This window comes from Panicum virgatum, chromosome 9N (genome assembly GCF_016808335.1).
Source record: "Panicum virgatum strain AP13 chromosome 9N, P.virgatum_v5, whole genome shotgun sequence".
In the NCBI taxonomy this organism is placed as follows: domain Eukaryota; kingdom Viridiplantae; phylum Streptophyta; class Magnoliopsida; order Poales; family Poaceae; genus Panicum; species Panicum virgatum.
In genome coordinates, this window is record NC_053153.1 from 8,777,071 (window position 1) to 8,917,256 (window position 140,186).

General features: G+C 47.8%; 9 protein-coding genes, 3 long non-coding RNA genes and 5 pseudogenes across 20 annotated transcripts; 9 read left to right on the top strand and 8 right to left on the bottom strand.

The window, feature by feature from the left end:
* Positions 1 to 30,550: 30,550 nt before the first annotated feature.
* On the top strand, positions 30,551 to 33,593 carry LOC120688672 (annotated as a pseudogene).
* Positions 33,594 to 34,945: 1,352 nt separating this feature from the next.
* Positions 34,946 to 38,461, bottom strand: LOC120689834. Of its 4 annotated transcripts, XR_005681469.1 has the most exons (6): positions 38,392 to 38,461; positions 37,891 to 38,303; positions 36,949 to 37,774; positions 36,285 to 36,396; positions 35,780 to 35,923; positions 34,946 to 35,338 (listed from the first exon to the last, which is right to left on the bottom strand). It is a non-coding gene; the product is annotated as an uncharacterized LOC120689834 (long non-coding RNA). The 4 variants fall into 4 exon arrangements; XR_005681468.1 differs by having other exon boundaries at positions 36,949 to 37,771; positions 37,891 to 38,455; XR_005681467.1 differs by having other exon boundaries at positions 37,891 to 38,455.
* Positions 38,462 to 38,517: 56 nt separating this feature from the next.
* LOC120689833 lies at positions 38,518 to 40,066 on the bottom strand. Its single transcript, XM_039972259.1, has 2 exons — positions 39,500 to 40,066; positions 38,518 to 39,397 (listed from the first exon to the last, which is right to left on the bottom strand). Exons 1-2 carry the CDS (start codon positions 40,012 to 40,014, stop codon positions 38,779 to 38,781), a joined length of 1,134 nt encoding a protein of 377 aa, XP_039828193.1. The 5' UTR covers positions 40,015 to 40,066; the 3' UTR covers positions 38,518 to 38,778.
* A 2,675-nt stretch (positions 40,067 to 42,741) lies between these two features.
* LOC120688673 (serine/threonine-protein phosphatase 6 regulatory ankyrin repeat subunit B-like) lies at positions 42,742 to 45,445 on the top strand. Its single transcript, XM_039971065.1, has 4 exons — positions 42,742 to 42,808; positions 43,165 to 43,806; positions 43,886 to 44,877; positions 45,434 to 45,445. The coding sequence occupies exons 1-4, from the start codon at positions 42,742 to 42,744 to the stop codon at positions 45,443 to 45,445; spliced, it is 1,713 nt and encodes a 570-aa protein (XP_039826999.1).
* Positions 45,446 to 50,244: 4,799 nt separating this feature from the next.
* Positions 50,245 to 53,293, bottom strand: LOC120692519. 2 transcript variants are annotated; one of them, XR_005682658.1, is made up of 3 exons: positions 53,000 to 53,293; positions 51,869 to 52,908; positions 50,245 to 50,566 (listed from the first exon to the last, which is right to left on the bottom strand). It is a non-coding gene; the product is annotated as an uncharacterized LOC120692519 (long non-coding RNA). The 2 variants fall into 2 exon arrangements; XR_005682657.1 differs by lacking the exon at positions 50,245 to 50,566 and adding an exon at positions 50,925 to 51,147 and having other exon boundaries at positions 51,256 to 52,908.
* Positions 53,294 to 56,455: 3,162 nt separating this feature from the next.
* Positions 56,456 to 62,708, top strand: LOC120688674 (annotated as a pseudogene).
* Positions 62,709 to 66,856: 4,148 nt separating this feature from the next.
* On the top strand, positions 66,857 to 67,736 carry LOC120687822. Of its 2 annotated transcripts, none has more exons than XR_005680846.1 (3): positions 66,857 to 67,047; positions 67,123 to 67,309; positions 67,634 to 67,736. It is a non-coding gene; the product is annotated as an uncharacterized LOC120687822 (long non-coding RNA). The 2 variants fall into 2 exon arrangements; XR_005680847.1 differs by having other exon boundaries at positions 66,857 to 67,042.
* Positions 67,737 to 75,372: 7,636 nt separating this feature from the next.
* Positions 75,373 to 76,212, bottom strand: LOC120688675 (annotated as a pseudogene).
* Positions 76,213 to 77,202: 990 nt separating this feature from the next.
* LOC120693471 (ankyrin repeat-containing protein At5g02620-like) lies at positions 77,203 to 80,442 on the top strand. The gene is made up of 2 exons (XM_039976920.1): positions 77,203 to 79,114; positions 79,190 to 80,442. The coding sequence occupies exons 1-2, from the start codon at positions 78,514 to 78,516 to the stop codon at positions 80,260 to 80,262; spliced, it is 1,674 nt and encodes a 557-aa protein (XP_039832854.1). The 5' UTR covers positions 77,203 to 78,513; the 3' UTR covers positions 80,263 to 80,442.
* A 1,181-nt stretch (positions 80,443 to 81,623) lies between these two features.
* LOC120688676 (beta-fructofuranosidase, insoluble isoenzyme 3-like) lies at positions 81,624 to 83,268 on the top strand. Its single transcript, XM_039971066.1, has 2 exons — positions 81,624 to 82,972; positions 83,062 to 83,268. The coding sequence occupies exons 1-2, from the start codon at positions 81,638 to 81,640 to the stop codon at positions 83,266 to 83,268; spliced, it is 1,542 nt and encodes a 513-aa protein (XP_039827000.1). The 5' UTR covers positions 81,624 to 81,637.
* A 1,252-nt stretch (positions 83,269 to 84,520) lies between these two features.
* LOC120688680 lies at positions 84,521 to 85,869 on the bottom strand (annotated as a pseudogene).
* A 649-nt stretch (positions 85,870 to 86,518) lies between these two features.
* On the bottom strand, positions 86,519 to 89,828 carry LOC120691493 (protein argonaute 18-like). Its single transcript, XM_039974568.1, has 8 exons — positions 89,556 to 89,828; positions 88,529 to 88,609; positions 88,362 to 88,450; positions 88,200 to 88,274; positions 87,951 to 88,069; positions 87,623 to 87,871; positions 87,466 to 87,534; positions 86,519 to 87,046 (listed from the first exon to the last, which is right to left on the bottom strand). The coding sequence occupies exons 1-8, from the start codon at positions 89,679 to 89,681 to the stop codon at positions 86,892 to 86,894; spliced, it is 963 nt and encodes a 320-aa protein (XP_039830502.1). The 5' UTR covers positions 89,682 to 89,828; the 3' UTR covers positions 86,519 to 86,891.
* A 3,616-nt stretch (positions 89,829 to 93,444) lies between these two features.
* LOC120693462 (RNA-binding protein FUS-like) lies at positions 93,445 to 97,071 on the top strand. 3 transcript variants are annotated; one of them, XM_039976907.1, is made up of 8 exons: positions 93,445 to 93,753; positions 94,966 to 95,046; positions 95,125 to 95,213; positions 95,302 to 95,376; positions 95,505 to 95,623; positions 95,702 to 95,914; positions 96,001 to 96,069; positions 96,523 to 97,071. In XM_039976907.1, the coding sequence occupies exons 1-8, from the start codon at positions 93,628 to 93,630 to the stop codon at positions 96,702 to 96,704; spliced, it is 954 nt and encodes a 317-aa protein (XP_039832841.1). In that variant the 5' UTR covers positions 93,445 to 93,627; the 3' UTR covers positions 96,705 to 97,071. The 3 variants fall into 3 exon arrangements, with proteins under 3 accessions (XP_039832841.1, XP_039832842.1, XP_039832840.1); XM_039976908.1 differs by having other exon boundaries at positions 96,547 to 97,071; XM_039976906.1 differs by having other exon boundaries at positions 93,448 to 93,753; positions 96,499 to 97,071.
* A 1,021-nt stretch (positions 97,072 to 98,092) lies between these two features.
* LOC120693461 lies at positions 98,093 to 99,814 on the top strand (annotated as a pseudogene).
* A 10-nt stretch (positions 99,815 to 99,824) lies between these two features.
* Positions 99,825 to 105,020, bottom strand: LOC120693460 (WD repeat-containing protein PCN-like). The gene is made up of 11 exons (XM_039976905.1): positions 104,664 to 105,020; positions 104,421 to 104,561; positions 103,687 to 104,008; positions 103,543 to 103,606; positions 103,245 to 103,358; positions 102,993 to 103,155; positions 102,686 to 102,824; positions 101,998 to 102,578; positions 101,182 to 101,360; positions 100,816 to 101,070; positions 99,825 to 100,632 (listed from the first exon to the last, which is right to left on the bottom strand). Exons 1-11 carry the CDS (start codon positions 104,835 to 104,837, stop codon positions 100,329 to 100,331), a joined length of 2,436 nt encoding a protein of 811 aa, XP_039832839.1. The 5' UTR covers positions 104,838 to 105,020; the 3' UTR covers positions 99,825 to 100,328.
* Positions 105,021 to 127,967: 22,947 nt separating this feature from the next.
* LOC120687922 (glucose-1-phosphate adenylyltransferase large subunit 1, chloroplastic/amyloplastic) lies at positions 127,968 to 135,258 on the top strand. Its single transcript, XM_039970013.1, has 15 exons — positions 127,968 to 128,343; positions 128,433 to 128,546; positions 131,354 to 131,527; positions 131,613 to 131,705; positions 132,060 to 132,143; positions 132,236 to 132,291; positions 132,493 to 132,586; positions 132,767 to 132,879; positions 133,030 to 133,102; positions 133,552 to 133,632; positions 133,874 to 133,960; positions 134,144 to 134,248; positions 134,384 to 134,490; positions 134,581 to 134,641; positions 134,874 to 135,258. The coding sequence occupies exons 1-15, from the start codon at positions 128,176 to 128,178 to the stop codon at positions 134,973 to 134,975; spliced, it is 1,512 nt and encodes a 503-aa protein (XP_039825947.1). The 5' UTR covers positions 127,968 to 128,175; the 3' UTR covers positions 134,976 to 135,258.
* A 273-nt stretch (positions 135,259 to 135,531) lies between these two features.
* Positions 135,532 to 140,040, bottom strand: LOC120687923 (GATA transcription factor 19-like). 2 transcript variants are annotated; one of them, XR_005680907.1, is made up of 8 exons: positions 139,764 to 140,040; positions 138,337 to 138,423; positions 138,136 to 138,251; positions 136,941 to 137,057; positions 136,706 to 136,811; positions 136,438 to 136,498; positions 136,258 to 136,334; positions 135,532 to 135,984 (listed from the first exon to the last, which is right to left on the bottom strand). XR_005680907.1 is itself a non-coding variant. In XM_039970014.1 (8 exons), the coding sequence occupies exons 1-8, from the start codon at positions 139,950 to 139,952 to the stop codon at positions 135,909 to 135,911; spliced, it is 837 nt and encodes a 278-aa protein (XP_039825948.1). In that variant the 5' UTR covers positions 139,953 to 140,036; the 3' UTR covers positions 135,532 to 135,908. The 2 variants fall into 2 exon arrangements, 1 of the variants encoding a protein (XP_039825948.1); XM_039970014.1 differs by having other exon boundaries at positions 136,430 to 136,498; positions 139,764 to 140,036.
* Between the last annotated feature and the right edge of the window lie 146 nt (positions 140,041 to 140,186).

Genomic DNA, 140,186 nt, shown 5'->3' on the forward strand with positions numbered 1-140,186 from the left:
GTCACGTGCTCCAGCTTCCCAGGGACACGGTTCGGTCATCAACTGCCTCCATGCATCGATCGACGCGGTGGACGCCGGCGGCGCGCGCGTCTCGACGGACGGCTGCACTGGGCGTGTCCGCGTGTGTACTGATGAACTCGTTCGACCGCCGGAATCGCACGCCGTCGCCCAGCCGCGCAAGCCGCCAGGACGCGTCTGCGTACTAGCGCTTGGACGCCTCGAGCAACTCTTGACGGCCGCGACGTCGAAGGCATCGGACGGAGACCAAACCTCATCGGCAGCCAGCACACACGGCAACAACGGCAACAGCCAGCCTCGACCACGACACTCACTTGGTGGAGACAGTGGAGCCGAAACGCGGCGGCGCTCTGGCGAGGCACGGAGCAGAGGCGGCGCGCATGGAGTCGCTGCCCAGGGTCGGGGGTGGACGGTATTTCGTTTACCGTCCACCCCTTTGTCCATGACAGCCGTCGGATTGGCTACGTACGGTCCGGATTTTAAAGCAAAGCACCCTGACTTAGTCGTTGCCTGCCTGGCCCTGGCAGCATGGATCGCGCGACGGCGCTCCTCGGCGCCGGCGGTCTCGCCACCGGATTCTCGGGCGGCGGCGGCGGCAGGAGATTCCAACTAGGCCGCGCTCGACCGGTGCTAACGGCCGCACTGCCTGTGTCACCGTGCTTCTCTGGCGGAGCTCCATGGCCACAATTGCTCCACTGCTAAAAAGCTCTGGAGCAGCAGAGCCTCCTCGTCAGATGTCACTCGTCAGCGAGCGCCCGCACTACTCAGGGCGAACAGGGATATCGGCGGCGTCCGGGCGGCGATGTCGTATCTGAAGGGTCCGATCGAATCGAGTGTGGCCTATGGAAGATGCATCAGTGCAACGAGCAGATCAGGGAGACGAGCACCTGGGTTGATTGCTTGCTCCTGCGGTTCTTCAGCTCCTGCAAACATGCATGCTTCATTCAGAGTTTTACTGGTACCACTCAACTCCAGAGCTTTGTATCTCCGGCCTCCGGCGTACCGAGCGCCACTCAACTCCGGGCGTCGCAGCTCTGAATCTCTGATGCGGCAACTGGCAATCGCACTGCTGGAGAAGTAAGTAGCATCCAGCTCTCCTCAAGGACTTGGTCAATACAGTTCTGGTAACGGCCGGGGACATGGAGCAGCTTCTGCAAGCCCAGCGACGATCGAAGCTCTAGCACTGAGCCAAAGTAAAATCTTGTGGCTGCTAAGGCCTGAAGTTAGAGCATACAAGGCCAAATGAAAACAAGGTCTGGATTTAAAATTAAACTAGCAAGGTGGCCCGCGCTAATAGTCCAACATGACATGGCTATAATTTAATATTTTTCTCATTCTAATTATATTATTTATAGACTAAACCAATAAATTCACTTTTGTCCTTTTCTTTTGCCCTCATTTTCTCATTTTTCCTGCCTTCTTTTTCTATTCTCCTTTTTCAACTTTCCTTACCTGTTCAATCTTGGTGCTTCTTTATCTTTTTCTCTTTTCTTTCTCTATACTTCTTTAGAGGTATCGATCACATTTGTGTTCCATGCCTAGTGTGTACTTATAGAAGATTAGATGGGGATAACAATGTTAATAATTATCTATGCTATTTGATTCCTCACATGACTAACTCCCTGATTTTTCCCATGCATCTATTTAGATTGAGCTAATAATAGTCACATTTATTTGTAAGTTTCGGTACTTTACCCTTTATCCCAGTGATTATTACTTGTATGGAACTATTTATATGCCCATAGAATCATAATTCTTTGTTGACCACCATCAGATTAGTTTGTATAACTAAAGTTGTTCAAGAATATGCAATATTTATGATGATAATCCTTGTTTGGAGAAAGCATTGATTCTTTAACGGATATTTCTCTCACATTAATTCGTCCGCGTATTCATTGGCCCACACTTACAATCATAAGATGCCAATGGTCTTGCAATAGATTGCAATATGTGAAACTCTGCGCATCATCATTATTTTTTCGCCCCTATCTTGACGTTTGGTTGCTCCAGAAGAAATGGATTGATTGAGTTTGGCAATGATTTTGAGTAGAATCCAGTGTGCTTCATGCAGCTGCATGTACTGCAGGACGTTCTTGAGATTCAAAAAGTTGTGATTCGGAATCTCGGACAAAGACTATGGTCGCATCGTAGTGCAGGGCGTTCCAAAGATTTTTCAAAGCAATTATCTCTTTCAATAGTACCAATACAATACAACTATGGTTGTGTTGTCACGTTTATGCTGCTGCCATTTTTTTTTGCATCTTTAAGGAAGGTTAATGCGAGACATAGATGGTAACATGAGTTTTTATGTCATGCGGACCCTGTATTTAACTTTGTCGTGGTGCTGCAAACCACAGCCGGGTGGCGGAAGGCACCCGCCCTAGCCCAGAGGGTGTGTACTCGGGGGTTAGCTAGTCTTAGATCAATCTTCCTCAAGAACTCGATGAACACAACGGGATTTAGAGTGGTTCGGGCCGCCGGAGCGTAATACCCTACGTCCACTGTGTGCTGTATTGCCTTCCACGAGAGTGAGAAGGTGCGAGAGTTTTTGCCTGTCTGGATTGTGTCCATTGTCCTGTGCACAGCGGGCTCCTCCCTTTTATATCTCAAGGGGGCGCGTACACGACTGTTGGATCCCTGACAGGTGGGCCCAACGATGCGATATAAAATAACGAGGTGTTCATACATTATGGCGTTGCAGGCGAAGGAGATCTCTCTCTTGGATTCGCTCGCCTGCTCCCGGAGCCCTCCGTCCATCATGTCTTGGCGCTGTCTTGTCGAGACGGAGCGCGACGCAGCTAGTAGCATCGCTTGCTACGTAGCTGAGCGGCTGTGTAGGGTGCGGCGTAGGCGGCATGATGGAAAAGTGCCGGGCCGTCGTATCCATTTAATGCGGCAGACGGGCTCTGCGTGGGCGCGGCCCAGGCGGCTCCACTGTGCTCCTTGGTAATACGCGGCGCGCAGCGGGGCCTGACAAAAGGCTGTCTTGTGTACCGCGGTGGCAGAGCACGCCTTGTCCATCGCATTAAATGCGGTAGGTGGGCGAGTCTTCCTGCGGAAGACTCGCGCACAACCCCACGTCTCCGGGACACGTGGCGGCTCCAGACCCCTACACGGTGAGGGGAGTCCGGACGGGCGCAGGAGGTTCCGGACCCCTCTGGGGGTCCGAGGCCCCGGCGGTCAGCTCGGAGCTTCCCTTTTGTGTAGACACGTGGCGTCACCGGACCCATCCTCAGGCGGGGAACGGTCCGGGGCCGTTGGCCTGGTGAGGGAAAAACCTGGCCTGTGGGGCCTGGCTACTCCATCTTTCCCGCGCAGCTACGGGTAACTACGCGGGTCCTGCCTTGCTGCAGTAAGAGTGGGTATCCCTGTTACAGGGTACCGACAGTGGCCCCCGGGCCCACCTTGGGAGAGGTACGAACCCACAGGTGGGGCCACTTCAGCGATTTGGCTCTGTATAGCTTGAAGCTCCTTTCCGCAGGGGTCTTGACCGGCTTTGACCGCCCATTGGTTTGGTTGCTGCTTCATCACGTCGCAACGGATTACTGACTACGGGCCCCACGATCAATGGTTCACCTAGTCACACGCGCGACGTTCGGCATTGCTGCGGCCGGAGTAACAGGTCATTTACCACCGGCGCAGCTCCCGAAAAGCTCGGCCACGCCTGCGATTAATGCGCGCACGTCAGCTCGGCTTTCGCCTTGCTTCACGCGCGCAGGCGACGGTTCGGATCCCGTCTTCTCGCACCCTCGTTGATTACCCACCCTCCCTGACATGTGGGCCTGGGCCCCCACGTCATGGACTGGGCGGCCAACTCCGGGTGCGGGCGTCGCTTGAGTTCCGGCGACGGTTCCGGGGCGCGCCGGTTGAGTCAGGCTTTATAACGGGGCATACCGCATTCCACGGTTGCTTTCCCGCATTCGTCTTCTTCCTCCAGCCTTTGCGCCCCTTTGGCTCCGAGCTTTCCTCGCCCTTCTCTCCCCCTTACACAGGCTCCTTCCTCACCCACCAAGAGATGGCATCCCTCGTTCATCCCTGTCGCTTCCAGACTGAGGGTGAGCTGAACACAGTGCGTCGCCTGCTTGGGTGGAGTGCTCAGGAGACCGGCTGGGGGGTGCGAGCAGGCTCGGTTCCCCTTGGCAACCTCCGCGCCGGGGAGTTCGTGCTATTCACCTCGCATGTCTCCGCCGGCGTGGGACTGCCGATTTCTTCATTCTTGCTGCTGCTGCTGGAAGACTTCGGCCTCCAACTTCAGCATCTGACGCCGCACTCCCTCCTCCTGACGTCCATCTTCGTGCACCTATGCGAGATGTTCGTAGGAGTTCGGCCCTGCGTCATCCTCTTCCGCTACTTCTTCATTCTGGTGACGTCCGGAAGGAGCAGGGACGAAGTGGGAGGGTACTACTTCCAGATAAGGAGCGACCTGCCGACTCCTTACATTCCCGGCCTTGCTGGCGGAAGGTGGGAGGAGTGGCGCAGGGATTGGGTGATCGCCACCACCGAAGCCAACGAGCGCCTTGCCCTGCCGATCGCGGGGCCCGCCTCCGACAAAGCATCCTGGAGGGCCAAGCCGTCGCTGCAGCCGGAGTTCGACTCCGTGCTGGACAAGATCAGGTCGCTGGCGGAGAGCGGCCTCACCTCATGGCACGTGCTCGGCGACTTCGTGAAGCGACGGATCGCCCCCCTGAAGCAGCGGCCACGACCGGCGTGGAGCTTCACCGGCCTCAACGATTGCAGCAGGACCCACCGCGGGGAGGGAAGCGACCTGACCCAGGAGGCCTTGGAGGTCCTGGTGCGGAACGTGACGGGAGACACCTTCATCCCGGAGAACCTGATCCTCCCGCAGGGCATAGTCCCCCTCTGCGAGGACTCCGCAAGGGTGGCGGTGCTGGCAACCCTGCCGACTCTGGACGACGGGGGACTGGCCCCACGCCAGACCGGAGGCGACGCGAACCGCGGGCTCCGGATCCCTGGCACGTCCGGGGATCAGGCTACGCTGGGCGCTGCGGGGTCCGGTGTCACTACGAAGGGGAAACAGGCCGCGGCTAGCAGCGCGGCCGCGGCCGGTTCTAGCCGGACCCAGAGCAGCTCCGGTGCATCGTCGGGGGACGCAGGCCGGCGGAGGCTACTCCGGGGCGACGGGACCCTGGTCTCGGAGCCCGCCGCGAAGCGCCAGAGGTCTTCTGAAGGTGCAGGCCAAGGTAGCTCCCGGGCTGCCGGCCCCCACGGGTCCTCTGGCGCAACTGGACCACCACCATCGCCGCCGAGGAACTCATCGCGCCAGCAGCGAGAGCAGCAGCAGCAGGAGCAGCCGCAAGAGCAGCGACAGCAGGCGCACGGACGGCAGCAGCAACAACAGGTGCGACCCCGGGCTGCGCCCATGCCGCAGCCGCAGGAACAGCAGCAACGGGTGCAGGCCCGGGTTGCGCCTGCATCGCAGCTGCACGGGCAACAACAGCAATAGCAAAAGCAACAGCAGCAGCCACAAGAGAAGAGGCCCGGGCTCCGGGGACGCTGGGTACCCGGTACTGCTGGGTTAGTGTCATCCTGCTCTCCTTGCCTGCGCCGGTGTTCTGTTTGTTTTTGTTGATGGCCTTCCTGCTTTGCTACCAGGGCTTCCCGCCCCAGCGGTTCTTCTACCACCGTTGGCACATCAGCAGGTGTCCGGGCGGCGGCGACCTCGGCATCGACAGCGACGGTGGCAGCAGGTGCGGGACCCTCAGGTACGGCGTCCTGCTGCTTACTCCGTGGCACATGATGCGATGCTGACTGTCATGCCATTTCCAGACTCTGCAGTGCTCAGTGCAGCAGCGGCGGCGGCGGTGGCGCCGGTGCTGGGTGCTGCCGCACCCGATACGGTGGTGGAGGTGCCAGTGCAGGGCGCAGCCGCTCCTGACGCATCGGTGGAGGGGGCACCCGGTGCGGCCGTGTCCGTTACGGCGGCAGCGGGAGTGCCGGAGTTAGGCTCGGCCGCGCCCGACTCGGCGGCAGCGGGGGCACCAGAGCTAGGTCCGGCCGCGCCCGACTCAGCAGCAGCAGCGGGGGCGCCAGAGCTGGGTCCGGCCGCGCCCGACTCGGCAGCAGCAGGGGCGCCGGAGCTGGGTCCGGCCGCGCCTGACTCGGCAGCAGCAGGGGCGCCGGAGCTGGGTCCGGCCGCGCCTGACTCGGCAGCAGCAGGGGCGCCGGAGCTGGGCTCGGCCGCTCCCGACTCGGCGGCATCGGGGGCGCCGGAGCTGAGCTCGGCCGCTCCCGACTCGGCAGCAGCAGGGGCGCCGGAGCTGGGCTCGGCCGCTCCCGACTCAGCAGCAGCGGGGGCGCCGGAGCTGGGTCCGGCCGCGCCCGACTCGGCGGCGGCGGAGGCGCCGGAGACAAGTGCCGCAGCGGAAGCCCCTACCTCCAGCTCCGGTCCTGTTGCGGAGGAAGAGTTGGAGGTGGTGTTTGGCAGACGGCTCCTGCAGCTCCAATCCCCGGAGGAGGATGCGACTCCGCTTCCTCAGGTGCTGTTGCGCGTTCGGCGGTCGATCGAGGAGGCAACCTCCTCTGCCGAGGCGGCCTTCCGGCGGGAGTGGTCTGCACTGGAGAGCGAGCGCCAGCGCCTCTCCGACTGGCACACCCGCCTAGAAGCGCACACGAAGGCAGAAGCCTCCCGCGCTGCGGAAGCTCGGTCGAAGCTCAAGTCGGACCAAGAGGCCTACCGAGCCAGCCTTAAGAAGGTGTTTGACCGAGAGCTCGCAGTGTCAAACCGGGAGAAATCCTTGGCGCAGCGGGAGCAGGACTTCACCCTGGAGGTTGTTGGCTTCCCTGCTCAGCGGTCCGACCTCGAGGCTCACCTCGCAGTTCAACAGTCCGAGCTGGAGAGTCGCAGCGAGGACCTCGAGTTCCGGAGGCAGGAGCTCGACGTCTTCTCTGCGACTCTGCAGGGATGGCGCGAGCAACTGCAGGAGAGAGCCAGCCAGCTGGCTGCCGACGAGGCGGATCTGGAGGAGGGCCGGAAGTCCCTCGCCAAGCGGGAGGCCCACGCCACCGGCATAGAGAAGGAGCTCGGGCGCCAGCGAGAGTCGCTCAAGAAGATGAAGGGATATGCGGAGCAGAAGGAGGCCAAGCTGGAGGAGCGGTCCCGCGAGCTCGAGGAGAGGTCCCGCGAGGTGGAGGCGGCCAAGGCGGCCTTGGACACCCGGGTGCAGGAGGCTGTCCGGGAGGCGGTCCAGAAGCAGCAGGAAGACCAGCGCGCTGGAGCCCAGCGGATCGCTGACTGGGCGGCCGAAGCGAGCCTCGCACTGGTGCCATTTGGAATGAGCCCGATCCAGGTGGCGGAGCCGCCAGCTTCGATAGCTGACGCCCTCCCAGTGTTGAGCTCTGCTTCGGATAGGCTCCAGCGCCTGGGGCCGGTCCTTACTGGACAGCTTGAAACCGAGGGCCGCGAGCTGATCCGGATGGTGGCGGAGCACATCTTGACCTGCCTCCGGAGCCACGACCCGGCCATCTCGCTGGCGCCCGTGGTCGATGGCCCTGTAGCAGGGACGGAGGCCGCCGCTCGGGACAGCGTGCGGGAGGTCGTTGACTTCGTCGCCGCCTACTTCAAGCGAGAGCCTGCGGACCCTTAGGCTGGGGATTGTATCTTTTTTCCTTTGCATTATGTAGCAAACATTGTATTAGTTGAAAGTTTTTGAAATAGAAGAAACTTCAACTCAGCTGTTTGTCGGTTGTTGATTTGCGGTATGCGGCATCCTGGCGCCCTGGCCCCCTGGCGGATAGGTTCAGTTGTTTGGACCTGTCTGCCACGTGAGCCGTAGAAGATACTCCGGACCTCCTTGGGCATAGGTGTCACATAGTTTGTAAGACGAGCAAGCGTCTTGTTCCCTGCGTAGCATACAGAACTACAGAGAGAAGAAACAAATTTGCTTATATGGTAGCAATGATACTGCAACTTAGCTGTTTGCATGCAGAATCCATTCATGGTGTCTGGGACAAGGTGGATGCTCGGGCCCCCTGGGAGATAGACTCAGTTGTTTTGAGTCTGGCTACCACCCTAGAGGCGGCTCAACCTGTGTACCACTTCAAATTCACAGCTTAGTAGCAGGCCCGCGGGACTTATCCCTGACCAGTGCCAAGCTGGTACAGGGTTCGGGGCTCAAGATGCGCAGGTCCAGGTTGGTCAGTGCTTGTTACAGAGTGGTGGAGTGCGTAGGCTTAGGGTTGGAACCAGGCTAAAGCGCTACGCAGGGCTCCGGACCATTCCAGGAACAGCACGATCTTCCCGGACCTGGCTTCACTGTCCCAGACCCTTCGCAGCAGTGGGTGAGGCCACTTTGCTGTGCTCGATCCTTTGAGATATAGTGCTGGACATGCCGTGTTGGACTTAGGAAGCCAGCTCTTGAGTTGGGACGAGGTCCGGGCCCCTAATTACCCGGCTCCAGGTACTAGAGTACTCGTTACAGGGTGGTGGAGAGTGCAGGCTTTTGGGTACGGAACCAGCTAAGCGGCTACACTGGGCTCCGAACCGCCCCAGGAAACAAGTACCCGCTCCCCAGAGTAGGTCTCTAGGGGCCCGGACCCCTCTCCAGCAGCAAGAGGGTCCGGACCTGTACGGTAGTCCAGCAGCTCAATGCGGATCTTAGTTGCAGCAGCAAGAGTGGAGGTCCCGCGGGGGTTAGAAAAAGGCGAAAATTCCGAGAATCGAAATGCGTAATTTAGCTTTGACACAAGGATAGAACTAGGAGAAAATCCTTCCTTTGCAAACTCGATGTACATGGCTTGCACGATGGATGTCAGAGGCCGGGTTTATGAGGTCGGACCTCTACCGCTCTGAGCCGCGCGTTAGCCGACGGTGCGATGGATGCCAGAGGTCGGGTTTACGAGGGTGGCCCTCGACCGCTCTGGGCCGCACGCTGACTCTATTTTATTACAAAGGAAAAGTTATTTCCCTGCTCTGCCTAGGTGTAAAACTTACGCAGATGCTCTATGTTCCACGGGTTGGGCAGCGGCACTCCGTCTTCTGTGGCGAGGCGAACGCATCCGGGCCGGCATACCTCCGTAACCTTGAAAGGCCCCTCCCAGCTGGGGGAGAGTTTGTGGAGCCCCGCTCGGTTCAGGATCCGCCTGAGGACGAGGTCGCCAGCCCGGAGCTCCCTACTGTGCACGAACCGTTGATGATAGCGCCGGAGCGCCTGGTTGTAACGTGCATTTCGAATTGCTGCTCGCCACCTTCGTTCGTCAACGAAGTCCACGTCATCGCACCGCAGCTGCTCCTGCATGGATTCGTCAAAGGCCTGGACCCGTGGGGAGCCCAGGTGAATTTCTGGGGGAAGGCATGCTTCGGCCCCGTAGACCAGGAAGAACGGAGTCTCCCCGGTAGCCCGGCTGGGTGTGGTCCGGTTGCCCCATAGTACACTCGGAAGCTCGTCAACCCATTTGGCTCCATGCTTTTTCAAGCAGTTGTAGGTGCGGGTCTTGAGTCCCCTGAGGATCTCTGCATTCGCTCTCTCAACCTGTCCATTGCTGCGGGGATGTGCCACGGACGCAAAGCATAGCTGGATGCCGATGTCCTCACAGTACTCTTGGAAGAGTCTGCTTTTGAATTGGGTCCCGTTGTCCGCGATGATGCGGTTTGGGACGCCGAATCGGCACACAATGGACCTGAGGAATGCGACTGCTGATTTCTTAGTAATATTCACCACAGGAGTAACTTCCGGCCACTTGGTGAACTTGTCGATGGCGACATAGAGGAACCGGTACCCGCCGACAGCCCGGGGGAAAGGCCCCAGGATATCCACACCCCACACAGCGAATGGCCATGAGGGTGGAATCATCTGCAGGGCTTGAGCTGGGGTGTGTATTTGCTTTGCATGGAACTGGCATGCTTTGCAGGACCTTACCAGCTCAGCCGCATCCTGGAGTGCTGTTGGCCAGTAGAAGCCATGCCGAAAGGCCTTGCCAACAAGCGTGCGAGAGGAGGAATGACTTCCGCACTCGCCTCCATGGATCTCCGCGAGCAGTTCGCGGCCCTCTCCCTGGGAAATGCATCGCATGAGGATTCCGTTGGCGCCACGGCGGTAGAGATCCCCTTCTACCACCGCGTAGCGTTTAGCCAATCGGACTATGCGCTCAGCGGACACATCGTCATCAGGGAGGATGTTATCCTTCAGGTAGCCCTGGATCTCGGAGATCCATGCATCGGGAGCTCCCAAAGCAGGTAGGAGTGGCTCCGTGAGGTCACCAGGCTCCTCATCAGAACACACAGCCCCGGTTGGGCACCATAGGTGGAATGCTGCCGGGGCCGCTAGCTTCAAGGCGCCAGCTTGGTCCCCCTCACCCGGCTCGGCAGGCTGGGCGGTAGGTTTCAGCAGCCGTCTTTCAAAGACACCCTCGGGCACAGATGCCCAGGTAGATGCTCTCGCAGAGAGATCATCTGCTGCTGAGTTGTGCTCGCGGGGAACGTGTTGCAGCTCCAAGGCGTCGAAGTCCTTCTCGAGCTTCCTCACGTGAATGAGGTATGCCGCAAGCTGGGGATTGTTGCAGTTGCAATCCCCTCGGACCTGCTTGATGATCAGCTGGGAGTCCCCCTTCACCAGAAGCTGCCGGACCCCCAATGAGAGGGCTTGCGTCAGGCCGAAGATCAGAGCCTCGTATTCCGCCATGTTGTTAGTGGCCTTGAACTCAAGGTGCACCATGTACTTCAGCTGATCTCCGTTTGGGTCGATGAGGACCACACCAGCCCCGGACCACTTCTCGCGGGCGGACCCATCAAAGAAGAGTGTCCAGTGAGGCTCGGTGAAGACTGGTGTCCTGATTTCCGGCTCCGGGGGTCCAGCATTTATGACCGGACCCCCAGGGTTGCTTGGGGAAGGAGTCCACTCCGCTATGAAATCAGCCAGGATCTGGCTCTTGACCGCGTGGCGTGGCTGGAAATCCAGTTGGAATTCTGCCAGCTCTGCTGCCCACTTGGCGATATTGCCTGTGGCGTTGGAGTTGTGTAGGATCGCTCTTAATGGGTAAGAGGTCACTACAACAACTCGGTGTGCTTGAAAGTAGTGGCGCAGTTTCCTGGACGCAATAAGTATTGCATAGATAAGCTTATGCGTCTCAAGATACCTGGCCTTTGCCTCGTGGAGGACTTCACTGACGTAGTAGACTGGCTTTTGGACGGTTCGGACCCTAGTTCGTGGGTCCAGCTCGCCCTTGTCCATCACATCCGTCCCTTGGGCCCCCAGTGGTTCTGGGTTCCCACTGGAATGGGGCTCCCCCGGACCTGCCTGTGCAGGCCCCGGACCTTCAAGCTGGGGCGAGGCTGACGGGCCCCCGTGTCCGGGGTCCGGCTCACCACCCTTGGCCAAGGAGTCCTTGGTGCTCCCCTGGGGAGTTTGCTCCATCCTTTCGGCGACCAGCACCATGCTGACGGCCTCCGCAGATGCAGCAAGATACAGAAACAACGGCTCACCGGGTTCTGGAGCCACCAGTACTGGCAGCGAGGTGAGGCGCTGCTTCAGCTCCTGGAAGGCTTGTTCAGCCTCTTCGGTCCATGAAAATGGACCGGACCTCCTCAACAGCTTGAAGAAGGGAAGGGCCCTCTCAGCCAGCCTCGATATGAAGCGGCTAAGAGCAGCGAGAGATCCAGTAAGCTTCTGGACGTCCTTGATACGGCCAGGAGGCCTCATTGCTTCGATCGCCTTGATCTTGGCTGGGTTTGCCTCAATGCCTCGATGTGAGACCAGGAAACCTAGCAGCTTCCCTGCTGAGACGCCGAAGATGCACTTCTCTGGGTTCAGCTTGGTGCGCGTGGCGCGAAGACGGTCGAAGACGAGGGACAGGTCCTCCACTAGTGTTGACCCTACCTTAGTCTTGACCACAATGTCATCGACATAAACCTCAACAATATTTCTAATTAGATTACAAAAGGTTTTGTTCATAGCTCGTACAAACGTGGGTAAGGCATTCCTTAGACCATACGGCATGACAATGTAGCAATAAAGCCCATCTACTGTTACAAAGGCAGTATGCTTCCTATCCTCTCTAGACATCTGAATCTGGTGGAAACCAGAGTATGCATCTAGGAAAGACAAAAGTTCACACCCGGAGGTGGAGTCCACGATCTGATCGATACGCGGAAGAGGATAGGGGTCTCTTGGACATGCCTTGTTGAGGGAATTCTAGGGGTACCCACAGCCGGGTGGCGGAACGCACCCGCCTATTCCCAGTGAGGGAGTACTCGGGGAAGTACTAGGCAATGGGGCTAGATCTACGCTGAGAAAGGGGACTCAAGAACACACGATTTAGAGTGGTTCGGGCCGCCGGAGCGTAATACCCTACGTCCACTGTGTGCTGTATTGCCTTCCACGAGAGTGAGAAGGTGCGAGAGTTTTTGCCTGTCTGGATTGTGTCCATTGTCCTGTGCACAGCGGGCTCCTCCCTTTTATATCTCAAGGGGGCGCGTACACGACTGTTGGATCCCCGACAGGTGGGCCCAACGATGCGATATAAAATAACGAGGTGTTCATACATTATGGCGTTGCAGGCGAAGGAGATCTCTCTCTTGGATTCGCTCGCCTGCTCCCGGAGCCCTCCGTCCATCATGTCTTGGCGCTGTCTTGTCGAGACGGAGCGCGACGCAGCTAGTAGCATCGCTTGCTACGTAGCTGAGCGGCTGTGTAGGGTGCGGCGTAGGCGGCATGATGGAAAAGTGCCGGGCCGTCGTATCCATTTAATGCGGCAGACGGGCTCTGCGTGGGCGCGGCCCAGGCAGCTCCACTGTGCTCCTTGGTAATACGCGGCGCGCAGCGGGGCCTGGCAAAAGGCTGTCTTGTGTACCGCGGTGGCAGAGCACGCCTTGTCCATCGCATTAAATGCGGTAGGTGGGCGAGTCTTCCTGCGGAAGACTCGCGCACAACCCCACGTCTCCGGGACACGTGGCGGCTCCAGACCCCTACACGGTGAGGGGAGTCCGGACGGGCGCAGGAGGTTCCGGACCCCTCTGGGGGTCCGAGGCCCCGGCGGTCAGCTCGGAGCTTCCCTTTTGTGTAGACACGTGGCGTCACCGGACCCATCCTCAGGCGGGGAACGGTCCGGGGCCGTTGGCCTGGTGAGGGAAAAACCTGGCCTGTGGGGCCTGGCTACTCCATCTTTCCCGCGCAGCTACGGGTAACTACGCGGGTCCTGCCTTGCTGCAGTAAGAGTGGGTATCCCTGTTACAGGGTACCGACAAACTTTAATTGGATACAAACACTTTTTGGTAGTTTAAAATATTGCATCTCATTAAATTGGACATGGACTCTTTTGTCCAATTTAGATCGTTAGATCTTCATTAAATCGAATGGTGTAAATCCTATACACAAATACTATTTAGATCTTCGTTAATTTGGAGTATTTATTAATTTTATTTGCCATGAAACTCAAACTTGGATTTTTATTATTGCATTTGATACTATTTATTTAGCTATTTTTCTTCTTAATATGATTCATAATCACTACACATATCAACAATAATTTTTTTTATTCTAGTTCTTGCATTTATCTATTTATTAATCATATTTGATGCCAATTTTTTTATACTTTTAATTTTTAATTTAGCTATTTGGCTAATAATAATTTTTTTGTCGTGTGCTAATGCTATTTTTTTTATTTTATAATTCTGAATTTGCCTATTTAGTAATTGTATTCAATATGAACTCTTTGGTTAAGTCCTAATTTCCTTATTTTTTAATTCCAAATTAAGCTATATTTACTAATCGTATTTGGTATGGACTCTTTGTCATGTCTTTTTTTTAATTTTTAAATTCGAAATTAACTATTTATTAATCGTATTTGACATCTCATCACGTTTCTTTACTCCATCATTATCACGAAATCGTCCGTCCATCCATCTTCGACATCCTTTCACATCGGGGCAGTGCCACGACACCGGGGGCACATCGCGTCAGAGGCTCCCTCTGCCAGCTTGTTGCCTGCGACCACCGTGTTGCTAGCTACCAGTAGTTGCTAGGAATTCAAGTCAACATTATCTCTTTGCAAAGAGGTATTAACAGTCCAGATTAATTCTAAAACATATGTTTTTCCATCAAGCTCACGTATTACCCATGCCCCCCTCTTCTTCAATAGTACAGAACGCATAATCCGTTTGCAAAACTTTTAACAGGTACTAACAATATGACATACTAAAAAATTAGTCAACTGACAATAATTGGACAGTCATAGAATAACGTAGGAATTTCTAGACCCTCTCGACGAACGCGGTGGCTTGTTTTAACACTCCCTTAATAATATAATAGAATTTATACTTATAATTTTAAATTTAGCTATTAAGCTAATATTAATTTTTATCTAGTGGTAATGCTATTTTTTTAATTTGATAATTCAGAATTTTCGTATTTAGTAATTGTATTCAACATAGACTCTTTGATTAAGCCCTAATTTCCTTATTTTTTTAATTCCTAATTAAACTATTTACTAATAGTATTCAGCATGGACTCTTTGCCATGTACAGAACGCATAATCCGTTTGCAAAACTTTTAACAGGTACTAACAATATGACATACTAAAAAATTAGTCAACTGACAATAATTGGACAGTCATAGAATAACGTAGGAATTTCTAGACCCTCTCGACGAACGTGGTGGCTTGTTTTAACACTCCCTTAATAATATAATAGAATTTTTACTTATAATTTTAAATTTAGCTATTCAGCTAATATTAATTTTTATCTAGTGGTAATGCTAATTTTTTAATTTGATAATTCAGAATTTTCGTATTTAGTAATTGTATTCAACATAGACTATTTGATTAAGCCCTAATTTCCTTATTTTTTTAATTCCTAATTAAACTATTTACTAATAGTATTCAGCATGGACTCTTTGCCATGTCTTAATTTTCCTTAATTTTTTGAATCCGAAATTAGCTATTTATTAATCGTATTTGATATGAACTCTTGAGTTAGTTTGAACCGTTAGATCTTCATAAAATCCAACGGTGCAAATTCTTCTCTTTTTTAGATTAATGTGGGAATTTCTAGACCCTCTCGGCGAACGTGGTAGCTTCTTTTAACACTCCTTTAATAATATAATAGATGTGCACTGGATTGACCCTTGTTGCTATCCTGAAGTTGATGAATCAAATGGGTTCTTACTTCATACTGTGACTAACTCGTTCTAGGCAGGAGGAGCACTGCATTTCCTTCCCTTGGAAAAATATCTACAGATATTCAGCTAACTAGCAAAAATATTATCCACATGCTGTCCTAATATGTCCTTGTTTTTTGGACACATATTATATCCTGATTCACAACAATATTTCTAGATTTGATTAAGGCTAAATCCTTTTGTTGTTGAAAACGACAACGACATGTGTAGAAGATATACATGTGTGCATATGTGATTGTTTCTAATGGAGAACGTATGTGTGTGTATTCTTTTTTGAGAACCACATATGCATGTAATCTGACATACAGGAACAACTACATAAGCACATATAAACATATGTGCGTGTGTGTATGTAAATATTTGTGGTGCCCTCGCCTTACAAAAGAAGAAATGGAGGAAGTAATTCTGTCTGGCAATCAAGAATTCCTGTAAAAAGTATGGTGGTAACATATAACAATAGCTTACAAATCCATAGCTAAATATGTAGAAATTGATATGTATATAGAGGTTGTTTAGCTAAATGTCCCCGTACCGATGCCCTACTACACGATTATGGTGTGGATCCTCGATGACATCAATTTGCATAATGATGTCTCCAAAAAGTGAGCTGATGGAGAACAAGTGGAAGTCATTATTATGCTCGCTGCTGGAATTTGTTCTCTAAACCGAGAATGGAACTATCTTGTCATTGTAGCCTCTAGATGCGCCCAATTCAACTTGCATCCGCCGCTAAACATCAATTAACAAGGTCTTTAGGAAATAGAATGAAAATATAATGAAATGTGATTTAAAGAATTTTTGCTAGTTGCCTGAATATTTTTCAATGTTGACCCATGGCCCCATTGTAGGGTCGAGATGGCGGACTAAAGGAGGGGTGAATAGTCCTTTCTAAAACTAATTACGCCGGCTAACCGAAACTTATGCGGAATTGAAACTATTCGCTTAGCCAAGACTTAACCCCTCTAACTATGACTCTAAGGCACCATCAAAAAGATCTTACACAAAACAAATGGAGTGCCAAGGTAGTAAGAGCTCTCATAATAATTCCAATGCCAAGCCACACAAGCCTAAGCACTAGTACTTCACAAACCGAAGGAGCTCCTACATAATTCTAATAAGCAAGAGCACAAAGCCAAATTTAAGCTCACTAGATGCTCAAGGACAAGAATACACAATCCAAACCCAAGAGCTCAACTTGCTTAGCTACATAATCTAAGCAAGAGCAACTAATTAAGCTACACAAGCTAACTAGTTACACTAGGATCTCTACTTCTAGCTACACAAGCAAAAAGATAATTAGCAAGCTACACAAGCTAACTAATCTCTAGAGAGCAACTACACAAGCACAAGGTATATATGAATGTAAATACAAGGCTTTTGATTTGGAGAATGCAAACCACCGAGAAGAGATGAACACGTTGACACGATGATTTTTATCCCGAGGTTCACTTGGTTGCCACCAAGCTAATCCCCATTGAGATAAGCTCCAAGGTTGCCGCCGATCCTCTTGCTAGTGGTGACTCTCAAGTCACACTCTCCCACGTGGAGTGCTCACACCGAGCTCTAGCACATGATCCGGATGGACCACTTGTTGCTCTTCACGTCTCGCTCAACTAGAGTTGCTCTTCGCGGCTCCCGCGGGGTGAGCACAATACCCCTCACAATCTCTTCTCCGGAGCACCGCACAATCTTCTTGCGGGCTTCAACGGAGCCTCTTGCCACCAAGCCGTCTAGGAGGTGGCAACCTCCAAGAGTAACAATTACACCGGCTTGCAACATGATCACCTAGTGCCACTCCATGCAATCTCTCAAAGCAATCGCACTAGAATCGCTCTCTCACTCGATCGGATGATTACTATCAAGTTAGAGTAAGTAGAGGGCTCTCAAGCACTCTCACACAAGGACACCAAGTCCCCAAGGTGCTCAGGAACCTCAAATGGCCGGCTACACCCTCTATTTGTAGAGGGAGGCCCCAAACTAGCCGTTACACTCAAATCCCGTGAAAATAGAGGTTTCGTGTACTGTCCGCCCCCACAGGGGCCGAACAGTCCGCCATTTCAAATCCAACGGCTATATTCTCAACAAATGCTTCTCGGAGTCAACCGTTACAGCCCGGGCGGACTGTCCGCCTCACAAATCGCGGACGGTCCGCAGTTCATTTGGACACCCCATACAGAAAGACCAAGTTTCTGCGTCCGTTTCAATTTTTAAGGGCGGACCGTCCGCCCCCAAGGACCGGACGGTCCGCAGTTCATTTTGGACCACCAACAGAGCCAAAAACGATTCTGTTCCCCCTAGGGGCGGACCGTCCGCAGGTACATTTTCAGCAGAAATGTACCTTGGTAAAATGGCCATAACTCTTAACTCCGATGTCCAAATTAGGTGATCTTGGACTCTATGGAAAGCTTATTTAGAGAGCTACACAACCCAACTGAATATTTAATCCAAAACATAATGGATCAAAACAGTATTCCACTCCAAGAGCCAACCTAGTTTCTGGAGAACACCGAAAAACCTTTCTTACTTCCCCAAGTTGATCAACATCATCTCCAACACTTTTTCCTTTGCAAATGTGCCAACAACACCAAGTGAACAATACCATGTGCATGCGTGTTAGCATTTTCGCAATCATTTTCAAAGGATTTTCACTTGATCTCACCACGCCACTCGATCCTAGCAACATCGTAATGTTAGATCGCTCAAGTGGCACTAGATGACCGATATGCAAACAGGTTTGCCCCTCTTGATAGTACGGCCATCTATCCTAAATCTGGTCATGCACTTCTCTACACAACCTTTGACCGGTGAAATGAAATGCCCTACAAGTCATACCTTTGCCTTGCGCATTCCATTTCATCTTCACAAATGTTGATGTCACACAAGCACCAAACTCCATCAAGCCTTTTGATCATCATCATGAGTCAACACTTGGCTTGATCTTCCTTGAATGATATGATCCACTCCATATCATCACATGACCTCTTTGGTCCAATGATCTTGACCTTGCTCGCTCTTCACCGTTGCCTCGGTCCATCAGTGCCAAGTCTTGCTCAAGCTTTACCGCTACGCGGTCCCTCGCTTCAAAGCCTTGACTTGCCCTTCACCAATGCAACCGATCCATCAATTCAAGACTTGTCTCGATCTTCTCCACTTTGATCACATGACTCCATGTCATGTCTCATATGCAATGAGTTCCTCCATCACACTATATGAGCATAACATCAACCCATAGCCATTTCTCCTCCATGGCACATGTTACTCATACTAGTGTCTTTGTGTGGACTAATCACCTGTGTATCTCAACATAAACATAAGTCCACCTAAGTTGTCACTCAATTACCAAAATCAAACAAGGGCCTTTCAATCTCCTCCTTTTTGATAATTGATGACAACTCTACAAAGATATAAAAATTAAACATATTCCAAGCTAGCACTTCACACACGTGTAAATAGCTAACTTGGTTTGGATTTTATGTTTCTTATCCACCATTAAGACCACTTGAGGAAGATTGGATAATCACCATAAAAATTCGACTTGGTAGTGATAACTCCCCCTACATGCGTGCATAAGAGATTTAGTTTTAAACTCACACACATGCATAAATATGAAATTTGTTGGATTGTTATCACTACTAAGTGATGCTAAGGTATACATAATAAACTTTTGTAGCGTGATACCAATTGGAGTTGCATCCTTGAAGTTCATTCCTTAGCATCAATGAGTAACTAGACATGCATTAAAAACTCAAGATACCTCATGAGATCAACATTATTAGCAAGGCTCTTCATTCACATGTAAAAATAATATGTCTAGCTACAATCGATGCATGCTAGTTATCAAATCATCAATCAAGTTCTATGACTAGCATACATCACACATAAGCATGACATATCAAATGCAAACAACCAAGTTCATGAGCTTGCTCCCCCTACTTGTGTGCTCCTCTTGTCCAAGAATATTGATCCTCCTCAATATTGCTCCTCTTGATTCATGTCCATGCTCGGACTCTCATCTCATCTCCTCCTTTGTCATCCAAGGATAATTCATATCTTTGTTCATTCCTCTCCCCCTTTGTCATCAATGACCATAAAAAGGGCCGAAACCACATGAAATTTTCCATGTGAAGATCAATGGCTACCACTTGAAGTTGTACCTCTTGTACTTGTAGGGTTACCACTTGACTACCCCTTGTAGGCAATCATATGAAGCGCTTGTGGTTTGATACAAAGAGTTGGACTTGGGTAGATGGTTGAGTCTTGAATCTTCATTTTTTATGGACACTTTCAAAAGATTGGAATTGACACCACTTGTAATTACCACATGTGGAAGCATGAAGGCCTCCTTGAAATGCCACATGCAGGTCTTGTAGGATCCTTGACCTTTATACTATGTAGTGGGGCTCCTCCCCCTATGTCAAAGCATATGTCAATTCATTTGAAAGTTGAGCTTTTGTTGGTGAGGATAGCTTTCTTGATTTGAATTGGTTACATAAAGTTGAGGATCACTTGTGGAACCACTATTTGATAGACTAGATATCATTTGAATGAAATACCACTTGTATGATCATGTGTACCATGTGTAGAATATAGTACCACTTGTAGGAATGATGATGGACCACTTGATGAATTTGACAAATATAACCAATTCTTGAACTAGATTATTTCCATGAGCTTCTTTCTCTTTGACTTGATTACTTGTTTAAATGATGTAACTCGGTTTGAACCAATGACAAGCTTCTTCACGCCTCATTCTAAAGGTTATCTTGACAATGTTGAGTTAAACACTTGAAAGCTCATTTTTTAGATCAACTACTTGGGTTTACTATCTCATGAACATGTCATATGTTACCACTAGATCATATCAAGCATAGAAGCAATAGTTGCACCATATAAACATTTGAAACCATTTTATTTTTCATGAATGATCACTATATATGACTATATGCACTAATCATGTCCTTTGAAATGTATGTATGCATATGTCAATCAATTTCACCTTTGCTATCTTGGAGTAGAGGATAGTCATTAGATTCCAATTTTAATATCCAAATAGCATTATGAAGTCCAATTTCAATAGCTTGGTGAAGACAATGAATACCAATATGAATTCCATTCTTCACCCATATGAAATGAATACCACTTATGATCAAGTGCACCATCTTGTTGTGGTTGGCATGCTTCATCTCTTTTATCTTTGCTTGCATGAGAGAATATTATTTGAATATCACTTGAATTTTCATGAATCTCTCTACTTTGGGTGTTGCTTGCTTTTTTTTATCAACCCATTTGATAGTTTCAACTAAGCGTCTTTAATAATCCCTAGATTACCACTTCCATGTCGGCCTTTCAAGCACTTTGCTTGTCCATCCTATTCTTGGGCGGCTCGGTCCCTCTCCAGGGAGAAGTGATCTCTCCAAGAATCATTCTTGACACTCACTTGAATGGCTTTGATTGATTGATCAAGATGATGGACTAGAAATGATGAATAATCTTTAAGTCTTCTTTAAGTCTCTTTCTTTCTACTTTTCTTAGTCTTGATCTTCCAATTTGAGTACCAAAAATGTGATAAGTACACTCAAATGGTCTTGTACCCAACACTTGTCATTCTTTTAGCTCTTCTCAAAACCAAACATTGGTTCCTCAACCACTTATAAAGATGATTCCAACTTGAGGACCTTTCAATCTAAGTGACACTCAATCATTCCAATATTTGTCACTTTTCTGGCAGATTTTGTACTTCTCAAAGAATAGGTCATATCTCTCAAAGTACATCTTCAATTGTCATGAGATTTTGTGGAGATGTGTGACACTAAGTCATATAGTAACCATAAAAATTTGAGCTTCAATACATTTCTAGATTGCTACCAGATTTCACATCTTCACTCATGGGTGTATGCTAAAAACTGTTGTACATGCATTGACAAGATCCACTCCAAAACCGAAGTATCCCTCATCATATTCTCATGAAACTTGTACAGCAACTAGTACCATAAGTGTAGGGCATGCATACCGAATTTCAAGCCAATCCAAATAAATTTGATCATCCAACTATTGCTATATTTTCAGCTTACTCTGGTTTTCAATAAAGGACAGATTTTGAACAATTGAGTTATACTTCATCAAATTGAATCAAACTTGATGTCAACTTATTTGAATACTCTCACAAGACATATATCCAATCATATCACGTACTAAATGTTATGTCATGATTATATCCATTCAAACTAACTTAATTTTAATTACTAAGCATTTAATCCATTCAAACATCTTATAGCTAGCAACAAGAGCATATATATCCAATTCAAGCATCTCATATGCACCCAAATAAATGTGATCAACTAGAGATATACCTTTGTAGCTCATGATAAGTATAGCTGCCAGGATCCACCTGAAAATAGCAGGAGCGGACCGTCCGCGATCCATGAGCGGACCGTCCGCAATCTAACTTTAACATTAGTCCCGAACTGGAAACCACCACTGGTAGATTCTTTTTCAACACTGGCGGACTGTCCGCGGACCTTTAGCGGACCGTCCGCGCTTTGCTCAGTGGGCACACCACCGGTGTATTCGAAACTAACCGGTTGCACCGATGACCCGCGGACAGTCCGCGGTCCCTTGACGGACCGTCTGCTGTATATTTTTGCGGCTGAAACATCTTTCTGCAGAGCCTCGGGTGACAAATCTCATGAACGGCGGACCGTCCGCCTCTTACCCGCGGACCGTCCGCTCTACCAAATTTCAGACAGCCCAGAATTTTGCCAACTTTCACAATTTCAACTTTGAATTGGGATCATTGCTCATATAAAATTCCAAAAAAAAAACTCAAAATAGCATGAACACCATCCAGAGACTCATATGAGTGAGTAAGAACGAGAAATCAAAAATAAATCGAGTAAAATCAAGGAGACTCATAGATAGCCCGTAAATGCCTCGAAAATTCAGAAATTTGAAACAAAGAGTGCACCTAAGAACCAAATGTCATATGTACTAGTTTTCAAGCCACATTTGAGAAGTCAAAGACATTTAGCTCATTTCTCAACTTGTAAAATTATTTTCATCCAAAAACAAGATTAACTCAAAAAGTTTCCAAGCCATCAAATATTTTCAATAAATCATCACACCTAGAATAAGACACTTGTATGTTGTAGTACTTGGACTTTATTGTTTTGACTTGACATTGGGATGAGAATAACACTAGGCTTCAATTACTTGACTCAATCACATGATGAACAAGATAAAACCAATTGAGTCAAGCCTCCAATATCATTGGTACCTACACACTTTTATCCACATTTTGATGGTACCCAAACAAGTTTGGGTCCTCTCAAGTTAGGAGCAACATACTTAGGCAATGCCTTAGTATGAATAGCGGGATGTTTTGCAATAGCAACTAATGAGGTACCATTATCATCCTTTTTAAGTATAATATTTGCATCAATTGAAATAGGCTTAGAATTGTTACCTAGGGGACATGAATTAGCCATGTGTCCCCTTTTCCGGCATAAGTAGCATCTTCTATTTTTTTGAGCCTTTTCTTCCTTACTCATTTGATGTTTCTCATTGCCTTGCTTCTCATTGTTTGCTTGAGCCTTCTTCTCAAGCTTGTTTGGCAACTCGAAGCTAGGTGGCCCATTGTTGCACAACTATGGCACTTGATGTGAACAACCTCCTCCATCTTCTCTTAAATCTTGTTCTTGCCCATCATCTTGGCATCTTGAATATGCATGGGATGCCTTGCTCTTTTTCCACCCTTTCTTGTTCTTTTCTTCTTCAACTTCAAGTTGAGCTTTTCTTTATTAGGGCAACTATTTGCAAGATGTCCCATCTCATGGCATTGAAAGCACATGAAATGAGATAGTTTTATTTCTTCTTGCTTCTTCATCTTCCTATTATATTTATTCTTGCTCTATTTGTTACCTTTGACTTTGCTCTTATTGGAACCAATGCCACTCATGTCACCGAAGTTTCTTTGATTTTTTATTATGCTTTCAAGGGTGACTTTTGATTTTGTCCACCTCTCAATCTTGTTGCTCAAATACTTCACTTGACTTTTGAGCTCTTTGTTTTCTTCTACAAGGTTAGTCTCATCTTGCATAGAATAAAACCAAACATCTAATTGTGAAAAACATGGCATAGACAATAAACTATCACAAGAGTTGGATACATTTTTCTTGCCTACATCACAAGGGTTAGCAACATTTTGCAATTGATCATTTAATCCATGTGATGAGCTCTTACTAGTTTTAATTCCTTTACTAGAAAGCTTGTTAGTGAGTAAAGCATAGTCTAGTACCAAATTCTCATGAGCAACACTAAGCTCCTCATGTGAACAACTCATGACATAAAGTAGATGTTTTTGTTGTTTACATGTGTCTTTGAGAAAAGAGTTTTTTTTTCAATTTGATTGTTTTGGCTAACACTTTCTCAAATAATTTGGTCATGCTAGCATATCTACTCAAGAGCTCATCATATGAATCAAGATCAATCACATTGCAATTTGATACCTTTGTGTCACCTTGTGACATGAAGCAATGTGGCGATAGAGATGAGCTTGACGTAGCAATATCATCCGTGCATGAATCAACTTGACCATCAAGTGTGCTTGAAGTAGAATCATTATTTCCAACACTTGAATCATCATCATCAACCTTGTCAAGTGAGCTTGTTGTAGATTGATCATCATCATTTGACCATGAGGTGGAGCAATCTTCCACAACCACCATGTCGTGGATGTGCTCATCATCCTCATACACTCCCTCCTTGGGCTTATCATCGTCATCATCATCATCATCGGAGGCCGTCCCATATGTCTCATTGAGATAACTCCAAATCTCGTGGGCGGTTTTCATGTTCATGACCTCCCAAGAATACAATCATGCAAAGATCTAAACAATATGTTAGTAACTTGGATGTCTAGATCTAGGCATTTCTCTTGTGTTTGAGTTAGATTTTTTAATCTAACACATGAGAAAAATTTACATCTACCATCCACCACATTTGAGGGCAAATAAACTTAAAATTGCATGTCATCCAATTTTGCCACCGTGCAAAGTGTGTGCCATCAAAAATGTGTGGACACTCAATATCTAGCCCATAAGTCGCCATCCTCTTGGGTCGGTAAGGACCACAAATGAGAGACCTTGGCTCTAATACCACTTGTAGGGTCGAGATGACGGACTAGAGAGGGGGTGAATAATCCTTTCTAAAACTAATTACGCCGGCTAACCGAAACTTATGCGGAATTGAAACTAATCGTTTAGCCAAGACTTCACCCCTCTAACTATGACTCTAAGGCACCTCCAAAAAAATCCTACACAAAGCAAATGGAGTGCCAAGCTAGCAAGAGCTCTCCTAACAATTCTAATGCCAAGTCACACAAGCCTAAGCACTAGTACTTCACAAACCGGGGGAGCTCCTACAAAATTCTAATGAGCAAGAGCACAAAGCCAAACCTAAACTCACTAGATGGTCAAGGACAAGGATACACAATCCAAACCCAAGAGCTCAACTTGCTTAGCTACACAATCAAAGCAAGATCAACTAATTAAGCTACACAAGCTAACTAATTACATTAGAATATCTACTTCTAGCTACACAAGCAAGAAGATGATTAGCAAGCTACACAAGCTAACTAATCACTAGAGAGCAACTACACAAGCACAAGGTATATATGAATGTAAATACAAGGCTTGTGATTTGGAGAATGCAAACCACCGAGAAGAGATGAACACGTTGACACGGTGATTTTTATCCCGAGGTTCACTTGGTTGCCACCAAGTTAATCCCCGTTGAGACAAGCTCCAAGGTTGCCGCCGATCCTCTTGATAGTGGTGACTCTCAAGTCCCACTCTCCCACGTGGAGTGCTCACACCGAGCTCTAGCACATGATCCGGCCGGACCACTTGTTGCTCTTCACGTCTCACTCAACTAGAGTTGCTCTTCGCGGCTCCCGCGGGGTGAGCACAATACCCCTCACAATCTCTTCTCCGGAGCACCGCACAATCTTCTAGCGGGATTCAACGGAGCCTCTTGCCACCAAGCCGTCTAGGAGGTGGCAACCTCCAAGAGTAACAAGCACACCAGCTTGCAACACGATCACCTAGTGCCACTCGATACAATCTCTCAAAGCAATCGCACTAGAATCGCTCTCTCACTCGATTGGATGATTACTATCAAATTAGAGTGAGTAGAGGGATCTCAAGCACTCTCACACAAGGACACCAAATCTCCAAGGTGCTCAGCAACCTCAAATGGCCGGCCACACCCCCTATTTATAGAGGGAGGCCCCAAACTAGCCGTTACACTCAAATCCCGTGAAAACAGAGGTTTCGCGGACTGTCCGCCCCACAGGGGCCGGACGGTCCGCCATTTCAAATCCAACGGCTATATTCTCAATAAATGCTTCTCGGAGTCGACCGTTACAGCCTGGGCGGACTATCCGCCTCACAAATCGCGGATGGTCCGCAGTTCATTTGGACACCACATACAGAAAGACCAAGTTTTTGCGCCCGTTTCAGTTTTTAAGGGTGGACCGTTCATCCCCAAGAATAGGACGGTCCGCAGTTCATTTTGGACCACCAACAGAGCCAAAAACAGTTCTGTTCGAGCTCAAACGAGACAGCGGAGGACCGTCCGCACCCATGGGCGGACCGTCCGCAGGTACATTTTCAGCAAAAATGTACCTTGGTAAAACGGCCATAACTCTTAACTCCGATGTCCAAATTAGGTGATCTTGGACTCTTTGGAAAGCTTATTTAGAGGGCTACGTAACCCAACTAAATACTTGATCCAAAACATAATGGATCAAAGCAGTATTCCACTCCAAGAGCCAACCTAGTTTCCGGAGAACACCGAAAAATCTTGCTTGCTTCCCCAAGTTGATCAACATCAACTCCAACACTTTCTCATTTGCAAATATGCCAACAACACCAAGTGAACAACACCATGTGCATGTGTGTTAGCATTTTCACAATTATTTTCAAAGGATTTTCACTTGATCTCACCACGCCACTCGATCCTAGCAACATCGTAATGTTAGATCGCTCAAATAGCACTAAATGACCGATATGCAAACATGTTTGCTCCTCTTGATAGTACGACCATCTATCCTAAATCCGGTCATGCACTTCTCTACACAACCTTTGACCGGTAAAATAAAATGCCCTACAAATCATACTTTTGCCTTGCGCATTCCATTTCATCTTCACAAATGTTGATGCCACACAAGCACCAAACTCCATCAAGTCTTTTGATCATCATCATGAGTCAACACTTGGCTTGATCTTCCTTGAATGATATGATCCACTCCATATCATCACATGACCTCTTTGGTCCATCGATCTTGACCTTACTCGCTCTTCACCGTTGTCTCGGTCCATCAGTGCCAAGTCTTGCTCAAGCTTTACCGCCACGCGGTCCCTCGTTTCAAAGCCTTGACTTGCCCTTCACCATTGCAACCGATCCATCAAGACAAGCCTTGTCTTGATCTTCTCCACTTTGGTCACATGACTCCATGTCATGTCTCATATGCAATGAGTTCCTCCATCACACTATATGAGCATAACATCAACCCTTAGTCATTTCTCCTCCATGGCACATGTTGCTCATACTAGTGTGTGGACTAATCACATGTGTGTCTCAACATAAACACTTATTAGTCCACCTAAGTTGTCACTCAATTACCAAAACCAAACAAGGGCCTTTCACCCATGCTATAGTTGAATGCCCTAGAAGCAATGTGATAGCAGTTACATTTGTTTGGTATACCACTACCTCATCATAGTTATACACAGTGATAGAAGCAATGTGATAGCAGTTACATTCATTTGGTATACACCCACTTCCTCATCGGAGCTATGCACCGCGACAGCAGTTACATTTGCTTGGTATACTCCACTGCCTCATCAGAGCTATACACAACAGAAATTCACTTGAACATTGATGAGCAAGGGCACTGCCTCACTGGTGGATTTGAAATGCGTAAACCGTAAAAGTAACAACACATGTTGTAGGTATTTATATTTAGTCGAGTACTCCCCACCCACCCCAAAAAAAAGAGTTCAACTCGTGTTTTTCAGACTAACAGAACCTTCATTCACACAGTTTCTGTCCAATCGTCATGCGTGTGTTACTTACTAAGAAAAAAAAATCATGCAGTTTTTGCATGTGCCTAGCTTGTTTCATTGGTAGTTAGAATGCATGCATGGTAGGTAGCCAATTTGTCATGCATATATTTCTACCGCCGGGAAAGCTCATCTAGTTTGGGAGGAGGGGGTACATAACCTAGGGAAGGCAACCTCGGGCAGGGATTTTTCTGACCGCTCAGTTCCCTGGGCGCCAATCCCACGAGGGCGGGTAAATCCTTGGCGCTGTTTGGGAGACGGGGAGAGGATTGATGTCGTTGCCGGCGAGATGTAAGCGGAGGCGTGGGCGATGGCGAAGGCTCCGCGATGGCCGCGATGGTGATGGTCGAGGAGGTGGAGATGCCAGAGGCGGCGGCGGTCTCACTTGCGCATCGCGAGCGACGAGGGTAACGGAGCGACCAAGACGGGGAATGCTGCCCGGCCTACGGACGTCGGGCTTATCTACCCGTGGAAATCAAGGGGATAGGGTCGGAGAACCCCGACAAAATTGATTTCCAAATGCGCATATTAGTTGGCCTATGGAAATATACCACGTGGGCATCCTCCCCGTGGAAAGGACAGGGAACCCGGCGGGTTTCATGCTTCCAAACGAGCCCTTAATTAGCCTGGCTGCCACGTGGGAATGAGATCAACTGATCGATGGCTGCACCGTTGCAGACACGTTTTCGCGGCTGCTAATGTTTGAAGCTTAAACATACAGCGCGTTCGTTAAGGTCAGACTGAAGATTAAGGTCTGGAATCAGAGTAGATGTAGAAATGTGGCATTTTTATATTGCGATCGACCCAGAACTACTAACCCTATCATGCTCTTCCTCCTATTTTCTAGAAGCGGAATCTAGTGGGTTCTTATTACCGTGGGCCGTGGCTCGTTCTAGAAAGGCACTTATCCTCCAGAGGAAAAATATAATACTATTAGGTATTAGCATCACGTTATTGTGTTCATCTACGTAACCCCTCCAAAAAAAAGAAAAAAGAGAATCTTCCACCTGATGTTTTATTTCGTAGCTAGGAGTAATTCTTAACAACTGCTGTGGCGTCAGCACTCGGTTGAATCTGCGGAGATGACAATCAGATCAGTGTTGAATGGAGTCCACGAATGCGGCCAGTCGCCTGCTGGGAAAGGTCACTACTAGACCCCGGGGTGCAGTCAAATCCATCGCCGCACTGCAGCGTAGCGCAACGCCTATAGGCCGGAGCCGGACAGGCACAGCGTACAAATCCTTAACGAACTAGTAGGAACTTACGATGATTTTCATTTTTTTTTAAGAAATAGTAGAAGACAGTACGGATTTTTATTGATATAGCAGAAAAATACAAAACTACGATGCAAGTAGGCCATAGATAGAAAAATAAAAAGAAAAAAACTAATACTGGTTCGGTTGGATTGAGATATGGGTAAATTCAAATCAAACCACCACAAAAGACCTGTTTGATTGGGATCTCAACATGGTCGTACATTCCACTCAACGACGGCAGCCGTACCAACTACCGTGCATGCCGGTCGCACGAGAGCCGTGAAACCGCGGTCCTTCCCTTAATCCAGCGACAAACGCAGCTGGGCCTGACGACTCATGAGCAGGGTTCACCTTTTCGTTTTTTTTTCTGAATCCCGCCGTTTGCCGGAAACGAAATTTCGGCCGAAATTTCGGCGAAATTCGCTAATTCCGAACGGAAAGGGAATTCAAATTCAAAAAACAAAATTTCGGTGAATTCCGACCGAAATTTCGGTGATTTCGACCGAAATTTCGGTGATTTCGACCGGAAAATGATGTCAGTTGTGATTTTCCTACTGTTCCCGAGGTCAAATGAAAAACTTTTGAATACCAACTTTGTTCAGTTTTTCGAGATCTACAACTTTTGTTTCAGGAACTTTTTCATTTGAGCAATGGTTTGAAAGTTATTTAATTATTTCAAAAACTACCAATTAAAAGTCTTGTCATTTCATGTGACAACTTTCATTTTCTCTCTTAGGCCTCAACTAGACTTTTATTATTCTTGTTATGGCGGATATTCCTATAAATTTTTAGGGACATTAGTTGATCCAATTGAAAGTTGTTTTAAATCCAGGACAAACATGATTTGAATTGGTTATCAATTCATGTGACAGTGTTTGAATTTTTTGTTTGATTCAATTTGTATAGAGAATTGTTAAAGCATTCTGAAAGGTGTGTTTTCCGGCAGTTTTCCAACGGAAAGTTTTTTCCTGCTCTATAGATGGTGACAATTCTCTTGTGGCCTAAGATTTTGGTCACATGCATGCTGTGGATGCAAGAATTTGACCTTCTCTTCTTATCCTCGGGACTGGAATGGCGTCGGAGGAAATTCACTAGAATCAAGGTTACAGTCACCGACCTACTATTGCAATGCAAAGCTTTCTTCCACGAAGTGGGGGCAGATCAAAGGCCACAACTGACTTAATCTGCAGTTGCCAATGGAGAAGAATTGCCAATGGAATTTAACACGTATCAGCAATGGCCACAACTTCAAAAAAAAACTCCCAAGTCTCCACAGTTACCGGCTACAAAGCTAGAAGAAGAGCCAGATCGAGGGCCTGGTTAAGAATAATAGACTACAGCAGACAGAGGGCTTTAGCTGCCATCTCATTCGATCTCACCGCTACATACAAAAGAAAAGAGCTGCTAGATGATAATATAAAAGCAGATGCAAAAGGTAAAAGCGAAGCAAGATTGACGACGAGCCTAATTGGACAGCACGAGGAAACCAGATCTACTAGTCTACTGATGAGAGTATAGTCCACCCGGGCCGGCCGATGGATCATCATCCTAGTTGTAGGTATGCATATGAAATTGAATAGGTACCTCACCAATATCATGATAAACCAAAGTCTAGTTGAAGTCGAGGGGAGAAAACAAATTTTTGCACATGAAATGACGAGTCATTCAAATTACGGTTTCAAATGTTAATTTTAGCCTAGCAAATGATCTTAGATTTGAGTGTGTTCTAGTCCTATTTGTTTAGAAAAACACCTAATTTTTTATCATATTTTCACATATTTTTTTACAAATTTTTTTGAATTTTTGAATTTTGAAACAAAATTTACCGAAATTCCACCTCCCGGTAACTATCGAAAACGAAAAAAATACCGAAATTTCGCCGAAATTTCACCGAAATTTTGAACCCTGCTCATGAGACAAGTCGACTGCTGGTGCCTACTTTTCTCAGGGCCGGCCGGTACAAGTACCGGCTCGCAACGGCGCACACCCATTCATCCATCCATCCTCCATCCTTCCATCGCTACGCAGCTCCGGATACATTGCTGCCTCCCGATCGGGCAAAGACGAGCAGCAGCAGGCACGTACAAAATGTGCGAGGGAGGCCGGCCGGGAGCAGCGTCCGTGGCCGCCGGAAGCCTCCATGGCGCGGCGGGGCTTAGCCTCGCGGAAGAAGAGGCAGCGGGCGGAGGAGGAAGAGCAGCGGATCAGGGGACGCGGAGGCCGAGAGGGTGGACAGCCGTCGCCTTCATCTTCGGTCTCCGTCTCGCTGCACTTTTAAACTTGAAGCATATTCATGTTTTTGAAGTGTATTTATTTGCCATCTTTTTTCGAGGTTCTTGCACCTGGTGTTCGAAAATTTATGTGTGTTTTCGAGCGCTCTGAAGAAATTCACGTCCTTCACTAAGAAAGAAAATGTTTGAAACAAAACTCTGAATAACATGGGATGCAGATGGATTTTCTAAAAAAAAAGGTCCTAAATGGGTCTCACCCTTTTGCTTCACTCTTTTGACTCTCGCGCGTGCACGGATGCAATAATGCAGGTTTCTTCGCGGCGGCTTCCATGGCGAGCAGCTCGTTCGGCACGCCCCTCACGAGCTACCTGATCAGCCGCTACAACATGAAGGCGAATGCCGCAACAAACGTGAACAACGCCTACAGTGGCCTGCTTAGTTTTACACCGGTGGTTGGAGCCTTCGTCGCCGACGCATTCTGGGGCAGATTCAGGACCATGCTGTTTGGGTCTGTATTCGGGGTTATTGTGAGTTATATTATCTCAAGTCCCATTTCATTTGATTATCTACACATTCCCGTCGTATTTAGCGTCATGTCAGCATCCATCCATCACCAAAATCCAATTTACACAAAAGTTCGATTTCCAACTTTCAACTACAAAGCCGGATAACGGAAATCATCCAACAGTCGAAACCGGAGAAATTTAGCCCTTCGATGATTTTGGAGGTGGTTTTTCATTTCCTAAAAAATTAAATATTCAATTTTATACTAAAAAATTATAAATAATTCATTTTAAATAAAAATACAAAATGGGTGTGAAATTTTTTCTGAATCTATAATCTATCTAGCTATTGGTACTCTATTTGTCAGTTATTCGGATCCAACTTTTTCATGTTCATAGAATTCATTTGCTTGTAGCTTTGTCTATTACTTTCGAATAAATAAGATTCAAATGGAGCACACCAGATAGGCTACTTTTCTAGAAAAATTTTGGTACTAGTTTTATTTTTTTTAATTAAAATGATTTAATTTTGATTCTTTAGATCTAAATAGATTTTTTTTAAAAAAATTAAATACAAAATCAGCTTCGAAATCACACAAAGGGTTAAAGTGGTTTTGACACTTGGATGACCCTCGTTATTAGATTTCGTACTTAAAGGTTGAAAATCAGATTTTTATAATAGTTTAAGGGTATAAATTGATTTTTTTTCTTTTTTTAATCTATATGGGCACACATTTACGATTGAAAGAGTAGCGTATAATCTATATATAGGTGTATGCCTGACTGACCAAGACGTGGGTGTCACGGAGGGAATGGGGGTCATCACCCTGTCGGCGACAATCCGTCAGCTGAAACCGCCGTCGTGCAGCGCCGCGGCCCGGCAAGCCGGCACGTGCGTCGGCCCGTCCGGCCTCCACCGCGCCGTGCTCTACATCGGAATGGGCCTGCTCGTGGTGTCCGCGGGCGGCACGAACCCGACCGCCCTGCCCTTCGGCGCGGACCAGTTCGACGAGACCAACGAGCGGCACAAGGCCGGGCTCACGCGCTACTTCAACTGCTACTACGCCGTCTCGATGACGTCCACGTTCCTGGTGCTCACGGTCATCGTGTACGTCCAGGACAAGGTGAGCTGGGGCCTCGGCTTCGCCATCCCCACGGTGCTCACGCTCGTCACTTTCGCCGTCTTCCTCGCCGGCACCGCGGTCTACGTGTACGTGCCGCCGGAGGGAAGCATCTTCTCGAGCGTCGCGCGGGTGGTCGTCGCGGCGTGCCGCAAGTGGAGGCTCCGGCTGCCGCACCCGGAGACGCTCGGCGCCAGGAGGAGGTCCTGTACAGCTACAGCCCGCCTGTTCCCGCGGCCGGGAACGACGGGGCCCGCCGCGCCTTCAGGCTCCCCCTCACGTTGCAGCTCAGCTTCCTGAACAAGGCGGCCATCGTGACGGGCGCCGACGAGGTGCGGCCCGACGGCTCCCCGGCGAGACCGTGGAACCTGTGCAGCGTGCAGCAGGTGGAGGAGGTGAAGTGCCTCGTGAAGATTATCCCCGTGTGGGTCTCCGGCGTGGTGTGGTTCGTCGTGATGACGGAGATGACCAACTACACGTACATCCAGGCTTTAACCATGGACCTCCACATCGGCAGCCGCTTCACCTTCCCGCCGGTGTCGATCCTCGCCGTGCTCTACCTCTCCGTGGCGCTCTCCGCGCCCGTCTTGGACCTGCTCGTCTCCGGCGCCGCGCGGTATCTCACCAAGGCTGGGGATGGCGGCGGCGGGGTCACTTTGCTCCAGAGGCAGGGCGCCGGCCTGGTGGTCGGCTCGCTGGCGTTCGTGGTCGCGGCCGCCGTGGAGCGCAGGCGGAGGAGCTCCGCGCTGGGCCACGGCGACGGCGTGTCCCCGCTGTCCGCGTTCCTCCTCGCGCCGCAGCTCGCCGTGATGGGCGCGTCGGGCGCGCTCAACATGATCGGGCAGATGGAGTTCTACAACACGCAGTTCCCGGACCAGATGCGCACGCTGGCCAACGCGGCGTTCTACTGCGCGCAGGGCGCCAGCAGCTACCTGGCCACCCTCGTCGTCAACATCGTGAACGCGAGGACGAGGCGCCGCGACGGGTCCGACGGCTGGGTCAGCGACGACATCAACGCCGGGAGGATCGACTACTTCTACTACACCATGGCCGTGCTCGGAGCGATCAATTTCGTCTACTTCCTTGTGTGCTCGCACTTCTACCGCTACAAGGGTGAGCAGGCTCCTGATCCTGAGTCTGCTGGACCTGAACTTCCATCTGACACTGACAGTGCTCGCACAAGCGGCGCCGAGGCCGCGCTGCTAAAAACGTAGCCACTAGATGGCTACAGTATGTATTCTCTTCTAATAAATAAATAAATAAATAAAAGAGAGAGGTAGCTCCTGACCATTCTTTATATAAAATGTTGAATCATTCTTGATCTTTAAGGATCTCCCCCAGAATTACTAATTACTGAATATTTTGGTGTTCTCCTTCTTCAACCAGTGAATATGTCAGTGCTGCTAAAACATTCATAAGCGTAATTGTGATTTTACCCCTTTTTAAAATTTTGTGATTTTACCTCTGCGATTTCAAAACGAGACAGCCGTTTACTCCTATTTTACAACACTGTTAGTGCTTCTTGGATTAAACAGTAGAAAAAAAGAAATGAAAAAACACATAGAGGCAAAAGACAGAAATGCCCATCCCTTATCTCGTTTGACCAGCCCCCTCCGTCACCCTCCCTGGTCCGACTCCTGCCCCCTCCCCATCGTCCTCCATGGCCCTGACCTAGGGTTTGTGGCGGCGCCCTCCCAGCCCCCTCCCTATTGCCCTCCCTGCCCTTCCCCGTCACCCTCCCCCTTCGGACTCCAGGCGGCGGCGTCTTCCCCTGCGCGCGGCAGGGAGGGGCGCGGACTCCTCCAGCACGGCAGGGAGGGGCACGCAGGTGCGCTGCAGGGAGGGGCGTGGCCCCTCCATCGTGGATTCCAGCGCGCCGTGCAGCAGGGAGGGGCGCGGCCCGTCCAGCGCGTACGGTTTGGCCTCTCCTCCATGCAGGGGTGGCGGACTACCATGGAGGACGCGGTGAGTTGCGTCTGATCCCCTCGCGGTATCCGATTGGGTGGGATTGCCTCCCTACTGCTCCGTTCGATGCTGACGCCACTGGGTTGGGGGCGATTCTGGGCGAGATGAGATCTGTATGTGTTGATGTCCACGGCTGCTTAGAGGTTGCGGCCTGTTGTTATTATGTGTAAAATTCCATTATGAATTGGTGTTTCCCAATGAATTCAGTGCCCAATTGGTGTTTCCCATCTTATGGGCATGCGACAACCTAGAAGCAATTTTGTTGTGATTCGATCGGCCAATGGCATCTCCCCTTACGCCTGCTAATGGGGATGTACCCGTCCCTACCCGCAGCAGTTTAATTAATTTTTGACAATCCACCACCACCTAAATGTTTAATTAATTAACCCGCTCCAACCCGCCCCACCAATGGTGGATTATGTATGAGTTGTTGCTGCGCAACATATTCATCCACAGTTTAATTAATCGCAGCTGTGTCCCAACAGCAAGCGATTCCTTGTCTGCACAGGAGAAGCACTCGTCGCATGGCATTCTCGGGAGCCTCATCCACCGCTTTCGGTTGGGATCAAATGCTTCCCAGGGCATCAAGCTACAAGCGAGATACACCCAAAGCTCAACAATGCCATATTTCTTTCGCAATTTGTACAGATATCCACTGTTAATTAACAAATTGAATCTTTTATTCAGACAAGAAAGGGAAGGGTAGTCTGATATGCTTGACCAAGCAAGGCAATCTTGAGACAGGTCATCATGAAGGCCTGGAAAATAGCAATCATTCGATTTGTTGCCACTTGAATCACCTCCCGACTGAGCCTTCGGAATAGGTTTCTGCTCATTCAGATGTACTTCTGCCATGAACTCTGATCCTGCTGACCAAACAGCCTAAAGAGATGCAGAACCAAAGAGCCTGGAAAAGCCTGGTTGCCCTTCCATTCTTTCTCTGATCTATGAGTCAAAATCGAGGGTACGAAACCACAAAGTTCACAAGCCAGCTCTGGAAACAACAAGAGAGAAACTATGTAAAACTGCACAATATTCTTGATAAGCTTCACAGATAATCTGGACTAATAACAGAGAATATAATAGCTACTTCTTCAGATACAGGACCCACACCAAAACATTCATATTAATAGTTGACATCTTGCTAAGAAATATCTTCAGAGCTGATTTCAGACTTTGCTGTATCAAGAATCAAACAGAATTATAAACTACAGCACTAAAAATCTCAAAGGCATACTCTCCCATAGAAAACCCATTCCACCCTCCCAAAGAAGAAAGGAAACAATTACCACGCATAGCATAAATGCCACCACCAGTACTGTTATAAAGAGAGTAGCCCTCACTAAGTATTCTTACCACAAACATGGAGATCTGCGTTGATGACCCTATTGCAACTTAACTGAAAAGAACTAAGAGTAGGGATAAGAAGTCTGACCGTGCAAAGGATAAGCTTCTCAGAACTCCCTAACTCACTTCATTGGTGGGATATGTGTACAACCAATCTTTGCAACAGACCAAAGCTTGAAGAGTTTCTGGTGTCATTGAACTTTGATTGTCACTAAGAATCCGACCGCTCAAGCTGAATGCAGATTCAGATGAAACAATGCTGAGTGGAATTGCTAAAAAATCACGTGCCATTGCTGACAGCACAAGATACTTGTTGGAGCTTATGATGCACAGTGATGCACTAAGTCAGAATTAGCATGTGATTTGTTGCAAAGACCAAGAAAAAGGGTCCATTTAACTAGCATCCCAAGAAGGTACAAGTTTCAACGCCAAGTAAATTTAAAGCAGTAAACTTAAATCTTCCTAATGCATGTAAAACCAACATCAAGCCAGCCAAAATCAGGTTGTACATTTTTTTAAGAAACTAAGTTGTTGCAAAATGCAGTATACATTTCCATGGCATGACATGACTAAATTTTTAGGTGTAAACTTACAGCTTCTTCAAGATGCTGATGGACAGCTTGCATCTGCTGAACCACTTGACGAACCTCTGACAAGATAACCTTTTTTGGCTGTCTCCGCAGCTCTTCCTTTACTAGCTTGGGCCTGAATGAATGATAGTAATTGTTAAGGCAGATGTTACTTGATATGAAAGCTAGCTTTTTCTGTATCTTCAAAAAGAGAGAGAGAGAGAGATAACAGGTTAACTAGTTAACAGGTTAACTAGTAACTGATATATCAAATTTTAACTCCCAAGACATCTGAGGAAAAAAAACTGCAGCATCGAAATACATCCATAAAATTTTGATTAGAATTATTTCTTAGTCACTAAAAATCTTTATGCTAATATCTAGGGCCTGTCAGGCATGAATACTAGCTAGAACTGCATTAATACAATACCAAGCAAAGAATTGGTGGAAGTTCAGTTCTTATTTTGTCTGGCAATATCTAACATAGCCATCAGCTACTGCTAGATTGTCTTAAAAGAACACAGCCAAAAGCAAGACAGGAATTGAACTTGTGACACTACCAATTTTCAGCTCCCTTTGAAGATCTAATACTAATTTGATTTCAGTTCTATTTGAAGACCTATTTAAGAAATTAGCATGACCCCAGCTCCCTAATCAAGGAACATTCTTTGCAATAATTATGGCTCACCTACTATGCTCAAATTGCTCATCTCCCACCACCGTGGCTGTGTTTAGTTCCTCCAAAGTTTCCAAACTTTCCATCACATCGAAATCACATTGAAACATTAAATATAGCAAATGATGCATGCATGGAACACTAAATGTGGCTAAACAAAACAACTTATTGCACAGTTTGGATGTACGTTGCGAGATAAATCTTTTGAGCCTAGTTAGCCCATGATAGGACAATATTTACCACATACAAATGAAAAGTGCTACAGTGCTTTTCAGCTTCACTTTTTGCAAACTTTTCGCATATAAACACAGCCCGTATGATCTGTGCTGCAGTTGTCATGGACGCCTAGCTGGAGGTGTGCAAGATCAACTCCTATAGCCTTTCATGCCCCACTCTCCAAGCCAATAAATGCAGGATTCCCATTTTTTCTCTTATAACCAAAACTCAGCACAATAAGTTGATGCCAAATGGTGCCTCCCAACATGGCATTGATCGAAATTTAAGGGGCTGCAATAAGTTTAATCCCACCACATTACTACTAGTACTATATTCTAATCCAAGTTAATGTTTTCAGGTACCATTTTGGTTAGTGTTAAGAGCATGATGATGGTGTCGCTCTGGATGCTCATCAAAACTAACCAAAGGTCAAGAGTCATGGTTTACTTGAATAGTGGTACTGGGAAACTAGATTTCAGTATGGCAACAGCGTTAAAGCATGCCTGCATACTCATAAGCCAAATGTACCTGGCCAACCTCCCGGTCTACTTCTGCCACCATTACTGCTCCGATCCCCAAGACCCCAAGTGTGGATGCAACATGGGTGCATGGTACGGCGCTACTAGTATCAGTATGTGAGTATGTCAACGAGGTGAATGGCCAGTGCAAGCACACGCATCAGGCTTGAGATAAACTAATCTGATGCGTCAAGTGAAATCCACATGTGCATGTAATTACCTATACGAGCAGGCGCCGCCGTCCGGGCGGTGGAGAAGCACCTGCAGACGTTCCACCACCGGGAGAGGAAGAAGCTGCCGTCGTTCCTCGACTGGTTCGGCTGGTGCACCTGGGACGCCTTCTACACCGACGTCACCGCCGACGGCGTCAAGCGCGGCCTCCAGAGGTATGCCGGCCTGTTCTGTTCACTGGCGAGATTAATTCCTCCTCCACCTGCTCTGCTCGATCTTGTCCTCCTAATGAATCGATGAATCCTCCTGCAGCCTGGCCAAGGGCGGCGCGCTGCCGCGGTTCCTCATGATTGACGACGGCTGGCAGCAGATCGCCGCAGTTCCTCAAACTTCAAGTCAACGGTGGTGCCGAATCCAGGTCCATCCACCTGCGGTTCCTGCGATGGGGGTGTACAGAGGCATCTTGCAAGAAGAGGAAGGGAGCGAGCCGTTGAGGAAGAGGAAGGGGGTGATGCGGAGGAGATGGAGATGCGAGGTGGAAGAGGAGTACCTCGATCCGTGGACGTCGGAGGAGGGGAGGTGCGGCGGCGACGGTGGCCGGCGGCGGCGATGGCGACAGCCTAAGTTACCCGGATACGGATACGCGTATCGGTATCGAGGTCGATACGGATACGCCGATACGACACTCTCCCAAAAAACTCCGATACGTGGATACGTTTCAATTTTTTTAATAAAATTAAATAAAGACAATGCATATCAAAGTTGACAACAATAAGAAATCGATGTTCAACATAGAGATAGCAGTCAATACAAATACATAACAGGTGCTTCATGGTTCGATGTTCAACATAGGTAAATAGCTTATAGCAGTCAATACAAATACATAACAGACACTTCATAATTTTTCTTGACAGCTTGGAGTTCAATGCTTCATAGTTTATTCTTCTACATCCTCAACAGGTGCTTCATTCTCTTCCAGGCTGACAATCTCAAGACCAAAGGACACAGCTTGCAATTCAGGCTCATCAAGGGAGAGTTCAGCCACTTCAAGAAGACCTACACCAGCCATAGTGTCAAAAGAATCTCCTCCCACATCCCACATTCTTGTCTCTCCTGTCTTGTATGCATCTGTTTTTCTTGACATATGCCTCAGATTTGAGTGCACAAAGACCAAATCTTCAGCCCTCTCTGGAGTTAAGGCATTTCTTTTGACACTATGTATGAAGCTATATGTACTCCAATTGCGTTCACAGCAAGAAGATGATGCTGGTTGGTTAATCAATTTGATCGCCAAATTCATCAATAGAGGAACAGACTGCCCATGATTTGTCCACCAAGTCATGGGGGAAACAGCCCATCTATCATGAATTGAATCAGGATCATTGAATTCTTCTGAACAACTTGAGAACCTTGCATATTCTTCTTTTACTTGAGCCAATTCTTCTGGTATGCGAAAAAACTTTTTGAAGCAAGTCATCCTCATTTGGGATACCTCTTTGTCCTTGTGGGGTGGTACACGGCCATCAATTTCCTGAATCCATTGCCTACTGTAGTATCTACAATTTCAACATTATATTTTACTATTTTAGAACATGAGTAAGTGAAGAACTGAAGAGTGAAGACAATCTGAATTGTACAAGTATTGTGTAGATTGTTACCTTGGATTGAGTGAGTGAGCCAAACAATGCAATGGATTATTCCCTTTTGTCCACCTAGCAATCAATATGTCATGAACAACTGAGTAATAGTCAGACACCTCATCATGTTCCTTCCCTTCCCAGAGATATATCTCTTTCTTCACTTTCTCAATCATAGAATCCCACATTTCATAAATTAAGTGAAGACATGGCGTGTCCGTGTCCGCCACACGTATCATATCATATATAGGAGAAGTAACCTTAAGAATATGCTCAACATTGCTCCACCACACATCACTCAGTATCTTTTCCTTGACAGTTTGGGCATTTTGGGCAGTTGGAGCATCCTCTCTGTAGACAGTCCATTTGTCACTTATCACCATTTGCTGGAGTGCCATTTTTACCTCAACAAAGCGTCTCAACATACACACTACCGAGGCAAATCTTGTTTCAGCAATAGACAATAACTTCAAATGGCTAAACTCATTGAACATTGAAAGACGCATGCTATGGTTCATTATGAAATTTTTTATCATGTTAGCCTCAGTTTTAACAGTATTGTAAAATTCAAGCTGGCTCCAAGCAAATAACTCTACCATAGAAGGATCCCTTGAGAGTTTAGGCTCACATATACTTTTCAAAGCCAAATTAAGAGTATGCACAACACATGGTGTCCAAAATATGTTACCATATTCAGCTTCTAGTATTAGACCCGCACCTTTACAGTTCGAGGCATTGTCGGTGATGATCTGTACCACATTTTGTCGGCCTACTTCTTCAATAACAGACCTCAACTTCTCAGCAATGTATTCTTTTGTCTTGATCTCTCCCTGACAATTATCAGCCCTCAAGAACATAGGTGCTTTCTCAGAAATGGCAACAAAATTGATGATTGGCCGCCTCTGCGGATCTGACCAACCATCGCAGCAGATTGTGACTCCCTTCTCTGCCCATGTACTCTTTGTACTCTCCATTAGAGTCTCAATGTGCCTCCTTTCCTGAACCAGGAGTCCCTCCCTTGCCCTATTGAACCCAGGAGGCGTGTATCCAGGCATGGTGCGGCTACAAGCAAATGAAAAGGCTTCTCGAAAATATGGATTTCTCAAGAAATTGAAAGATATACCTCCAGAGTAAATTGATCTTACAATTAGAGCATCCAAATGTTTGCGGTCTTCCAATGCCCAAGCTTTCTCCAATGCTGAAGCAGGTCCCCTTTTCTTCTTACTAGTATTGCCTGAAGGAGCAGGAGCAGTAGGCATGGAAACAGTGCGTGCCTTTCCTCTTTGCACTAGTTCTTCACATCTTTTAACTTCCCTCTTCATCTCACAGAGCACTTCATATGGCATCTTGTCACACTTGATAATTCCCCTTCCTGATTTCTGCAGCAAGTGAGCCTCAACTCTAGTGTAGCTAGTGAACTTCTCCATTGAGCAATACTTGCATTTCCAGAGAACATTGCCACCTCCTGTTTTAGGCTTCTCTAAAATGTTAACATAAGCCCACAGTGGAGCCTTTATATCAACCGTGGATGCAGATCCTGATCCTGTACTACCACTAGCATTTGTGCTAGCACCTCCAGCAGTAGCACTAGCATTGCTCGATGTAGCCATCTACGGTCTACAGAACTACAGAAGAAAGCAAGAACAAGCCTGAGGTAGTGAGGTCTAGATCTGGGAGGAGAAAATCAGAGAGGGAAAAGGTGGGAAGAAGAAATCAATCCTAAGGCTAGAGGACGACGGGAACGGGAAACTCACCGGAGATTGTAGCCGACAGTCCTCCTCGCCGGCGGGCGGCGGCTCGTCGCCGGCGACGGCGGGCGGCGGCTCGTCGCCGGCGACGGCGAGCGGCGACGCTCGTGCGCTGCGGGCGGGCGGGCGCTTGCGTGCTGGCTGCTTCCGTCGAGTGATGGCTGCTCCGTGAGTGCTGGCTGCTGGCTGCCGTGACGGGCTAGGCCAGCACTTGACGAGTGCTTCGTGGGCTGTTTAGGTGGGCTGGGCCGTATCCAAAAATGTTCAGATACGTGTCCGGCCCGCGTATCCGTTTATTTGCCATTTATTTTTATCCCGATACTCCGCGGACACGTATCGGCGCCGTATCCGCGGCGTATCCGTGTCCGGCGCGTATCGGACACGCGATACGTGGCCTGTGCGGCGTGTCCGGGTAACAGAGGCGACAGCGGCGGTGTCGCGCCTTCAGCTTTCTTGCGGATCTCGATCTGTTTTCTCCACCCAGTCACCCACCCCGCCCCAACCCGCAAGTGTAGCCCACCCCGCCCCAACCCATTGGCCTCTAAACCCGTTACTACCCACATAAACAGATCCCCATTCGAAAACCCGCCCCAAAATCCCCATCTGACCCCACCCCACTAGCAGGCCTATCTCCCCTCTAGCGAAATGCTTGAGATAGTTGTTTGTCGGCTTGTCGCGATTGTGCAGGGAGCTTGCTAATTGGTCTGATAAATTTATCCTGATGGTTGTCGCGGTCGTGCAGGGAGCTTGTTGCGGTCGAAATTTTCTACAATTTCTGTACTTAAAATGTCAACTTGTTGATCTAATACATGGGTAAAAACACAATTATCATATGAAACAGGGGTAAAAATGCATGGACAAAGTTGTCCATTTGTTCAAAAATTAACACCGTTACCTGGACTTAACAGACTAGGGGTAAACTCAGTCTTCGTTTTGAAATTGTAGGGGTAAAATCACAAAGTTAAAAAAGTAAGGACAAAATCACCATTACGTTGCAAAACAGGGGTAGAAATGCTTTTGCCCCATTATTAAGCGTGTTTACCACGGATTTCTTTGATACGTACACAAAAACTAACATTCATTTTTGCAATTTGAGCTTGAAAAAAGAAGTATTTTCCATGATTATGTTGTGGAATTGTGGGACATTCCTAGCAAATTCTATGCAAATTCTTACTTCAAAATAATTTGTTCAGAGGAGATTCCAGGAAACTTCTTCAAACAAGTTTTCTGAAAAAACTTACTTGAATAAGATTTCTCAAAGCTTCTTATAATTTTTTTTCTTGAGAGCTTATTGTAGATAAATTCTATATAATACTTTTAGCCTTTTAAAAACAATAATGAAAAGAGGTGTTGGATTTGACAGAGTAGATCTAGTTCTTTTTCACTTTTTTAGTGGATCTATTTTTTAGCATACTTTGTTTGCTAATGTGACCACACGATATTTGACAAGATTTCTCAAAAGTTACCCGTTATTGAAGAAGTGAGCTTGGCTACAATTTGACTTTCAACTTTCAAATGTCGAAACTTTCCTTTCCACCTGAGGACTTTGGATCACCCACCAGCCGGACTCGAGATTGGTCAGGTGAGTGCAGATACCAAGCTTGGTCGGTTGGTGTTGAGCATGGACCATCCACCTGCAGCAGCAGCAGCAGCATGATGATGATGAGAACAGGGAATATATGCCAAGGCTGATTAGCCAAGGAAACACGGTACTTGTATGTGACACAAAAGCAGCGTCATGCTGGTTAAAGTCCAAAAGTGCAAGCGACGCACAGAATGAGAGCTCCAACCATCACGATCAGTTCTTTTCAGATACATCTTATCGATCATGATAAATACGTAGTGTACATAGATTCGGTACCTTGCCACCACTCTTGCAATTCCCCATGCGTACATGCCAACCCAAGAGCCGAGCCAGCAGCTAGAGAAATTAGTTAGGCAACATCCATGGCAGCAGCGGAGCCTGCAGAGGGAGGCATGGATCCCGGCATCCCGCCTTGTACAAGGCCGCGACGTACGGGTGCGTGGGGAGCGTGAGGAAGCTGGTGGCGGGCGACCTCAGGGCCCTCAACTCCAATACGCCCCAGGGCAACACGGCGCTCCACGTCGCCGCCTCGCACGGCCACGCCAAGTTCGCCGGCGAGGTCCTCAAACTGAACGAGGGGCTGATCGTCGCCGAGAACGCCGACGGAGACACCCCGCTGCACTTGGCGGCCAAGAACGGCAGGCTGAAGGTGGCTGAGCTGATGATACGCCTCGCCCAGGCGTGCCCAGACCACCCCGGCACCGATGGCAAGCTGCTCAAGACCCCCCTGACCATGACGAACGGCGAGGGCAACACCCCGCTGCACGAGGCCGTGCGGCACCAGCACACCGACGTGGCGCTGAAGCTGCTGGTCGCCGACTCCAAGTGCGCCCACGCTCTCAACGAACAGAGCGAGTCGCCGCTGGACATGGCCGCCCGCCAGGGACTCGTCCAGATCGTCCGCAGGATAGTGGACGTGCCCTGGGTACCAGCGGAGGCCATCCAGTCCGTCGGCGTCACGGCTCTGCACCAGGCAGTGCTCGGAGGCCACACCCGTAAGCCATTTTCTTCTTTTTCTTCTTCTTCTCGTACAACATTGGGATACCAAATGCAATGCGCTGCGCTGCGCTGCAGAGGTCGTGGAGATCATGCTGGAGAAGCACCACTACCTGCTGGACCGGAGCCACTCCGGCGGCAACAACGCCCTGCACTACGCGGCGCAGAAGGACAACAAGCGAGTGGTGAAGCGGCTGCTCAACGAGCGCACGGGGCTGGCCTACAGGCGCAACGGCCAGAGCCAGACCCCGCTGCACGTCGCGGCGCACCACGGGTCCACGAGAGCCATCCGGGCGCTGCTCCAGCAGTGCCCCGACGTGGCCGAGATGTCCAACGCCGCCGGCCGCAACGCCTTCCATGCCGCCGTCGCCAGCGGCAAGACGGACGCGCTCCGGTGCCTGCTCCGCAACGTCCGCCCGGCGGAGCTGCTCAACCACGTCGACGACGACGGCAACACGCCGCTGCACCTCGCCGCCGAGATGAGCCACGTCCAGTCGGCGCTGCTGCTGGTCTGGGACAGCCGCGTCAACCCCTGCATCCGCAACAAGAAAGGCCACACGGCGCGCAGCCTTCTCGAGGCCAGATCTGCGCAGGACCGCGCCACGGACAGCGAGGTCAAGATCAGAACGGTCGACGGCGGCCAGGAGCCGCACACCCACCTCGAGATCAGGCCCATGGACGCCTACGAGATGTACCTATGGAAGGAGCTCAAGCGCCACGGTCCAAGAGGTGCCGCAACCAGCAGCTGCCGCCCGTCGGCTTCACCCTTCACCGCAGGACCAGCCACAAGTACTTCGAGCGCAGCGTCGAGACCTACATCCTCGTGGCCACCCTCATCGCCACCGTCACCTTCGCCGCCACCTTCACCATGCCCGGCGGCTACGACCAGACCAAGGGCATCGCGCTGCAAGGCCACAACACCGCCTTCAAGATCTTCGTCATCTCCAATACCGTTGCCATGTGCAGCGCCATCGTCGTCGTCTTCTGCTTCATCTGGGCCTGGAAGAACCCCATCAAGTTCAGGGTCGACCAGCTCATGTGGGGCCATAGGCTCACCTGAAGGGAATCGGGTAGGATACGCTAGCATCACTATCGCATATACCCAAGATACTTGCGAGTAGAATATCATAGATCGTTACCACTAGACGCGCAGCGCAGCGGAAGAAGTCGCGCGTCGATGTAGAGGAAGTAGTCGATCACGTCCCACGAACCAAACTCCTCTTACTTGATCCCAGCAGCCGATCAGCGCAGCAGTCGCAGCAGCGCCTCCACGGAGTCCACACTTACGGGGATGAAACGCCGGGCGTCGGTGTGCTAGCACCGCACGCACGGCATGGGCGGCGGCCGAGAGAGAGAGGGAGGGGCGGCGGCTAGGAGGTGGCGCAGCTCTCAGGTCGTCGCCCCCTAGCCCCTCCCTCGTATATATAGGGCGTACTAATGGGCTTCTATCTCATAGGCCCATTAGTAACCCTAATCCCTCTTGGATCAATATCCTCTGGGGCCTTTAAACCGTATTGTGATGATGGGCTCTTGGGCATATCACCAACAATCTCCCACTTGCACTAGAGACAATCATACAGGCAAGCTTTCCAACATTTCAAACCCCTTAAGTATGTGACCCGTTAGGTTCATGTGTAGGTGGTCGTGATCGGAAATCATTTCCGAATCACAAGTCAATAGCGGCACCTAGCAGGGCATAGTGACTCACAAATACACATAAAGATCATATCGGCCAAACTATAGATATACCCATACACCGATCCCTTTGCCACACGATACCAGTCAAACTCAAAGCGAGATGCGTGCCACCTTTATGATAGCTCGACCATTCTCTCGATCTAATAGTGGATTCTATTCATAACTAATCTTTAGTCATCATGATTAACTCTTTAATCACTTTGGCATGGCCATGCACTTTCAAATCCAACTATCTCGAGGGGCCCAGAGATATCTCTCCCGTTATCTAGGAGGGGCAAATTCCATCTTGATCCACTCACATCCCATTCCATGTTTCATGACACACCTGTAAGCTGCTTTTGTAACTACCCAGTCACGGAGTAGCATTTAGCAGCCCCAAAATGCACCACTACACACAGTGAGAAACAATGGCGATCTCAGGTCTAAGGATCCAGTAGGTATAACACTCAAGAACAACTGATGGCACATACAAAATAACAATCCCAACATTGTCTTGGAGTGGGTCAATCCAACACCATGTTCACCAACATGTGTCCACATCATTAATCCGATATCTCCATATCCATGATCCGTGAAACATGATCATCAATTAATGCATGTGCTAGTCTCAACGTCGTTGTTGTCCCACACAACGACATAAACTAGGGATAATTTAGAATCATATCATTGTCAACAAAGAGTTTCACGAACAAGTCACATACTTGATAATCAATGTAAAAATAATCATCCATGGAACAAATAACAATTATTTATCATTATATAAATATACTCATGACACAAAAATCTCCCACGCACACTAGAATCACTTATGTAAGTATCTAATACCCATAGATCTCATGTGCGCCTCATGCTTTGGTTGTGGGAGAGGCTTCGTCAACGGATCAGCAACGTTTGAATCCGTGTGCACCTTGCAAACCTTCACATCACCTCTCTCAACAAAGTTACGGATGAGGTGATACTTCCGCAGTATATGTCTGGACTTCTTAGTTGTTCTAGGCTCCTTTGCTAGTGCAACGGCACCACTATTATCACAATAGAGGTCCACTGGACTGGACGCACTAGGAACAACACCCAAGTCAGAAACAAACTTTCTGATCCAAATAGCTTCTTTTGCAGCTTCGGAAGCTGCAATATACTCGGCCTCTGTCGTCGAATCAGCCACCGTATCTTGCTTGGAACTCTTCCAGCTCACTGCCCCACCATTGAGGCAGAAAACAAAACCGGATTGCGATTTGGAGTCATCTTTGTCTGTTTGAAAACTAGCATCGGTGTAACCCTTTACAAGGAGCTCATCTTCGCCTCCAAATATTAGGAACATATCCTTAGTTCTTCTCAAGTACTTAAGGATACTCTTTACAATTGTCCAGTGAGGTTCACCGAAATCTGACTGATACCTGCTCGTAACACTTAGAGCAAAGGAAACATCTGGGCGCGTGCAAAGCATAGCATACATGATCGACCCTATGGCTGAAGCATAAGGAATCGTACTCATCCTCTTTTGCTCATCAGGTGTCGTGGCACACTGACTCTTGCTTAGAGTAATGCCATGTGACATTGGGAAGAAACCTTTCTTGGAATCTTGCATATTGAACCGATTCAATATCTTGTCAATGTACGTGTCTTGGCTTAATCCAATTAGTCTTTTTGATCTATCTCTATAGATCCTAATACCCAGAATATAAGCCGCCTCTCCTAAATCCTTCATCGAAAAACTCTTTTTCAATGAGGTTTTAACGGCTTCAAGCATTGGAATATCATTTCCGATCAGTAATATGTCATCCACATATAGGACCAGAAACACAAGTGCGCTCCCACTAGCCTTTTTGTAAACACAAGGCTCATCTTCATTCTTGATGAAGCCAAACCCTTTAACTACTTCATCAAAACGAATATTCCAACTCCGAGATGCTTGCTTCAATCCATAGATGGACCTCTGAAGCTTACATATTTTCCCAGCATTTTTAGGATCGACAAAACCTTCAGGCTGTGTCATATACACATCCTCACTTAGATGTCCATTAAGGAAAGCGGTTTTGACATCCATTTGACATATCTCATAGTCATAATATGCGGCAATTGCTAGGAGAATCCGAACAGACTTTAGCATTGCGACGGGCGAAAAGGTTTCCTCATAGTCAACACCTTGAATTTGTCGGAAACCTTTCGCCACCAATCGTGCCTTATAGATGTGAACATTTCCATCCATGTCTAATTTTTTCTTAAAAATCCACTTACAGTCGACAGGTCTTACACTGTCAATCTGATCGATCAAGTTCCAAACTTGATTATCATGCATGGATTTTAACTTGGATTCCATGGCTTCAAGCCATTTGTCGGAGTCGGGTCCCATCATTGCTTCTTTGTAGGTCAAGGGCTCATCATTTTCCATCAATAATACGTGGCGCTCCTCCGTAATAAGGAGGTTGAGCTTGTCAGTAGCGCGACGTGCCCTTATAGACCTTCGTGGGGCTGGTGCCTCAACTACGGGTTGTGCAACATCTTGCACATCCCGTGGATCTTCAGTGGGTGCTGAAACAGTTTCGGGTGTTTCCTGAATTTCTTCAAGTTGCACCTTGCTCCCACTAAATCCTTTTGAGAGAAACTCCTTTTCTAAGAAAACACCATTGCGAGCGACAAACACTTTGCCTTCCGCCTTATTTTAAAAATAATATCCTTTGGTTTCCCTAGGATACCCCACAAAGAAACATTTGTCTGACTTTGGAGTGAGCTTATCTGACATCAAACGTTTGACATAAGCCTCACATCCCCAAACTTTGAGAAAAGATAATCCGGGACGCTTCCCAGTCCATATCTCATATGGTGTCTTCTCAACAGACTTACTTGGAACCCTATTCAGTGTGAACGCAGCAGTTTCAAGAGCGTAACCCCAAAATGACAATGGAAGATCAGCTTGGCTCGTCATGGACCTAACCATGTCCAACAAGGTTCGGTTCCTCCGTTCGGATACCCCATTCCATCGAGGTGTTCCGGGCGGAGTTAGCTGCGGAATAATTCCACATTGCTTCAAATGATCACCAAATTCAAGGCTCAAATATTCTCCTCCACGATCAGATCGCAGAAATTTAATTGTCTTGCCTAATTGATTTTGTACTTCATTCTGAAATTTTTTGAAATTTTCAAACGATTCAGACTTGTGCCTCATTAAGTAGATATAGCCATATCTACTAAAGTCATCAGTGAAAGTAATGAAGTACTGAAAACCACCTCTGGCTATTGAGCTCATTGGTCCACATACATCGGTATGTACAAGTCTCAATAAGTCACTCGCCCTCTCACTATGACCAGTGAAAGACGCTTTGGTCATCTTTCCAAGCAAACAAGACTCATATGTGTCAAATGATTTAAAATCAAATGAGCTTAACAATCCATCTTTATGGAGTTGTTCAATGCGTTTCTCATTTATATGACCTAAGCGACAATGCCAAATAAAAGTGGGATTCAAATCATTTGGTCTAAGCCTCTTAGTATTAAGGTTACAGACAGATTTATCCTCAAGATCAAGAACATATAATCCATTCACCAATGGACAATGAGCATAAAAAATACCATTGCAAAAGATAGAATAACGTTTGTTCTCTATTACAATCTAAAAATCACCAACTTCTTCCAAACATGAAGAAGAAATAATGTTCTTGCTCAAAGCAGGAATGCAATAACAATTATTTAATTCCAAAACTAATCCGGAGGGTAGAGACAAGTGGTAGGTGCCGACCACCAACACCGCAACCTTTGCGCCATTGCCGACACGAACGTCCAACTCGCCTCTTGCAAATCTTCTAGTCTCACTTAGACCCTGCAACGATTTGCAAGTGTGAATCATCGATCCAGTATCAAATACCCATGATTCACTAGAAGATAATGCAATATTTATTTCTATAACATTTATACCTGAAGTGGAAGTCTCACTTCCCTTCTTCTTCTTCTTTTCTTCCAAGTACTTCTTGCAGTTCCTAGACCAATGTCCCTTTTCATGACAGTGGAAGCATTCATCTTCAGAAGTAGGGCCAGATTTGGCCTTAGGTGCTGGCTTTAGCTTAGAGCCCGAGGACTCACCACCGGAACTCTTTTCCTTGCCTTTACCTTTGGGATTAGGAGGAGTCCAACGCTTCCTCTTTTTGTTCCCCTTCTGAATCATCATCACATGATTGGGATTCTTCTTAATGCTCTCCTCTGCTATCTTTAGCATCCCATGCAACTCACTCAATGTTTTATCCAAGCCATTCATCTGAAAGTTCATGATAAAAGGCTCATAGCTCGCCGGGAGCGACTGGAGAATAACATCAGTAGCCAAGTCTTGGTGAAGTTCAGAACCAAGTCTGTCCAAAGTCTCAATGTAACCAATCATTTTGATCACATGAGGACTGACTGGGCTACCTTCTGCCAGATTGCACGCAAACAAGGGCCCTGTTCAGCTGACGGAATTTGGCTGGGCTGGAGTAACCAGCCAGCCAACCAGCTGGTAGCAGCACCCAGCCACCTCTCATCCAACTCCCAGCCAGAAACAGCCAATTCAAATTCAAAATCTGACGCATGCAAACAAAAGACGCCACCAGCAACACCCACTGAAACTTGGCGCCAAAGCAACCACTAGCAACCAAAAGAATTCAAACCAGCAGCCATTCAACGGCTGTACAGACAGTATTTCACAGAAACAACGTTTATTAGCCATAACTGGCCCATATAATCCATACAAATTTCAGTTCCATACAGCATTTCAGTACACACAAATAAGAGTCCATTACGACCCATTCAGTTCCATACAATTTTCAAGTAAATTTGGTCCATTTGCAGTCCATTTGCAGCAAATAACAGTCCCATACAGACTAATTAGAGTCCACTACAATTCGATAACAAATTCCAGTCCTTACAACAAAATCATCCAACAAACCACTACTTTACTGAATGTCAAATTTTAGGCTTATCAAATTAGACATATATGCAACATATACAAAACTCGTTGACTTAATGAAGCCACTAAACAAACTGCACACATCAGTGCACTTTGCAGTTGCACATACACCGGCCGCCCTCGTCCAACGCCTGCGACCACAATCAAGTGTCATACAAACTTGAAAATATATTGCATTTCTATGCATTTGAACTACTATAAGATGGTATCTCTACAGCACCACATGCCATATAACTTGCTTCTGCACATACCTTACAAAATAACCACCATTATCTTCATTTGATCCCTATAAACAGCAGCTGTTAATGTTCAGGATACCCCCAAACAGACCACGACACCAACTCCCTCACGGAGTCTATAGCATCTCCAGCATTCATTCGCACCCATTCTGATGGCTCGTAAGTCAACCCTGGTCCATGATCACGCAGCCACAAGTAATTGTCCAATGCAAAGCAAGAAATTAGCACCCAATTTTGCTTCACCCTCTTGTATAACGGTATCTTATTCAGAATATGCCACCGCTCTTTGAGAATACCAAACCTCCGTTCAATGATATTGCGCAGCTTTGAGTGAATGTAGTTAATTTTTTCACAACAATCCAGTGTGTTTAAGTCCACACCCTTAAAGTCATCAGTATGGTACCTACAATTCCGGAACGGAGTCATGTATCCCTCCTGCTCCTTGTATCCAGAGTCCACCAAGTAATAGCGCCCTACAACAATTCAACCAATTGCAGTATTAGTACCACAACAAATGCTACAATGGCCTACGTACTGCAATGTTCCATCATAAGTTGGCAAAACTAACAAATAACACAAACCTGGAGGTGGATGAGGAAACCTTTTATCCACCTGGCAGTCTTCAAGAACAGCCACATCATGACATGCACCCGCCTTCCCGGAGCCCACATAACACTAGCAACCATGCATGTTCACTATGGCAAGGATGTTCATGGAAGGTTCTTTGTCCCTACCAATGAAGTCAACTTTCAATGCTCGATTCACTTCCACAGGAATGTGAGTGCCATCTATAGCACCTATGCAACCATCAAACCATGGTGCATATTTGGCCAGTTCACTGTGAACTTGTGCATAATTCCTATCCAAAGGAACTATAATACTCTGGGTCCACCTAAACATAATTTCTGCTACAGTGGTTATCTTGCAACTGATTGTTCCTAAAGACCTTTCAAACCTATCTTTGACTTGTCTAACACCAGTTCCGTGTGCACAAGTGACAATGTAAACAGCTAAAGCTTCCTTAGATGTGCACTCTCTTGTTGAAGCCAACCCAACATAACGTAAGCGATCATGCAACGCCAAGAAGGCATCACGAGACATACGCAACATGTCATGACACCTTCCTCGGTCAGCAAGTGTTATTTGCAGCCATTGAGTCCCAGTCAAAACGGGAATGGGAGGAGGGGGGTTTACCACAGGTTCTGGCGCTCTCAGCAGTCTTTGGCACTTGCGCAGCAACAACAATGCCTTTCTCAATTTTTTAATTTGCGGAGAGGCACTCGAATCACTGCTGCATCCCGACTCTTCATTGTTGTCCATCTTAAAACAACGGTTGGAAGAAACTTGCACAGCCTGCCAGATACCTGCACAAGGACATAATGCACATGGAGCTCGGTTAGACTACGAATAATTCATGAAGTTCAGATTACAGACAATTCATGAAGTTCAGATTGCACAAGCTGCTGGATACCAAACAATATCACAAACCAGCATACAAATCAATTACAAACAGTTCGTCGTCCTTAATTTATTACACACACAAGCATCACAGGAAAGGTCTAGAAGTTCTGGGAGTTCATTATTACAGCACACAGTAATTAACAAACGATGACAACTTAGGAAAAACAATGCATGCTGATCACGGATAGGTAAAACAAATCATAAATCCCCAAAGATGGCGCTCCTTCGGATCACTTGGACTTTAGATACATCATTTCCACGGAGTACTTCACGTAGTTCATCCGGCCTTCTTTGCTTTGGAAATTCAGGAAAGAACTACGGTGCATCTTGTCTGTGCAAAGATTTGTGGCTTGGATGTAGTACAGGTCACTCTCGTTGAACCCATCGTCCCTCAGAATTTGGTGGACTCTGGCCATCTCCTCATTTTCGATGTCACGACTTGTTTTATGACGCTTGTAGTCCTTAACGATGATGTCCAGTTCTTGAACTACATCTTCAATGGAGGTACTTTTGGTACACTTCTTCTGGGGGCTGCAGACAGATTGCTCCCTGCTAGATCGTTTGGAGGATCGGCCAATACCACGTGACGACATGGGCTCATCCGGCAAATCGCTGGGAGTATGAATGCTGTCATCACTCCTGCTGTTGCCGGAACCGTGACCACCAGCGGACACCAACTGGCCCCGATCACGTGGTGTGTGACCCAAAATCTAGTAAAGCTGCTCACAGCATGGCGGCCTCCTATACTTCTGACCAGCAATTTGGGAACTCTCCTGCAGATGTGGCAATGTTGTACGTGTTAGTACTCAGTTAGTGGGAACATGCCTAGTATAGGGGAGTGGAAGAGAAGATGGAAGTTAGTACCCCTGTAACAGCCGCGGCCCAAACGGGGTCAACATCAATCTCTCCGGATTCAGGGTCAAGGCCTAGACCAGATTGTTTCAAACCGTCGCGCCACCTGTAGTACTGCCTTTTGAGGTCTGCCCACTTGCTTTGGATCTGTTTCTTATCGAAGTTATGATTGTTGTTCTCCTTGAAGTAGCGATAGATGTTGACCCAGCCTAGACCCGAAGGGCCTCTGTCTGCCCAGTAGCAAAGTTGTTTCTGTTGGGCCACTACTTCAACCAACTGAGCGAGGCTCTTGGCATCCCATTTCATCTGTAGTAATGTGTTATTCGTATCTAGTGTGAACATGGATCAAATTGAAATGGAACACAAGCATATGGTGTAATCGCGAAGCCTAAGCCCTGTTAAGACTCTGTTGTAGGGAATGGGAACTTGCCTTTGCAGAAAGAAGCCGGTGTTCTGACTGGTGGTTGGAATCACTGCCTTCTGGTGGAGAGCATGATGAAGATGACGAAGCTGCCAGTGTGGGCAGCGTCGTGAGGCGGATATGTGCAGCTGGGATGCGGATCCGGCAAGGACGGAGAAGGAGCTGTGCAGATGGGACGCGGATCCAGTGAGCTAACAGTGGAAGCGGTCGAGCAGGGCGGCGTTTCGAGCGACGTCGTCGGCTGTGGCGGCTGCAACTGCAAGAAGAAAGGCGGGGATAAAGGGAAGGTGTACATCCTTGCGGGTGCCGCAATGGCGAAGTGGGATTCGGCGTACCTTCACTCCGGGGAACGGCGGCGAAGGCGGCAGGCGCAGGGAGCGAAGTCGAGGTCCTAGTCACCGGCGACCGCGGCTGCAGGTAGGGCCACGGCGAGTGCGGCTCTCTAGACCGCCACCGCCCGCGGGGGACGCGACGGCGAGGGACCGCAAACCCTAGCTGCTCGGCGCGATGCGGAAAAGATGCGGGAGCGAGGTGGAAGTGGCCGCGCGGCGCGATGGGGAAATATGCGTGACGGAGGCGGAAGTGCTGGCTGGCTCTCCGCCGTTCGGCTGGCTTGCTGGCTGGTTATGGCCTGCCGTTCGGCTGGGCTGAATGGCTGATCAGCCCAGCCCAACCACCTCCAGCCCAGCCATATTCCGCCAGCTGAACAGGCTGAAAGACTTTGAGATATTGAACCTCTCAGTCCTGGCTTGGTTCTGAAACATCCCACGCAGCCCCTCGATCATGGTATGAGCATCCGCATGCTCATACTGCTCCTGCAGATCAGGGGACATGGTGGCGAGCATCAGACAGCTGACATCAAGTGAGTCATTGCAGTACTTCTCATAAGCTCTGCGATCAGCAGCAGTTGCATTGTCAGGGAGATCATCAGGATATGGCTGCTCAAGAACATACTCCTTTTTCTCTTGCCTGAGAACAATTCTCAGGTTGCGGTACCAATCAATAAAGTTTGTTCCATTCAACTTTTCTTTCTCAAGAACAGAACGCAAATTGAAAGCGGAATTGTTACTGGCGGACATGATCTACAACATTAAAGTAAAGTAAGATTTCAGCACTAAGTTTATGTAAAGACTTTCATTAACTGATTTAACAAAAGACAACCTACTATATCAAAGTCATCTTCCCTCTAATGACATATAGTGGTTCAAGATCCATAATCACTAAAATTCTAGTGAGCTTTAGCATCACGGCTAGAAAAGTAGCGATACAGGTAAGTAACAAATTACTAATCACATCTCTATGCGACTCTTGTTTGTTGGGTGGCATCCAATGCCCCGGCCCCAACCCTATGCCTTAAAGCCCAAAACTGTTTTGATAGCTTTGCTGAGTAAACCAATACTATGCTTGTGAATGTCCGACATCCACCCTATACAAAAGTGATAGCTGAGGGTACTCTACTTTGGTAAACCTACCACACAACGATCAAAATTTATAGGTTCAGCTATTGGTAAAAGGCATCAAAACTCAACCTTTTCTGAGGGAAGCTATTCTATCATGATTAAAACATCCACCATATGTAAAAGCATGAAAGAATAGTATGACAGGAAAATAAACATCACAGGCATATAATCATATTATATTGTGAATAGTATGGCCTCTTGCATCACAATGGGCTCCATCGCCATGGCTCCAAGGTGACCTCCATTGCCATCCGTCCTGTCTTGTGGTGATCATCATCGCCATCATGATTGAAGCCTCCATGAAAAGATACTAAGCTACTACATCTAATAGCTAGTGAAATAATTTCATGAGGATTCAAACATCACAAGTCGACACGTAGGTCGTTATACAATAATGGTGCAACCTCAACCCGGCTGTGTTAACTTGCGACACGCAGGCCGCACAAATCATCACATAGATCATCACATGACATTGAGGCCATACCATTCACATCACACCCTGCAAAAACAAGTTAGGCGTACGACGTGTTCTACCAAAGTAGCACTTAGGAAGCCGCTACAGCGAGAAAGCAACGGCGGTCCCGCTGGCCGGTCAGCGGGCGGGGGGTCGAGGGGGGAGCCGCCCCCCGCGGGTCTCACGGAATTACACAGATGGCATCTATGGAATCCCTATGAAAATCTCATCAGAGTGATCGCATCACCTCAAATCCGAGCCATTCATAATGCCTCAATTTTCACTAGGTCAATCACATTGACCGTGCAAACTTTGCACTTGAGGAGACTGCATCTACACATGACCTCGATCTGTTGGTCCAATCTGCTGACTTATGCACACAGTTAGTCCCGATGGTGATTCCAGCCGGTAGGGACATGTCGTATGCATAATAGAGAAAGAACACAAACTAATCTTTTGTCACATGTCGCGCAATCAACTCGCTCCAGTTTTAACCCCTTATGACCAATTGATCTAATCAAACCGTGCAAAAGTAATAGATCCAATCTACTACAACAACATATCACCTATATGCAAATGATCCAGACCAAAAACTACGCAAGATGGCTCTGGTACCACTGAAGGGAATCGGGTAGGCTACGCTAGCATCACTATCGCATATACCCAAGATACTTGCGAGTAGAAGATCATAGATCGTTACCACTAGACGCGCAGCGCAGCGGAAGAAGTCGCGCGTCGATGTAGAGGAAGTAGTCGATCACGTCCCACGAACCGAGCTCCTCTTACTTGATCCCAGCAGCCGATCAGCGCAGCAGTCGCAGCAGCGCCTCCACGGAGTCCACACGTACGGGGGTGAAACGCCGGGCGTCGGTGTGCTAGCACCGCACGCACGGCATGGGCGGCGGCCGAGAGAGAGAGGGAGGGACGGCGGCTAGGAGGTGGCGCAGCTCTCAGGTCGTCGCCCCCCTAGCCCCTCCCTCGTATATATAGGGCGTACTAATGGGCTTCTATCTCATAGGCCCATTAGTAACCCTAATCCCTCTTGGATCAATATCATCTTGGGCATTTAAACCGTATTGTGATGATGGGCTCTTGGGCATATCACCAACATCACCATCGTCGCCTGTCTCGCCATGCTCGTCTCGCTCATGACCACCGTCTACATCACCGTAGCGCCCACGTCACGGTGGCCCGCCTATGTCGTCATCGCCATTGGCATGAGCACTCCGGCTGTCGTCGTCCTCATTCTGGGCAAGGAAGTGATTTTCGTGCCGCTGTAACTCTCTGCTAGCTTTCGGGAAGGCCAGGGGCAAAGCTAGAAATTTTCGGTACCGGGATCGACGTGTAGTAATTTTAATTTTCTACGGGGTCATTTGGTATAAACAACAGTGATTTAAAGGGAATTTGCCGGTGGTCGTGGGGATCGGGGTCATTTGGTATAAACAACAGTGATTTAAAGGGAATTTGCCGGTGGTCGTGGGGATCGGCGGACCCCAACGGTTGGCTGCAGCTCTGCCTCTGGGGAAGGCAATGAGGCCAGGCAGCTCATATATGTGCTGGCTTGGCCTCATTGTCTAACCCGGATGAGGTTTGGTTACACTTCTTTCCACAATGTTTGGCGAGAGTGATCGAATCTGATTGTAATCCTGTTATTTTTTATATAATATGTTGAATCATTATTGATCTTCTAGTAAGGATCTCCCCAAGAATTACTAATTACTAAATTTTTTGGTATTCTCCTTCTATCAGTGAATATGTCGGTGCTGCTAAAACATTCATATGAAGCGTGTTTATCACAGATTTTTTTTGATACATAAAATCTAGCATTCCTTTTTGTAACTTGAGCTATCCAAGATAATTTATTTATTATTGTGAAAAAGAAGTATTTTCCATGATTATGTTGCGGAGTTGTGGGAGATTCCTAAGCATACGGCTCAACCACAATTTTTTTGGAAGCAGCATTTTGAATCATATCCGCACATTTCATGGGACATCCTAATCCACGTGATTCTAACCAAGGAAACAACAAATTTTAATTTTCTTTTGCTAGAACTTTAGCCTCCAGGACTTTCTTTTCTAACAATTTTTATCGATAGTATTTTTTTCACCCAATTTCCCATGCCAACATTTCAGCAGTATATAATTTTCAGAAGATCTTTTTTGAGAGACTTTTCAGGATAACCTATTCAAACATCAAACATGTTTTCTGTGCAAATTCCTACTTCTTCAAAATAATTTTTTCAAAGAAGATTCTTGGAAAGTTCTTCAAACAAGTTTTCTAGAAAAAAAACTAATTTTAATAAGCTTTCTCGAAGCTTCTTATAAGAAAGTTTCTTGAGAGCTTATTATAGATAAATAATATATAATTATTTGCATATTGAACCATTTCTAATCTTTTAATAATATGTAGTTTTTCATGAAATATTGTATTATGTAAATTAAGATACTTAAACCATTGGATTGCTTGTGTTTTGGAATTTCTATCTTTGTTATGCCTTAGGGCTCAAATATCCTAAGAGATATGCCAGCAAATTAAACAATGGGCTCGCAATAAAATTGAAATATTTCAAGTAAAAAATAAAATACTTAAAGGAAAAACTAAGGTACTTTTTCGCAGTTAGAGTTCATTGAGAGAGATCAAATTTTAATATGGATTACAGAGTCATCCTGCCAATCTGCCCTATAAAATAATGGATTTCTTCACTTCTATATTGATAATGTGAGAATTCGTGAAAGTTTACTATTGAATCCCCATCCTTGTTGAAGCAAATTCATTTTCTAGAATTGTAGTAACATGGGATTATGGGAGTCTACTCATGCTTGGAATGTAGTCATCACGTACAATCTGATTTTTTATTGATTGTATTAGACACGGAGTCTCGACACAATTCTACTCCAAGAACATAATCTCTTTGGAATATTTAGATCCAAATATTAATTGATCGTATTAGGCATGAGGTTAGTATAGTCATGCTTTGACGGCAACCTTTATTTATTTCTAGAAATTTTGTTCCAAACTATCGCGAACACAAATCTATGTTTCACATTTTCCTTAATCCATAGTTTCTTAGGTATCTTTGTGAGGAAACAGTTGGGGGCAACTTTTATTTGACATGGACTATCTTCTTTAGAATTCACATTTATACATCATATATTATAAATAGTTGTCCTATTCTCTTGATGGCTATGTGCATATGCCTATTCTCTTGAAGATTTAACAAACGAGGGAGAGCCCGTGCTAGTTGATCAATTTTGGTTACTACCTATATGTCCCAATGTTTTCACGAAATTCTAATCTTTATGGGAGCACGATTTGGTGGACTAGCGAACCAAATTGCTAACGATGGTTAAGTACATTACTTTAATTTGATGCTGATCTGTTTGTTTATTGAGGAGGGGATATCCTATACTAATAAGCTTGGTCGATCTGCGCTCAACAAGTCATCAGCAGATCGATGTCGAAAGGGAAGCAGAGCTGGAAGCCTAGAACTGGAATTTATACCAAGTTTGGTTCAGCAGGTTACTAGTACGCGTTATATGCTACAAAACTAACAAAAGCGCTCCAGCAGCACTACAGGTTGGTGCAAAGTCCGAAGGGCAAGCGAGGCACCCGGTTACCATTATAACAAACGGGCTGGGACCATCGTCAGTTCGTCACCGGCGATTATATTATTGGTGCACACACCTTGTCACTAGTCACGCAAATTATATTCTCATGCCCAGCAGCTCAGCCCCTTCATCCCTGTGTTTTCCTGTCTTTTGTCTTTTGCTTAGGCGAGAGTGAAAGAGGGACGCATGGTCGGCATGGATCCTGAGCTGTACAAGGCCGCGACGCATGGTTAAGTGGAGATCCTGAAGCAGCTGCCCTAGGACACAGGCAGAACCGACATCCTGAGCTCCACGACGCCCCAGCGCAACACGGCGCTCCACCCGTAAACGTTCTGCTCAACCTAGCGGTTCGTACCCACACTTTATTTCTGTCGTCCGATGCACTTCGCGAATCTTAGCGCATCGTTGATGGGCCATAGTGGTTACTGTAACTGCATGACGTTAGTATGTTAACTCTGATTTATCAAGTAACCCTTTTCACACCTGTTGTTCCGATACTTCCTTGCACGGACATGGGGAGACTTATTTAATTCGTTCTCGGAGGCGGTGCTGGGTCCCATGTGCTTCAATTCAATAGTTAGGGTTTACGGTTCAGGATTTTGAGTTTACGTTTTACTGTATAGGATTTACGGTTTAGTATTTAGAGTTTAGTGTTTGGGATTTAAAATTTACGGTTTAGGGTTTAGTGTTCAATGTTTGGTATTTAGGGTCTACGGTTTATGGTTTGGGATTTATGGTTTAGGATTTAGGGTTACTTTCTAGGATTTATGGTTTAGTGTTTAGTTTTTAGGGTTTAGGGTTTACTCCGTAGGAGTTTAGAGTTTACAATTTAGGGTTTAGTGTATGTGTTTGCAATTTAGAACTTAGGGTATGGGATTTAGGTCTATAGTTTAGTATTTAGGGTTTAGAGTTTAGCGTTTAGGGTTTACGGTTTAGGGTCTAGTGTCTGTGTTTGGAATTTAGGATTTAGAGTTTGGGGTTTACGATCTATGGTTTATTATTTAGGATTTAGGTTTAGAGTTTAGGGTTTACGGTTTAGTATCTGTGTTCGGAATTTAAGATTTAGGGTTTGGGGTTTACGGTCTACGGTTTAGTATTTAGGGTTTAGAGTTTAGTGTTTAGGGTTTAGGGGTTTATGGTTTAGGGTTTCGTGTCTGTGTTTGGAATTTAGGATTTAGGGTTTGAGGTTTACGGTCTACGGTTTAGTATTTAGGGTTTAGAGTTTAGTGTTTAGGGTTTAGGGGTTTACGGTTTAGGGTGTCGTGTCTTTGTTTGGAATTTAGGATTTAGGGTTTGGGGTTTACAGTCTACGGTTTAGTATTTAGGGTTTAGAGTTTAGTGTTTAGGGTTTAGTGTCAGAGTTTAGAGTATACGGGTTTAGTGTCTAGGATTTATGGTTTATGGGATTTAAGATTTATGGTTTAGAGATTAGAATTTGAGGTTTAGTGTTTACTCCCTCCATTCAGTTTTGATAGATATATTTCCATATGACACAATGACCAAGGGCACCACAAGTGTGCTTATCAATCTAATAAATGCCACAGACTTTTTTGTTGGTCATCCAATGTTTTAACTAGGAACTCCTTGTAACTAGTGTTATTTATTGCCAATACCCATGCTAATAGTAAATATAGCTATCATTTTTGAACATTTAAGTTTTTGAAATATAGCTATCAAAAGTGAATAGAGGGAGTACGGTTTAATGTTTAGGGTTAATGTTTCATGACGTAGAGTTCGGAGTTTGGGGTTTATTGCATACACGGACAGCAAAACAGGACCACTTCACTATGTGATGGGCCCACAAGGGTTCCCGACCTATCGGATAGCCTGGTTCCCGTGGTACCCGTACCGCCTTTGACTATGGCACTCGTTCAGCGCCATTACCACCGTGATCAACAGAACGGCGACTATATTTGTCTCACGAATCTTAAAGGTTCCTCGATTTCCCAACCGTCGATTTCCTATGGATACGTGCCAATAGGTACAGTAAATCCGCATCGCCACTCCACCTCGCCGCCCAGCACGGCCACACCGAATTCGCCCACGGGGTCCTCCAGGAGAAGAGCGGCCTGCTCGTCGCCCGGAACGACGACGGCGACACCCCGCTGCACCTGGCGGCCAAGGAGGACAAGACGAAGGTGGCGGAGCTGCTGGTGGGCCTCGCCAAGGCCTGGCGCAAGGACCCCAACGGCAACGCCGCGGAGGAGACGCCGCCACCCGAGAGCCCCCTGGCCATGACCAACCGCGCGGGCAACACCCCGCTGCACGAGGCGTTGAGGCAGGGCAGCAGCGCCATGGCGCTGCTGCTGCTGAGCGCCGACCCGGACCGAGGCCACGACCTCAACGGGCAGGAAGAGTCGCCGCTGCATATGGCCGCGCGCGAGGGCCTCAAGGACGTCGTCCGCAAGATTCTCGAGTCCCCATGGGTGGAAGAGGAGAGCACAGGCCCTCCGTGTCCGTCAGAGGCACGGCCAGCACCAAGCCGTGCTCGGCCGGCACATCCGTAAGCACAGCACGCTGCCCTGCATCTCTATTCCCTCGTGCATAACAATAAAAAAAACGTGCACTTCATCACAAATATCGTCGCACTTCAAATAAATCACAGGGACCGTAGAGAGCCTTCTGGATAAGCGGCCGGAGCTGATCGACCTGACCGACTCCGACGGCAACACCGCCCTGCACTACGCGGCGCACAAGGACCGCCAGCGGGCGGTGGAGATGCTGCTCAGGAACGGGAGCGATCTGGCCTACAGGCGCAACAACCAGAAGCAGACCCCGCTGCACGTCGCGGCGCGCTACGGTTCCGCCGCCGCCATCAAGGCGCTGCTCCGGCAATGCCCCGACGCCGCCGAGATGACCGACGCCGCCGGCCACAACGCCTTCCACGCCGCCGTTGCCGGCGGCAAGACGAACGCGCTCCGGTGCCTGCTCCACCTCGTCCGCCCGGCGGGGTTGCTCAACCGCGCAGACAACAACGGCAACACGCCTCTGCACCTCGCCGCCGACAAGGGCCACGTCCAGTCCGCGCTGCTGCTGCTCAAGGACAGACGCGTCGACCCCTGCGTCCGGAGCAGCAGCGATCACACGGCGCGCAGCCTCCTCGAGGTCAGGTCGGCCCAAGCCCGCACAACGCGCAGCCAGGTCGAGATCAGATCGACTGACGACGGCGCCGGTGGCCGCAATAAGCCGCACACGCAGCTCGAGATCAGGTCGGGCGACGGCGAGATGGACGCCTACGAGATGTACCTATGGAAGGAGCTCAAGCGCCACGAGTCCAAGAGGTGCCGCAACCAGCAGCTGCCGCCCGTCGGCTTCACCCTTGACCGCAGGACCAGCCACAAGTACTTCGAGCGCAGCGTCGAGACCTACATCCTCGTGGCACCCTCATCGCCACCGTCACCTACCTTCGCCGCCACCTTCACCATGCCCGGCGGCTACGACCAGACCAAGGGCATCGCGCTGCACGGCCACAACGCCGCCTTCAAGATCTTCGTCATCTCAAACACCGTCGCCATGTGCAGCGCTATCATCGTCGTCTTCTGCTTCATCTGGGCCAGGAAGAACCCCGTCAAGTACATGGTGGACCAGCTCTTGTGGGGCCACAGGCTCACCATCGTCGCCTATCTCGCCATGCTCGTCTCGCTCATGACCACCGTCTACATCACCGTAGCGCCCACGTCACAGTGGCCCGCCTATGTCGTCATCGCCATTGCCATGAGCACTCCGACTGTCGTCGTCCTCATTCTGGGCAAGGTAGTGTTTTTCGTGCCGCTGTAACTCCGTGCCAGCTTTCGGGAAGGCAATGAGGCAGCTATGTATGTGCTGGCAGCTGGCTTGGCCTCATTGTCTAACCCGAATGAGGTTTGTTACACTCCTTTCCGCAATGTTTGGCGAGAGTGATCGAGAATTTGATTGTAATCCTGTTATTTCTGAGTAACGAAGCTCTCGGTTTGTCTCAAAAAAAAAGAAAAAAAAGAAACTCTGTGCCAGCTGCGCGTTCGAATAATCTGTAGAAACATGTTAGATATTGTTTTCTTTTTGAAAGGCGTTAAACTAAATGTTAATCTTGAATCCTGATGCGATGAACCACGTCAAGACGTGCCAATTTTCAATTGAAATATACTAGCCCCAAACAAAGATGTGTAACTCATGTACCATGATCAGATTCGTAAGCTGGATTAAAATCTGAACATGTGGCCGGGTCAACATCAATCTACAGACATCCTTAGAGCATCTCCAAGAGTCTTTTTAAATTTCACTCTCTAAATCATCATTTGGAGAGTCATTTACATAAAAATTATTTTCTATTCATTGTCACTCTCCAATAGTTTTTTTATATCTTGTTTGCACTCTAGAGAGTCATTTTCGCTATCTATCTTTGGCTAGCGAGAAATCTGCAATAGATGATGGTTATATTTGGATAACCACTTAGAGAAGCTCTTTGAGAGTTTTTTTTATCAAAATTTATATTCCTAACAATTGGGATGGATATAGAGGGTCTCTTGAAGTTGCTCTTAGGACAAACCCAGCTACATCTGAGTGTTTGAAGTTGCTCTTAGGACAAACCCAGCTACATCTGAGTGTTTTACCGAGTCAATTGTTTGACTGCACGAATTTCTATTTCTATATATGAAAGTTCAGGCACAACTCGCAAACTTAGGCTATCCACGTATACCCAATTCTTTTGCATCGTTAGATCTTAATTCTATGCATGGCATCGGAACCCCTTTATCTTCTGCCTTCTTTTTTCTTCCGTTCAGACCACCGAGCGAGTTGGGTCGCCGTTCACACCATGACAACCATGACTCTCGGTGTTACGCAGCTTCCGCGAAATTCCCACCCACCGCTACCTCGGCCACGGAGCCCAAAGCATCTTGAACCTTGATCCTGTTTGGTTTCCTAGAATTCTAGGAAATCAACACTTTAACTGTTAATTATTGTATTAAATAAAAATAGTTTACAAAACTAACTCCAGAATCTCTACGCTAGGAACTCTAAAGAATTTAATGAGGTCTTTAACCGCGTGATTAGAGAATAGTTACTGTAGCATCACTGTAGTCAATCATCGATTAATTATCATCATTAGATTCGTCGCGAAAAGTTACACCCATCTATGAAAAAAAATTACAGATAGATTTTATTTAGTACTCCATGCGTGTAAGCTTTTTTTTCGAAAATCGTGTTCTAAAAATGCTAGAACGGAACCAAACACAGCCCTTCTCGTCTTCTCTCTACCCCTCCTCACCTTATTTTCAATCCACGTGCAGAGCACAAGCGCGTCCCAGCAGGCCAGCACACCACCACCTCCTCGCCCGATCCGACCACCTCGTCTCGGCAGCCATCTCCAGCCGCAACACCTGGAGGTAGGGAGCCGCACGGTGCCAACCCGGCCGTGAACTCCAGCAACCACGCGCCGCCCAAGCTGGTTTCCTTGTCTCGTCAACAGAGGCCGATGGTGTGCCATCACGCATCATCTTCGAGTCGTTTGATTGAACAAGAAGCCAACATACAGGCCGTGTGCGCGGCCGGGTGTTACGGCGCCATATCTAAGTGTCTTACTGTTCATCTTCTACCTCCGTCTGGTGTGAGAAAGAGAGCGAGCTGTAGGCTAGACTCCAACAATTGGTATCAAGAGCCGGTGTATGTACTACAGCGGCTCGATCAACCCACCTCAAGCACCGCCATTGAAGAAGCGTGTGATCCCGCGCAGGGGATCGACGGAGATGAAGATGGCGGGCGACGGCGACAAGACTCCTCCAGGCTCTCTTGACAAGCAGCTCGGCAGCAAGGGCGGCGATGGCGCCGGTGGTAGCGGCAAGGGGGAGGTGCTGCGCGTCGTCCGGGAGATCAGCGGGGTGGCGAATTGGCCAATGCTGACCAAGACCAACTACATGCAGTGGTCGTTGGTCATGAAGGTGAAGATGCAGGCCCGCCATATGTGGGAGGCGATTGACCCCGGCGGCGTGTCGTTTCCGGAGGACCGGATGGCACTCGATGCCATCACGAGCGTCGTGCCGCCAGAGATGGTCGCATCGCTGGCGGCGAAGGCGTCGGCGCTGGAGGCGTGGAACGCGGTGAGGGACCGGCGCATCAGCAACGACCAGGTGCAGAAGACGGAGGCCCAGCGTCTTCATCGGCAATTTGAGAACATCCGCTTCAACGACGGCGAGGGCGTGGATGACTTCACGCTCAGGCTCCAGAACATCATCGCAACACTGGAGACGGTGGGGGAGGCGATCCCGCCGCGGAGGGTGGTGGAGAAGCTCCTCCGAGTCGTCCCCAAGTCGCTCCGGCAGGTGGCCGTCGCGATTCAGGTGACGGCGGATCTCGCCACACTGACGTTGGAGGACGCCAGCGGGCAGCTGCGCGCGGCACAAGAAGCTGAGGCCGAGGATGACGGTCTGCCACCTCCGGGCGCCGACGGCAAACTCTACCTCACCATGGAGCAGTGGGACGCGCGCCGGCGGGAACGTCGTGAGAAGGAGCGTGCGCGCGGCGGCGGCGCGCGTGACAAGAAGGGAGGCCGCAGTGGCAGCCGTGAAGATGACAGCGACGACAACTACGACGGGGCGAGCAGCGTTCGTTCCGGTGCAAGCGGGCGTCGTCGGAGCTCTGGCAAGGGGAGATGCTTCAACTGTGGCGTTCGCGGCCACTTCTTGAGGGAGTGCCCCATGGTAAGGAAGGAAGAGGCATTGTACGCCAACGCCGATGTCGACGACGAGCCGGTGCTCCTGTAGGGCGGGACGACGGCGGTGTCGTGGTTTAGGGGGAGATTGTTAGGAATAAACCACGCAATGGTGTTCATGGCCGTGCGTGTGTGTCGTGTTCACTGGCGCACGAGTTTGTGCTTGTGTCTGCGTCCAGTGTTGAGTCCAGGATGTTGGTATGGCCACGTCCTGTTTAGGTTGTTAGGATCTGGGTCGCGTGCGTGCGTGCGTTCTTGTTTGAGTTAGTTAGCTTGTGTTTAGGGAGAGTCCGTGTCAAGCTAGGACGGCGGTGTGGCCACGTTCTAGGTATCGTAGTAGGCTCGGCCGGATGGTACGCGTGTACGTGCTCGTGTTCGCGTCCAGAGACGAGTCCAGCATGACGTGCGGCGCGTGCTGGTGGTTGAGGAGAAGTTGCAGCCGCATGGATGGTCAAGCCGTTGGACGTGGCTGCTGTCAGAACGGAAGACCGGCTCTCACGCAAGAGTCTGTTGCTCAGATCGTGGAGAAGGCAGGGTCGCCAGGGAGGGCGCGTACGCGTACGTGCGCGTCGAGTTCGCTGCAGTGAGCTGCGTGGGCGCTGTGTCGCCAGAGGGGCTATAAAGCGCCATGTAATCCGTGTATGTAACTTGAGTCGAGTCGTTTGATTGAACAAGAAGCCAACATACAGGCCGTGTGCGCGGCCGAGGCGTTTGGCGCCATATCTGAGTGTCTTACTGTTCATCTTCTACCTCCGTCTGGCGTGAGAAAGAGAGCGAGCTGTAGGCTAGATTTCTACAAGCTCGAGGAGCTGGTGTGGCTCCCAGGCGACCGCGACGCGCAGTCGAGTGCGCGGTGGAAGCGCGCTGTGGAGGCGAGGCTGGACACGTCAGTCCCACAGGAGTCCGCGGTGGCCGCTGGTGCCTGCGCGGCACGCAACCTTTCCCTCCACGTCCCTGGCGCCGCCCGCCTCCGCTTCCCGCCATGTCAGATCCTGTCGCCGCCGAGGGGAGCAGTCGCGGACCTGGAGCGACGAGCTCCGTCACCGCCATCATCGGTTCCCCAAATCCACCTCCTCCACTACTGCTTCGACCCCAGTGCAGGGGCGGAGACAAGGGGGGCGGGCAGTGGCCTGGCCCCCCTAATTCCGTAATATCATTATAGCACTATTATCAAAGTTGGAATTTACTTTAGTGGCAGTCTGCAGCAAGACTTTTGGCCCCTACAATCACTGCTTGGCCCCCCAACGATCCAATCCTGGCTCCGCCCCTGCCCCAGTGGTCATCGGCTGTCGCTGCACATGGCTCCAGGCCAAGACTCGAGGCACGCAGCTACGCATTTGATGGCCGAGGCACTCACATCTGAGGATTGAAGGCACGTACCAGCCGAGTAGTGAGCAGCCACGTCCATGCCTGGCGATGCGAAAATGTAAGGTGAGCTCGCCTCTTCTCATTATGACCCTTAAGTAAGTAGTGAATGACAGACCAATGCTCACCGTGATCCTACAGATGCATCATTCTCTGGTGCCTCTTGCACTCATGATTCGAGTGCCTACTGCATACACCATGGCGTCCGCTTGCAAAGTGTTCGACATAATGCTCATGAAGAAACTTAAGCAGCAACATGAAGATAGTGGTTGTCTGATCTGCCCCTATTGCTAGATCTAACCACATCAAGAACATGGTCCTCTGTCAGGTCAGAATTTTTCCTCTACCTTCACTGGTTGGTTTGATCTGTATGTACACCCTATCATGTGTTTACAAAATTAGCATTCCTCACAATCCAGTTTCTTGTTTGCTTATCTAGAGCATTTTCTTTGCTTTGTGATATGATGAATAGCCATGCTTATCAAATTTAGTAAAGAGAATTTCTTTTTAGAATGAAAATCCAAGTATCTTGTTGAGTTTCACCCTTGTGTTTGTTATGTGGCTTCTGGAGGAAGACATTTTTTTCATTGATTAGATTATTTTGTTTGATGTTCTTGCAACTCATGCTCGCTATCTTCCACTGATGCAATAGGATCTCCTGAATCTTGGCAATATATTATGGTAGATTGGTAGCGCAAGAAGACAAACAGTGGCTGCACAAGATGGAGGAGAACACCTGGTAAAACCAATGCAGGCAAGTAGTTACTATCTATACACATAGAGTAGTTACTACCAATCTACCATAATATGTGCAGCCCAACCAAGTAACGTTATCTTAGTTAGGACCCTTCACCCTTGTAAAATCAATGCAGGCAAGTAGTTACTATCTATACACATAGAGTTGCCTAGACAACCGATTTTCATCAGAACATTTAAACCTTATTGAGTTTCCTTATTTCATTTGGGGCCTCTTTTTCTTTCTTCGTTCTTTTCTTTCTGGCTTCCAACATTCCTTCCAGAGAAGGAGGTTTCGATCAGCCATTGACTACTAAGCTTATTGTGCAGGGGGCAACCAAATCCAGCATTGCAGGTATCTAAAATATTGAATCCATCAGTATACACACAATTGGTATCCATAACATAATAAATTCTTGGTGATCATTGTAGTTCCATATTTGCATATCAAATTGAGTGCCCACTTATATGCAAAGCAATTAATTAATTAACTTATATGAAGAAGATAACTTGATTCAAGCTACAAGTTTGCATCTTGGTAAGTTTTTTCTTTTCTCTGCTATTCTTTACTTAAACCATCACACATGTCAGTAGTATTATTTACTCACGGTTACTACTTCTTTCGGCAAAACATCCATATGGTATAGACTATTAAATATGGATTCGATTTGCCCCAACTTATACTCATGCTTGACCAGGTTGCATGTTATACAGCACCCGTTGACATCTGCAATTTGAGTTTGCCTAAAAAATAAATATACCCAAACGTATATAGTATATACATCTAGATCTTATAATATTACTTATTCAGATATTTACAACTTCCTATGAATGTCCACGATAGCTGGCAACCTAACAATTTCTCTCCAATTAATAAATTCTTATATACTATCTGCGATTGAGTATGCCTAATGTTAATTTTACTTAAATAGTATGTATGTCAACACCTTATATTATTATCTATTCAAATACTAACAACTTCCTATGAATAATCAGAATGATTACCAGGCTAATAATTTCTTCCTGATATTTGTTTTTCTCCTCTTATTTATTTCTTCTTTTTTTCTTCAATTCTCTTTGATATGTTTTTTGGTTCAATTAATGATCAAGAACTTTCTTTAATTACATCTTCTCTCCACAATAGCCAATAGGACTGCTCAGTATGAACAACATGCCAGTAGCTTGGCACAATATTGCACCTACCCTGAATAAACGTTGGTACGATCCACCTCCATCGACTCATTTACTCTATTCGGCTGGCTGTGGCTGGTGACTGATGCTGATTTGCTGTGAGAGAAAAGTACTGTTGGCTGGCTGGTTGGCTGGTGCTAATTTGATGTGAGAGAAAAGCACTGTTGATGGTTGCCAGCAGAAGAGTGATTATGTTTCAACTAATTCTTAGATATTTTGAATTAACTCATTCGCATGTACTTGAATAATATACTCCTGATATCCGTTTCGCTACTAATAACACATTTTGTTTCAATGACAAATCTTGCAGGGATCCTAATTTCAATGTACATTCCTAACTCTATCAGGGTCCAAAACTCTCTTCTATTACAGCTTCTATTGCCAATTGCAATATTTTTTAATAAACATTATGCAAGTAACTTGGCGCAACATTGCATTTGTTCTGGAAAACCTTTGGTCCCCAATCGCAAAGTGCTATTCATGGCAAGAATGTCCCATAATAGCTGAATCTCAGTAGAGCTTGACTATGTTGTTGCAGGGGACATAATTTCCAGGTACAATTCTGGCTCAGCAGCTGTCAAGTCATTAAACGGAAAGGTTTAAATTTTCTAAATCTTGCGTGGTTAGTTATAATACTAACAGTTTTCAGTTAAAAAAATCCTGCATGACATCCACGCTTATATTGGGAAGAAGCCACTCCTCTCCGACCACCACAAATTAGATTCTGTTAAATTTCAAACTAGCTTAGACTAAGTAGTTTATAGTTACTACCTCCTTGGCAAAATGTTCAATGTTTCGTTGTAAAATAACCAAATCTCCCTTCGTTAACCACAAATCTAGCATGATGTTTTTTATGTTCTCCCACAAATAATATGAATGTGCTAACGTTACAAGTTCTAGCATTAATATGCAAATTTATTATCACTTACAATGCTAATATATATTTAACTAGATTTCCTATTTCACAAAATTCTAAATAACAAAATTGATATAAAGCAAATATGAGCGCGCGCAATATACTAGTATTCGAACAGACTCAATCTCACTCTTTTCTCTGCTGAGTTCCTGCATATACATCACCCGCACCTCAAGTATAAATTTCTCAGTGAAAAATTATCCATTGATTATTCTGTACAGATGCATCATATCGATTGAACCCAGTTCACATTGAATTTGAAGTCTTAGGACTCAAACTCTTCTCTGGAATGCTCTTTTCCCATACTAAGTGTGAAAAACATTGTTGAAGCATAAGTGAATTTATAATTTTTATTTTTGGACCATTTGCATCACTGCCCTTGTTTTCACCTCGAACTGCATGTTTGTTCTCTTTTTTTTTAGACTTTCCATGTTTGTCCTCCTTTTTTTAAAATCCGAACTATCAATCTACTCCTATCTGCGAAGCTAACAGTGCTAAGATAAGGGTGAAAAGACATATATACCCTTGGCATGGATAACCGTATAATCAACATGAAGCAGTGGCGAAGTTACATGTAGTTACCGGGGTCGTCGGACCCAACGAAATCTACAAATTTCTATGCATAATACTGTTGTATATGTATTTGACCCTGTCGTTTCAGTGATGCCGACCCCGGTGGCAAGCTCGGCTGGCTTCGCCCCTTACATGAAGTAGCACATTCAAAATTATTTACAAAATATAGAAGCAAGTAGCAACATATATTTCAAGTAAATGGAAGAATCCTTCATGCGACAATAGCCCATGCTGCGGAGTGAAGCTAATTACATCAGCGACGAACACTCATTCAGCTAACCATTTTCTCTGGCTCGCTGCATCTTCCACACCGCCGTAGCAGTAGGAATTGCAATGTTCGTCAGGCAAGAGCATTTCAGTTTCGAAAATACTCTCCCTTTCCTTCCGGACATTTCACCTGGCCGTCGCAGGCGGCAGGCTCCGCTTCCTCTTTGATGACATCCCGGCGACTCGGCGAGCCACTCCCGCAGTCCCGCGCGGTAGCGAGATTCGGGGGCGCACCAGTCGCTCACGACGCGAGTCGCGGCCGCGCCCTGCCCGCGAGGCAAGAGTAGGGTTGGTAACAGTAGGGTTGGTAATAGGCTATGGCCCTAGTGGCTTCTTCATAGCCCAATAAATTTTTTAAATTTTTTAGTTTAAAATTATATAAAATTAGAGTCCGACCTTTTTAGAGTCCGATCTTTAGATTTTCTAGTTCAAAATGTTGAGTCCTTTACCACCCCTAGCCAAAGAAAGAGCCCATTCCCTGCGCGTCCGCCGCCTGCAAGGCCTCACGCGGCAAACGGCAGCCGCGGACCTCCCCCTCCGCCCGCAACGCGAGCCGCAGCCACGCACTGCTCGTGAGACGAGCGACAGCCGAGGCCCGGCGCCGCGCGCGGCTGGAGCCATGGCCACGCGCCGCCCATCCCCGCCGTCTGCTGCTCCACCGTCCGCCAGCCGCCGCTAAGACTGTCTCCATGGGTCTCCTCTAAAACCCACCCCTAAAAAGAATATTCTCCTTCCTCTAAACAGATTCCGCACTCCATATCAAAATTCTCTCCAGCAATGCACCCCATACCACACCCCCTATACCCCCACCATCCAATATTATATTTATTTTTTTCTTAACACTCCGCAACCAACACGCCGGCAGCGAAGGATACGGCCGGCGCGAAAGATGGCCATTGACCTTCGTCAGCATCGGGCAGGATACCGGCCAGTCGTACGCCCCCCAGGAATAGCATTTCTCTGTCCTCGCCCCATATTTGTCGGACCCTTTCCAGTTTGCCGCTGGAGCACATCCCGGGTGCTCCCACCCCCTAAAACGGATACCGGGCCGTGTGCAGTTCCCCGCTGGAGAGAGTCTAACCACCACCGGTGAGAGAGAGGATTTGCTAGGAGATGGGTCACGGGATGCCTGGATGGGGCACGATGCTTTGGATCGGATAAGGCAAGAGCAAAAACGTCATTTCCTACCATTTTATTTCTTCAAATTTTTGTGCTACCGAGTTTATTCACGAGGTTGAGAAGTAGGGGTAGACCGACTATTCGGATTTAAAATAAGGGCAAACAAGCAAAAATTTTAAAAAAAGAGGTAAACGTGCAGTTGAACTCTAGAATGAGGGCACTTATGCAATTTGTCCTTTATATTTTAAAATTGAATTGGTCAGGACGCGCAATTTAATGGTAGAAAGGACGTCGAGTTCAAATCTTAGTGGATACGGTTGAATGAAACAATTATACATGCCTCATATTTTTGGGAAATTTAAAAGGAAAAAAATCCACTTTTGGCCCCTCAACTATTGTGTTCGGCCAACTTTAACTCCCAACTACAAAACAGAGTACAATTAACACCCTAACTTCTAATACCGGGCAACTTTGACACCTGCGCTCGGTTTAGCTGGTTTTGGGCTGATGTGGAGCGGGTTTGACCCGCCACGCTGGCAAACAACGCTAGGTCGGACGCTAGGTTTGACCCGCCAAGCTCGAGCATCTCTTTCTCTCTTTCTCTCCCTCCGCCGCCGCTGTCCACCCCCGTTGCCTGCCGTCCCCTGCCGCCGGAGTGGCCCTCTCCTGCATCTTGAGCATGTCGCCGGTCAACGCCCGTGCCGCTCGCCCGCCGCCGGTGTACAACAGCGCCGCCGACCGCCGGTCCACACCTTCTCGAGCTCCGCCGCCGGCCGCGTCGCCCCACTGCTGGAGCTCCGCCCGCCAGCCGCCTCGCCCCGCGTCTCGAGCTCGGCGGCGGCGACGCACGCGCCCTGCCATACGGGCTCGCCAAGCTCACGGTGGCGGCGGCGGCCTGCCATACGAGCTGCAACGAGGCGGAGGTCCGGGTTGGGGAAGAGAAGCGTGTCGTAGAGCCAGTGGCAGGCGGGGTCGTCGGCGCCGCCGCTCGAGCGGAGCGCGGCGTAGGCGGGCGGGTGAGTAGAGGAGCACCTGCGGCATGAGCCGACGGTGGTGTCGTCGTCCGACTCCGCGAGCGAGCAGATCCGGCGGCTCCTGCTCCTCCATGCGCGAACTTGGCGCTCCGCCATGACGGCGCGGGCAGCGGCGGGATCTCGGCGGCCTGCATGCGAGCTCGGCGTAGCCGCCACCGCTCGCTGTGCTCGCCCCCACCCGTGGGGCCCTCGAAGCATCCGGCTCTCTGAGCGCTTGAGCATCTCCCGTAGCCAAGGCTTGCTTCCACGAGACCACAAATCACTCGCGCCTGGCTGCTCCTCCGCTGCAATGTGTCGGCCTTCCCGTCGCTGCCAACCCTGCTGGCCTGCGCGCGGTGCCTTCCCACGCCGCCGCACACTGCAGCAGGCTCCGCCCTCATCTGCTCTTCGCGCGAGCAGCTGCTGGCCACGCCGCACGCCGCCGCAGCTGCTGTTCCCCGCGCCGACGCCGCTCGCCGCGCTCCGCGTGCTCGCCGATCGCCCCTGGCCCGCGCGCTGTCGATTCGGAGAAGGCGCGCACCGGCGCCATCGATTCGCGGCGCCGACGATTCTGAGAAGGCTCGCACTCACCGCTTGCCGCGCTCCGCATGCTCGCGGCTCACCCCAGACCCGCACGCCGCCCACCTGCGCCGATGCCGCGGCACGGAGGCGGTCGGCGAAGGCCGCTGCGAGCGCCGCGGTGGAGATGCCGAAGGCGAGGAGCGCGCGGAGGGGGTGGTGCTGCGGACGGCGGTGGAGGAGAGGCGCCTGGTGCGGAAGAACTCAGGTGCCGGCGGGGGCCACGGCGGAGCACGCGCTGGCTGCGCTGGATCTCAGGGAGTGCAGCGGCGGAGCTGGTGTGCGTACTGCGAGCCAGAGGGCGGCAGGCTCAGGGGAGAGAGGGTGTGGGGTGGGGCTTACATGACAGGATTGCCACGTCATAGTCAAAGTAGTCAAAACCACCGCCACGTCAGCTCGATACCACCCAAATCCGTCTCAGGGTATAAATTGATGGATAAAGTCCATTTTTGGCCATCCAACTCTTGCCTCGGTTTGGTTTTGGCCATTAAACTTCAAAACCGAGTATCTTTGACCACTCAACTATAAAAACCGTTCATTTTTTACCATCGGGCTGTTTTGGTGGCCGGTTTCGCTGACGTGGACGCCACGTGGCAGTGGGGCCCACTTGTCAGCGTTACCTCCCTCTCTCTCTCTTCTCTCTATCTCCCTCTTTCTCTCTCCTGAGCGGCGTGCGGCTACGGCTTCTGGTCGAGGAAGTGGCCGCGCGTTCGGCGCCGAGGACCCCCGCACGCCGCCGTCCCGCGCGCTCGCCGCCGGCCGCGTCCTCGGCCGCCGTGTTGTGCCAGTCGAGGAGGGCGACCAGGGGAGCTGCCGCCTGTAGAGGAGGGAGCAAAGGGCCGCCGCCGTGGAGGGAGGGAGAGGCCGCCGCGTCGAATCGAGGGAGGGAGGGCGGCCCCGCGTCTCCACTCGCCATGCCCGCGCCTCCGTTCCGCGCCGTGAATCCGAGTTCGAGGAGGGAGGCGCGGTGGAGGAGCTCCCTGCTCGATACGGCGCGGAGGGAGAAGAGCGCTCGGCGCAGGAGATGGGGGTGGAGGGGAGAGGGAGGCACGGCGAGATAGGGGAGGGAAGAGGGGCCCCGCTCCGCCACGAGCTCGCCCGCCCTTGCGGCGCGGAGCTCGCCGGCTCGGTGCTCGGACCACGCTGGAGCCGCCGTCCCTCCTCGCGTCGTGGGTCGCCACCGCCGCCGACGGGATCCCCTGAAATAGGAGAGAGAAAGAGGGAGATATGGAGAGGAGAGAGAGGGAGGTAACGCTGACAGGTGGGGCCCACTGCCATGTGGCATCCACGTCAGCGAAACCGCCCTGTAAAACCGCCGGATGGCCAAATGTGAACGGTTTTAATAGTTGAGTAGTCGAAGATACCCGATTTTGGAGTTCAATGCCCAAAACCAAACCGAGGCAAGAGTTGGATGGCCAAAAATGGACTTTATCCTAAATTGATATGGTTTTGAAAGTTCGGGTGTCCATTGTGTCCGGTTTCGTAGTTGGGTGTCAAAGTTGGACAAACCCAATAGTTGAAGGGCCAAAAGTGAACTTTTTTCAATTTAAAATTTTGCCAGTGGCGCTGGGCCAGTTGCCATCGTTATATCAGCTCTAACAGATTTGCCATCGTTACAGTTCCAGGAGCTTTATTTTTGCCACTTTAGTCTTCGTGGCACACCACGTCGGCCTGCCAGCATGGCCTGGGCACGAGAAAAGACCACGATGCCCCTGCCGTCCCTTACATCACTGTTCGATGGGCCCAGACCGTCAGTTCCATCCCGCCCCCCCCCCCCACCAAATCCTCCGGCTCCCGCGGACGACGGCGACGGCGACAGTGACTCTGTGCGCCATCCCGCCGCTGTTCCTCGCCGCCATCGCGGTGCTTGCCATGCCGGAGGCGCCGCGCCGGCTGGTCCTCCACAGCCGCCCCGACGAGGCCCGGCGCGTGCTGGCGCGCACCGCGGGGAACGCCGACCGCCGCCTCCAGGAGATCGCGGCCTCCGTCCGGGAGGCGTCATCCAAGAAAGGTCCCGGCCATGCCGATGGCCTCGTATAACGAGTTGAAGGTCGTCCCCACCACCGCGCTCATCACCCAGTTCACCGCCATCCCGATGCCGGTGCCCTGCGCGTGTAGCCGTAGCGGCAAGATCTCCGACCCTTACATCAAGATCACCGGCCCGAACCCCAGTGAGAACATCGCCATGAGCGCCGCCGCCGCCACCACGCACGTCGCTGCCGCCCACCACGTGGCCGGCGCGCGCACCGCAAGGCCGAGCACCAGGAGCGACGCGGCCATGCCCCCCACGCTGGCGAGCATCATCGGCCGGCGGCCGAGGCGGTCGGCGAGGAAGAGCGGGGCCACGATGGCCGCCGTCTTGGCGGCGCCGAGGAGGACCGTGGCGCCGAGCACCGCGTGGTCGGCGGTGATGCCGACGTCGCCGAACACCCGCGGTGCATACAGGACCATCGCCGCAACGCCGCTCGCCCGCTGGAACACCTACAGGCCGAGGATGGCGACCATCACGCACCGCACGGCCGGCGTGGGGCGGAGCAGGAGCTTGCGCCACACGCCCGTCGCCACCGGCGGCGCGCCGCCGGGGGACCCGGCGCCCTTGGACGACGCCTCCCGGACGGGTCTGGGCCCGTCGGGCAGTGATGTAGGGGAGGGCAGGGGCACCGTGGTCTTTTTCCGTGCCCAGGCCACGCTGGTAGTCCGACGTGTTGTGCCACGAAGGCCAAAGTGGTAAAAATCAAGCTTCTGGAACTGTAGCGATGGCAAATCTGTTAGAGCTGACAAGGATGGCACATGGGCCAGCGCCACTGGTACCGATGGCAAAATTTTAAATTTCCCCATATTTTTTATGTTTCAGACTTGAGGAAGCCTGCACGTTGCGCATGAGGGGTGGCGAAGAGAATGAGAGCAGCAAGTAAATATGTGACCGTGACCCGATGCTGAACCATGATCAGAGACGCAGTCGATGATGGCATGAGGGAGAAGTAGAGAAAAGATGGCGCCTAGAGCTGCGTAAGGCCCTCCTTGTGGGGAAAAAAAATTCTGTGTAGAGGACTGCAAAGAGCCCTCCGTGCAGCACCCCTCCCGATTTGTGCCGCGTGGCTAGCTCATGCATCCAGCGGCACACGACAGACGCGGCTCTGGATCCTGCGATTCGATCTCGGCTCAGGCGCAGCGCTAGCTCGGCTCAGGAAACGTGCGGCTCAGCTCCAAGCAAGTGGCAAGATGCAAGTGCTCCTTTATCCTCTCGCCTCTCGCATCGCATCTCGTCTCTGCAGCCGCCGCCACCATTCACCGCTTCGGCCTACGCCGTTCGCCGCTTCCGACTCCGCTGGCCGCCGCCGTCGGCCGCCTCCGCCTCCGCCTCTTCCGGCCGCCACCATTAGCTGGCTCCGCCTATCTGCAATCTTCTTCTATAGCTGCTCCGTTGATCCAAGAAGGATATGCGAATGCCATGATTACGTACTTCAATATGAACGACAGTTCTACCATTGGAGCAGCTTACATCCAAAGAGCGTTCATTCCGTACTTTAATATGAAAGACAGTTCTTCTACTATTTCGTACTTTGATGACATGACTTCCAATTAGGAACCTGGAATATCATCAGGAAACACTCGATCCAGTGCAATGCATTGAGCGTCCATTCTGAAATTTCCAATATCCATTCTCAATTGTATCACCCACGGCAGCAAAAGGAATGCATCGAAATTAAACAGCATTATTGCCTGTCGCAATCCTTTCACAATTGCTGCAGATGGTTTCTGAATCCTGTATGAGTTAGTTTTCCTATCAACCATTTGGTTCATGGATCCCTGAAAAAATATAAACATGATACCTAGTTGACATAAGTATCGCATAATAGGCAGTTATAACTTAGAACATCTCGATCACAAGCAGTGAACGATAGCACTTATCATTTATTCAACATGTATATGGTACCACTTCTGAAGTCGCATGATTCAGCTTATAGGACAAAACATCAACTGCTGAACTGATGCATCATATCGAACAAAGAAAAGTGTTCTCCTGGTGTATCATACATTTGGTCTCACCATCCAGACGGTGACTAATGATTGAGGCAGAGGTAGAGACGGCGGTCAGCGGAGTCGGAGGCAGCAAATGGCTCCGGCGGCAGCCGGTGGAGGCGGAGGCGGAGGCAGCAAGCGGCGGCAGCAGTCAGCGGAGTCGGAAGCGGCGAACGACAGAGGGCGAAGCGGTGAACGGTGCCAGCGGCGGCTGCGGTCTACGGAGACGAGATGCGACGACGAGAGGATAGAGGAGCGATTGCATCTTGCTTGCCACTTGCTCGGAGCCAAAAGCCGCACGTTTTCTGAGCCGAGCTAGCGCTGCGTCTAGCCGCGAAGATCGAATCGCAGCATCCGGAGCCGCGTCTGCCATATGCCGTTGGATACATTTTATAGCCACGTGGCACAAATCGGGAGCGGTGCTGCACGGAGGGCGCTTTGCAGCCGGCGATGCCTGTGCCAAAAATTCTAGCAGCGATGCTTGTAGGTGCACCGATGCCAAGTTGGTTAAAAAAAGGAAAAAGTAAAATATCTGCACTTGATTCCCTCCGCTGTAGTGAGCAGGTGGATGAATGGAGCCCATATGCAGATTCTTTATTGCAGTTTGTGGGACCCATAAGTGAGGTCAAAAAAAGCTACTAGGTGTTTGACACCGCTTGCAACTTATTTTTAAGCAGGAAATAAGTGGTGCCAGACAGGGCTAAGCTGATTGTTCAGTTATTGTTTTCTGTCCTATAATTTGTATAGGATGTTCGTTGATGCTAAAGCCTAAAGCTTAACAGAAGGATAAGTTGATGGCATCATACTTCGAGCGAGAAAGTGCAGATACCAAACTTAGCCGATTTGGGCTAAGCATTCTTGCACATACAGCAGTAGTAGCAAAACTGGAATATACCAAGGTTGATTTGCAAGTAATTTGTTCTTGTATGTTACAAAAGCATCCCAGCATGCTGGAAAGTTCAGGGTGTGCATGCTGGAAAGTTCAGGGCGTGCATGTTATCATCGCTCCTTGTTAGTGGACTACCTTTTCGCCCCGCCCCTGTTGTTCTTGTCCTGAAATCGATCTTGCTTAGATCAGATTGACAGTAGGGAGACCTCGATCGTAGTTACCAAGGCATGGATAGCGAGGGACGTATGGATCCGGCGTTGTACAAGGCGGCGACGCAGGGGAAAGTTGCGAGCTTGAGGCAGCTGGTGGATCCGGAGGATCCCAGTGTCCTCAGCTCCACGACGCCCCAGCTCAACACGGCGCTCCACCTCGCCGCCCTGCACGGCCACGCCGCGTTCGCCGGCGAGGTCCTGGACAAGAACGAGGAGCTGCTCGTCGCCCGGAACGACGACGGCGACACGCCGCTGCACCTGGCGGCCAAGGCGGGCAAGCTGGAGGTGGCGCAGCTGCTCATCAGCCACGCCCTGGCCTGGCCGCAGGACCGGAAGAGCCCTCTGGTCATGACCAACAAGGCCGGCAACACCGCGCTGCACGAAGCGGTGCGGAACCGGAGGGGCGCCGTGGCGGAGGCCCTGCTCGACGCCGATCCCAGCCGCGGCCACGACCTCAACGAGCGGATGGAGTCCCCGCTGCACATGGCCGCCCGCGAGGGCCTCGTCCAGGTCGTCCAGAAGATCGTCGACTACACCTGGGTCGGCCAGGAGTTCCTGCCCTCCGTCTCCCTCAGCGGCACCGCCCTGCACCAGGCCGTGCTCGGCACCCACCACCGTAAGCACTTTTTTTTTGAAAAATCACAGAATTGTTGCATCCATTGCACATCGATATGATGATGCAAGAGGACAGGGATCGTGGAGATCCTGCTGGAGAAGCGGCCGGAGCTGATCGACCTGACGGACTCCGACGGCAACAACGCCCTGCACTACGCGGCGCAGAAGGACCACCAGCGGGCGGTGGAGCTGCTGTTCAAGAAGCGGACGGAGCTGGCCTACAGGCGCAACCTCCACGGCATGTCCCCGCTGCACGTCGCCGCGCACTACGGCTCGACGGACGCCATCAAGGCGCTGCTCCGGCACTGCCCCGACGTGGCCGAGATGGTGGACAGCTACGGCCGCAACGCCTTCCACGCCTCCGTCGACAGCGGCAAGGCGAACGCGCTCCGGTGCCTGCTCCGCCGCGTCCGGCCCGCGGAGCTGCTCAACCGCGTCGACAGCCACGGCGACGCGCCCCTGCACGTCGCCGCCAAGAGGAGCCGCGTCCACTGCGCGCTGCTGCTGCTCAAGGACCGCCGCGTCGACCCCTGCGTCCGCAACCACGCCGGCCAGACCGCGCGCAGCCTCGTGGAGATGAAGCTGCACACGGGCGAGATGGACGCCTACGAGATGTACCTCTGGAAGCAGCTCAAGCACCAGGAGCTCAAGAGGTGCCGCAAGCAGCAGCTGCCGCCGCTCGCCACCTACCCCAGCCGCCGGGGCTCCAACGACAAGTACTTTGAGCGCATCGTCGAGACCTACATCCTCGTCGCCACGCTCATCGCCACCGTCACCTTCGCCGCCACCTTCACCATGCCCGGCGGCTACGACCAGACCAAGGGCATCGCGCTCCACGGCCACAACACCGCCTTCAAGATCTTCGTCATCTCCAACACCGTCGCCATGTGCAGCTCCATCGTCGTCGTCTTCTGCTTCATCTGGGCATGGCAGGACCCCGTGAGGTTCAAGGTTGACCAGCTCCTGTGGGGTCACAGGCTCACCATCATCGCCTGCCTCGGCATGCTCGTCTCGCTCATGACCGCAGTGTACATCACCGTGGCGCCCACATCACGGTGGCCCGCCTACGTCGTCATCGCCATCGGCGTGAGCACCCCGGCCGTCGTCGTCCTCATGCTGGGTAGGGATGTGATCTTCGTGCCGCTATAACTGCCAGACCCAATTCATCAACGTGTGCCAGATGAATTTTCGAGAAAAAAAAAACTTGTGCCAGATGCACAAGCTGACGAGCGATTTGTAGAAATATATAAATATGTTGTTCATTTGTAGATTAAATTTTATGGAACTCCCCATCAGACCATGTCAAAAATGAGAATAAGCATGTCTGAAGCTTGAGACTGGTTTGCTCTGACAATCTTCAGTTATCTTCGCGCCGCTGGCCCTCTGTAGCTACTAGTACAGTACTAGTCATCAATATGTGCCATCTCCACTCACGCCATCACGCCGCGGCCCGCGTCCGAAGTAGCACCGAGGAATACGAGGGGCGAGCAGACTAGCAGAGGGCCTGGCACGCGCGCGGCGCACCGCAGAGAAAAAGGAGAACCATGAGCCCATGGCGGCCTGGCCGGAGTCGACTTGGGTTGTGAATGTGGTGCGGAAGTGGAAAGGCTATTTAGGCTGTTCGGCCCATTGCCCTTTTCTTTTCAATTGTTTGAATAATTCTTATTTTGACTCTATACAAACTCAAAATTTAGAGAACCCCCGGAACGTCCAACGGTCCCTATGTTCCAAGAGATTTCAAATAAATTATTTTAGTTGATAGTTCCTTTTCGTCTGCCTTGCTTTATCAATCTAATCTCGAAGTGTTAAAACTATGCCATCCCCTAATTTTAGTTAAATTGGACTTTACAAGAAAGCTAAAATAACTTACAATTTGAAATGGAGAGAGTAGCAGCTCGTACAACTTGCTGACATTACACGAGGATAAATATATCATCGGTACCAGCTCGGGCCGACTCGGGATCACACCCGTCAATTTCTACCAGTCCTCGTCGCCGCGTTCTCTCTCAGAAAAAAAAAAGAAATCTCAATCTTTGTATTTATCCAGTACACTACATGTACCGGCCTAATCCATATAGTTATCCAAACACACGTACCCTAATCCGACAGGAAGTTTGTCAGCGCATCTTCCTGGCCGATATAAATAGGCACGTACGCGCACCTTTCTTCCTCGTACTCCTCGTCTCCTCAGCATAGAAACGAGTAGTTTGCTTTCGATTCGACATGGCGATCAGGACTTGGCACATGGGTGGTTTTCCTGCTGCTCGCGCTGCTCTCGCCGGCGCCGCCCTCGTGCCGCGCGGCGGAGGCGCCGTCGCCGCAACCGTCGCCCGCCGACGACGGGCTCCGCACCGGCTACCACTTCCAGCCTCCCAAACACTGGATCAACGGTAAGAATCTCAAGCTTGCGCCAAGATGTAACAACGTTTTGATCCCTCCATGTTCTTTCTGCTCGTTAACATCGGAGGAGAGGCTAATTAACGGTCGAGATCGTGTTCTTGTACGCGCAGATCCTAATGGCGTGATGTACTACAAGGGCGTGTACCACCTGTTCTACCAGTACAACCCCCAGGGCGCGGTGTGGGGCAACATCGTGTGGGCGCACGCCGTGTCGACGGACCTCGTCGACTGGATCATGCTCCCGCCGGCGATCTACCCCACGGCGCCGTTCGACGTCAACGGCTGCTGGTCGGGCTCCGCGACCGTGCTCCCGGACGGCACGCCGGTCATCATGTACACCGGCATCGACGGCCAGAACCGGCAGGTGCAGAACGTGGCCTACCCCAAGGACCTCTCCGACCCGTACCTCCGGGAGTGGGTCAAACCGGACTACAACCCCGTCATCGCGCCGGGGCCGGGGATGAACGCCACCGCGTTCCGCGACCCGACGACGGCGTGGCAGGGCCCCGACGGGCTCTGGCGGCTGGTGATCGGCACCAAGGACAACCACCGGGGCCTCGCCATGCTCTACCGCAGCAGGGACTTCAAGCAGTGGGCGCCGGCCAACCGCGCTCTGCACTCCGGCGATACCGGCATGTGGGAGTGCCCGGACTTCTACCCCGTCACCTCCCCGGGCGTCGCCGGCGGCACCAAGCACGTGCTCAAGGTGAGCCTCGACCTGACGCGGTTCGAGTACTACACGTTCGGCGAGTACGACCACGCCACGGACACGTACGTGCCCGACGCGGCGCTCGCCGACGGCAACGACGGCCTCCGCTACGACTACGGCAACTTCTACGCGTCCAAGACGTTCCTCGACACGGCGAAGCAGCGGCGCATCCTGTGGGGGTGGGCCAACGAGTCGGACTCCACCGACGACGACATCCGCAAGGGCTGGGCCGGCGTGCAGGCCGTCCCGAGGAAGGTCTGGCTCTCCTCCGACGGCAAGCAGCTCGTGCAGTGGCCGGTCGCCGAGATCGAGTCCCTCCGCGGCGGCCACGTCAACGTCACGGACAAGCTCGTCGGCGCCGGGCAGCACTTCGAGGTCGCGGGGCTCGCGTCGGCTGCGCAGGCCGACGTGGAGGCGGCGTTCCAGGTGGCGGACCTGGACAAGGCCGAGCCGTTCGACCCGGCGTGGCGCGGCACGGACGCGCAGGCGGTGTGCGCGGCCCGCGGCGCGGACGCCAGGGGCGGCGTCGGGCCGTTCGGGCTGTGGGTGCTCGCGTCCGACGACCGCGAGGAGCGCACCGCCGTGTTCTTCAGGGTGTTCAAGGGCGGCGACGGCGGCAAGCACGTCGTGCTCATGTGCAACGACCCGTCCATGTCGTCGCACGCCGACAACCTCTACAAGCCCACCTTCGCCGCCTTCGTCGACGTCGACATCGCCAAGGCCGGCGGCAAGATCGCTCTAAGGACTCTGGTACGTGGATTACTTGGTTTGTCTGAATAATCATGTGATTTTCGTATAGCAATCGATGTCTTGATCGTGGCCTGAATGCACGCGTGCAGATTGACCACTCGGTGGTGGAGAGCTTTGGTGCGCACGGCAAGACGTGCATCCTGTCGAGGGTGTACCCGACCAAGGCCGTCGGCGAGAAGGCGCGCCTCTTCGTGTTCAACAACGGCGAGTCGGACATCAAGGTCACACACCTGAATGCGTACGAGATGTGGTCGGCCAACATCACCAGCGACACGACAGAACCGACGAGCAGATGAGACCCGTCTGGGCGCACCGATCTGATGTGGATATGTGCATAGCTAGATGATTTTTTATATGTGATGAGTCGTGTAATAACTTTATTAGTACCTAGCTTATATTCTAGTAGTTTCACTTGTAATTTTGCCCACATTTCTTTTACATTTTGACGAAACACTTTTTCTATCTTGAGTTGCTATCAATTACGAGGTTTTAAATAGCCAGCTATAGCTGCCACTATATTCGGCTATAGTTTTTTTGAGAGCTACCACTGGTAGAAATAGCTCGTTATAGCCGGCTATAGTCTGTTATATCTGGCTATAACTTCCACTATCAGCTTTCTATTCAGAACATTGATCAATTAACATAAGGGATTGTGCAAACACTCCCTCCGGTCGCTAAACTATTGCTCATGTATACAACGTCAATTAATCCAAAGAAATATGTCTTGGTAAAAGTCAAAAAAAAATTGACTTATGAGAAAAATTAAAACGACATATATTTTGGAATTTTCTAACCATCGTGGCCATGCATACAGTTTGTTTCTTTACATCGGCACGAAAATCACCTCCTTGCCCAGCATTAGGAAGACGACGGCCGGAGTGCTCACGCCGATGACGATGACGATGTAGGCCGGCCACCGTGATTCGGGATCTACGGTGATATAAACGGCGGTCATGAGCGAGACGAGCATGGCGAGGCTGGCGATGACGGTGAGCCTGTGGCCCCACAAGAGTTGGTCGACCTTGAACCTGATGGGGTCCTGCCAAGCCCATATAAAGCAGCGCCGACTGTATGCGGCTCATCTTGGCGGCGAGGTGGAGAGGCGTGTCGCCGTCGTTGTCGACACGGTTGAGCATGCAGCTCCGCGGGGCGTACACGGCGGAGCAGGCACCTGAGCGCGTTCGTCTTGCCGCTGGCGACGGAGACGTGGAAGGCGTTGCGGCCGCGGCTGTCCACCATCTCGGCCACGTCGGGGCAGCGCCTTGATGGCCGCCGTCGAGCCGTAGTGCGCGGCGACGTGCAGCGGGGACTGCCGCTCCCGCTCCCGGTTGGGCTTGTAGGCCAGCTGCGCCTGCTTGTTGAGCAGCAGCTCCACCACCTGCGAGTGCAGCGCGTTGTTGCCGTCGGAATCTGTCAGGTCCAGCAGCCAGATGTGCTTCTCCAGCATGATGCCAACGATCTATGCATCGAAAAACAGTGGGCGCTATAAGAAATTTGGTCTTGGTGTGCGTGAAGCCGTGAACACAAGTGTTTCTCTTTCTGATCAGCTCACTTACTGGTGTGACCGCCGAGCACGGCCTGGTGCAGGGCCGTGCCGCTGACGGCCCTGCACCCAGGTGAAGTCGAATATCTTGCGGACGACCTGGACGAGGCCCTCGCGGGCGGCCATGTGCAGCGGCGACTCCATCTGCTCGTTGAGGTCGTAGGCGCGGCTGGGGTCGGCGTCGAGCAGGCCCTCCGCCACGGGGCCCCTCCGGTTCCGCACCGCCTCGTGCAGCGCAGTGTTGCCGGCCTTGTTGGCCATGGTCAGAGGGCTGCTCGGCCGCCTCCAGCTTGCCCGCCTTGGCCGCCAGGTGCATCGGGGTGTCGCCGTCGTCGTTCCGGGCGACGAGCAGCTCCTGGTTCCTGTCCAGGACCTCGCCGGCGAACGTGGCCTGGCCGTGCAGGGCGGCGAGGTGGAGCGCCGTGTTGAGCTGGGGCGTCGTGGAGCTGAGGGCACTGGAATCCTCAGGATCCACAAGCTTCCTCAGGCTCGCCACCTTCCCCAGCGTCGCCGCCTTGTAAAGCGCCGGATCCATGCGTCTCTCCCTATCCTTTGATTGGCAACCACAGATCGAACAAAGAACCTTTCTAGCTGCAGGCTCGGCTTTCAATCTAATCAGATTAGCTCAAGTGCTCAAAGTCAGGACAAGAAGACAGGAGAGACAAAAAGAAAAAGTTGTTCAGTTGTTAACATTAAAAGTTGCAAAGAGTACTGACGACGAGTTAGGATTAGGACAGCAGTTGACATATGTACTAGATGTGTATATGCTTAGCATTTTGAATTTTTCTTTATTCTGTAATTAATTATCATAAGTTTTTCTTTCTCACCCCCTCGGTAGAAGGCACCTAAGAGCTCCAAAAGTGCCCAATTTTCTAGTTCTAATATATCTGTATTGGGACCTTGCTAAAAAAATTTTAGGCATGAAAAATACCCACCTCTCCAATAGTGCTTTAAAATTTGCCAAACTAGCAAAAAATAGTAACGTACCAACAATTTTATTTCTCGTGGAAAAAAGGCACGACACCTCCTTGCCCCTCCGTCTTCCATCCACGTGGCCCTTTTTTTCTCACGGAGGGATTGGGAGTGCAGAGAGAAGAGCAAATTTGGCTCAGAATAGCTTTTTTATTGGGCACGTGAAAAAATTGGGAACAGATATCGGGCACTGTTGGACCTTTGTTTTTCGATTTTTTGTCCAAAACTGATTATTGGAGAGATTTATTAGGCACTCTTGGAGATGCTCTAAGGGGTGTGTTGTTTGAAGATAACTAGAATGACGAGAGCTTGCCAGTTATTGTACTTAACAACTACTACCTCCGTCCCAAAATATAAGCATTTGTTGACTTCTGCTGATCATATTTGACCATTCGTCTTATTCTAAAATTTTTTTGAAAATATTATTTATTTTGTTATGATATATTTTATCATTGTATATATTTAAAGTATATCTTAATTATTTTTATTTTTTCTCAATTTTTTTGAATAAAACGAATGATTAAACATAATCAACAGAAGTCAACAAATGCTTATCAACAGGTAGTCCTTCGAATGGAAAGGCTTAACCGCACACTTTTAGATTGAAATTCGTGAGAAATTTTGATCAAACTGATAAGATTATTGGTGCTCCAAACCTCGATTGAACTGCGGCAACAAATGAATTTTGACTCAGGTGAAAATTAACCACTTCCTCACACCAGTTTTTTTATTCACCCCGTCTACTTATTTAACTGTCATGACAGCCTAAGGAAACACTATAACCCATGCGATCCATGCCGTTACAGGATCATCAAACGTACTAACAATTATACAAAAAGTTGCACTAAAACGATTATACCGGCGTTGTATGTGATGGGCTGATATCATAAAACATGCTAATCTTGGCAAACATACAGAAAAGGATGAGTACAGCTCACTTCCATCAGTCCTATGCATTATGCAGCTGATGCCTAGAAAAAATAAGCTCAACAATTTCATGTATGCCGCAAAAATATTTGCACAAGAGAAACTAAGCTCTGACGGTATCAACCATCATGGATACATTAATTGAAGCAAAACTGCAAAAATAGACTGAACAATTTAACACGGGAAGAGTTTCCATCTGTTGCTACAGCAGGCATGAACATAGGGCAGCATGCTCAGCATTTAAAGACCATTGGGAAAACAAGCAACCTCGGCAGCAGAAATATTGAAAGATGACAACATGATTAAACTTGCAAATGCATTATGCTCACAACCAAACCTCACCCTCAGGGAAAACAACAGAGACCTCACACATAACTGATGGCTTCCGACAGCTCAGATAACTTATCCTTTTTTTCCCTGATTATATAAAGCATGCATTGAAGAAACACCAGAAGCCCATGAAGTTTGTGCCTGCGCTCAGTTCCCTCGCCCGCGGCCCCCCATTCTTCCCCTTCCACGGCCACCATAGCCCCTTCCACCCCCACCCCTGCCTCCATCATAGCCACCGCCCCTGCCACTTTCATAGCCTCCGCCCCTGCCTTGCTCATAGCCTCCTCTGCCTCCGTCATAGCCTGCAAAGCCAACAATATTCAGAACAGCTTCCACTTATACACAGTGGATCTAATCTTTCTATGCAGAGCAAAAATTTATAATTAGTGTTCACAAGTAGATACTAAAGAAATGCCTCTGTTAAATGCAACAACATAACAAAACATAAAAACTGTGTACCACACACAAAGTATTGGCACCTAATCCTGTAGAAGTGGTCAAAGTCTAATTGTTTTAGCTGACTGAATATGTTGGAGCATTCACATTATGATAGTGACACTAGAATATTCATTACAAAATCTTTCAACACATTATAATGAGGTTTCAAACATATAACAATATTTAAAAATGAAACAAAATCATGGGCACTGCCACACTGTCATATCCAAAACATGCAACGTTTAGGCACATGGAAGGCACGAGTTGGTTATAACAGGCATACCTCCACGGTAACCCCAGTTGCCTCTTCCACGCATACCACCACCTCGTCCTCGGCTATACCCACCATTTTCTGTGTCAAAAAAACAATCAAGATATAGTATCATCCAGGACTTCAAGCAAGATCAACAGTATAACTGAATCAAGACAGGACTCCGTACCTTGGTAGTTTCCATACCTTCCATGGTTGTAGCCATATCCACCACCATACCCACCTTGATTATCATAGCCTCCATACCCACCTTGATTATCATAGCCGCCATACCCACCTTGATTATCATAATAACCGCCACCCTGATTGTACCCACCTTGGTTGTTTCCATATCCACCATAACCACCATAGCCTCCTCTACCCCAGCCCCTTCCACGTCCACGGCCCCTTCCTCTACCTCGACCCCGTGCATAGGAGTCTAAACAAAGCCAATGATTTAAGAGACAATAGATAATCAACGAAAATACACACATCAACACGAAATATCACTGTTGTACCTTCATACTCAAACTGTTGGAATTGGCCTTGCGCTCGGCGAGGTTGGCGCTGCGGCGGTGGTGCCTGCTGGAGGCGCTGCGGTTGCCTGTGCTGTTCGACATAAGCAGGAGCTTGGTACCTGTATAAAAATGAATTAATATTCCAACCCCCCTTGTATTGTGCACAAGTACATTTTTTATCTTACAAGAGTAACTAATGTCTGACACCAATAATCCTAAGGAATTAACTGAGGAACACATGTAACTCACCCAGGGGTGTTCTTATCCAGCTCTCCAGGAGACAAGGTAATTGAAATCATCGAAACATGCCGAGTCATCTCCAGCCTGAAATTGGGCAAGCTTTAAAATAAGAAAAGAAAATGGAACAGGAATGAGTATGAAAATATTATAGTAGAATGAGTAGAAACTTACACGACAAGGCCTTCTTCTATAGGCTCCCAGACATCAGTAATGCTGACAGAACTGATATTGGTATCCTGATGCAAATCAGCATTTCTTTTCTGTTTCAAATACAGCTTGTCATATATGGTGGCCTTTCCAAATGAAACAAAGATGAGAGAAGGAGAGAAAATAATTACCTTGATAATCTCTGCAACAGCAACAGACTTGCTGATTGCCTGTCCCATGGCCTTCAAAACAATCTCTTTTATTCTCCGCTCCTGGTTATAAGGGGAAAAAGGTAAATTATATAGGGGAATGATAATCGGCATGAGCATTGAAATAATAGAGTTCACAGCCTTCAATACTACCTAAACAACAGCCAGGCTTGAAGCTAGAAAAGGCCAAGAAAGTAGAAATGTTTAGTATCCTACCAAAGCATCACCAGTGGGAATCAAACCTTGGATCATTTGTTTGCCACAGTAGCCGCTGATTAAGCACGAGAAACACCCCGACAGAAGCCAATGGAGTACAAACAACTAGCTCTACTGAAGCATTTTGAACAAACTTTAGAAAAGTGGCCACCTAAAAAAATCAATCTGTATTGACCACTTATCACACTATAAGCACCTAAAGTCCTACAGGCATCCACATAATTTAATGGCAGCTAGATGGAACTAAGAGCGTGCACCACATTTCCAGAGCATTGACAACAAACGAGCAACAGAAAACACCAAACTTCACATATTGCTTTACCACGCTGCATTGTCATCCTAATACTAAACAAAAATACGTCTTAAAGATATCAGATTGTTGCATGAACATCGACATTGTCCACACTGCATTGAACACCCATGCTTCGCAATCCCAAAATCAGACGCATCAAAATAGATTTCCAGTGAATTATCTGCTAAATCTTACAGACCGAGTCAATTTATTCAGATGAATCAGAACGCCCAAAAATAAGTAGCTCACTAATCCACTTCCCATGGGCATTTGTCAATCTCCACGCATGGCGTTGAAACCACACAAGGTAAACACAACCTCACATCAAACCGCAAAACTCGCTGTTTGAATCCACCTCTCAGGCCCAACGGTCCAAACCCACCACTTCCAAGCGCGCCGATTCGAAACAGCAAGGACACAGGGGACTCGAACAGAGCGGCGCGCCATAAGGACAAAACCGACACGACGGCGATGGGATAGCCGGCGGGGAAGCGCACTCACCTGGAGGAGGGAGGTGGCGTAGGAGACATAGTTGCGGATGAGGCCCTGCGAGGTGATGCGGATCTCGTTCTCCTCGATGGTCGCCGACTCGGTCCGCGGCCGCTCCACCCTCTGGTACCGGTCCATCTCGGCCTCCGGTACGGTGGTGGCACGGATTGCGGGGGCACGGGATTCACAGGGGGAGGAGGAGGTTGCGGCGGCAGGGGGCAGGGGGCAGGGCCGGGAGGTTGGCGGCGGCAGGGGCTAAAACCCTAGACGGAGCCAACGATACAGGTGCTCGGCGTACACAAAATTTCTATTTCTATATATGAAACGGGCGGGACTCCGCGGCCGACGAGTGTAAGTTCTGGATACAATATTTTTACTTTGTTATTATTTTTGTTGACAATAAATCATATGCATATTTCTAAACTTATACAGCTCTGTCATCTCGGTCTCTAAACTTGCAAATTGTTTGGTTAGATTCTCAAACTTATTCATCTGTATTATCTTGTTCTTCAAACTTATTCGGTTGTGCCATCTTGATCCCTAAACTTAGAAACTACCCGTTTTAATCTCAAACTTGTTCATTTGTGTCATTCCGGTCCCTAAACTTAATTTTGAGTCTCATCTAGGCCAAAACTATATGATCTAAAAACTCTATATAAAAAAAATTCATAATTTTTTCATATAAACTCGAATTAAGACAAATTTTACACCAAAATTGTAGCCCTCGACGCAATCTATAATTTTATAGTTCAAAAGTTTTTGAATTAAAATTATTTAGGGTCTCAAAATATTGATGCAAGCCTATAGATTTTGAAATTTAAAATTATATTAAATTTTGGGATACTAAACGTCTTCAAATAAAAAAACAACTATAAAATTGTAGACCGTAGGGCTATAATTTTGATATAAAATTTATCTTCATTTTAGTTCATATAAAAAGTTATGAATTATTTTTAATATAGAGTTTTTTCGTCCTATTTTGATCCAGATGAGACTCAAAACCAAGTTTAGGGATCGGAATGACACAATTAAACAAATTTGAGAACCTAAACGGATGATTTTTTAAGTTTAGGGACTGGGATAACACAGTCGAACAAGTTTGAGGATCTAAACGGACGATTTATGAGTTTAGGGATCGGGATGACACAGCCGAATAAGTTTAGAGACCGGTGATGAACTTTACTCTTCTATATATGAAACGGGCGGGACTCCACAGCCGGCAAGTGTAAGTTCTAGATTCAATATTTTTACTTTGCTATTATTTTTATTGACAATAAATCAGATGCATATATTCACTTAGAACAGAACATATCCAGTATTAGAGCAACTCCAAGAGATTCTCCATATTCATCCTAATTGTTAGAAATAAAGATTATGATGGAAAAATAGCCTCCAAGAAATTTTCTAAATGGTTACCTAAATATAGCTATCATCTATTTCGAATTTCTCGCTATGACTCTCCAAATGATGTTTTAGAGAGTGAAATTTAGAAAGACTCTTGGAGATGCTCTTAGATGTTATCATATTTCAAACACAATATAATATCTAAACTGGTCTATCAAAAAATTATCCAAAAATATAAGTCGACAGAGCACGCAAACATCTAGTATCATGCAAATTTTAAGATTGAACAAAAACATATGTAATATGTAAAAAAACAACAATTGAATAGCTATGGGTTGAGTATCACCCACTAATAGCTGAACTCGTAATTTATTTCTTTTATTTTGTTTCCCTTTGCACAATTTTTTGTTCAACTTCAAACTTTGCACGATAGTAGATGTTTGTGTGTTCTATCTATTCAGATATTTTGATGAATTTTTGATGCACCGATTTAGATGCTATTATGTCTAGTAAACATTGAATGTGTTCTCCCACTTAGAATGCTCTCTAATATATGGTAGAAGTAAGATCAGCTAAGTTTAAACTGCAAAATAATACACAACCTATATTGTATTCAGGGCTAAAACCATCAATATGACGATCTGATATTCTAATTATGAAAGTTTAAGTTTCCTAACTATTAGATTATATGTAATATTTGAAAGTGTGTTGGAAGCGGTACATGAAATTGTGCAACAGATTTAAATTAATAATAAAAGGATGGTCAACAACAGATATATGAATGTGAATTTATCAATAGAAGAAAAATGCAAGAATCTGCGATGTTTTGAATTATTATGGTTAATATATCAGAGATAGAACTCCGAGTACCTACGAGGAAGCTAACAACAAGGAAGGAAGTAGTCGGACTCCAACTAGAACTATTCTATAATCTACTAGAACTCCTACTATGTAACCGACTAAGTATCCTACCATGGAGTATATAAAGAAGGGCTGGGTACCTAGTGGATTCAGATTCAGTGACTTGCTGAAGGCAAGTCACCGAGCACTGTAGTGGTGACTTACCACCCCTGAAAGCCGTCCATCCCACGATCAAGATCAACGGTGAGATCTGGATGAACAATACATGTGCTACAATAACAAACAGTACCCACGCAACAGTGTTGGTGCTACAGTCACTGCTACAGTGCATCAATATAGTGTTTAGTTTTGTCTTTTAGCGCAAGTTACATTGACTTGCAAGAGGTAAGTCACTAAATCACGCTTCCTACCTAGATCGACAGAGAACCAACCCAAATCTAAACTAGGGTAACACAATACCCAAGCATTGGGCGTAATATACGAACCCCAAACTGGATGTAGAGTATTACGCTTCTCTAGCAGTCCAAATCTATCTAAATTTGTGTCTTGTGTCCTCGCGTTCGCTTGCATGTTCCAGATCAGGTGATTCCTCACCAAATAATCTCTACTTAGAAGGTAGGCTGGCGGTTAAAACACCAACAAATGATATTTTATATTATGTGTGCATAAGATGACTATAGATATAGTTTTTTTAAACAATGGACTAGCACGAGAGCTACCTACATATTAAAAAAAACTTGAACATCCAAATAAAGTTATTTACAAGTCGTGTCAAAAAGCACCACAAAAGAGGAGTTCAAGAGCGAGAAATAACAAAAACTAGACGTTTCTCTACCACTAGGACACAAAGAGAAGTTAATTCCATCCTTGATTCTTTCTAAGACAGTAGAGTTTGTCAATTTTTGCTGTCGCTAAAATGACTATTGATGTAATAGATGCAATGCAAAAACAGAATCCTGTGATTGTAAAATTATATCGAGGTGATGGCTACCTCATAGTAACACCAAATTTTGAAGAAACAACTTAGAGGGAGCCGTTTTTAGCAGAACTTTTGGAATAGCTTCACAGATGGCTTTATCTAAATGTGTACTAAAACCATATTTTGGAAACAACTTCATGTATGAAGCATATTTTCGAAAGCTAGAAACGGTTTACACTGCGCAATAGAAGCTAGAATACAGGCTGCATCAGCTCCACCTCTTCAATCTATTAATGAAAAAAAACGGAGAAGTTGTTTCACCAGACATTTTTTTTAAAACGGATTCAGCTCCATCACATAAACTTTACTAGAGAGACGTAGCCACCTGAGCTATTTTTGAAGAAATGACAGCCATACCAAATGTCGTATAAGGATCCATAAATTCGAGAGACATAGTTATTTATCATATATTAAGTTATGTTTATGAGCTACAAATCTAACTAGAAGAGACACTGGGAACTAAACCCGTAGTCGATAATAATTTGGTACAAACTTGAGGCAACTCTGGAATAATAACATGATTATAATAATAAAATATAGAAAACCCACGAAGCCCATAACCACATTCCAAATTCCAGAGTCTCTAGATTCTAGAATCTACGGCCACCACCCTCACCGGAAGGAAACGGCCCGAAACGTGAGGGCCATAAACCTCTGGGAAAGTCCAGCAGATTTATGGATCGAACTCTCACACCATTCCTATTTTTCCTCGCCCCAAGAAAATAAAAAGCCTATTTCGTGCACGCCGAGCCCTTGTTTTGTTGGTTCCGTCTAGGGTTTTAGCCCCTGCCGCCGCAACCTCCCGTCCCCTGCCCCTGCCGCCGCAACCTCCTCCTCCCCCTAGCGAATCCCGTGCCCCCGCGACCCGCCGGGCGACGAGCGTCTGCGCCGGCGGCCGAGATGGACCGGTACCAGAGGGTGGAGCGGCCACGGACCGAGTCGGCGACCATCGAGGAGAACGAGATCCGCATCACCGCGCAGGGCCTCATCCGCAACTATGTCTCCTACGCCACCTCCCTCCTCCAGGTGCGTGCCCTTCCACCCCAGCTATCCCATCTCCGCCGTGTCGCTTTCCGTCGTTCTTATGGCGCGCCGTTCCGTTAGAGTCCCCTGTTTCCTTGCCGATTCGAAACCGCGCGCATGGAAGAGGTGGGTTTGGACCGTTGGGCCTGAGAGGTGGATTCAAACAGCGAGTTTTGCGGTTCGATGTGAGGTTGGGTTTTCCCTTTGTGGTTTGAACGCCATGCGTGGAGATTGGTGAACTAATTGTATTTTGATGTCATGCATAAGTGCCCATGGGAAGTGGTTTAGTGAGCTACTTATTTGTTGGTGTTCCGATTCATCTGAATCAAATTGATCGAATCTCTGAGTGTTAGGCTTTTAGCAGATAATTCACTGGTTTGATGCATCTGATTTTGGGATTGCAAAGCATGTGTGTTCGATGCAGTGTGAACAATGTCGATGTTGCCTAAGGCCTCTACGACCGACTGGTCGACTGAGGCTGGTGGCACCCCCGCGGCGCGGGTTCGAGTCCTGGGGAACGCGAATTTCCGATGCCGTGGGGTAAAAAAATCCCCCTCGCTGGTGGGCCAGGGTTCGGGGGGTTTCTCGGTCGGGTTAAGAGCCGAGGCAGTCGCTTCCTCTTAATGAAACACGGGTGGGGACCGTTTCAACCCCCCGATCGAGTTTTTTTTTAACAATGTCGATGTTAATGCACCAATCTGATACCTTCATGATGTATTTTTGGTTTAGCATTAGGATGGCAATGCAGCTTGGTAAAGCTATATGTGGAGTTTTGTGTTGTCTGTTGCTCGTCTGTCGTTGATGCTCTGGAAATGTGGTGCATGCTGTTAGTTTATCTAGGTGCCACGCTTGGACTGCGTTAAAATTATGAGGATACCTGTCGGAGGCGTTTTTTGCACGGCTTTTGTGGGTGTTTCTTGTGCTTAATCAGCCCCTACCAAGGCGCCAAATGATCCAAGGTTTGATCTCCACTGGTGATGCTTCGGTAGGATACTAATAGTTTGTACTTTCTTGTTTTTTTTTTATTTCAAGCATGGCTGTGAACTCTGTTATTTCAATGCTCATGCCGATTATTATTCCCCTATTCTGTTTTTTCCAGGTGTACCATAATGTTTTACATTTACAATTCATTGGCAATGTACAATGTAGTGCAGTGTAGCTCAGCTTCTGTTTACTTGTTAATCTAAGTTAACTTTTTTTTTCCCTTATAAACAGGAGCGGAGAATTAAAGAGATTGTTTTGAAAGCCATGGGACAGGCAATCAGTAAGTCTGTTGCTGTTGCAGAAATTATCAAGGTAATTCTTTTATCCCCATCTATCATCTTTGTTTCATTTGTAAAGGCCAGCATATATGACAAGCTTTATTTGAAACAGAAAAGAATCCCTGGTTTACATCAGGATACCAATATCAGTTCTGTCAGCATCACTGATGTCTGGGAACCTATAGAAGAAGGCCTTCACCCGTAAGTTTCTACTCATTCTACTACATTATTTTTCATACTCACTCATGTTCCATTTTCATTTCTTATTTTAAAGCTTGCCCAATTTCAGGCTGGAGATGACTCGGCATGTTTCAATGATTTCAATTACCTTGTCTCCTGGAGAGCTGGATAAGAACACCCCTGGGTGAGTTACATGTGTCCTCAGTTAATTCCTTAGGATTATTGGTGTCAGTCATTAGTTTCTCTTGTAAGATAAAAAATGTACTTGTGCACTGTACAAGAGGGTTGGAATATTAATTCATTTTTATACAGGTACCAAGCTCCTGCTTATGTCGAACAGCACAGGCAACCGCAGCACCTCCAGCAGGCACCGCCGCCGCAGCGCCAACCTCACCGAGCACAAGGCCAATACCAGCAGCTTGAGTATGAAGGTACAACAGTGATATTTCGCATTGATGTGGGTATTTTTGTTGATTATCTATCATCTCTTAATCATTGGCTTTGTTTAGACTCCTATGCACGGGGTCGAGGCAGAGGAAGGGGCCGTGGACGTGGAAGGGGTTGGGGTAGAGGAGGCTATGGTGGATATGGAAACAACCAAGGTGGGTACAATCAGGGTGGCGGGTATTATGATAATCAAGGTGGGTATGGCGGCTATGATAATCAAGGCGGGTATGGTGGTGGATACGGCTACAACCAAGGCAGATATGGAAATTACCAAGGTGCCGAATCCTGTCTTCATTCTGTTATACTGTTGATCTTGCTTGAAGTCCTGGATGATAACATATCTTGATTTTTTTTGACACAGAAAATGGCGGGTATAGCCGAGGACGAGGTGGTGGTATGCGTGGAAGAGGCAACTGGGGTTACCGTGGAGGTATGCCTGTTATAACCAACTCGCGCCTTCCATGTTCCTAAACATTGCATGTTTTGGATATGGCAGTGCCCATCATTCCATTTCATTTTTTTGAATATTGTTATATTATATGTTTCCAACCTCATATTATATGTGTTGAAAGTATTTTGTATTGAATATGCTAGTGTCTCTATCATAATGCGAATGCACCAACAATCCAACATATTCTCAGTCAGATAAAACAATTAGACTTTGATCACTTCTACGGTAGGTTCCAATACTTTGTGTATGGTAAACAATTTTTATGTTCTTTGATATGTTGTTGCACTTAACTGAGGCATTTCTTTAGTATCTACTTGTGAGCAATAATTATAATTTGTTGCTCTACATAGAAAGATTAGATCCACTATCTATAAGTTTAAGCTGTTCTGAATATTGTTGGTTTTGCAGGCTATGAAGGAGGCAGGGGTGGTGGCTATGAAGGAGGCAGGGGCGGAGGCTATGAAGGTGGCAGGGGCGGAGGCTACGAGGGTGGCAGGGGCAGAGGCTACGAGGGTGGCAGGGGTGGGGGCTATGAAGGAGGCAGGGGTGGGGGTGGAAGGGGCTATGGTGGCCGTGGAAGGGGAAGAATGGGTGGCCGCGGGCGAGGGAACTGAGCGCAGGCGCAAAATCCATGGGCTTCTGGTGTTTCTAAAATGCATGCTTTATTAATATCAGGGGAAAAGATAAGTTATCTGAGCATTTGTGTTGGAAGCCATCAGTTATGTGAGGTCCATGTTGTTTCCCGGAGCGTGAGGTTTGGTTGTGAGCATAATGCATTTGCATGTTTAATCATGTTGTCATCTTTCAATATTTCTGCAGCTGAGGTTGGTTGTTTTCCAATGGTCTTTAAATGCTGAGCATGCTGCCCTATGTTCATGCCTGCAGTATCAACAGATGGAAACTCTTCCCCTGTGTTAAATTGTTCATTCGACATGTGCAATTTTGCTTAAATTAATGTATTCATGATAGTTGATACCATCAGAGCTTAGTTTCTTTTGTGTTTTTGCGTTTTACATGAAATTGTTGAGCTTATTCTTGCTTGTTACCTGTAAGGCATCAGCTCCAGAACTGATCTAAGTGAGCTGTACTCATTCGTTCTGTATCTTATGATGCCAAGATTAGCATGGTTTATGATATCAGCCAATCATTCGAACACCAGTACAATCGTTTTAGTGCAGCTTTTTGAATAATTATTTATACGTACTAATATCTTCCCGTCCGATCTCCACGCGAGCAGTAGAAGAGCACATATTTCTCTCTACTAATAATTGCCATCTTATGTTGTAATAAAATAAAGAATTATTTTCTTGCTTAGTTGCTTCTACTCCTTCCTTTCACAAGTGTTGAGGCAGACGTTCAGTTTTATTTCTTTGTTCGGCATGAGTAGACTCAAATAGGAATCAGTTCTCTCATCTAAAAATCGACTTCTTCCAGTGATAATGAATCGCCTTAATAGTGTTTCCTTGAGGCTGTCGATGACAGGTAAATCAATAGATGGTGTGAAGATATTGGTAAATTCTATAAGTAGATGGTGTGAAGATAGTGGTAAATTCTATCTGATTCAAAATTCATTTGCTGCCTCAGTTCAATCGATGTTTAGAATACCAACATCCTAAAATAGTTTGATCAAAATTTCCTACGTTGTTACAAAGGGTTGTCGCCGAAACAAATTTCAATCTAAAAGCATGTCTTTAGGCCTTTTCATGTGAACTACTCCATCCATTCCAAATTATAAGTCATTTTAAGAATCTTGGAGAATCAAATCATTTCAAAGTTTGATTAAAATTATAGAGAGAAACACAAAGATTTATGATATCAAATAGATATACTATGAAAATATAGCTAACAAAGAATCTAATGATATTTAATTGGTATCATAAATGTTATTAGTTTGTTATATAAATTTGGTCAAATTTAAAAAACTTGACTTTTCAATATTTTTAGAATGACTTATATTTTTGGAACGGAGGAGTACTTGAAAACCCCTTCGGTATCTACTGGCGAGGGCGCGAGGATCTACACAACACACGCCCGCCGCCCCTGTTCCCGCCGTTGCCCGTTTGCGAGCGAGCAAGCCAAGCATGCGCCCGTACATTCCCAAGGCCACCTTCGCCTTCTGCCACTCCCTCCTCGCCTCCCGCCTCCTCCCCTCCGCCGCCGCCTCCGCTTCCTCGCAGCTCCTCCCCATCCAGGCCCTCCTCACTACCGCCGGCCTCCTCCCGCGTCACCCGGACCTCTCCCTCCTCGCGCTCAACTCCCTCCTCCACGCGCTCTCCCGCCGCGCCGCCTCCCCGGCCCACCCGCGCCTCGCGCTCCGCCTCCTCCGCGACATGCTCTCCCCCGCCACGCCACTCCCGGCCCCCGATCACCTCTCCTTCCCTTTCGCGCTCTCCGCCGCCGCCGCAGTCGACGCCCCGGGCTCCTCCGATGCAGGGGCCGGGCCGCAGCTCCACGCGCTGCTCGTCAGGAACGCGTTCTTCCCCGCCGATCACTACGTCACCACGGCGCTGCTCCAGGTCTACGCGCCCCGCCCGGAGCTCGCGAGGAGGGTGTTCGACGAATTGCCGCGGCGGGAGGCGATCCACTACGACCTCGTCATCGGGGCGTTCGCGCGCGCGGGGATGCCCGCGGAGGGGCTGGCGGTGTTCAGGGCCATGTTCGAGGACGGGGTGCCCCCCGACGCCGTCGTGCTCACCACGGCCGTCGCGGCGTGCGCGCAGGCGGGGGCGCTGGACTGCGGCGCGTGGGTGCACCGCTACGTGGTGCGCGCCGCGCGGGGCTTGCTCGGGGACGCGTTCGTGGGGTCGGCCCTGGTCACCATGTACGCCAAGTGCGGGTGCCTGGAGGAGGCGGTGCAGGTGTTCGACGGCATGCCGGAGCGGAACGAGTACGTCTGGGGCACCATGGTAGGCGCGTTCGCCGTGCACGGGATGGCCGAGCAGGCCGTCGCGTGCCTGGAGTGGAGAGGATGGCGAGGGAGGACGGGGTGCGGCCGGACGGCGTGGCTGTGCTCGGGGCGCTGTCAGCGTGCGCGCACGCCGGAAAGGTCGAGGAGGGGCTGCGCCTGCTCAGGGAGATGCGCGGCCGGTACGGCGTGTCGCCGGGGCACGAGCACTACAGCTGCACGGTCGACATGCTGTGCCGAGTCGGGCGGCTGGAGGATGCGGTCGGGCTAATCAAGACGATGCCGATGACCCCGCTCGCGTCCGTGTGGGGCTCGGTCCTCGCCGGCTGCCGGAGCTACGGCAACGTCGAGCTGGCGGAGGTGGCGGCGCGGGAGCTCGAAAAGCTAGGTGGCGCCGCCGACGAGGGCGTGTACGTCCAGCTGTCCAATATCTACCTCGATGCCAACCGGAAGGACGACGCACGGCTTGTGCGAAAGCTGATCGGCAGCAGGGGGGTCAAAAAGGTCCCAGCGTACAGCGCCATAGAGATCGACGGCGAGGTGAGCTCGTTTGTCGCCGACGACCAGGCGCACCCGCGCCGCTTCGAGATATGGGAGGTGCTTCGGCTGCTGGCCGGCCAGATGGCGCAAAAGCAAGACGAGGAAGACGAAACGTTGTTTGCATTGCTGTAATCAGAAGGATGTAGCATTAGCACAGAAAACTGCAGGAATTTTACTGTCAGGAACAGTGGTTGATGTTATATTTGAAACTTTCTGGACACTTCAAATACCTTTTAATCACCCCAAAGGATAAAAAAAAACCTTTTCTCACTTTTGCTATACGAGTTTGTACATAGCACTGCTGATTGCGAAGCTGATTGCATTACCTGTCATGCATACACCAGACATTGTTCAGTCCCTCTCAGGGAAAAAAAAAGACTGATCTGACTAACCGCTAATTCGGCTCAGACCAGCAATGTAATAGTAACTGCTGACGTATGCACATGAGCGCTATTACAGAGACCATGCTTCTGAGTCAAACAACAGATAACAACTTAACGGTAACTGAGGTAATGATACAGTGTTTACATCTGACAAAATTTTGCGCAGTGACAAGATATGACAAACTGGCGCAAGGAGTCCACTACATTACTCAAGTTTAGAAGAAAAGAATAAACCATTACCACTCTTGGTGCTAAAGCTTAGGCGAAGCAGCCATTTTGTGCTCCAACATCCTTGAACCCCTTTCAACTGATAGCATGCTTGAGAGGACAGATGCATGGTGTTACTTGAGCAAAAAACAAAAACAATGGGCTCCTTGCCACGAGACCAGAGGTAGACATGTTAGCTTGAATCATGTCCCGTATATATGTCTGTGAACTGGTGGGCCAAAGCCTTCAACCACATCCAACCACCGCTTCTCTACTATTAAACTTGAACTGTCCAATAGGTGCCCAACGAAAAGGATTGGTTCTTTAAACGCAAAGAAGTTGAAGTTATTCTTATTCGGTTGTTTCAACTCTTCATCACAGGCCTTACGCTTCTGCTTTGTTTTTGTACTCTTTTGTGCATTTGTCTTCTCTGCTGGTCCAGTTGATCTATTTGGCAATGGAACGTCATCAACAACAGGCAATCCGAAATCAATCAAGCACATGGCCCTGAAAGTAAAGAAGATTGAACTTCATCAATTCATTATATGATACAAATTATCAACCCAAAGTTTGCATTGGTACAGAAAATAACCAAACACAATGGTAAAGAAAAAGATCAATCCTGCTATATGCAGTCATGCATATCCATAGACTCAGGACCATACATGAGACATGTCTCCAAGAGGTTACCTTGTACTGTATACCACAACTATCGATGAGCTTTGTGGCGGAAATGATAGGCCAATGACCTCACCAGGAAATTCCTGGAAACTTCTGGGCAGGTGATGTGTGTATCGCTTGGACCATTCACCTAACTGTTTTGCTTCCACATCAAATACATACACCTCATTTTTAGATGTTGTTATCACAAGGGCATTGTTCTTGGGGCAAAAGCCACCAGATGTAACAGCGCCACCATTCATTCTAGATATGAACCAGTGTTGCCTGCAAAGATGAGAAAAAAAATAGTGATGAGAGAATGGCCTTTATATCTACTGCAGGAAACAAGAAAATTTGCATGCAAGACAAAGTTGGGAGTATCAAACTGGTGCAGACCTTTGTACTTCCAGGTTAAAAACATAAATATCGCCAAAGCAGTTAACTGCAGCCAACCATTGCCCATCTGCACTTAGGAACATTTTCGTTACAGGTGATTCTCTAGAAGAGATTGTTCCATCTGCCTTTCTTGTAGGATGAAATACATTTGAAATTTCTCTGGTTTCGATGTCAACGATCTGAATTATGCAAAAGAAATGTTAAAGGATAACAAGATGCGAAAGGAAAACATAAAAAAAAACAACGATCTTGGTTTGCCATGGTGACTTGTCTGATCATGATCTCTACACCACAATGCAAAAATATACAGCCAAACATCTGGCAGCTTACTATGAATGATGCAAAAGAAATGGTTAAAAGGTAACAAGATACGAAAGGAAAATTTATAAAAAAAATGATCTTGGCATGGTGAATCGTCTGATCAAGATCTCAACCACAATGCAACCAAATATACAGCCAAACATCTGGCAGCTTACAACATAACTCAAAGCTCAAAAAAAAATATTTTTAATCACGAGTGCTAAATTCGAAACCAATAACAGATTAAATCAAGGATAGTTGCATCTAGTTGATCTCTTGGTTCAAATGTTGAGCACATAGCAAGCTTAAATTGAATTAAATATATATAATGTGTCATGTGTAAATTTCTTCTCTAGCACATACATATGCTACGCATGTTTTCACATTCATAAAGAATATATCATGGGGTTATGGCAAAAATACATTGCAGGTGGATAATGACGTTATATGTGGATCATGTTATCTTCTATACAATTATCGAAGACCCAATATTAGAGAAAGACTTATAAGACTTACATATATTTTTCCATCACGTCCAGCTAGTATCAAATTGGACGAATCAACAGTAAACATCATACTTTGAGAACAAGGCAATCCTTTCGGCAGCTCCAATTTGTCAAGGGCGTACTTCTTTCCACTCTTATGCTTTAGTGCAAAGAGGCAGGGTCGCACACAATCTGAATAGGCCAAAAGTGTTCCATTGCTGGAGGAAGCACTAGAAACAATTTTTCTTGACCCCTTGCTTTTCAAACGAGCAAGTTGTCGCACTTTAGCATCTTCTCTAGATGATGTACTTGGAGTTAACTTATTCTGAACCGTCACAAGTAAAACATCCAGCCAGTTGGCAGACTGGACAAGCATTACAGAATCTCCATTGGCTGTGCTATCTCGAGCCAGAGTTATCAAAGGACGTTGAGGTGCAGGGCAGAAATTATGAGGTGCAAACTGAGTAAACTCTTTTGCCGAATAAGCAAACAGCTTAGTGTCATCACCACCAGATATTAGCATCGGAACACCAAGATGAGCCCATTTGTGGTAGCTGAATTGATGTTTTTCACGCCGACGAATCTTCACCACCTTTTCTTCATGTAATGCATCTAAGTGACAGTCAAATATGTGTAAGCACCAAGAATGACAGTAAAATAAATGTAAGCACCAGTATACCGACGTCAACTAAATGCAAGCAACTACGAACATCACATACCTTCACTACAAATTGGTACAGCCATGGCCAATGCCCTTACATCATGAGTGTGAGCTCTCACATATCCCACATAGGTCCACTTGCGAACCATGTTTTTACTAGCACCAAGCTCATCGTTTGATGCTTTGTACAAAATCACCTAGAAGATCACGCGAGTTAATACAACAGTGAAACAGAAAGCCAATGAGAAATAAATTAACAAAGGACTGAAATTTCAAAATAACTACGAACAAAGCATCAACCAGAGAGGTAAGATTGCACAAGATTAGCTAATCCACCTAATAGCTGTTTTAGTAATGCTACCAACCTGCCCATCAGACCCTGCGGAAAATACCCTGTTCTGACTAGGCAGAGTTGCTAGTGCATTCACATCGCCTTTATGATAAGAGTGAGCTTGTAAAAGTGTCCCATGGCTGCTATCCCAAAACTGTACACTCCCTGTACTATCTCCACTAACAAGTGTCCCACACCTAGATAGCAGCAACAATAATCAGCTCAAGAAAATGAAGGGGGACAAATGCAAATTCAGAAAAAAACAGTAATGGTTACTTCATCTCACCTCAGAAACAATAATGTCCAGATACAAAGTTCCGGTCCAGTACCAGCGCCTCCCAGTCCAGCAGTGATACGATACTTTTCTTGGAAAGATGTTGAATCCCAGCATCTGATTAAACTGCCAACAATAGAAAATGGTACGAAAAAATGAAACCGAAGGAATGCAAGCCGACACAACTAAAAAAAGTATGATGATTAATTACAGAAACAAGACAAATGTGAAAGACTATTTATGTATGTAGGGAAGAATAGGCTGTAAATAACGACAGCCTGCTTACGCCAGCAAGGAAACTCAAACATACCCATCGCTGCTTCCAGAAAATATAAATTTGGCGTTACTACTCCACGCCACACTCAGAGTTCGCCCTGTACAGGGGCACAAAAGTAACTGCCAGAGTTGAATTTATTGCCAAAATAAGAGAAAACGGAATATGTACGTGACATACCGCTTACTCTTGGAAGAGATCTATAGTAAGTCAATGTGCCTGATTCAGGCACGTTATACAATCGTATTGAACCATCATCACAAGCAAGCGCCAGTCGCTTGAGGTCATTCACATGGTATGAAGACCTTGTGTTGGCTGAACTGTCCTCATCTTCCGAGTCATCACCATCATCAACATCACTTAAGTCAGAGTCACTGAAGTCATTACGATATGCATGGCCATTGATGGCAATCCCTGAGGCATTAATTTCAGTATTTTGAGAATCATCTGAAGGCTCCATGGCCATCTGCCAGAGTGCTACTCCAATAGTATTGAGGACAGTCTACAAAGAAGAATAGCAAACCCGTTATAATAATATCCATATCCATAGACCTAAAATGACTATTATGTAGCAAAGAGTGAAGTTATAAGTGGACTATGGTAAATCTCCTGAACTGGATATGAAATTCAGGTAACATTCCTGGTATACTGCATTCAATACACCCCATAGATCACGAACCATTATTTCACTACCCAAACATACTTACAACCTGCTCGTACAAAATCAGAACTTCAGTTCATTATCACGTAAGCTCAAAATCAGTTCCCACCTATATATCTCAAACGATCCCACTGTCCCGGCAACTAACAACAGTTCAGAGATACCACTAACACATACATGCTAAATTCACTATCCGAAAATCCGATTTCACAAAGAAAATCGAAATGTAGTGTGAGCGTGCAAAGGGGACCACCTTTTGCTGCAGGTGGAACAGATCCCACTCGGACACAGACCCATCAACGCTGGACGAGAGCAGCCGGCCGGCCGCTCCACCACCTCCACTGCGCCCCCACACCAGCGATGTGACCATCGACTCGGCGTTCCCCTGTATCGTCTGCACCCAAACAAACCCCCAGTCAGGTCACTGAAAATCCTCGGACTGCTCGCAGGAAACCGCGGGGCCATGGGATGGGGAGGGAGGTGTGGGGAAGCGTACGAGCTGGTGGTGCCAGCCGACGGAGCCCGGGGAGACGAGCCAGAGCTCGACTGAGCCGTCCTTGCGCGCGGCGGCGACCTTGGAGGCGCAGGGAGAGGTGGCGAGCGCGACGACGGGGGAGGGCGACCACTCGACCGCGCCGCCGCCGCAGCGGTGGACGCGGAGCTTGTCCATGGACCGGCGGGGCCGATGCGATGGCGGCGCAGGCAATCCGGGTGCTCCAGAAGGTTCGGGAAGGGGGCCTCGACCTCTCGATGTCACGATGTCCCGGAGCAGGGCGGCGCGCGGGTAGAGTGGGAGGCGCTCGAGAGAGGCGGCTCGCCGCTCGTTAGGGTTTTGTGGGAGACGAAGTCAAGTAGGTTGGTTGGTTGATCGACGCCTAGACGGTGGATCTAGAGTGGGCCGCAGCCCAACGTCGCTTTTTTATTTTTATATTTTTTGAAAACGTTTTTTTTATAGAAATATATTTTCGGTTTCACATTTTACAGTTTTATACCTACCGTCCGACAGGGGGCGACGGGGACCTACATGTAAATAAATATATTTTTTTTGCACGGAGGCCTCTGGCGGGAGCCTGCCGCCCCCTGCCGGGCGGCAGGCACAGCCCGCCCGCCCAGCAGGGGGGCGGCAGCCTCCCCCCAAATATAAAAGCTGAGCCCCTTCCCTCGCACCCTCATTTTCTTCCCACGAGATACAGAGAGGGGAGAGGGAGAGAGGAGGGGCGAGGGAGTAATTCCACCAGCGAAGCCCTGCCGGATTTTGGATCCGAACGGCAGGTAACCAATATTTCTCAACTTTCTCATTGAATTTTTTTTATGTTTAATTCTATGATTATTATTATTTATTATTGCAAGCACTTAGGGTTCGGATTAGTGGTTATAATTGAAGCCATACCATGTTTCTAGATATTGGATTAATTAAAATAAAGTCTTTGGATGGCCAGATATGTCGAGCAAGGTGGCGTTTCAAGTTCATTACGGTGACTTCTATAGAATTACTCATGATTCCTATGGAGTAAATCTATCAGCATTGGAAAGAAGACAGTGCAGTCTAGATAAACCCCTAGAGATGAGTTTTGAGTCCATACGAAAATGTCTTCACAGAAAGTTCAATGTGAATCCAAAGACTCATTTGCTTACGGTTCATACCTTGACTTCCTGGGAAACTAATGGGGATTTCTGGGAGTTGACGCCTATAAGTACTACGGAAAAATGGCAACATTACATGCACGCTGTTGGCGCTCCCTAAGTACCCCTTTTATCCCTTGTTTATCCTTGATAATGGCATAGATTTAATATCAAAATCACTAACCGTCCTAACCCCGGCCTAATTATTGGTCATTTTCACATTTGCACATATATTTTGGAGGAACTTTATTTTTGTAGGTTTTTGGCCTATTTTGGAGCATGAGATGACGAGGCTTGTGATCGAGCGCTAATACGGAGAAAGATGAAGGCCAATGCCCAAAGGAAGGACCAAAGCCCATGTTGATTCGAAGGCCATTCATGCACATCCATCATCCAAGAGAGCCCAAAGGACCAAGCCCACAAAGATGAGATCAAGGTACTTCGGGATTAAGCAAAGCAAATGAAGATTTAAGGAAGGATTCCATATCCTATCCTTTCCTCGAAGATATCTCCAAGATAACGATGTCCAAAGGGGTGCAATCGTGAAGGACATGAACTCTAGAAGATGCGAGGAGTCTACACGCAAAAGATGAGACCGAGGCGAGCCCGAAAGGGGGTAGGCCGGCCGGCCTAGGCCCATGGGGCCGGCCGGCCTAGCTCATTTCTGAGGCGGTTCGGCCTCTCCTTTGACCGGTGGCTTCCTCGGCTTATAAATAGCTCGCACCTTATTCAACTCGCAGCATCAATCTACCCAGAACTCGACGAAAACCTAGTGCCAAGGCCGGAGGGAGACGACGGCCGCCGCAAGTCTTCGAAGGTACCTAGGAGATGGCTTAGGCCACCCCTAGCTGCCATGGCCTCCCTGCGAGGTTGTGCCATGGTGGAGTTCGGGGGTCACCCTCAACATTCGTCGGGGTATGTACACACATGATGGTGATATCAATCTACTCTTTATTCTAGTTGTCTCGACTTTGGTCTACTTCAATGCATGCTTTCTTTCTCATATGTGATGCATCCATATATTCATAGTAAGATTAGATCTATTCGTGGTGATTAGTCTATATCTTGCGGATACGTTGAGGTAGCGTGTTTTAGCTAGTTGGTTGATTACCCCGGTGTGGTGACAGCATGGCGGAGGGAAAAGTCCTAGCGACGACATGATGTGGAATAGGATCGATGGCGAGTACCATGGGAGTCGTTGCGCGGCCACCAAGAGGAGGAGCTTCGAGTAAGAGTACTTGGTGGGCGTTTGGGGTAAAGCTTTGGGAAACCTTAGGCATTAACAGGCACCTCGCACCGGCGACCTTGGGAAAGTAGGCCGCTTGCGAGCCGCCTTTCTGAGAGATGATTTCGTGTACCTTTAGTTGAGATGCAATCTATGTTTTGATCACCTTTTTGACTAGAACTGTACCTAGAGACGATAGGCCCTAGCTCCTTGGTTGTGTTATCTCATCTACGGTTGTGGGTGTGATGAACACTTATACTTCATTCATATATATCAAGTGTTCACTTTATATGCAATCTTCGCTTCATGTTTAGGATAGGTTCGATAGATTAGATGGTAAATCCTAGTCGGTTCGCTTCCGATCCACGAATTGATAAACCTTGGGGGAGTACTCTAAGGGAAAAGCTACCACGATCCGTGCGCTTGCGGTACGTAAATTGGCGCTCTAAGGAGTGTCAACACACGCAGCTCTTGAAAGTGGGTGGGCTCTCGCAATGGTAATTCAGATTCACCAGAAGGCCGATGATTTAGGTGAAGGGTCAACACACACAACATCTGACTGGAATGAAGAGATGGAAGAGGATAAAGAAGAAGAGAACGTGCAAGCTCCAGAACCAGAACCAGAACCACAAGGTTTAGCAGATGAAGGCGAGCGGATACCTGGAATTGTGGAGGACATGGAGAAAGAAGACCAGGATGCGCGAATAATGGAGCAATGTGGGGACTCATCGGACGATGAGCGCTTCCCAGTGCTAGGTGAATGGCATGAAGAGGGTTTTGGGAATCCAGTTGTACAAGATATTAGGAGTTCGGAGTTTGAATACAGAGTGAATGAGGTTATACAAGGGGCAAAGTATCGTACCATTGAGGATGTGAAGGATGCTGTGAAGCTCTGGGCTGTATCTCTGAGGAAGGAATTCAGAGTACTGAAGTCTAGTAGCAAAGAATACGAGGTGAGGTGTGCAGATAAAGACTATACATGGCGAGTGCATGCCTACAAGGGAAAGTTCAAGATACACTGGGAATGTTCAATTATTACACCACATACTTGTAGATTGACAGGTTGCCAATGGAAGAAGAACTGCCGGAGGAAGAGTCGTCCGGCTGTGGGTTGGGCTCAGCAAGTGCGTGCTCTGAAGCAATCTCTGAAACTCCCTCCATCTGCTCTGGATCCTCTTCTGCTGCTGCAGGCGCGGCTGGAACAACTGGCTCCTCCTGGAGCATACCAATATGAGCCATAGCGTCATCTAGATCTGCTTGGAGCTCATGCACCTGCCCCTGAATAAAACCAATCACTGTGTTGCGTTGCTCTATCGCAGCACCATGCTCCATAACTTGATGCTCAAACTGTGCAATTACATGATCCCTTCCCGCAATAGCATCCTGAAGTCCCTGGATCTGAGTATCTCTCAAACGAAGGCCTCGCTGGAAGGTCTGAGCCAAGTCTATCACCTGGTCCATATGTCGCTGCTGAAGAATCTGATAGTGGGACTGGGCATTCATATATCTGGTCACAGCCTGAATAGTCTCCTCCACTACATCTCCAACTAAGTGCCCGAAGTGTGTGGTCCTGAAAAGCCACTCTGCATTGCCAGCATTGACTGCTGGAAATAAACCAATAGGATACGCAGCTACCTCCTCGGGATGGTGCTCATAAAAAGTAGTGATAGCTTTGAGAGCTGCTGTCTCAAAAGCGTCCACAAGATGGTACCCAATCACCTCAATCTCAATAGGTGGCCACTCCAAAGTGGGGTGCTGAGGAATGGTCATGGTAACTCTGTTCTTCTGAACTTCATCCTCAGAAAACTGGCGTCCCTTGTACCGGGGTGGGTCTGGGTAGTGAAAAATACGGAGTGTATCCCACAAAATCCTCGGAAAGCCCTCCCAGTATAAGCAATCAGTATGAGCACATCCCTCCTCATCCCAAAAGATATGGTGACAGCCCGCCATCTGAATAAAAAAGGATTCAAATGTGAGTAATATGATTATCTCAAGACTTGTCAAATATAATTTTAAGAAGACTGCGGAAAAATGTGATTCTAACTCCAAAGTTTACTAGGCTCAGGAAGTAAACAAACCACCATTGGTACTGATTCATCATTTGAGATTCTATGGAATGAAAGATCATCAAGACAACAAGATGGAACTAAGGATAAAGACATGACTCCATCTCTGTCTCTCAAACCAAGTTTTCATTCAACTCATTGTTTATCCACACTAAACATATTCATGAAAACAACTCTAGAGATTCCTTAAGAAGACTCATGTAACAATTTCCAATTCTAGGAATCAAAGTAAACATCAACCCAATATGCATGCACGTCCTGTTCGTTCCTCACAAGATAAACAATTGCCAACTATGGTTGGACTTACGTGGTTAGCACGGTGGCATAACATAGGTACGGCTCTCCCTATATAGCTAGTCGATAAATTCTAACCGTTCTTAACTTATCGAATCACGGTTAGTGTACCTGCAGAAAATTGACAGAACATATATATATATCCATTGAACCTTTCATGCCAGCACTCATGAAAGCGTCCCCATACATTACCGCTCACTATAGAAGTGGCAGCCTTACAATTTCCGCCGTATGGCCAACGTTAACATACGCTACTCAGTGGCGTATTCACAAGTTCCTTTACTCTCAATATAGGTGACCGAGGTCGGTATATTGGCAGCAGCTCAAGTAGTCCACTGCTTGAGCGCAGCGTTCGGTTCGCATCGCCGATGGGAAGGTCAGACTCCCTCAGCTGACTGAGTACACTTTACTTCCAATATAGTCAACTAATAGTTGGTATATTGTGAGCACCTCAAGTAAGCCACTGCTTGAGGGCAGCGTTCGGCTCGCATCACCGACGGGAAGGTCAGACTCCCTCAGCTGACTGATGATCCTTACCTTCTTACCTTAACGTAGGTGTGTCGTTACAAAAATTAAGGATTGCTTGTGAGTATGGTTTGACAAAAATGTAAAGTGCTGGAAGTCAGATAAAATAAACCATACATAGATAGCCACCTAGTAACTCCCGTAAATTCCCTAGGACTTTACGTTCTATGCACAACCCTTAACGAATCCAACATAGTTTTTATAAATACCTTGTTGGTCAATTTTATACGGAAAGCGATTTTTAAGGTTCCAACACCTCTAGTGTACGCTTGCAGCTCTGATACCAGCTGTGGCAGAACCACCTGAATTATCCCGGCTCAAGTGCGCAGGCCATCACCATAAAGGCAACGCCGGCTCAACGCACTTCAAACAGAACAAATCTTGGTCTGTCGGGTAACGTCCCGATACAACCACCGGTTCTCGGATCGAACAAGCATACCCCGCACGAAAGCGAGTCTAGAGATATTACAACCACAAATTTTACAACACAAACTCAGTAGTAATTACAAACCAGTTCAAACCATTATTACAGAACTAAACTTAGTAAAACAGTTATACAAGCCACAACTGTAAGTTCAGAGTTTGAAAAGCAGCGGAAATAGAACACGACGGCTACAACACGTCGCAAAAGTATACCAGGCTAGCCCAAGCATGGTATCACTCGTCAGGGTCATTGCCGGCCGAAGACGTATCCCACTCTACGGACCAGCTAGGAGGCAAAGAGCAGGGCCAAGATAAACTAGCGATCTAATCCTCAAGACTCATACCTGAAAAAGGGTTTCAACAGCAAGGCTGAGTATTCTAATACTCAGCAAGATTTAATAGTCAACGGGTATACATAGCCCACCTAACTAGACTATGCAGGGTTTTGTGAGGCTCTGGTTTTTCCTTTTGCTGAAAAGCAATAAAGAGTAGGTACTTACTTTCAAATTTTAGCTTCCAAGATTCTAGTTGATTAACCATTCTATGTAAGCAACTACTATTCAATCATGGTAGAACTTTAAGCAAACATCCAGATTGATCATAATAATGTTGCTCTTTTTACTCTATGTGGCAAAGAGATCAAGCAGTCCCAAACTGTGGGAAGCAGACGATTCGAATCGAATTTGTTAACCTGGCCAGGCAGACCTAACACACACGTTTGGAACACCGTCGGGTCGTTCCCAAACAACAGTTTACCTTTCTTTCCGGCTTGTGGATAGGGTCACTCTCCCCGACTACAAGGCTCCAAGGTCCAACCTTGTCCCTCGAAGTCGCAGTGTTGCGCAACATATAAATAAAACCTATCCCTAAGAGAGAGTGAAAGGTATATCCACTCCCCGGTCCAATCGGCTACTAGGCTTACCGCGTACCATATTTACGGCATGTGGCTAGTACGTTCAAAAACTTAACCAGCACTACCACACACCGCGACCTTAGCAAGTTCATCAATACAGACGGGGTCTCACACAAGGTCATGATATCGAACACAACCCCGTCTGTCGTCCTTATATTGATAACAGAAAGTAAACAAGCAATTCCTATAGAGCTCGCGAGTGACAGGCAATCACTCGACTTTTACCGGTCCTATAAGCTTAGCAATTATTCGAACTCAGGTCTAGTGTTCAGTACATAGGTTCCTAGGATCATGCATCTAGGGTTTCAATTCAAATCCTAAGAACTGTAAATGCACAAGTAAGTAATAACAGTAAATGATAATAATTTGAAATATAGGTTATGTCCGGGGCTTGCCTTCTCGGTAGTCACTAACTATTTCAGCGCTGGGCTCTTCCGAACTTTGGTCCGGGGCTTCAGTTAGTACAGCAGTGTTCACTTGAGCTTCGAGATCACCTCCTTCGGAATCCGGGATCAGCTCGTACGTCCCGTCAGTTAACACTGAAGTATCTATATGTGATGCAAGAACAGTATTATAAACACACTCATATCACGATAAAGTTGTAGTCTAACAAATAGCAAACAATCGTATTATATGGGCAATCGTTTATAGAGTAGATAACAAACATATCTAACTACATAAGGCATCATGATCAACGGCACAAAAGAAGCTCACTAACTTCATAAAACAAGTTGTAGTGGAATCCTATAGCTTGCAATTCATGGTTTGCTAATAAATCAACCACTCAGTATTAAAACATTAAGAAATTAATAAAAAATTACATCAAATAGAAGGTAAACAGAGTGATCTACACTGAAAATTTAATACCAAAACATGCAGCCATTTAATCAGAACAAATCATTTATTCAGACAACTCCTAGAACAAGATTGAATTCTACAGATTGAACTATAGCAAAACAGAGGCTATAAATTAAACAGAATACTAACAGAGTGCTAACTAAGCTTATGTAAAATTTTCAGGATTTATTCTGCACAGAATTAATTCTAAGAAAATAAACAAAACTGACAGCAAGTTAACAAGATTCATTTTTAGCTTCTGTTCTATTCATGAAGTGGTGCTCAAGTTTTACAAACAGTAACTTATGACTAAAACAAGGTTCTACAAAAATTACCAGGATTTTCTAGGTAAGGAAACTATTTAACATGAATAAAGCTCACTTGACAAGTATTAAATCAAAGAAAGAGCTAAACAGAAGGAATGACCACGAAATTTTTATATCAATACTAGAGTTACATGAACAAACCATCATACAAATTTCAGAGCATAACAAGGCTTCAAGCAATAGTTAAGAAAAAGATAATACAACTAGCCTTTTTGTACCTAGTAACATAAATCTACTTCTACAGCAAAAACTTTCAACTAACACCCAACATATTATGATCCTACTGCATAGAGCTACTCTCAAGGATTCCAAAACATCAAGGTTTACATTTTTTTTGAATTTCCTACGAATTTCTATGGAATATCAAAGTTTACAGCAAAAAATAACAAAGAGGTCCTTGCTGCTACTATTCATATGAGTCACGGGCTATTCAAATAGCCCCCTAGGGTTCTTTGAATTCTAGCAGGGAGGTCCCTGTCGAGGTCAGAGAAAGGGGGCGGAGTTGACCGGCCAAATCCGGCGACGGCGATCGCCGGCGGCGAGGGTGGAGGGGCGTGGGATGTTCAGCAGGCTAAGGCGCACCTCTGGGTGGCTTGGGAGGTCGAGGGGAGGACCGGAGCTAGGGCCTCGACGGCGAGCGGCGGCTGGCGGAGCTCGACTACGGCGGCGGGGTGGTTCCAGTGGGGATTGGGCGAGGAGGAGGGGTGGGGGAGCTGCGCCAGGACACGGCGGAGCTGCTGGTGAGGTCGATTGAGGGCGGGGAAGGGCGGAGGAGGGGGTTCGACGGTGAGGTCGAGCTCGCCGGGGCTCGAGCGGAGCGACAGCGGTGTTCTGGAGCGTGTAAGCGAGGAAAAGGCGAAAGAGTGAGGGGAACAGGTCACTGGGGGATTTGTAGTGCTGCTGCGCATGAGAGGAGAGAGCGGCGGGCTCTGTCTTGGCCGGGCCACGGCGACGGCGAGGTGGCGGCCGGCGGGCGGTTCTGTGCGGCGTGCCAGAGCGGGGAGGGCACAGCGCGAGGGGTAGAGGGCGGTGGGGAGCTTCTGTGCGACGCGTGGAAGCCAGCGCGAGGAGGAGGTGGCCTGGCTGGCCCTCCACGGCGGCGGGCGGCACTGCATAGCGGCGGCGAGGAGCAGAGCAGGCAGGCAGGCTGGAGGAAGGGGAATCTAGACCGTTTTGTAATTTCAGGAATTTCAGGGACTAAACTGTAAACCAGCAATAACTTTTAATCTAGGGATCAAATGAAAAAGTTCCCAACATGAAAGTTTTTCATTTTTTCAAGATCTAAAATTTTGATGTTGTGCAAAAATTTATTTGATCAAAGGTTAAAGAGTTATTTTTGAAAACATAAGGATAATTTGAATTCAAAGGACTTTTGTCTTTTTCAATGCAAATTCACTTTAAATCTAGGCTGAATTGAACGATTTTCTGCCAAGCAATGATTACACTGCATTTTACAAATAAACCCTCCACAAAATCTATAATCACACATCCTATTCAAACAAAACTATAAAGTTGACCTTGGAACTATTCATAATTACACAAGGGTCCTTAAAGTTTTAAAATAAGCCCTTGCTCAAACAATTTCACACATGAAGCACAGGAAATAAATGTAGTTTTATTATGCAGACACCTAGGGTGTCACAGAAATGAGAGTGCGAGAGAAGGGGCTCAGCTTTTATATTTGGGGGGAGCCTACCGCCACTCTGCCGGGCGGGCGGGCTGCCTGCCGCCCGGCAGAGGGGCGGCAGGCTCCCGTCAGGGGCCTCCGCGCAAAAAAGATTTATATTTATTTACATGTATGTCCCTGCCGCCCCCTGCCGGGCGGTAGGCCTCCTGCCGAGCGGTAGGGGTATAAAACTGTAAAATGTGAAACTAAAAATATATTTCTGTAAAAAACATTTTAAAAAAAATAAAAAAAGCCGCCCTATCTTCGAACCAAAGGTCCAAAAGCCAGTCTCTCATTTATGAAATGTGCGAGGAACCACCTATCTTCGGACCAAAGGTCCAAAAGTCGAGAATGCAGTCATCAGTCCTCAAAGGAATTAAGGTGGCGCCGTCGGCCTCGATGGTCGGTCACCTACTTTTCGCAGATGACAGCCTGCTGCTTTTCAAGGCGAATAAGGAGAATGCAATGGAGATCAAAGATGTTTTACAACTCTATTGTCGAGCATCAGGTCAGCAAGTAAATTTGGATAAATCTTCAATTCACTTTGCAAAGGGATGCCGACAGGTGACAAGGATAGAGATGAAAGATATTCTGGATGTTCATAATGAATCTCTTAGCGAGAAATACTTGGGCATGCCGTCGGATGTCGGGAACTCGTCCAATGGTGCCTTCAAGTATCTAAAAGACCGTGTATGGAAGAGAGTACAGGGTTGGATGAAAAAATGCCTATCAGCAAGAGGTAAAGAGGTGCTGATTAAATCAGTTGCTCAGGCAATCCCAACCTACTCGATGTCCTGCTTCAAATTACCAAGAGGTCTATGCCTTCATATCAACAGTCTGCTTCGGAATTTCTGGTGGGGTAGTATTGAAGGAAAGAGGAAAGCCTATTGGGTCTCTTGGGATGACATGGTGAAACCAAATTTTTTTGGAGGTCTTGGTTTCAGAGATATAGAGCTTTTCAATCTAGCTCTGTTGGCAAAACAAGTATGGAGAATTCTTCAGGATGACAGCACCCTGAGTGCTCATATTTTGAGAGCTGTGTACTTTCCTTCATGTGAATTCTTGGTAGCACAATTGGGGTCACGACCATCTCGAGTTTGGCGCTCCATTTTGTATGGAAGGGAAGTGCTGACACAAGGGCTGATTCGCCGGATAGGGACAGGCAAAACTACTGAAATTTGGAACATGAATTGGCTTCCTAGGGAAGGATCACTTAGGCCGCTTAGATCTTTAGCTGCAATGGCCCCTCATTTGGTCAGTGAGCTGATAGATGCTACGACGGCAACATGGGATATGCAAATGTTGATGTGAAAGCGATACTTAACATCCCTCTATGTACCAGAAGACAAGCCGATTTTCGGGCATGGCACCATGAAAATAAAGGTGTTTTTCAGTGAGATCAGCTTATAGGATGCTGGTTATTAACAAGCATCATGCAACAGAATATATGGAGAATATTGCTGGGTGATCAGATACTAAAGCTGAGGAGAAGGAATGGTTGGGGATCTGGAAGTTAGATGTCCCTTCCAAAATACGTGTATTCCTATGGAGACTTGCTCGTCATTCTCTACCATCGGGGGACATTCTCTTTTGTCGACACATGGCCCAATAGAGTTCATGTGGCATCTGCGGAGCACAGGATTCTTGGAAACACTCCTTGATTGAGTGTAACTTGGCAAGATGTGTTTGGGCTTTGGAGCGTGCATAAGTGAATGATTTTTTGTACAGCATTCAGGAGACAAATGCTCACGCATGGTGGGTAGAAGCAGCAGAAAAATTGATGAAAGCTGATTTGATCAGGGTCGCGGTCACCCTGTGGGCGATCTGGTTCGTGCGGAGGAAAGCTATCCATGAGCATTCATTCCAGAGCCCATTGTCCACATACTGTTTCATCGACAGGTACATAGCTGATCTTAATCTCATCAAGCCTGAACAAGATGGAGGAAGGGGGACCCAGAAGCTAGTGCCCAGGTGGATCCCTCCTCCAGCAGACACATTAAAGATTAATGTGGACGCGACAATATCTAAGAACACAGGCAGAGCAGCGGCAGTGGCAGTAGCAAGGGATGGAATGGGAGCTTTCCAGGGAGCTTCAGTTCTTATTACCCAAGGGGTTACTGACCCGAAATTGATGGAAGCAATCGCTTGCCGAGAGGGGCTTGCCCTTGCCAGCGATCTCGCAATCAGGAAGGTCAGGATTGCAAGTGACAACATAAATGTTGTGAAGAACATCAGAGGCGACAGCAAAAGTATCTATGGGCATATCGTCCAGGAGATCAAGGCCAGGGCGGGATCCTTTGCCTCATCAGAGTTTGTTCATGAAGGCAGAGCATCTAATGAAGATGCGCATAAGTTAGCTAGAAACTCGGTTTATTGTGACTTAGGTAGACAAGTGTGGTTTCTTTCACCGCCTGAAGGCATTTGTATTTCTGTACCCATAAACAATTAATAAAAGGTGGTACATCCCTAAAAAAAAGCTAGTGTTGAGTTTTTTTATTGCTGTGCACACTAGCTAATGTTGATTTTTTTTATGGACCCGGCTAACGTACGGCCGGCCGTACGGCCGCCCCTAATTAGGAAAGTTCAATAGAATAAAAAATATCTTCTTTTCATATTTGAAAGTGACTCCAATCAGTACATCTAAAAGTAGTGTCACGAGTAATTTTCTACTAAAATTACACCAACCACCACCCCTTCTTATCTGCTCACGTTACATTATTTCTACTTGACTAATACTACCATTCAAGTCAATGGTTACATGAAGCAAGTTTTTGAGACCAATCAAGCAAATTTATGAAAGAACTCAAGAAAATTAAAATATGTACAAAGACAATTTTCACCTGAACTCTCGAACAAGCATCAACTCTAGCGTGCAACTTGCCTCCAACTCCAACACCAGCAAGCAAGCTACCAACCAACGCATGTGCACCCTCTGTCAAGCAAAGTCCTCATGCCCAGCTTGGCTTGGTCCTCAACACCATATTTTCGCACAGTAGTGGTGACAGCATCACAGCAAATTCTTCTATCACACCTGCTTGAGACTTTGATAGAGCAATTACTCCACCAGTATTGATAACCATAATCTCCTGATCACCTCAATAAGACCGTCCATATAAGCGATCTCTTGTCACACTAGGTTCGTCAACAATGATGGCCCTATTTCCCTGCAAGACATGAGAATTCAACTTATTGCTGCATTCAGGTTTGAACATTATATAGTGACCAACATTGCAAATACAACACTGAAGTGATGATGATTGGCGTACCCCAACAAGATCGTTGAACAACACAAATTTACTAACATTTTGCTTCCCAATAATTGCCACCTTTGGAAGAAGCCTGTCTTGGATTTGAAATCATGTATAGGGCAGTAAATTAAAAAAATCAGCGTTTAGCCATTTGATTCAGTAGAACATGAAGGTGTGTATGCTGACATGTTTAGACATGGATTCTCTGATGTTTAGGACATGAAGTGCACTATTTTGCCTATCAAGAACCATATTGTTCCATAGTACAAAAATATGGTGTTGCCTACTGAGGAAAAAGATGCATGCAACGCTTATGTACTAATCGACAATCGACAGAAAGTAGAAATTTTTCTAAACTGCTTCATGTGAACATTTTAAATGCTAGTCGGATAGTATTTTGCCTATCAAGAACCATATTGTTCCATAGTACAAAAATATGGTGTTGCCTACCGAAATGTATTGTTTTGCTTAGTCTAGAATCATATTATTGCCTACTGAGGAAAAAGATGCATGCAATGCTTATGTGCTAATCGACAGCGACAGAAAGTAGAAATTTTTCTAAACTGCTTCATGTGAACATTTCAAATGCTAGTCGGATAGTATTTAAATACCTATTGAAATTTATTAAAATGCTAATGATGAACATGCATGCAACCAATTTCAGGACTGCAAGACAAAAAATTGTCTTCCATGTAGAAATGCAAAAAGCTAACGACCATATGGAAAAAGGCTAACAGGCATGCAAAAAATAGAGTCAATATAAAAGGAGATGCATGAATGCAAGTTTAATCTAAAAGGGAATTGAAAAATAAAAGAGATCAGGAAGGTTGTTTGTTGACGCCATGAACATATCACATGGCTTCTCCGTATCATAAAAATAAACATCCACAATCACAGGATGGTGTGATCCTTCAATCATAATTTAAAAATTCAGATTTCTCACTAGGTGATGGTTTATTTGTCTAGTACCACACAATAGGTAAGAAAGAAGCTATGTTGATTAATGAAATATTGACAGCACAGTCGGCAACCCCAATTCATAAGAAGTGAACATTACATGGCATGCATCTATTTGGGATGAAAAATAGAAAATATAATACAATCACATTAGCAGGAACCCTTTCTATCAATAGATACCGGCACTAATACACGATGGATGGGGATAAAGCAACATAATGATAACAATTAGCAAATTCACAATCCAAGTACTAAGATGAGATGTTCATTTCAGTTGTAGAAATATACACATGAAAATGCTAAATCAGAACATAAAAACTGCTAAACTAAAATAAATATTTTGCATGTTCATTTAGCATAAGTTGCCTACATGAAATCCAACAAAAGATGTAGTTGCCTACATGAAAAATTCTTACTGGGAACCAAATTATTGCCCATCTATAATAATATTATTGCCTAATATATATATATATATAAATTGCCTAAATGCTTACCTAGTGTTGATATTTTTGTTGTTACATATAGGAAAATGCTTATTGGAACCCCTATTATTGCACATCTATAATCATATCATTGTCTAATTTCTATCTATAAATGCTTATAATTTGTATCGAAATTCTAGTTGATTTTTTCCTAACAATAGATAAATGCATAGACTCAACTCGGTGTTTCCGGCCGTGCGCCGTCGCTGCCCGTCCTCACGCTCCGCTGCCCTCCTAAGCCTAACCACAGAAAGCATGCATAAGTAATGTCATCAAGTAGTGTGCCTACATGTTGAATAAAGATTGAATAAAGAACATAGCTAGAAAAGCAAAAAAAGTGAGGGCCACAAGGTAGACGACTGCCATCCCGTGGTCCAGCCTCCAAATGGCAGGATGTGGTCTAATGAGTACACTAAATCACAGTGGAAGTTAATGTCAGTGGCAGCTTGCTTAAATTTAACATGCTTTACTAACAAAATATATAGGGAAGACTTCGAGGAAATCATGGTTTTCTTCAGAGAAAATGAAACAAACCCCTTGCTCATTTATTTTAATCAGAAAATAATCCTATATCATTAGGGAGAGTAACAAATTTATTATGAGATGTGATTCCACCCATAAAATTGTACTGCAACAGAGAAAATGAAACAATCTACAGAGGAAGTGTTTGCTCAATCATATTAACAAGATGCTAATTGATTAGCATCGATTATGCATGAACACACCAATTTTGTGTCAGCAAGTGTCTATTATCCTTGTTAAATCTATCTATATGCTCCGGGTCAACATCAGGTAGAGTTTTTTTTGTCACCCTTAGGTAATTGGCCTCGACGTTGGAGCTCTGGGTAAACGTCAGGTGGTGCTGCTGGCTGTTCTGCAGCGTGATGCCCCTCATGCTGATCTCCTGGCAGTCCTCAAAGTGAACCACCTGCTAATTGGAGAACAAAGTGAGATGGTCATTCCACCAGTCGATCACCAATACAGTTCGAGAAAATCCCCAATCGAAAGGGGGCGCACGAGCTCACCTTGGGAGCAGGCTGCACGGTGCAAATTCTGTAAGAACATGAGCAGAGCATATGGTTAGTTTGGCCATGCCGTCACACCCAACACCCAGCCTTAGGTTGCGCCATCGGTTACCTTCTCCTCGCACAGGAAAAAATGATAATCACCACCGCATCAACACTAGGACAAATAAATGACGAAATGAGCCGGCGACGGATCTAATGCTGAGAACGGAATGCGGTGGGGGAGCGAACTTACGTCTTCTTCTTGCCGCCCTTTTTCCCCATGCTGATCCGCTTGTTCTTCCCTACCGCCATCTTATTGCAGCCGCAGCCGCCGCGCTGGGGTCTGGGGGCTCGGGAGGTGGAGTGGTTGGCGGCGCTGCATCGTGGAGTTTCTATCGTTGCCGCGGCTCCGCGCCGTACGCTGCCGCTGCAGCCCCTCGGCTCGGTGCTCCACTCCGCACGCACCACCGCTCGCTCGCCCGCGCTCCGCTTGCGTCCTCTCCGCCCCACCCCGCTCGCACTACTCCGCACGCGCCGCTCTACCGCGCCGCCCGCGTCGCTCCGCCCACACATCCCGCCCCACGCCGCTTCGCTCCCGCCGCTCCGCGCAGCCCGCCCCCACGCCGCTCTGCCTGTTCTGCGCCGAGGCAAGCTGCTCCGCCCGCGGAGGAGAGCACGGCCGCGGGGGTGGGGTAGGAGGAGGGGAGGCCGCGGCGGAGGACGGGAACCGGCGGCGGGAGGGGAGGTTGTCGACGGGTGGGGAAGGGATAAGATTTTTTTTAAAGGGGAAGGGATAAGATTGGAGCCTCATAAGATTAAGTGGGAGAGGAGTGAGAGAGATAAGAATTGCCAGCGTCGAGTGGTTGTGGGGTCCAGCGGCCAGCGTAATGATGGTTCGGGTGTGCGTGGGTGGCAACTGGGCTGGTAGGCGTGCCGTGCGGAAGCGCTAACGCGCGGCCGACCGTTTCCAAATCTTTACCTTTTTTTATACTAGGAGCATGTACAGCTCATGGTCTTTGTAATGTGTCGGAAAAACAATGTGACACTTCCATGTGGACCTAGTAGGAGTGAACCTGTCCGTTCTTGTCTTTGTTGAGATCGGAAAAAAAAACAAGATGTCGCTTTCAAGGGCTACGGCTGATGACCAATCATAGAGCACCTTTGAATGAAACTTTACCACACCACCACATTAGCGCCGATGGACACGCTGGTTACTTGGCGGGTGCGCAATTACCCCCAATTCACTTAAACTATAATCGTTCCATTTAAAATCGTAAGTCATTCCAACTTTTTGAAGAGTTAAACTATTTTTATATTTGACTAAAAGTATAGGAAAGACTACAAAAACTTATAGCATCAAAAGATATACTATATAAAAATATATTTAAAGAAGAATCTAATTATTCTTATTTGGTATCATAAATAAATATTAATATTTTATATATAAATTTGATCAAACTTAAAATATTTTGATTCTAAAAAAAGCTATAACGACTAACAATCTGAAACGAAGTGAATAGCTGACAAATTTTATAATAATCCTATTAGATAGAGAACCTGGCTAGCTACGGCTCCTTAAGTACATCAAGTTTCCAAGTCTTCTTTCACGCACACATGTACACAATATATATTCATTTGAATACGTAGAACACTACTTAGTGTAAAGGGCTAAAGGCGCTATATTGTTAGTTGACTATCTTTGATTTTCTTAATTAGTAAGAGGCAAGCAACGTAAAAAATCTATTTTATTTTGTGCTTTTATTAGCTTAAGATGTGGTTTATACCTAATATGGTCGGAACATGTTTATTGTATATCATACTTTTATTGTGTATTATTGTTTGAGAATATATATATATATATGTATATATATATATATATATTCTTGATATCCATATTTCTAGAATTATTGGAATACATTCTGACTAGTTGAATTATCAAAAATATCTAGGCAATGGAGTCACGGGAGAAGGTAGAAGAAGGAATTGCATAGGTACGTGGTTGGAGATATTTTATGTTCGATAAGTGTACAAATAAAATCATATAAATACATGGATACTCACTGATAGTTTTTTTTTTGAATAGATGGATACACATCTACATGACCTCATCTGTACGTACAGCTGTACCAGGCTACAAGTGTAAATTGAATGAAATTATAGCATTGGAAGCCTTACAACCATGTCTTTTTAAGTACTTTCTAAAATATAATTTATTTTTAACGGAAATTTTGTTTGGTAGTAAGCATTAAGAAACCACTAACGGCTAGTATGGTACAGTTTAAACTACTACCCCTGTCCTAAAAAAATACCTCTCACTTTCTGAGGAGTCAAATAATTTTATATTTATCCGTATATATCTATACGTATAATAGTATTAATATTTATATTATAAAATAAGTATTATTAGACTAATCATATAATATATTTTCATGATATATCTATTTGGAGACACAAATATTTTTTTTTTATAAATTTGGATATATTTGAAATTATTTGACTCCTCGAGAAGCGAAAGTTGCCTTAGGGAGTAGACGTGTCGAGTGCCTTGCCCTCACCGGCTCATCACTTCATCAGCCGCCATTGTCGTGGTGTGGAAAACCACAGCCGGGTGTCGGAATGTACCCGCCTAATCCTAAGTGTAGGATGTGCGTGGGGGCAGTCAAGGAATGCTCGATCTAGAGGTGCAAGAACACGGAAGCACACAAGGATTTAGAGTGGTTCGGGCCGCCGTAGCGTAATACCCTACGTTCCCTGTGTGATGTATTGCCGGAGCTTGTGTGCAAGCTGGGGGAGGAGCTATGCTTGTCTCTGCATGTGTGAAAACTTGTGGAACCTCCTTTTTTCCTAGCGGGCGTGCTCTCCCTTTTATATGTCCAAGGGGAGCACGTACACTGAGCGGGGGCCCGACAGGTGGGCCGGAGATATATTTGATATTGTACACAACGGAGCCTTAAATGCAACAGATCCGGAGATCTTCGTCGTCGGCCTTCGTGCGTACCTTCCGACTGGGTATGGTCTTGAGCCGTCCTGTCGGTGTAGGCAGCTACCAACGTAGAGGGTAGGGTGCAGCGCCGCGTTACCCTCTCTGTTCACTGTTGCGGCGTACTGTTACCGAGTTGTCAGAAGTAGGTCATCATGACTTGCCGCCCATGCGTGGCGCTGAGATTTGACCGCACGCCTCAGTAACTCGCGATCCACACTGTGGACTGAGAAAAGCTGCCCCGTGCTCAGCGGCAGCAGAGCACGCCTCAACCACTCGCACTTAATGCGGGTGGGTGAGAGAGCTTCCAGCGGAAGGCTTGTGCCCGCACCCGCACATGCGGGACACGTGGGCGAGCTTCCAGCAGAAGGCTTGCGCTCGCGCCCGCGTCTGCGTGACACGTGGCGGCTCCGGACCCCTCCCGAGCGGAGTGCTGAGCCGAGGGCTCGGGGGGTCCGGATAGGCACGTGGAGGAGCTGTCCTGTCAGAGTAGAGTCTAGCCTCTGGAGCCGCGTGTCAGGTCATGATGAAGCACCGAACTACTGACTCAGTCCGCTGTAGCAGCGTGCACTGTTGCTCCAGTTAGTAGCTGGTCATCATGACTCGTCGCCCACGCGCGAGGCGCTGAGACACTGCTGCGTGCCTCGGTAACAGACGAGCCGCCTTGGAAACAGGCGGGCTTACCGTGTTGTCATGTCACGCCTGTCCAACCCGTGAGTGGGTATCCGATGCTCTGCTCTAGCAGCGCACGCCCCAACCACCAGCATTTAATGCGACAGGAGGGCTGGTTTCAGGCAGAAGACTCGTGCCTGTGGGACACGTGGCGGCATCGGACCCGGGGGTCGGCGGCCGCACCCATAGGGGCACGTGGCGGTTCCGGACCCCTCCCGAGCAGAGTGCTGAGCCGAGGGCTCGGGGGTCCGGATAGGCACGTGGAGGTCCCGGACCCGACTGTGGGGGTCCAAATCCACGGCAGAAGACCCTGAGCATTTCCATCTCTGGGACACGTGGCGTCACCGGACCTGTCCCTACATGGTGGAGTAGGTCCGAGGCCGTTGGCCCGGTGAGACGAATTCGGACCGCTGGGGTCCGGCTGCTCAGGCCCTCAGGGCGTAGTTACGGATAACTACACGTGTATCAGCCTTGACACAGTAGGAGTGGGTACCCCAGTCTGGGTACACCGACAGAGGCCCCCCGGGCCCACCTGCGGGTAAGGTACGAACCCGCAGGTGGGGCCAGAACCATGTCGGAGTCGTCGGGAAATGTCGTTCTTCCCGCCTTGGATTCTGCTGTCGAGCACCTGCAGCCTGAAGTCCGCCCTCGGCGCACGCCTTGTCGCCGAGGGTCAGGAGCCTGTTCGGATGGTGGTCGAGCAGCCCTGCACATGAGTTAGGATCGGCGTTTAGTAACATACCCACGTGGTCCCAAATCCTGTTGGCAGAGGTCCTTTGAGATACGCAGCTGGACCTATGGAACAGAGCTTAGGAGGCCAGCCCTCAAGCTAGAATGAGGTCCGAACCTCTAGGTACGCAGTTCCGGGTACTAGGGCACCTATTATAGAGTGGTGGAGTGCACAGGCTTAGGGTACGGAACAAGGCTAAGCGGCTGCACAGGGCTCCGGACCACCCCCGGGAACAAGTACCTCTTCCCCGAAGCAGGTTCCTAAGGACCCGGACCCCCCTCTAGCAGTAAGGGGGTCTCAAACTGAACCACATGCCGGCCGACTCAATTCGGACACAGGAGTGGGAACCACGCGGGGTTAGCGCAAACAGAATGCGTAGATTGAAATTGGAATGTAACATCCTTAGAGGCGAACTGAGAATAAATTTTTCCTTAATAACTAGTTGTACATGAGATGTGCGATGTAAGCCAGAACACGGGTTTATGAGGCCGGAGCTGTCCGGACCTCCGGGCCCCCAGTCTTAGGTACTACGGTACTCGCCCTAGGGAGGTAGAGCATGCAGGCTTAGGGTACGGAACCAGGCTAAGCGGCTACGTGACTCCGGACCTCCCCGGAGGGTGAGTACGCTTCCCTGAACCTAGTTCGTAGAGGTCCGGACCCCTCCATAGGGGAGGCTCACCGGACTGGACCACACGGAAGTACTACCTAGTTATAAAGGAAAATGTTTTATTCCCTGCTGGGCCTCTAAGAGTAGGACTTACAAAGATGTAGAGTCGGAGGTGTGACCGGAGTCGGCTTATCATCGGAGAGAGCCACCAGAGTCGGCTTAGTGCGACTGGAGTGGGCTTTCCGCCGGAGCGGGCTTGGTGCGACCGGAGTCGGCTTTCCGCCGGAGCGGGCTTGGTGCGACCGGAGTCGGGCGGGCTTGGTGCGACCGGAGTCAGCTTTCCGCCGGAGCGGCTTGGTGCGATCGGAGTCGGCTTTCCGCCGGAGCGGGCTTGGTGCGACCAGAGTCGGCTTTCCGCCGGAGCGGGCTTCCTCACATGGGTGAGGTATGTTGCGAGCTGGGATTTGTTGAAGCTGTGCTCCCCCCGGGCCTGCTTGATGACGAGCTGGGAGAGCATGACCCGCTGTCGCCATCCTGCTAACGCGGGCACTTGCCGCGCGAGTTCTGGCCCCGGGCGCTCGCCACCTGAAACATGGCGATGCCGAGCCGATGATCAAGCGAAAGCCAAGCAGCCCCTACCTGGCACGCCAAATGTCGTGTGTGGAAAACCACAGCCAGGTGGCGTAATGCACCCGCCTAATCCTAAGTGTAGGATGTGCGTGGGGGCAGTCAAGGAATACTCGATCTAGAGGCGCAAGAACACGGAAGCACACAAGGATTTAGAGTGGTTCGGGCCGCCGGAGCGTAATACCCTACGTCCACTGTGTGATGTATTGCCTGAGCTTGTGTGCAAGCTGGGGGAGGAGCTATGCCTGTCTCTGCATGTGTGAAAACTTGTGGAACCTCTTTTTTTCCTAGCGGGCGTGCTCTCCCTTTTATATGTCCAAGAGGAGCACGTACACTGAGCGGGGCCCCGACAGGTGGGCCGGCGATATATTTGATATTGTACACAGCGGAGCCTTAAATGCTACAGATCCGGAGATCTTCGTCGTCGGCCTCCGTGCATACCTTCCGACTGGGTATGGTCTTGAGCCGTCATGTCGGTGTAGGCAGCTACGAACATAGAGGGTAGGGTGCAGCGCCGCATTACCCTCTCTGTTCACTGTTGCGGCATACTGTTACCGAGTTGTCAGAAGTAGGTCATCATGACTTACCGCCCATGCGTGACGCTGAGATTTGACTGCATGCCTCAGTAACTCGCGATCCACATTGTGGACTGACAAAAGCTGCCCCGTGCTCAGCGGCAGCAGAGCACACCTCAACCACTCGCACTTAATGCGGGTGGGTGAGAGAGTTTCCAGCGGAAGGCTTGTGCCCGCGACCGCACATGCAGGACACGTGGGCGAGCTTCCAGCAGAAGGCTTGCGCCCGCGCCCGCGTCTGCGTGACACATGGCGGCTCCGGACCCCTCCCGAGCGGAGTGCTGAGCCGAGGGCTCGGGGGGTCCGGATAGGCACGTGGAGGAGCTGTCCTGTCGGAGTAGAGTCTAGCCTCTGGAGCCGCGTGTCGGGTCATGATGAAGCGCCGAACTACTGACTCAGTCCGCTGTAGCAGCGTGCACTGTTGCTCCAGTTAGTAGCTGGTCATCATGACTCGTCGCCCACGTGCGCGGCGCTGAGACACTGTTGCGTGCCTCGGTAATAAACGAGCCGCCTTGGAAACAGGCGGGCTTACCGTGTTGTCATGTCACACCTGTCCAACCCGTGAGTGGGTATCCGATGCTCTGCTCTGGCAGCGCACGCCCCAACCACCAGCATTTAATGCGGCAGGAGGGCTGGCTTCAGGCAGAAGACTCGTGCCTGTGGAACACGTGGTGGCACCGGACCCGGGGGTCGGCGGCCGCGCCCACAGGGGCACGTGGCGGTTCCGGACCCCTCCCGAGCGGAGTGCTGAGTCGAGGGCTCGGGGGGTCCGGATAGGCACGTGGAGGTCCCAGACCTGACTGTGGGGGTCCGAATCCACGGCAGAAGACCCTGAGCATTTCCATCTCTGGGACATGTGGCGTCACCGGACCTGTCCCTACGTGGTGGAGTAGGTCCGAGGCCGTTGGCCCGGTGAGACGGAGTCGGACCGCTGGGGTCCGGCTGCTCAGGCCCTCAGGGCGTAGTTACGGATAACTACGCGTGTATCAGCCTTGACACAGTAGAAGTGAGTACCCCGGTCTGGGTACACCGACAGCCATGTATCTAATAACTACTCCTCTTAGATGTGTGTCGGTCTCGAGGATGCCACTGTTTCTTCACACGATCCATGTATCTGTTGATCGAGCTGGTTTCCGGTCGCTATCGCCACGTCTTAGACTCTGTTTGGCTGTCTTACTCTGTTTGGCTGTTTAGATCCAAATGCTAATGGATGGAAGTGCTCAGCTTTAGCACTAGTGTTTCCAAATAGGAGTGTTAATAGAGATGTGGTAAAATTTGGCCAAAATTTAATTTTTTTAGTAAATATAAATATTAATAGGTGCTCAAGTTTAACACTTAATTATTTAACATTCAATTTTAGTCTCTCCAAAAAAATCTTTGCTCGTCGACGTCAGCCGACGAGGCGATCCGATCACCATTGCCGAGCGAGCAAATGCTGCATGCCTACGCGCCTACTTTCCCCTCCCGGCATCCCGGTCCCGACCATCGCTGGCCACCTGACGCTCCGGTGACGGCGACCGTGAGAGGCTGAGAGCGGTGACAGTGCACTGCAGGTGCCCTTGCAAACGTCCAACTGTCCAAGCATGCAAGGCTGACAGAAAGAGTGAAAGACCTCGGAATATGCCATCACCACCGGGGCAGGAGCTCCTGGACGAGCAGATCCGTTCCGTCTTCCGTCGCTGGCTGCCCCGCCGCCACCCCGCCACCGCCAGGCCGCGCGGTGGGCCCACCCAGTCCCATGAGAGGCACGGGAGCTTCCAAAAAGGAAAGGAACAGCGGGCGAGAACCGCAGGACAGGAGGAGCCGAGGAGGCGGCGGGGAGGCGACGACGTGTGGACGTCAGGCCTCGCGCCGGATAACGTCTCGACTGGGGGGCGAGCCAGCGAGAGAAGCTTCCACTCCTCCGCACACCGGCGCGGATTCCACCTCGCCCTCTCTGACGGCTCTACCCCACGTAGCCTCGGCCCCACAGGTCAGCAGGCCGGAGACATGGGTTCGTAGCGGGGGGAGATTTTTCTTCGTCGTCTCCTCCCCCTGCGCCCCTACCTTCTTCCGCTCTCCACCGTGGCATCGCCTCCACGCCGGGCGCTGCTGGAAAGTTTTAAAACCCACGGGGAGCTCGGAGGCGCGACGACCGCCGCTTCCCCCCCTGCCATTGCCGACGAAGGGAGTGCGGGAGCGACCTCGGGCGGCGGGGTCCTTCAGCGTCGCGTCGGCGATCTGCGATGATGAACCTGCGCGTCGCCACCGCGGCGCCCGCTGCGCCCGGCGTGCGCGTGCTCGGCGGGGGCGTTGCGCGCGTGCCGCCGCGGCCGTGGGCGCTCCGCGGCAGCAGACGCCTCTCCGTGCGGATGTCCGTCGCGACCACCGAGGCCGCCACCGCCGTGGGCGCCGTCCGTGCCTGTCCCTGTTTAGTTCTTCCTCTCGGTTGTCGCTCTAGCTAGATAGCCACGACTCACGGGCACTCGGTTGTCGCACGCAGTCCGAGGACGAGGCGCTGGAGGCCAGGAACTCCAAGACGGTGGTGGCGGTCATCCTCGGCGGCGGCGCCGGGACCAGGCTCTTCCCGCTCACCAAGCGCAGGGCCAAGCCCGCGGTGAGTGCATCCTTCCCACCTTCCGCTTCATCTATCTCTTGCAAAAATAACACCCAAAATGTGGCTCAAGTTATTTGTGACTTGTGAGCGAAGATTTAAATTCATGTAACCGCCAAATTAAATCTCTAATTAAGTGCAATGGCCGTCATTTGAATACATCGGGCACATTAGCTTAACGGCTTAATTTGGCGATCCTTTCTCAACCCACGGCCCGATCGAAACAACACCGGAAGTCCCACGCGAAGGCGGGCGCAGATGGTACAAACACACGTATTACTTGAAAATATAAACTCAATGAAAACGAAACAATAAGTTTTACAAACCGAGTTCAAATATATGCAATTAATTTATAAAACTTTACAATAGATGGTCTGAAGTTCGAAATCAAAAGATCCTACATCTATTCTAACTATCACCAGTTCTGATCCTTCTCGACCGGTCGGACCGGTTCACTCAACCGGTCGGACCGGTCGGCACCATTCTGCCGCCTCCACCGGTCAGACTGGTCCCACGGGCCGGTCAGACCGGTCTGCGCAAAACAGAGAGGCTGAACACTCTGCCCTCGAGTGTACAACCCGACAACCCCCTAACCTAAGGGTCTCGCTCCACCACCTCCCACCCCTCTGCATTCCGGCGGATGAACTTGACACAGCAGGGGCAGAAGTCGACGTCCGGGTGCCCTGAAATAATAATTGTGGCAACAAACCCTGAGTATACTAATACTCAGCAAGCCTTACCCGACCAGTGGGTATACCTTAACCCACATACCTAGACATGCACGGCATTTGGCTGGTGGTTTGTTTTGCAGAAATAGCAACTAGAGGTGTATCCTTACTTTCAATGTTTTAGCCGCATATTTTATATAGATAGACTCTCACTAATGTTTGCCTAGCTACACACGCGTGTTGGATCATCCAATTAAGATTCAGAATAGTATCCATTTTTATATCTCTAATATCCTAACTCATTTGCTACGAGGTGACAAAGAGATCAAGGCCCTCATATCCGCGAGACACGGCGAATCGATCCAATTTAACCTTGCAAGGTGGACCTAACCAACACGGCACGTATAGGACCCGTCGGACCACACGCACCAACCATTCCCCTCCCCACCTCAAACTACAGGACCGCCCCACCATCATATGGTCAGCCGAACTCAATGTGAAACCCCCAAAAGTAAACGTGCATCCCTATTTCTCCGCGACTAGTCGACTACCCCAGGAGGTGAGTTGAAGTCCTGTACTTTCGAAGCAAAGCAGTATTAGGCTTACCGGTTTCGACTACCTCCTGCTCCCGGCATGCGGTTAGTACAATTCAATCCCCGATCAGCACTGCCACAACGACCGGTCCTTAATCGACACGGACGGGGCTAAGACACCCAGGAACCCTGTCCTACCGCCAAACCTAATACCATCATCCCCGCCCGGTCTCACATCTCCATATCCATTTCAATCCATTTCTCAAATACTGAAGTATAAAGATAATAATGTATCTCGCGAGTAACCGGCAATTACTCGGCTTCTAAAATTTCCTGTGTCTCGCGAGTGACACGAAGTCACCCGACTTCCACCGGACTTATTTAGCCTGGCGCCGCTATCGACCTAGACATACTAGTAAAAAAACTCAAGGAAACCTAAGGATCATGCAGCTATGGTTCCAATCAATTCCTAATACGTAATGCACAAGTAATAGATAAAATATATACATAGTGAATCATAATTTAAAATAATAGGACATGCACCGGAGCTTGCCTTTAGTCTGCTGCTCAACACTAGGGTGAGTTAGGCCTTGGGCCGACTCCTCGCGACCCTCCTGCTGCGGGGCTTGCCCCTGGGGCTCCGCAACCACCTCGTATACGACCTCCTCCGCCGCAGCTGCTACACGTATGCATATGTATATGACATGAAAAATGCATGCACAATTTATAAAAATTACAAGTAATCAATACCCAACTAAATTTCCAACTAACTGTGTCAACAACCACCTATTTACCCCTGCTCAGCCCAGCTATAACGGTCAGCCCGGTCCTACCCAGACCAGAAACTAGAAACCTTGGCGCGGCGAAAATCGCCCACCAACTCCAAATACCTTCTAGGATCTAGTTCAGGGGTTCATGTGGATGCTTTTGACCAGAGGAAACCACCTAAAACCTTCTAGAACAAGAGATCGATCCAACCCTAACCTATTTACCTTGAATGGCTCCTCCCCCACGAAGAACTTGCGATCCCGCGTCACCCCATGGAGAAGAACATGGGGAAGTTGATCCTCCACCGATTTGAAGCTCTCCCCGCCCTTGGAATCCAATGGAGAGGAGGGATTTGGAGGTGAGGGTTTGAGGGAGGAGGGAGCTCGGGAGAGAGACGGGCTGTGCGCTGGGGAGGATGAATGAGTCGTTGGGAGAGAGATGAGAGTGATTTAAATCAGTGGCGGAGCCAAGGGTGTTTACCGGGGTCTGCGGACCCCGACAAAATCTACTAAACTCAATGCAAATCACTGTTACCAGCAGCTTAGACCCCAACTTTCTTATGAACAAGACCCCAACGATCAGCTGGGCTGGCTTCGCCCCTGATTTAAATGTTGTGGGGCCCAAAACCGCCAACTCAGTTTAGACCGGTCAGACCGGTCGCCCATACCGGTCAGACCGGTCCGGGCTGAACTAGGTAGAATTTGTTAAAAAAAGTTTCCCTCTAGTGGTTTGTGACGCTAATGACCGTAATTAGCCTGGTTTGTGACGCTAATGACCGTAATTAGCCTTAATGACAGGTAATTAACACCTGAGGTGTCACAATTATTGCTCTGCATTTCAGGTGCCGATTGGCGGCGCGTACCGGCTGATCGACGTGCCGATGAGCAACTGCATAAACAGCGGGATCAACAAGGTGTACATCCTCACCCAGTTCAACTCGGCGTCCCTCAACCGCCACCTCTCCAGGGCCTACGATTTCAGCAATGGCGTGGCGTTTGGAGACGGATTCGTCGAGGTGCGTGTAACTCTAGGGGATGACGACCAGGCTACAATGATTTGTGGCGATGATCTGACACGTAGGGAATCCAACTGTTTTTCAGGTTCTAGCAGCAACACAGAGGCCTGGAACGGAGGGAAAGAGGTGGTTTCAGGGTACAGCCGATGCAGTTCGGCAGTTCGACTGGCTTTTTGATGTACGTTTTTTTTTGTTCAGCTATCACATACGACCAATGCCTTCTTTTTCCATGGACATGAACCGTGATTCAAAGTGTTAAATGCGGTGCAAACATGCCCATGTGGTGTCAATCCAGTGCCAATTACCCAAAGCCACAGATATGCCGATGCTTTAGTGCTCACCGAAATTAGTCTTTTGCTTGTGTGGTGAAAAGCATTTCCACATTTTTTTTACTAGTTCAAATGGGAAGGTCATGAATTTATTCAATCCAACTGTACTGCTCAGTTGCCAATTATACTCATCTTAATTAATGTACTACTGAAAAATACAATGTTGTTCTTTGCACAAACTGTAATGCCTTTTTGCTCTGCAGGATGCCAGAGCCAAAGACATTGAAGATGTGCTGATTCTTTCTGGTGATCACCTCTACCGTATGGATTACATGGACTTTCTTCAGGTCAATACCACAGATTGACAGATAAATCACCTCTCCCATTTGACTGTTCAAGTATTGCATTTGCAATTTGTTTTTTGCAATTTAATTTGCAGAGTCATCGGCAAAGAGGTGCAGGCATCAGCATCTGTTGTTTGCCAATTGATGGCAGGTGAATCTCTTTACATTTCACCAGCTAGTAGCCACTCAGGAGTCAGGACTATTCAAGCGGCTTTTACATATAGTTTTGTTTAGATTAGTTTGATTTCATTGCTCTGTTTTGGAGCATATGCTGAGCTTTCTTTCATGTGTTTCCACATCTTTATTTGGTCCTTGTGGCCGTGAGCATGAATAACTCTCTTTTATATGTCAGCCGGGCATCTGATTTTGGTCTAATGAAGATAGATGACACCGGAAGAATAATTTCATTCAGCGAGAAGCCAAAAGGAGATGATTTAAAGGCAATGGTAAGTTGGATTCCCCCCCCCCCCCAAGCCAACTGTCATGTAGTTCTTATGCTACACAATTTAAAATCAACTTTTAGTTGGCTCAATGTGCCACCAGGTAGTACTGCATAAACGAGAATGAACATTAAAATAAAAATACAGAAATTCATGAGGCGTTAATTATTCATTTTTTTTTTGCAGCAAGTTGACACCACGGTGCTTGGCTTATCAAAGGAGGAAGCAGAGCAGAAACCCTACATAGCGTCAATGGGGGTTTATATTTTTAAGAAAGACATACTCCTAAACCTTTTAAGGTATGGCAATTCAATTCACTGGAGCTCATAAAAAGGGCCAGCAAATAATATATTTGGTTACCATAAAGGGGGTTTTGAATACTCATTTTTTATGTTAAATGTTTTAACTGCTGGTCGATCTTAAGCTGTACTGTATCATCGTTAGGTCAGATGGCGTTTTCCCACTGCGAATGATTTTGGTTCTGAAATAATTCCTGCTTCAGCAAAGGAAATCAATGTAAAGGTACATAAGCGATCAACATCGTAAGTTCATTGTTGAAAAAACAGGATTGCATCACTATGTTATTCACATTTCTTCTAATTGTCTGTCAAAAATCAGTATAAGGTACTGCTGAAATCAATCTAACTTCCTAGGCATGCATGAAACGATGTCACAATTTTTCAGCAGTACCTTTACTTCCCTTCTTAAGTTACAATCAGGCCATGAAAATTGCATAATTAAAAGGCATGCATAACAGCTTTGTTGTGTATTAAACCTGTTTGTAATATTATTTAATTCCCTAATTGTGCACTTTCATATTTTTAGAAAATGGAAAAGTTCTGGAATCCTGCACTTTCATATCATGGAGGAATATCTAATATTATTTCCCTAATTGCGCACTTTCATCTTTTTAGAAAATGGGAAAAGTTCTGGAATATCATGGAGGAATGTCTAATATTGAATTATTTCAGGCATATCTTTTCAATGATTACTGGGAAGATATTGGAACTATTAAGTCCTTCTTTGAAGCAAACCTTGCCCTTGCTGAGCAGGTATCCCTTTTATGATTTCTGCATACTTACTGGAAATATCTTTTTCTACCACTTTGCTTTCAAAGTTTGTAGTTTTTCTAGGAAAGGACTACTGAAGGGAATCCCTTTTACCATACATATTCATTCATGCTCTCACTTTTGGCATTGGTTTTCAAACATTCATGGTGTGATGGCCAATGGTGAAAGTGTGAAACCTTGAACTCTTTGTAACTTGTGTTCACCCTTTTGTTAAACTATGCAGCCTCCAAGGTTCAGCTTCTATGATGCTAACAAACCAATGTACACATCACGGAGAAACCTACCGCCATCTATGGTCAACAATAGTAAGGTAATATGCTCTCAGTCTGTACTAGAATGGCTCATCTGGCCCTCCCTTTTTTCTGCACCATTTTTTTGTGTTCCCATATATTATTCAATTCACATTTACAGTTTTAGTTAGCAATTCATTGATCAAGCATCATAATACTATCTGGTTTCTATCTGACCTTCTAACACTGTGATGTCAATGCAGATCACTGATTCAATCATTTCGCACGGATGTTTCTTGGATAACTGCAGGATAGAACACAGTGTGGTTGGAGTCCGTTCTCGGATAGGCTCCAATGTGTACCTCAAGGTCAGATCTCCTTCTTTGTTGATTTTATTTCACTATGGGGACATAGAGAAACAAGTATCAAGCGTTATCTGATTTATTTATTCTAGTAGCTCTATAGTTAGTGGCAAATGTGTTGTTTCATCTTTTTCCCTGCAGGATACAGTAATGCTCGGTGCTGATTACTACGAAACTGATCCGGAAAGAGAAGAACTGCTTGCTGAAGGAAAAGTTCCCATTGGGATTGGGGAGAATACGACGATTCAGTATGCAAGCATATTTTACTATGTAGCAATGGCTCATTTTTAGACATCAACGTTTATTCACTCTTAATGTGTCCCTTTTGTTCTCTGCAGAAAGTGTATCATAGACAAGAACGCGAGGATAGGGAAGAACGTGACGATCACCAACGCTGAGGTATGCATGATCTCTGCTGCCTCTTTCATTCGGTAATAGTACCAATAGCTTCCAGAAATAGTGTTGGATGAAACCATGAGTTGCAAGTTGCAAGAAATTAAGATGTCCACAATGTATATGTTACCACGAGTTACAGGATATTATTTGTTTTTGCTATGTATGTCACAACTCTTCAGAGATTGTCCCGTCAAAACTCTAAACAAAACTGGCTGGCTGTTGGACCCTTTTGCAGGGCGTAGAGGAAGCTGATAGAACATCCGAAGGCTTTTGTATCCGATCCGGCATCACTATCGTACTGAAGAACTCAATAATCGCCGACGGATTGGTCATATGAGCTAAAAAGGCTCACCAGACAGGCATTTGCAGCATAAATAATCATAGGGGTTCTTTGTAGTTTTACAATAAGCTGTGACGTGCAGCAATTAAGAGCTTTTGCTTGTCTATACAAGATCATTTTTGTTTGCAAGCCTGCCGTGTCTCACCATGTTGTATTTGACTAAAAGGACTCTGTTAGACCATGAACATTTTCTGTGGCTCAGCACTTCAGTTTTACTGGTCCTTGGACAATGTACACAAAAAGCTTTTACCACCTTTCATTCAATTGGTAAGTTGGTACATGTGTGTTGCATTTCCTTTCTTTCCTTTTTCCAGATCCATCGTGTAACCATGTTAGGAGTTGCTTGTGCCAATTTCAATGTGCTTGGTAAGACATAAACTTTAGATAGATACAGCTGTAACGTAATACCTTTTAAGATCAAAATAAATTTATGTAATGAATGGCACACTATTCATACAGAACTCTGTGGTAACTATCTGATGAAAATGATCGTTGAATGTTTTTTTCTGATTGTTTCTCTGAATTATCGATATTATACCAACTCGTTCAACCATAATCCAAATGCACCATACACAATGTGGTTCTTTTACAAAATAATCACATTGCTGCCCATGAAATGACTATCGAAATGGTTTTGCAACAATAAATAACACATTGCTCAAAGAATGCTTTATGCTAGAGTATTCAGAAGAACATTTTGGGTTTATGCCCAGTCACCTAGTGAGATCAAAACAGGGTAAGGACTGCATTATTGTCAGCAATAAGTACAACATGAATCAGGTAGGAGATAAATGTGGCGGCCCAATGCATGCATTTTTTTTCGCAATGGAACTGCTTTTGTTAGTTTCTCTGCCTTATGTGCCATCCTAAACTCAGGAGTTTTTGACAGAAACCTATGTCCCAATTTATGTACACATGTTTAAGTATTTGTCATGAAACTGACTTGATGTCTTCTTCGGTCGGTGGGCATATGTCCAGCTTCTGCTCCTGTTCCTGTTCTGGCATCCTGACCAATAAATTAGAAGGTTTAGCAATTGTGCATTTTATTATATACAAAGTAAGTTTTCGAGAGACCTCGTCATTGCTCTAGGCAGCTATATCCACTGATAAACCAAATGAAGAAATTACATCTAAACTGTTTCATGAGAGTTTGTCCCTCACTGTTTAAACTAATCCCAAGATAACTCAAAGTTTACATTTGCTTATTTGCACAGTAGACCATACAACATCATACAGCTTCCAAACTATTATTTCAAATACAGTGAAAGAGCATGCTTACATCCCGGAGTCAGTTTTGACCATGGCTTGATTATGCTCCGCAGGAAGATCGATCGAAATTTTGTCATTTGTATCTCCCTGCACAAGTAAATTAGAAGTGCCATGTTCAGATAAAACTTTGTTTCAAGAAAAAATGTTCAAATAAATAAGATTCTATTACAAAGATGGCACACCGTTTTACTTGGATTGGCAGGATGCTGCAGAGTCATTTTGGGGGCATGCAGAGGACTTCTTAGAGTACCCTGAAAATTTCAAATGTTAACTAGTAGGAATGTTACTAGTAGGGCCCACAAGCACACGCTAATCAGGTAATGTGTTGGCCAATCAGAATATCTTGCCAGGTTGTTGGTCAATTTAAGGAGAATGCTACTTTTGCTTTGACATGAGAAGAAAAGAGAAGGTACAAAACATGACAAGAGGTGCTATGATTGACATAGAGAAAGAAGTACCTTATTTGCCCACATTAGGCCACAAGCATTACAGAGGGACCTTGGACCAGCTGGGCCCCGACGCATTGCTGGGGTAAGTCTTGAGCTGATGCCACAATTTTGGCAACTAGCAAAACAGGCCAACATTAGTAACTACATGGAGGGAGCAACTTTCTGCATATGAAACTGATGTAACACGATTTGCACATACACCAGTCAAACAGTTGATAGTTGACAAACATGGCAACCAACTCACTGGGTTTCTTTAAAATGATCATCCTCGCCGTTAGCTGGAGAGCCACAAGCTACAGAAGAACAGGCACCATCACCAAAATCTGACCTCCCAGCAAATTGGCCTTTACGTCGTTTCATCCTGAAAGTATTGAAAAGTTTGTGCAATGTATGAAACAAAATAATTTACAACAAAAATTCAGCAGAGATCTTTTGAATGCAAAATATGGTTATCCAGTGTCCATGGCAAATAAATCTGGGATGTGTTCCCAGTGGTGAATGGTGGGGGGCAGCAATAGGTTAGTCAGGGTTTGTCACCGGGCAGCTGTATCAGAAAGTAAAAGGATAATAAAAAAACAGAAACACCTTCTCTTGCAAGATTAGAATGAAAAAAATGGTGGCTGGATTGAACCAGCTTCGAAGGTGTGGGGGAACCAGGGAAACACCTTGGTATCAGAAAAGCAGGAGTAACAAATGAAAAATGAGTGCCTGGCAAGGTAACGGCAAATAATAAAACTTCAGAATATCACAATCGATTCCTTTCTCCATAGAACCCATCTAATTCTTTACATGATACTTCCTCCAAAATCCAAAACTAAAAGGCATAAAAAGCAAATCCTCATTCATGTTGATATCTAACTGAAATAAAGTGTTTTAAGCATTCACTTTGATTTGATAACCATGAACGTTTAAAGACTTCTCACTAAATAAGGTAGAGTCTTATAATGTATCAGAGGCTCAGAGCCCATTGAGTAAGATGCCTGTATCACACAAATACTCAGATTCCATGGTGCATATCAACAGAGTGATGTGAGAAAAGAATTAACTCTGGTCCTAATACCAAAGATTATGTTCACATTACAATGTCTAAGGTGCGGTACAACATCATTTATGTGGTCTGGCAGTCTCAAACATTAAGGCTTTGTTGGTGGTGGTAGCAAAGCTAAACACGATCAAGGCCACAATAAGCTGATAATTTTTCTAATGTGGACACATGCTAATGCAGATTTTCTTACAGTTTATATCTCAAATCCTCCAAAACAACAGAATGCCTTTTTTTTAACCAAGAATACTTATAAATTCTCATTATGCACGAACTTTAAAATGTTAAATTTGCCCCACCCCCCAGGTGAATCTGTGATCTGTTATGATAGTCAGATTCTGTGCGCATAATCATATATCATCACAAAACATATGAGTGGCATGAATTCTGTCTATACTTTTGGGCGACCTCCTTGCGCACATTGTATCTAATCCTTTTGCCATAACATCTTTCCTTTCTCTTCTCACGGAATCTCATTAATGAAGCAAACCTTCTAGCAGCCACAGTTGTACTCTGCACATACGAGACAACGCTTTAGGAGGAGAAACTGGAAATAGTTATAAATCCTTACTGCATACATTTTGTAGCCAGTGGATACCTTCTCATCATTTGCAGTAGGAACAGCCCTGTTTAGTAAATCAGGCGGAACCTCGTACCCTCCAAGTACTAACAGAACAGCCTGAACCTGTTCAAAAGGAAACTTTTAGTTGAGTTTCTGGATACGCTCACTTACATGTGGCCCCAGGATACATGTGTCAGTGAAACAATTTCATCACTATATACACTTAAATAAAATCAATAATAATAATCTAGGCATAGTAACCCTCAGAATCTTTAACATGGTTGCATCCTGCTTACTTTGTTAATATTCATGCCAGTGGAGCTTTTCACTACACCTGGTTTCACCAGGGTTCATGATTGCATCTACAATCACTCTCCTTACTAATACTATATCATTTTAAAGACTAAATCATTATATATCGTTTCATGATTAGATCCCTCTTAACATTTTGAAAGTATGACTACGACTTTGACTAATCCAGGTACTTCAACTCAATTGCTCACAGACAGCAGTTGCCTAATTCAGTTGGCTCCAGCTTTCCAAAGAATCTCCCCCAAACACCGAGATTTTTTTTTTTGAAATATAACAGCCAGAAAAATTAAAATCCTCAACTTGCCAATGAGAAAAGTAAATCATATAAAACACTATAGTTTAACCCACGACCACATATGAAACATGGTTGCAGAGTTTCACACTTTGGTTCCAAAGACTAATAAAACTTAGGAGCAAAGAATATACGCTTCTGATCTAAACAAACGAGCTTACGCTTCTATTGCAATTTTGGTCAGTAAATATAACACAAGTACAAATATGTTATAGTCATAGCAAGGACGATATAATCCACTTTTCAGAAAACACATGACTTCACCGCAGGATTACTAGAACATCATAATACAGACAAAAACTGTCTAATATTCTAATCTATCAAGAAATGCCCCACTCTTCAAGTCTTCATTGAAAATGTCAAACAAAAAAAAAGTAACATTCAGCAATCAAGCATGCAATCTCGATTCCACTAGAAGAGTATAGCCAGGCTGATCGAAGAATAGCCAAACTTATTCATAATAACATCAGCCCCTCCCTTTAGACATCGGCGACCAATAACAGTGACATGAACACTCTTCGCGCAATTAAACGCAAGGGAACAGACGGACACCAGCTATTTACAGCAGAACAAAATGAGAAACCGAAACCAATATACCCACAACCGATAATCGATTCCCCTTAAAATTCAACCCATGCATCAAAGGTACAATTTGATTATGTGCGACCCAATAGCACAGCGCCTCCGGAAAACTCGAACAACATTTGCCGATAAAACGCATAATCCCGCGGCGCAATTCATCGCCGGCGCAGGCCATCTCCGGGCAACAGGAACCGCGACCGCCGCAACAAGTCAACGCGACCAACGGGGGAGAACCGAGCGGGGGCTATGGAATTCGGGTGGGTGCAAAAGGCGCGACCTTTTGGGGCGAGACGGGGTCGAAGACGTAGACGTCGCCCTGGTACACCATCGTGAGCTGCTCCGACGCCGCGCTCATCAGCGCCTCCGCCGCCGCCGACGCGGAGGCGTCGCCCCCGCCGGCAGCGGCGGGGCCATCCGCCGGGGGTGGCCGGGGATCATGGTCGTCCGCCGCGGGCTCCGCCGCCATCGGCTGGGGATCGGACGGTGGAGATGTGCGGACGGGCTCGGTTCGAGCGCACGTGTGGAGGGGATGGACGGGAGCCGCGCACGTGTGATGGTGGAACACCGAGCATACAGTTATACACCGCCGATGTACGTGTCCGCCCGCGGGACGCCAGAAGGCTACCGGCTACGCAATCTGGCTTTCCGCTTCCAAAGCAAAAACAGAAATCCGGTTTACGCCTTCTAGATGGGTTTGCGA

Bases quoted from the DNA above. Each gene is read 5' to 3' on its own strand.
- LOC120687922 (XM_039970013.1), top strand. From the start codon at position 128,176: ATGATGAACCTGCGCGTCGCCACCGCGGCGCCCGCTGCGCCCGGCGTG. The intron at 132,144-132,235 runs GTCAATACCACA...TTTAATTTGCAG, and splicing joins ATTACATGGACTTTCTTCAG to AGTCATCGGCAAAGAGGTGC. The intron at 133,961-134,143 runs GTAATATGCTCT...ATGTCAATGCAG, and splicing joins CTATGGTCAACAATAGTAAG to ATCACTGATTCAATCATTTC.
- LOC120687923 (XM_039970014.1), bottom strand. From the start codon at position 139,952: ATGGCGGCGGAGCCCGCGGCGGACGACCATGATCCCCGGCCACCCCCG. The intron at 136,499-136,705 runs GTACTTCTTTCT...TGAAATTTTCAG, and splicing joins GCCTAATGTGGGCAAATAAG to GGTACTCTAAGAAGTCCTCT. The intron at 136,335-136,429 runs GTGTGCCATCTT...TTACTTGTGCAG, and splicing joins CTGCCAATCCAAGTAAAACG to GGAGATACAAATGACAAAAT.
- LOC120693471 (XM_039976920.1), top strand. From the start codon at position 78,514: ATGGATAGCGAGGGACGTATGGATCCGGCGTTGTACAAGGCGGCGACG. The intron at 79,115-79,189 runs GTAAGCACTTTT...GCAAGAGGACAG, and splicing joins CGTGCTCGGCACCCACCACC to GGATCGTGGAGATCCTGCTG.
- LOC120688676 (XM_039971066.1), top strand. From the start codon at position 81,638: ATGTACTACAAGGGCGTGTACCACCTGTTCTACCAGTACAACCCCCAG. The intron at 82,973-83,061 runs GTACGTGGATTA...GCACGCGTGCAG, and splicing joins AGATCGCTCTAAGGACTCTG to ATTGACCACTCGGTGGTGGA.
- LOC120688673 (XM_039971065.1), top strand. From the start codon at position 42,742: ATGTCGAAACTTTCCTTTCCACCTGAGGACTTTGGATCACCCACCAGC. The intron at 42,809-43,164 runs GTGAGTGCAGAT...GAAATTAGTTAG, and splicing joins CCGGACTCGAGATTGGTCAG to GCAACATCCATGGCAGCAGC. The intron at 43,807-43,885 runs GTAAGCCATTTT...GCTGCGCTGCAG, and splicing joins AGTGCTCGGAGGCCACACCC to AGGTCGTGGAGATCATGCTG.
- LOC120689833 (XM_039972259.1), bottom strand. From the start codon at position 40,014: ATGATAAAAAATTTCATAATGAACCATAGCATGCGTCTTTCAATGTTC. The intron at 39,398-39,499 runs GTAACAATCTAC...TTGAAATTGTAG, and splicing joins GCTCACTCACTCAATCCAAG to ATACTACAGTAGGCAATGGA.
- LOC120691493 (XM_039974568.1), bottom strand. From the start codon at position 89,681: ATGGACCGGTACCAGAGGGTGGAGCGGCCGCGGACCGAGTCGGCGACC. The intron at 87,872-87,950 runs GTACAACAGTGA...GGCTTTGTTTAG, and splicing joins CCAACAGTTTGAGTATGAAG to ACTCCTATGCACGGGGTCGA. The intron at 87,535-87,622 runs GTACGGAGTCCT...TTTTTGACACAG, and splicing joins AAGGTATGGAAACTACCAAG to AAAATGGTGGGTATAGCCGA.
- LOC120693462 (XM_039976906.1), top strand. From the start codon at position 93,628: ATGGACCGGTACCAGAGGGTGGAGCGGCCACGGACCGAGTCGGCGACC. The intron at 95,377-95,504 runs GTGAGTTACATG...ATTTTTATACAG, and splicing joins CTGGATAAGAACACCCCTGG to GTACCAAGCTCCTGCTTATG. The intron at 96,070-96,498 runs GTATGCCTGTTA...TTGGTTTTGCAG, and splicing joins CAACTGGGGTTACCGTGGAG to GCTATGAAGGAGGCAGGGGT.
- LOC120693460 (XM_039976905.1), bottom strand. From the start codon at position 104,837: ATGGACAAGCTCCGCGTCCACCGCTGCGGCGGCGGCGCGGTCGAGTGG. The intron at 101,071-101,181 runs GTCTGCACCAGT...TCATCTTTGCAG, and splicing joins TTTAACCTGGAAGTACAAAG to GCAACACTGGTTCATATCTA. The intron at 100,633-100,815 runs GTAACCTCTTGG...CTTTACTTTCAG, and splicing joins GTTGTGGTATACAGTACAAG to GGCCATGTGCTTGATTGATT.